The 143,887-nt window shown below is 36.4% G+C and overlaps 10 protein-coding genes, 1 non-coding gene and 1 pseudogene across 15 annotated transcripts; 8 read left to right on the plus strand and 4 right to left on the minus strand.

Moving 5' to 3' along the window:
- Positions 1-15,353: 15,353 nt before the first annotated feature.
- Positions 15,354-17,613, minus strand: LOC148586519 (uncharacterized; annotated as a pseudogene).
- Positions 17,614-19,497: 1,884 nt separating this feature from the next.
- Positions 19,498-22,027, plus strand: LOC148586520 (uncharacterized). The gene is made up of 3 exons (XM_088516058.1): positions 19,498-19,968; positions 21,219-21,260; positions 21,785-22,027. Exons 1-3 carry the CDS (start codon positions 19,501-19,503, stop codon positions 21,866-21,868), a joined length of 594 nt encoding a protein of 197 aa, XP_088372184.1. The 5' UTR covers positions 19,498-19,500; the 3' UTR covers positions 21,869-22,027.
- A 7,333-nt stretch (positions 22,028-29,360) lies between these two features.
- On the plus strand, positions 29,361-29,735 carry LOC132178314 (uncharacterized). The gene has a single exon (XM_088515680.1). It carries the CDS (start codon positions 29,361-29,363, stop codon positions 29,733-29,735), a length of 375 nt encoding a protein of 124 aa, XP_088371806.1.
- A 4,074-nt stretch (positions 29,736-33,809) lies between these two features.
- LOC132178315 (uncharacterized) lies at positions 33,810-36,973 on the plus strand. The gene is made up of 3 exons (XM_088515160.1): positions 33,810-34,287; positions 35,339-35,380; positions 36,683-36,973. Exons 1-2 carry the CDS (start codon positions 33,814-33,816, stop codon positions 35,375-35,377), a joined length of 513 nt encoding a protein of 170 aa, XP_088371286.1. The 5' UTR covers positions 33,810-33,813; the 3' UTR covers positions 35,378-35,380; positions 36,683-36,973.
- Positions 36,974-42,496: 5,523 nt separating this feature from the next.
- MSH1 (MUTL protein homolog 1) lies at positions 42,497-80,305 on the plus strand. 4 transcript variants are annotated; one of them, XM_059589342.2, is made up of 22 exons: positions 42,497-42,793; positions 43,984-44,128; positions 44,254-44,351; positions 45,149-45,224; positions 45,408-45,527; positions 47,083-47,130; positions 49,162-49,226; positions 52,317-52,402; positions 54,735-54,899; positions 61,168-61,277; positions 61,376-61,481; positions 61,576-61,651; positions 62,302-62,360; positions 63,741-63,808; positions 64,976-65,149; positions 66,123-66,329; positions 69,332-69,588; positions 69,703-69,846; positions 74,233-74,290; positions 75,108-75,407; positions 78,749-79,465; positions 79,771-80,305. In XM_059589342.2, exons 1-22 carry the CDS (start codon positions 42,588-42,590, stop codon positions 79,996-79,998), a joined length of 3,513 nt encoding a protein of 1,170 aa, XP_059445325.2. In that variant the 5' UTR covers positions 42,497-42,587; the 3' UTR covers positions 79,999-80,305. The 4 variants fall into 4 exon arrangements, with proteins under 4 accessions (XP_059445325.2, XP_088371283.1, XP_088371284.1 ...); XM_088515157.1 differs by having other exon boundaries at positions 43,993-44,128; XM_088515158.1 differs by lacking the exon at positions 47,083-47,130.
- Positions 80,306-89,863: 9,558 nt separating this feature from the next.
- Positions 89,864-94,038, plus strand: LOC132176893 (NADH dehydrogenase [ubiquinone] 1 beta subcomplex subunit 7). Its single transcript, XM_088515123.1, has 2 exons — positions 89,864-90,343; positions 93,803-94,038. Exon 1 carries the CDS (start codon positions 90,019-90,021, stop codon positions 90,322-90,324), a length of 306 nt encoding a protein of 101 aa, XP_088371249.1. The 5' UTR covers positions 89,864-90,018; the 3' UTR covers positions 90,325-90,343; positions 93,803-94,038.
- Positions 94,039-96,540: 2,502 nt separating this feature from the next.
- Positions 96,541-101,145, plus strand: ATSEC20 (Sec20 family protein). Of its 2 annotated transcripts, none has more exons than XM_059591661.2 (8): positions 96,541-96,642; positions 97,123-97,424; positions 97,515-97,584; positions 97,754-97,809; positions 97,923-97,998; positions 98,081-98,117; positions 100,597-100,711; positions 100,807-101,145. In XM_059591661.2, exons 2-8 carry the CDS (start codon positions 97,150-97,152, stop codon positions 101,045-101,047), a joined length of 870 nt encoding a protein of 289 aa, XP_059447644.2. In that variant the 5' UTR covers positions 96,541-96,642; positions 97,123-97,149; the 3' UTR covers positions 101,048-101,145. The 2 variants fall into 2 exon arrangements, with proteins under 2 accessions (XP_059447644.2, XP_088372124.1); XM_088515998.1 differs by lacking the exon at positions 96,541-96,642 and adding an exon at positions 96,951-97,055.
- Positions 101,033-102,322, minus strand: LOC132179044 (Adenine nucleotide alpha hydrolases-like superfamily protein). Its single transcript, XM_059591664.2, has 2 exons — positions 101,897-102,322; positions 101,033-101,594 (listed from the first exon to the last, which is right to left on the minus strand). Exons 1-2 carry the CDS (start codon positions 102,298-102,300, stop codon positions 101,429-101,431), a joined length of 570 nt encoding a protein of 189 aa, XP_059447647.1. The 5' UTR covers positions 102,301-102,322; the 3' UTR covers positions 101,033-101,428.
- A 1,648-nt stretch (positions 102,323-103,970) lies between these two features.
- GATB (GLU-ADT subunit B) lies at positions 103,971-111,723 on the minus strand. Its single transcript, XM_059591124.2, has 10 exons — positions 111,614-111,723; positions 110,474-111,155; positions 109,947-110,156; positions 108,280-108,420; positions 107,957-108,160; positions 107,160-107,357; positions 105,239-105,307; positions 104,728-104,844; positions 104,504-104,595; positions 103,971-104,390 (listed from the first exon to the last, which is right to left on the minus strand). The coding sequence occupies exons 2-9, from the start codon at positions 111,110-111,112 to the stop codon at positions 104,515-104,517; spliced, it is 1,659 nt and encodes a 552-aa protein (XP_059447107.2). The 5' UTR covers positions 111,113-111,155; positions 111,614-111,723; the 3' UTR covers positions 103,971-104,390; positions 104,504-104,514.
- A 232-nt stretch (positions 111,724-111,955) lies between these two features.
- Positions 111,956-112,037, plus strand: TRNAS-AGA (transfer RNA serine (anticodon AGA)). Its single transcript has one exon. It is a non-coding gene; the product is annotated as a tRNA-Ser (tRNA).
- Positions 112,038-113,139: 1,102 nt separating this feature from the next.
- On the plus strand, positions 113,140-117,491 carry LOC132179883 (uncharacterized). Its single transcript, XM_059592675.2, has 4 exons — positions 113,140-113,397; positions 115,658-115,728; positions 115,914-116,049; positions 117,157-117,491. Exons 1-4 carry the CDS (start codon positions 113,241-113,243, stop codon positions 117,240-117,242), a joined length of 450 nt encoding a protein of 149 aa, XP_059448658.1. The 5' UTR covers positions 113,140-113,240; the 3' UTR covers positions 117,243-117,491.
- A 1,629-nt stretch (positions 117,492-119,120) lies between these two features.
- On the minus strand, positions 119,121-128,266 carry LOC132179232 (histone-lysine N-methyltransferase family member SUVH9). Its single transcript, XM_059591902.2, has 2 exons — positions 125,998-128,266; positions 119,121-119,404 (listed from the first exon to the last, which is right to left on the minus strand). Exon 1 carries the CDS (start codon positions 128,100-128,102, stop codon positions 126,069-126,071), a length of 2,034 nt encoding a protein of 677 aa, XP_059447885.1. The 5' UTR covers positions 128,103-128,266; the 3' UTR covers positions 119,121-119,404; positions 125,998-126,068.
- Between the last annotated feature and the right edge of the window lie 15,621 nt (positions 128,267-143,887).

The raw sequence follows: 143,887 nt of genomic DNA on the forward strand, positions 1-143,887 counted from the left end.
TAGCAACCCTTTATATTAGATTAACTTAGTATCTTACTCGTAAGGGTCCTCTAGTATTACATATAACGGTGTGTTATATTCCATTATAACAGGATTTAGCAATGTTAGAGGATTTAAGCAAGCATATGAGGTAAGTAAACACTTACGAACACTTTCTTAAAAACATGGGATATGTCAGTTGGCTGACCACGACTATGATATGAGCATGTCTACACTTTTGTAACTACTTGGTAACTGCTTTATTAATTGAATGATAACATCCATTGTATGACATGGTACACCGGTACGTGCGGTATAATGGCCATGTGCATACTATATAGACTTCATTTTATAGTCAATTGTGTGAGTGTTATCAATTGTGTGAGTGTTATGTGGGCTTTAGATCCAATGGTTTCGTGACCAGGCTCAGTCATTCCCAAATGACTTGGTTACTACAGGACAGACATCATTAGCAGTGTGGGTCACCCGAGGTTGGACTTGATCGTGTCGCTAATGTTATGTACGGAAGGGTACAATGACTAGGGCACTGACATTGTATTATAGGCCCCTCTTGACAACGCCAACCTTGTTGAGAAGGAGTAATATCTCGGGTAGACCATACATGAGAGTTATGACCTATAAAACATTAATTTTTCCTGCATTAAAATACTTAGGCGATTGCTGCCGAGAGTACACCACCTTTTTATTAATCAAAATGCTACTTTATGGTGTATTCACGTAGACAACACCTCTTTTGAGTGATTACCAAAATACACGTTTATTTCTGCTTAAATGAACTCATATCATACTAAAACCGTGAGGTTTACTTACTAAGTCGTTAAACTTACGTTGCTATTACCCTGTTAGGAAGCTTGTCACTAGTACCCAAGAGTGGTATGACTACCACTACAGTCCCTGCTTAAGGATTTGTATAATGTTATCAGGTTTGCCCTTTTTCTATTGATTAGTTGCTCCATGTATTTAATTTGAGGATTTTACTTGTACCATGACAATGTAAATAGTTTCTCTCAAATTGTATTTCACCTTCCTATGCATTACTCTGAAATGCTTAGAGGGGCGATTCCTCATTTAACCACAAGTTGGTTTAACTGAGACAATTGCCAGTAACCCTACCATGTTAGCCAAGGCTAATTTTGGGAGCGTTACAGACATCCTTGGCTATTTGATGATATTTGGTTGTGTTAGAGGATTTTGATGGGATCACACCACCAACCATGCAACATTCAATTTGTCAAAGCTGATTTTTGTGTCCAGTTTCATAATACGCCCTTAATCATTATGAGTAGAGAAGTTCAAATCATAGGGGTTTTACGATGGGGGAATTGGTGGGAGTTGATGTAAATACAGAAGAGGTGGGTTAAGGCAAATACCTAAGCATGTATAAAGATTGTGACATAGATATGTTAAAACCCCTAGCAAGAGGGAGGATGGTAAAGGTCAAAGGAAAGCCACTGTGGATATCATTTAAATATAAAAAACTACCACAATATTGCTTTCAGTGTGAAGTTATCAAACATGGGGAAGGACCCCATTGGGGCCCCCAAAATGATTGCAAGTAGTTCTACAGGTCTTCGAAACAAATTGCTGGAAGTAGTAATGACAAATACCGCTTCCTTCAAAGTCTAGTTACAGTTTTTTCATTGACTATTTCTTTCAAAATTCTATTAGCAAGAGACAACAAAATTGCAGTGGGAGGTTTCTTCAAGTTTTGCAAATTTTTCCTTTGACAATCTTGATTATTTAGAACTTCTCAAGCCTTGTTATTACAACAAAGCATGCATAATATTGATACGTCACAAACTAAACTAGTCATCCTACAAACGAAAAGACCATACCTTTGATACTAATTTATTGTAACAAGTTAAGTTTTCGGATCACAAAAAAGCAAGAGGGAGAGTAAAAACAAGCCAATCACATATAATACCAGAATTTACGTGGTTTGCCTTAACATGTACCTACGTCCACATACAAAGAAGACCGTAAATAAATCTTACTATCTAAACATGGAGATAGAAAAACAAAAGCCCAAAAGTTGCACAACACCGAAGAAAAAGCTACCAACAAGAAAGTGACGATGAACAAGTTTGGCACTTGTAGTTTGAGATGCCATTTTCTTGTTTAACAATGCATGAAAAGCATGTTATGAACAAATATATATCCTCATGAGTTGTTAAAAAAAGAAAGTAACAAAGCAAAGAACAGGCAATTCTTGTCCTTCTTCAGTTCCCTTGAAATAGAACACCTTACATGGTGGCGAAAGTAGAGGCCACACCCGCAATTTGAATCCCCATCGTCAGTAATGCTAGTAATGTTTTAGCTCGTCTCTGAAAGTGAAATCAAACCCTTTTAATTAGAAATTTAAAGGCATACCTCTCAATGTTTTGAACTTTTCTACCATTGTTTATTGCATGTTATTTCTACAAAATTAACTTGATTTTAGTTGACGAATGTTACAATTTTTAATCTGGATCGAAAGTGCATGAAGATGTAAAATTATTAATAGAAGGAGGAAGATTAGAGGACAAAGAAACTTACCTTTAGAGTTTTATTTCCAGCATCATTTTGTTGAATTTGTACCTGTAGTAAATAATAAAATCGAGTTCAGGGTATATATATATATATATATATATATATATATATATATATCATGATTTACAATTCTTAATGTGCATATCAATAGTGCATGAAGATGTCAAATTATTAATAAAGGAGGAAAACTAAAGGACAAATAAACTTACCTTTAGACTCTCCTTAAGTTGTTGAACTTGTACCTGCATTAAATAATAAAATCAACTTTAGGGTCCATACATCATGATTTACAATTCATAACCTATGTATCAATAATGCATCAAGATGTCAAATTATTAATAAAGAAGGAAAACTGAAGGACAAAGAAACTTACCCTTGAACTTTCATTTTGAGCATCAAATTGTGGTATATGTGCCTACAAAATTCAATTATAGCTCTATTGACATGTCAAGATGTTAAATTATTAATAAAGAAGGAAAACTGAAGGACAAAGAAACTTACCCTTAAACTTTCATTTTGAGCATCAAATTGTGGTATATGCGCCTACAAAATTCAAGTATAGCTCTATTGATGTGGTGCCTTAAATCTTATGTGTGGGCTTTGTTGCTTTTCCTTTTATTTTGAGTTTTTTGGAGACAAGTTAAAGCTTGAGTTGGATTTGGGAGAGTTGCCGACTCACTAACAAGTATAAAAAGGGACTTGTTAGACCCTATGGAATTAGGTGCAGCAAGTGTGTAGCTGCTACTTATAAGTGTGTGAGATCAACCACTTTCTTCTTGGTTTCTAAGAGATGAGAAAAAGAAGTAGAGCGTTGAAGAGAGGAAGAAACTGAATGTTGTCTTCTATTTGTAGCACCTCACAAAGAGAAAGCCCAGTGAAGAGAAGTCGCTCAGCAAAGGAGAAAGAAGACTTTGAACTGCACATGCATAGTTTGTCGGTGTGAGTTGCAGTATCCTTTATGTTCTTAAATTCTCTTTTATCTATTATAGTTAGAGAATTGCATGAGGATAAGATTTGGGTATATTGGGACCTTGGGGTCTGAGTGATTTTCTCTACACTATATTTTTAACTCCATCTTTCATAGTGAATTTATTCGTGATCATCTCCGCCAATGGACGCACTTCACATTGAGGGAACAGCTTATATTTTGGTGTTATTTTGTGTGTAATTGTTCTCACCTTGTTTAACCGTAGTTGTTATCGTGTTTTTTGCACAAAAAGTGGTATCGGAGCTCAGGTTCAGGAATCAAATTGATGGCAAATATGATAAGTACCAAGTTTGAGGTGGAGAAGTTCAATGGGAAGAACAATTTCTCTCTTTGGCAGAGAAGGATAATGGATCTATTGATTCAGAAAGGAGTCCACAAGGCGTTATTGGGAAAGGCAAAGAAACCCAAGAAAATGGACAATGACGTTTGGGAAGAGATTAATACAAAGGCTGCCAATACGATCCATCTTAATTTGTCAAATGAAGTCATTGACAAAATGATTGATAAGGAAGAGATGATCAATTTTTCATTAATTGGAGAGTCTGTATATGGCGAAGAACTTGACGAATAAGCTGTATGTGAAGAAGCAGCTATATGGTTTAAGAATTGAGGAAGATACAGTTCTGCTGGAGCACCTCAACAATTCAATATGTTGAATACACTGTTGTTGAATTTTGGAGTGAAGATTGGAGAAGAAGACAAAGCGATACTTATGTTGGCATCGCTTCCCCTTTCTTTTGATCACCTTGTTACGACATTGTTATATGGGAAAGAGACTCTAGCATTTAAAAGGGTGACATGATCTTTCTTGTCACGTGAGACGTGGATGAAACATGTCAATGATCAGACTGATGGGCTTGTCGCACGATTTAAGCCAAAGCGCGAAAGAGATGAGTTTAAGGAGAAGAATGACAGAGGTAAGCAGTCTCAATTTATGTCACAATAAGCACAGGGTGGAGAATCTCGATCAGATGCAAATGATGTGGAGTGCTACATTGTCACAAGAAATTGCACTAGAGAAAATTTTGCAAGCCGATGAAACAAGACCCGGAAGATAAGAGAAATTAAAAAGGTTTCTCAGATTCAATCAATGTGACCAATGGCAAGTTTGATGACAACGAGGTTAGCGCAGATGTTCTTTCAATTCCCCCGGGTAAAAATTCTCTCATAAACTTTTAGATTTTGGATTTTGATTGTTCATATCATATGTGTCCAAATAGGTAGTGGTTCGATACATTTAAATTCTTGTAATGCAAGTATAGTGCTAATGGGCAACGATGCTAAGTGTAAATCAATTGGACTAGGTACCATAAAGGTCAGGATGTTTGATGGGATTGTCAGGATACTCACTAATATCAAATATGTTTTAGATCTTAAGAAAAATTTGATTTTATTAGGCACATTGGATTCTTTGGGCTATGGTTAGTCAGCCAAATATGGAGTTATAAAAATAAGTAAAGGTGCTATGGTCGTAATAAAGGGCAAGAAAATTGACAATTTGTATAAATTGCTCGGGGACATAGTTGCATGTGGAGCTGCAGCGTCCACCTCGGCAAAACCAAATAATGATAATACAATTTTGTGGTATATGCAGCTTGGCCATTTAGGCGAGCACAATATGTTTGAGCTTCACATGAGGAAGTTGACAGGTGTAAAGTCATGTAAATTGGGTTTCTACAAGTATTGTGTGTATGGGAAGCAACGGAGAGTCAACTTTAAGGTGGTGTCTCATACAAGCAAATGTGTTTTCCACTATGTTCACTCAGATGTTTGGGGACGAGTGACGGTGCCATCAAATGGAGGTACACATTATTTTGTTAGTTTTAATGATGATTTTTATAGAAATGTCTGGTTTTATTTTATGAGGCACAAGTAAAAGGTTTTCACCATCTTCAAGTAGTAGAAGGCAAATGTGGAAAATCAGACTGGAAGAAAAGTGATGTATATGAGATCCGACAATGAGTTAAAGTACAAAGATGCATTCTTGGAATTTTTCAAAATAAAAGGCATTACTCGTCACTTCACTGTTAGAGGGACTCCACAGCAGAACGGAGTTGCCGAAAGGACGAACAAAACACCTTTGGAAAAGGCGAGATGTATGAGGATGAGTACATGATTGACAAAGAGTTTCTGAGCTGAGGTGGTTAATTATGCATGCTTCGTCACCAACCGAAGAAGAGCCGTATTCTTTAGTAAGAGGTAAAGAGGAACATGATCGAAGAGCACCGGAGATGTTTGGATTTGAGGACATGGTTTCCTTTGCTTTGACAGCTGATAGTGGAGACTCATCGTCTGTTCAAAATGGCATGCCGACAGAAGTGGAGTTATTACAGAAAGGTAAAACATGGGAATCAAATAATTGCTCAAGGGAAAGAAGGCTAAATGGTGCAGATGGGTCTACAAAAACAAATGGTCAACAAAGAAAGCTGTGTGGCCAAGACTGGCAGAGAAGCGTGGTAGTCTGTCTAAATCCGGTCCTATACTCAAGTTCAAGAGGTTCTTGGACTTGAGTGTCACTTGTAAATTGTGATAGCCCTTAGGGGCTTCGGCAGAGGCATTCGGAGGAGATTCGTATTGTTGCGATTTAATGAGATTCAAGTCAAGGTGGAGATTGTTGACGTGGTGCCTTGAATCTTATGTGTGGGCTTTGTTGCTTCTCCTTTTACTTTTCGGTTTTGGAGACAAGCCAAAGCTTGACTTGGATTATGGAGAGTTGCCAACTTAATAACAAGTATAGAAGGGACTGTTAGACCCTACCTAATACTTCTTAGTGTGTGAGATCAACCGCTTTCTTATTGGTTTCTAAGAGATGAAACAAGAGAGAAAGAGAAAAAGAAGTAGAGCGCTAAAGAGAGGATGAAACTGAGTGTTGTCTTCTATTTGTACCGCCTCACTAAGAGAAAGCCCAGTGAAGAGAAGCCGCTCAACAAAGGAGAAAGTAGAAGACTTTGAACTGCACACACATAGTTTGTTGGTGTGAGTTGCAATCTCTTTTCTGTTCTCAAATTCTCTTTTATGTGTTACAGTTAGAGAACTACATGAGGGTGAGATTTGGGTGTATTGGGATTTTGGGGTCTGAGTGATTTTCTCTCTACTATATTTTGTACTCCATCTTTCATAGTAAATTTATTCGTGATCACCTCCGCCAGTAAATGTACCTCTCATTGAAGGAATCACTTAAATCTTTATGTTATTTTATGTGTGATTGTTCTCGCCTTATTTAACCGTACTTGTGATTATTTTTGCACAACAAGCTCCATACAAAATGATTGAATTGGTTTGACAATAAATCAGCTACGTATATTGACATAAGAGTAAGGTTATGATAATTCCATGTAAACTCACCCACAATTCTGAAATTGGTCCGGATATAAATTCAATTAAATATAAAAGATGGAGGGAATTGGATTAAATCAAAGTCACATTAACTCAGATTAGTTAAAACTAATTCTTACTCTAAGTGAAACCTTTCAATAATGATAAATAAATTAAATTAATTTTTTTAAAAAAAACCTTACTACCATAGAATGTCAAAAGATGGATGTATATAGTATTTAAAAAGGGTAACTTCACTTACCTCCCTAAAATGTCATGCATTTTGCAAATACTCCCTCAAAATTTAAAAACTCTTATTTTGGTGTATCGATCTTTTAATTTTTTCTAATTACCCCCTCCATTAGGATTTACTGTTAAATCCTAACGGAAGGGAATGAAATTCCCAAAATGCACTCATTTTCTATTAAAAAATAATTTTTTTTTTTTTAAAAAAAAAAAACCTCCTGACCTATGGGTTCACAACTTCACTGGTAAATCTAATACATCCGCCATGTGACCCACAGGTCATATTATTATTATATATTGTTATATATATATTTTTTAAAAGGGTAGACCCACAGGGTCACAAGTGACCTTTCGTTGGGTCGCCTTGTCGACCCGTCGTGGGTCAACGGAGGTGACTCACGATAGGTCACTTTTTTATTATATATATATATGATAATAATAATTTTTTTATTTGTAAATAAAAGTAAATTTGAAATTTTTGAAAATTTCAGGGGTATAAAGGTCTTTTTATCCTTTCTACCATCTGATTTAACCCAAATCTTTAACGGAATGGGATAATTTGAAAAAATCAAAAGATCGATACACCAAAGTCAAACTTTCAAAACTTTAAGTGGGTGTGATGTCTTAGGCCTTGTTTGGTAAAGGGGTTGGAGTTGGCTTAGACACTGTTCATCACCATTTCTAAAAAAAAATCAACATAAAAACATTTTAACTTTTTAAATTTTTTTATCATATTATTCACTTTTTATTATTATTCAAATAAAAAAATCACTACAAAACAAAATTTTTTCACTTTTTCATACTACTTTTTCACTTTTTTATACAAAATATTTACTTTTTTTTTACATCAATCTACATCAACTACAGTGTCTAGGCCAACTCATTTACCAAACACCACCTTAAGGGGTTAGTGAATTTACCCTATTTAAAATTTGGTCCTTCAATATGCCACTATTGCTTATTATTATCCAACAACGATAATAACATCCACCTTTAATTACCTGGTACTTGAGCGCTTCTATTTTCTATTTCTGAATAAAATTGTATTTAGGAAAAAACAAAAATAATGAAGAACAACGTACACCACTTCCTTAGTCCTTACTTGGGTCATGAGGATGTAGTACAAGGTGATGACTTCCTTGAATTGCAAGCCGCCGTTCCCGTTCCCGTTCCTGTCCTGCAGTGCAGCGAAAAAGTTGCGATCCATACGAGTGTTGCCGAGTTTGTTGAAGAAGTCGACGAACTCATCAATGCTGACTTGGCCATCCTGATCCGTATCCATGGAGTCGAAAAAGTCGTGTGCTCGCTTCTTCACTTCCGGGGAGGCCTTGTCATAGTAAGCTAAAGCAGCCTTGCGTGACTCTTCCATTGCCATCTATTATTCCACCATTGTTATTAATAAAGGAGGAGGAGGAAAAACTAAAGAACGCAGGAGGGAAGACAACATACAAACTTACCCTTCCTCCACTTTCAATTTGAACGTCATGCTGTGGAGCTTCTGCCTGCAGTTTTCAATTCTTAACTTTTGTATTAAATTACTAATTAAATTGTTATAATATTTTAAAAGTTTAAGGGTGTTAGTCAAGAAAGCCGTACAAAAGTCAAAGATGAAACTCACGTGAATCTCAACGACAACAACATCCCAGATAGTATCACGAGTGATGGTCAGGAAAGAATTGTCATGGGTAACCGAGTTCCGCCAAGGTGGCAATCCACCATTGGCTCTCAAGAAGCTGCCGTCCGGTGTCAAGAGCTTGATCCGCGTCCCTTCTTCTCTAATGGGCACCCACCCGAGCGAGGATTGGAACGTCTGGACCACCTTGCGGCCAGTGGCGCCGAGCAGGAAGCGCTCGTTGGAGGCGGTGAGGTACTTATTGTAGCAGCTCTTGAGGTAGATGACGTCAGACTGGGAGTTGGGCACCAACTCCACGGTCCACAGCGCATTCCTGGAGGATCCGTCTCGGCCTTAGATCACAGACTCCTCGTCCTCCTTGGCCACCAGGTACTTATTGTGGTGGCTACGCAGCCGCACCACCTTGGCGTTGCGGAAGAGGTCCATGCCGGAGCCGATCGATCTTGTTTGAAATTCGTCTGCGGAAAAAACCCAAGAACAACTATTTCCAACTTTATTAGTTGAATAAATAAACTTGTTGAAGCTTTCCTGGCCTTATATTTGATTTATAAGTTCAAAAAACTGTGTTCTTGAGTCAAGTTACAATTATCGTGTAGTAAGTCCTTCCATTTCTACACGTCGTCTAGAATGTCCAAGAAGACTGGGTCTGAGGTCTACGCATGCAGGTGCGAAAATAGGTTTTTTTTTTTTTTTTTTTCTTTGGTGTGGATTGGAATTTAAGCGAATAAATAAATATATAAAACTTTATATATATATATATATATATATATATATATGTGTGTGCGCGCGCGCGCATATTTATGTAAACCATAAGCATTTTAAAAAAAATAAATGAAAAAATAACTTATTTTAGAGACAAATATTAATTTGATTAGTAGAATTTATTTTTAAAAAAAATTAAATTTGAAAGAAATTTATTCATCTAAAATCAAGATATTACATTTTAATTAGTACTTAGGCTAAAAAAAGAAAGAAAGGTATGCCTCTTAACTTTCTCTCACATCACGAAGTAATTTCAATACTACTACCTTTATTTTGGCATAACATATGCTAAATAAAATACCTATAAAATAAAATAAAATAAAAAAATAAAAAATAAAAAAAGTCAGAATTGATGAATTGGGACACATTGGAAAAGAAAAGACATGAGATAGGAAATGAGATAGAACAAGGCATAGCCACATAAAAATATGTCCAGAGAAAAATATGTATTTTTTTTTCATTACTGTTCTCCGGAGTAGTACTACATCCAGCTATTGAGACTAAAAAACAAAGTAAAAAGCCAAGAAATGGATTTGTCATTTGCAAGAGCCATAATTCAAAAAAATGATATTTTCCATGAGGGTTTTCAAAGTTCTTGGGCTTGCCATGGACCCCAACACAAGGTCAAGGGGTACGTAGGTCCGCCACCGGGTCAGCGACTGGCCAAGTGGGAAATTTAAAGTAGAAACAATTAACGTGTATTATGTTTTGAGTCTTCTCGTCACTTTCCTGTAGGGTATATGCGCGCAGATGATTCAACAGATCGAGAGGGACATGGAATGGATCAACATTCATTTGGAGAACGTTGACCTGGTCTTCTGGGACAAGCTCATATATATGTTTCTATGGACTATATATATATTTCCTTGCCATAAATTAAAAAGTTGGGGGAAATTAAAACATTGATTTGAAAAAAGAAAATAACAGAAGTTGCGTAGATGGTTTAAATTAGTTTACTGTACGTCAGCATCTTCTCGCGGTTAGACGTCATATATAGATGAATAGTCTTTTTATGTGAGCCAACCATACAAGATGCTATGCATGCATGCATGACTGAGTGGGGAAGACCGGCCATGAGTCTTCATTCTACAATGGTTTCTCTTTTGATAATTTTCGTGTTTGGCATTATTCAATATTCTAGCTAGGAATTGAAAGTTAGGGTGCATGGGGTTTGGTTGATGGATTTGTTCATAAGTTTTTTTTTTTTTTTTTTTTTTGAGTGAGCTTTGTGATTTGTTCATGTGTTCTAGCTATTGGAAATTGGATTGCTTACAATATTCATGGTTTTACTTGTTATCTCCTTAATTGGAGAATTAATTAGCACTATGGCTTCTCAATAATTATAAATATTCTTTTCTTTACACAAAAAAGTTTTTCAGATTTATAGGCCAGGTTTAAATCTGGATCAGAAGTGCATGACGAAGATGTAAAATTATTATTAAAAGTAGGAAGATTAGAGGACAAACAAACTTACCTTTCTATGTCCATTTTTAGCATCAGGTTCTGGAACTCTTTCCTGCATTAAATAAAAAGATCAAGTTTAATTAGGTTCATAGTAGCGGGATATTTAACTATAAATACTTCAAGCTTAATTACTTGATCATATTCATGGGTCTAATTAAACGGAACATTAATTTGTTATTTGATTCACATGCATATATTACTTGTGAATATACATCTTTACATGTGTTTTAATTTGTTGTTTTCATGATTATATTGGTCTTGCTCTTCTTTTTGTGGTTCGTGGATGTTGTGATGAATATTTTTTGCGATGATTATATATGAGGATGATATTTTGCAAGTTGTACGTTGTCATACTTAACTATATCTTTTTTTCTTTTTAAATCTTTCATGAATGTTGTGAATATTTTGCGATGATTATTGGTATGATATTTACATGTTGTCAATATTATATATGTGTTTTTCTTTTTATGAGGATCATATTTACAAGTTGTTGATTTCATGCTTTGTTTTTTTTGAAATTTTCAAAGCTCATAGTAGATGGCTTAAACTTAATGATCCGTATCCATTGAGTCGAAAAAGTCCTGTGCGTGCAGCATACGTTCGATGGAGAGCACACATCCGTTCTGCGTACGTTTTGGAGTTGATGCCAACGTACCCTACGGATGAAGCCACAAAGGACCAAGTTTGAGACTGAGCCTCAACCCTGCTACCCAACAACCAAGTTGCGAGTTTGGCGTCATAATTAAAAAAACAACAAAATTCCCGATGCCCAACCAATTATTATATAAGCCGATCGACCATGGGAATGGGGACAATTGATTCCCATGCGCCTGCTCATTAGAAAGGCTTAAAAAGCTTAGAAGCTAACAAATTGTAAAGGAAGAAAGAAAGAAATTGAAGATAAAACTATTCTCATTAACTTGCCAAAATACAAAAGCAATACATGAGTTTATATACTCTATTTTACAACTCAAATAACAAAGTATAGACTAACAACATAACAGTTTCAACTTACATAACTAACCAGCTGATATAACAAACTAAACTAACTTATATACACGTATGTAAGATAAGAAAGAGTAATCTGTTGATGATGAGCTGCTGTTACTCCCCCTCAAGATGAAAAATATTGAGTATGTTCATCTTGTACAGCAAAGCACTAAATTGTGCAAAACCAAGAGGTTTGGTAAATATATCAGCTAAGTTGGGAGCAGAAGAAACATGCAAAGTATGTATAACACCTTGTTGAATCTTTTCCCTGACAAGGTGGTAGTCTATTTCTATGTGCTTGGTGCGTTCATGGTATACTGGATTGGCTGCAATATGAATTGCAGCCTTGCTGTCACAGAAAAGAGTTGCAGGTTGTGGATGAAGGATTTGTAAATCCTTGAGCAAGCTGAATAGCCAGGTAACCTCACAGCAAGTGAATGCCATAGCCCTATACTCAGACTCAGCAGATGATCTGGAGACCGTCTGTTGTTTCTTGGACTTCCATGAGACTAAGGCATCACCAATAAAAATACAATAACCAGTGATGGACCTTCGAGTGTCTAAGCAGCCAGCCCAATCAGAATCACAAAAAGTTTTTATCTGAAGATCTGATGAAGAAGGAAAGAATAACCCTTGACCAGGAGAAGCCTTTAGGTACCTTAACACCCTTTGAGCAGCATCTAAATGAGGCTGCCGTGGTTGATCCATAAACTGACTGAGAGTATGAACCACATAAGCTAAATCAGGACGTGTGATTGTGAGATAAATCAATCTGCCAATGAGACGTCTGTAGCTAGTTGGATCTGCCAGTAAGGAACCAGCATCCTTAGAAATTTTGAGGTTCTATTCCATAGGGAATTTAGATGGTTTAGAAGCCAATAAACCAGAATCTTCAAGGATCTCCAACGCATACTTCCTTTGAGATAAAAAGATTCCTTTGTCTGATCTAGCTACCTCTAAGCCAAGAAAAAACTTCAACTTCCCCAAGTCTTTAAGTTTAAATTTCTCATTGAGAGAAGAGGTAAACTGGTTGATGGCTGCAGAGTTGTTACTAGCCAAGACAATATCATCTACATATACCAAAAGGGCAATGAAAACTGAACCCTCAGTTCTTGTGAAAAGACTATAATCAGCTTTAGACTGAATGAAGCCTTGAGCAACCAGTGTATTGGAGAACTTAGAAAACCACTGGCGAGAGGCCTGCTTCAATCCATATAGAGACTTTGTCAATTTACACACCTGTGACTCCCCCTTGATGGAAAAACCAGGTGGAACAGTCATATACACCTCTTCATCAAGACCTCCATGGAGAAAGGCATTGTTGACATCCAATTGGTGAAGGAACCAATTGTTAGTTGTTGCAATAGCTAAAAGACATCTAACAGTAGTAAGTTTGGCAACAGGTGAAAATGTTTCATGATAATCTAAACCCTCACTCTGAGTATACCCTTTTGCCACTAACCTAGCCTTGTGTCTCTCTATACTGCCATCAGCCTTGAGCTTTGTTTTATATACCCACTTGCAACCAATAGCTTTCTTACCGGGGGGTAGAGAGGTTAACACCCATGTGTTGTTTGCTTGCAAAGCATCAAGTTTTGCTTGCATAGCTTCACGCCATTCAGGTAACTTGACAGCTTGATGAAAAAAATTTGGTTCTTTGTGGGAAATAAGAGATAAACCGAATGCTTTATGGGAAGGAGAAAGATGGTCATAGTTCAAAACAGAAGAAAGGGAATATGGGATACCTGCATTAACATTATCAATTATAATGTCATCAAAAAATCCAACCATAGAATCAGATGAAGTGGAATTGGAAGAAGCAAGTTGGCAATGATAATTCTGCAAGTAACTAGGAGCTTGCCTGGTGCGGTTTGATTTCTTAAGGGTTTTGGTTGCGATGATAGATGATTATGCTATAGAATCTGATTGATGATTAATGTTGGGAAAAGATAAATGATGATCATGAAAATCATGAGAAACTATGTCATGAGTGGAGTGATCATCATACAACTGATCTTCTGCAATATGAGATGAATGGTGACAAGTATCATCACTAATATAGGGAAGATTATTGAACCAAGGAGAATTATTGATTGCATCATTTGAATGAACATCTGAATGGAAAGAAAATTCTTTTGATGCAAAAGGAAAAACATATTCATGAAAGACCACATTTCTAGATACAAAAACAGAATTGGTATGAATGTTTGAAATTTTATATCCTTTCATACCATGAGGGTAACCTAAAAAACACATGCAGTAGCTCTAGGATGAAATTTGTGTTTATCTCATGATAAGGTGGAGGCAAAAGCTAGACAACCAAAGACTATTAGATGAGAATAAGAAGGAAGCTCAAAAAACAACAATTCAAATGGAGATTTATTAGACAACAAAGGAGATGGAATCCTATTGATCAGATGAGCTACTGTTAAGACACAGTCTGCCCAAAAAGAGAGAGGTAAATGAGATTGAAACCTTAAAGCCCTAGCAACATTGAGTAAATGTTGGTGTTTTCTTTCAACAATGGAATTTTGTTGAGGTGTCTCTACGCAACTGAGTTGATGTAGAGCTCCTTGAGAAGATAAAAAATTTTCCATGTGAAATTCTGCACCATTATCGGATCTCAAGATTTTTATCTTGAGATTAAACTGAGTTGCTACAAGTTTAAAGAAAGATTGAATAAAAGCCCAAGCTTGGGACTTTTGATGCATAAGATGAACCCAAGTATATCTACTAAAGTCATCCACAATAGTAAGAAAATAATGTGATCCATTTGTGGATTGCTGAGAAAAGGGACCCCAAATGTCAACATGAATGAGATCAAAAGGAGCCTTTGAAGTTTTATTACTAATAGGAAAAGGAAGCTTTTTCTGTTTTGCCAAAGGGCAAATATTACAGACTTTATTTGAATCAACAGAAATGAAAGGAACTAAATTGTGCAACATGTTTATTCTAGAATTAGACAAATGACCTAGCCTAAAATGCCATAGGTCTGTTGAAGGAGTTTTGAGAATAGCAGAATTAACACCATGGTTTGCAGAAAGGTTTGCTTGCAGGTTGTATCAAATGGAACAAACCTTCTTTTTCCTCACCCACTCCAATCGTTTTCCAAGTGATCAGATTATGTATGAAACAATAAGAGTTAATAAAAATGAGGCAGCAACCAAAATGTTTGATGAGCTTTGTTACAAAAATGAGATTGCATGAAAAAGATGGTACACATAAGACATTGGTTAAGATGAAATGATCTGGAATTCTAAACGTGCCTATGTGTGTGACAGAAACTAAGTCACTATTAGGTAGTTTGACAGATGTGGATATAGTAGATGTAATTGTTGTAAACAAAGAAACACAATTAACCATGTGATTAGTAGCTCCTGTATCAATGATCCAAGGAGTATCTGTCGGATTTGGTTTGAGTTTAGGTCAGTTGAGGTTTGAATTAAAAACAGAGTGCTTAATATTGAGAGCATGAGTGTTACCTGAAACCTGAGAGAAAAGGTGGTCTTGAGTAGCAGGTAAAGAACCTACTTGATTGGCGGAAGCTTGATGAGGATTTGTCTGCAAGAATTTCAGAAGCCTTTGACATTGTTCTACTGTAATTGGCAACTGAGGAACTTGTGGAGTTGCAGAAAAATTTTCTCCATGAGTCTGAGGAGCATAGTTTACACTTGAGCTTGGGAAAAATAAGGCCGCTTTGTGAATTTGAATCCAGGAGGGAAGCCATGTAGCTTGTAGCATTTATCAATGGTATGTCCAGAAATACCACAATGAGTACAGACTGGTTTATCCTTTCGAGTCATCTGCCTAGGAAACCTATTCTGCTGTGTGGAGACAGATTTGGTTATCAAGGCTGAAGGGTTTGAAGTCATGGATCCTATGAAGATTTGTCTTTGACTTTCTTCTTGAACAACTAGTGAAAACACTTTATTAATTGGAGGAAGTGGATCCATCAAGAGGATTTGACCTCTGATGTGAGCAAAAGACTCATTGAGCCCCATTAAAAATTAGAAAACGTACTGTTGATCAAAAAATGTTTGGACAGATTTCAAGCTACCACAAGAACACGCAGGAACACAAGTACATGGAGAAAAAGACTTATAGTTGCTAAATTCATCACAAAGGGATTTGAGACGAGTAAAGTAAGAGCTTACAGACATGCTATCCTGCGATAAGCTAGAGATAGCTTTCTGAAGCTGGAAGGCTTGTGGTCCGTTTTTCTGTGAGAATCTTTCCTTCAGACTCAACCACATATCCTGGCAATTGTTGATGTAGATTATACTGGTAGCAATGTCCTTCGATATAGTGTTAACAATCCATGAAGATATTGTATCATTACACCTCTTCCAGGCTCTAAACTCAGATTCATTCAGAGTGGATGAGTGAGGGAGAGTTCCATCAACAAACTACAACTTGTTCTTCGCAGAGAGAGCCATGGTCATGGATCGGCTCCAAGTGTTATAATTCTCACCATTTAATGGTTGAGGAACCAACAATAGCCCTGGATTATCACCATTATGCAGATAGTAATGACTGGAGGGATTATCATTGAGAGAGAAAGGTAATGAATGGGAAGAAGAAATGGGAATGGCTTCAGGAATCGAGGAAATTGGGATCGACATTGATGAACTGAATTTTCACAAAGTGAAAAGCTCTGATACCATAACAAATTGTAAAGGAAGAAAGAAAGAAATTGAAGATAAAACTATTCTCATTAACTTGCCAAAATACAAAAGCAATACATGAGTTTATATACTCTGTTTTACAACTCAAATAACAAAGTATAGACTAACAACATAACAGTTTCAACTTACATAACTCACTAGCTGATATAACAAACTAAACTAACTTATATACACGTATGTAAGATAAGAAAGAGTAATTTGTTGATGATGAGCTGCTGTTAGAAGCTTCAACAATCACAAGGCAATTAAACAAGGAGTTTAAGATAAATGAGGGATACTACCATCCCCAAAGAAGATAAGAATCGTTTTTCTCCCTAAACTGATCTCTTGATCCTATTTTCTTAATTTCTATGAATGCTTTACTGACTTAACAATTGGATACTCCCCCGCCAGCCCTCGAACGATGCCACTCCATTCGTTGTGTTCTTGTCTTGCAAGTGGCTCATAGTCCAGTTTGATCGTGTGAAAATATGTGTTTGCATATATTATATATTTGTGCATTCATCTTAATGGCTTGTTTGGTTTGCAGAATAAGTCTCTAAAAAAGAATGATTATTCCTTTGAAGTAGCTATTCTTTTATTTAATTGGCTACGCACTACTCCTAGAAATATTTCTTTATGTGGGAATAGCTATTCTCCTATGAATAAGAATTATTAATACTTATTCCTCTCCAATTCCTAAAAGAATAACTATCTTTTTTTGACTTTATTTTTCATTTCTTTTCAAACCCAAATAAAATAACTAGAACTTTTAAAATAAAATAAAATTTGAAACTGAACGAATTACTGATTGAGTGGCTAACGATGAAAGCTTTAGCACCAGAGCTGAGGGCATTGATGATCATCTTCCTCTCCTTGTCGCAGGATCAAACCCTGGCAGTACGTGCACCCTCAATGTTCCTCCTCCTCCTCTTAGCTTCCCTGCGGCACTCCAATGTATATATACTTGACATGATTTCAGAACTCCCTCTGCAAATCCACAACAACTGCAGAGCAACCATGGTGAGTATCTATGCAAACTCGTCATACGCCCCTGATATCCACTCTTTGAGACACATCATAGCCGCCGGTTACATCCTTCTTGAGTTATTCTTTTACTTTGCTATACACTATTCTTAGAAATAGCTATTTCTACGGGAATGGCTATTCTCCTACGAATAAGAATACTTATTCCTCTCCAATTCCTAAAGGAATAACCATGTTTTAAAAAAAAAAAAAAAAAACTCACATTATTTTTAATTTCTTTTCAAATCCCTCTGCAAATCCACAACAAACTGCAGAGCATCCTTGGGGAGGATCTATGCAAACTCGTCATATGCCCCCTGATGTCCACTCCTTGAGACACATCATAGCTGCCGGTTATAGCCTTCTTGAGTTATTCTTTTACTTTGCTATACACTATTCTTAGAAATTATTCTCCTATGAATAAGAATACTTATTCCTCTCCAATTCCTAAAGGAATAACCATGTTTTCAAAAAAAAAAAAAAAACTCGATCACATTATTTTTAATTTCTTTTCAAATCCCTCTGCAAATCCACAACAAACTGCAGAGCATCCTTGGGGAGGATCTATGCAAACTCGTCATATGCCCCCTGATGTCCACTCCTTGAGACACATCATAGCCGCCGGTTACAAACATTTGAGCCTGTATATTGCTACCTAACTAAAAAATATGAATAATTATTTTATTACACTTTCCATTTTTAATAATAATTACTCATTTTTTAATAAAAGAATGATGCTAAATGTTCTCATGCATGTCCCTATAGTGTCCATTCAAAACAATCTTTTAAAACCATCATTTGATCAAAGTTCAATAGTAACTTATTTTAAATCCGATAATAATTTTTAAGTTACATAAGTTTTTAATGTACATAAGAAAAACTTTTCCTCTTAATGAAATATTCATTCCGCAAAACAAACTATGGACCTAAACATACTTAGCATCACTTAATTTGAAAGAGGGATTCGCCCCAACAGTCATCTCGATCTTCAATTTCTTAACGGGAAACCCAGTAGCTGGCACATACAATTGAACAAAGACAGGACAGATTATTCAAATTTGGACGTGCATGCCCAAGCTGGCACATAAGATCGAAGATTCGGAGTATAGACCGAAAGTTGCAACTTCAAACTTTTCCGTCGAATCATTATACTTTCTACCCATGTTATTTTTAAAGTTCAATTTGTTTTTGGACGTTAGAGAAAGTGGGGAATAATAAAATACAAAGTGAAGTTGATTTTATGATTCGTAGTGAACGTACACTTTCGGAGTTTAGAATCTACGTACGTCCTACAGATGCTGCGATTTTTCAGCCTTCTTTTTTTGCTTGGGATAGGACGGTTTTTTTTTTTTTTTTTTTTTTAATTGAATAAGGAAAAAGGGATACGACGTTAGTGGCAAGAACAGTGACCAAATAACATTGGCCTCAAGCCAGGACTCCAAGTAAGCGGAAAGTGGGTTAAAAAGAGTCACAGAAGGGATTCTGGTGAGCTCGCTCCGACGCCCAAGTTAGAGATTTTTGGTGGAAAGGAGTTCAATGCACTGAGGTTGAGATCGATAGTGGAAGAATTATATGCGTACCTTTACATTATTCCGCTTCTTCGTCATTTTGTTTAATCGAACTACGAATATGAGTTGAATAAGTAGCATTCCTCATGTTCTATATCTTCAAGCTCTATAAAACAAAACAAAAAAAGGAATCAGAACAAAAGTCATTTTGCTTTTACGCAGTTAGTTTGATTACGATCGAGTGCCTTTACCAATACAACCCAAAACAGCATATATCCGATCTCTTTCTACTAATAGACGACTTATCTTGTGTAGAGTAGAGCTCGAGATCAGCTCGTGCAGGAAACTCACAAGTCCAAACAAAGACAGGCAGCAATGGAAGAATTACATGAGGCGGCTATAGCTTACTACAACAATGCCCCTAGAGAGCTTCAGCGACTAGCATGGAACTTCTACCTGGCATTGGACACCGACGGAGATGGCCGAGTCAGCTACGCGGAGTACGTGAAGTTCCTCCAGCAAAGCTACGGCTGGATCCGACCCAACTTCTTCATGGACCTGGACCGCAACCGCGACGGCAGCCTGGATTTCTGGGAGGTCCTCACCCTGTACTACGTGGTCAAAACCCGGGGCGGCGTTTGGTGCCAAGGCTGTCAAGCATGCCTTGTGGGACTCTATTTTACGTGCGTTGCTTGCTTTGACAGCAACTCCAGGAGCTACGATCTCTGCACTGCCTGCTATAAACGAAAGAGATTCACTCACCACCACACCTATTTCTTGGATAACCATGTCTTGCTTCGGGCCAAGAGGGGTCTTCCACCTGGCTTTACAAACGTCAATCTGGTAATTAATTAATAAACCCCATTAATTATTTGTCAAATCGAAACAAGTTTAATTTGAAATAAGGGTTAATACTATTCTAGTACTTGTGGTTTGCACAAAAATCAAATAGTTATTTGAGTTTTTAAAAATATCACAAATGATACATGTAGTAAGTCAATAAACCTACTTATACTTCTATTAAGATTCCCTTAGGTTTTTTAATGAATCGTCACGTCACCCTTACACGTGGCACCACGTGGTGTTGTATTTGAATTTTTGGGTGTGACGTTGGGTGGCCAAACCACCCTAGGCCAAATGGGGTAGCAGGCCACCCTCTATGGGGTGGTTCGGTCACCCTAGACCAGCCGTCTGGGGGTGGCTGAACCACCCCAGGCAACAGGCAAGGGGGTGGTTCGAACCCTCAAAAAATGTTGTTGATGGCTTTCATTTGGAGTTGCTCCCTTTGCATATTGTTTTTTGATGATCCGACCCATCATTTTTGCAGTCAATGGAAGGCCCGCACATCTTTTAAAGATTTCTCTCTTTTGAATTTCCGCATCAGAGGGAATGAAGTCTTGTTCAGCCGCCTCCTTGAATATAAACCAGCAGCTCTCTGGTTCTGAAAGGGGCTGAACGAGATGTAGGATTCCCTCCCTGCCAACCATCTTTTTTGCTATTTCCTCATTCCTACTGGTGACAATCACTGCTCCCCCACAGCCTTTTGGCAATCCATACGCAAGAGCATCCCATTTTCTATCACAAGTAGACGGACAACTCAGCTCTCCGCGCGCACCATTTTTCTATCACCCCGCCCCTGGCATCATCAAACACAATCAGATATCTCTTCCCCAGGCCGGCCATCTGGGGGTGGCAGGGGGTGGTTCGACCTTGGGCCAAACCCTCAAAAGGGTGGCCGAACCACCCCACCAGCGTCCTTTCTTCTTCTTTTTTTTCTTTTTTTTTCGGATATATATATGACGTGGCACCATAACGTGACATCCAAAAACCCAGGTACCACGCCACGTGATGTCCACGTGTAAGGGTAACGTAGCGTTCCATTAAAAAACCTAACGGAATCTTGACAGAGGTACCATGTAGGTTTATTAGCTTACCACATGTACCATTTGCGATATTTTTGAAAATTCAGGTGGCTATTTGATTTCGGTGCAAACCACAGGTACTGAAATAGTATTTAACCTTTGAAAGAACATGGGTGAACCATGCACATACAATATCTTTCTCTTTCAGCTTATAAATATCTTTTTATGCAGGCACTCGCTCCACGACCTGCCGTCTATACTAGAGCTGCTATGGTACGTAGCTAGTGTCTTCTCTCTCTTTTTATTCTAAGCAAAAAGGTAGAATAAGGCGATCAAAGTAGCTATTTTATGTTTCTTGTAAACCCATGATAGGAAAGGCCTAGATAGTAGGAATGGCAGATGCTCTCTTAGTCTGTCCCATTAGAACATTAGCGAAACCCAAAGTACTGATTTACGTACACTAATCAAACATAACTATTTCCATTACCGAAGTTGAACCCATGCCTTAATGTTTACTTAACCACATTGGTTTTGAGGCCACTAAACCACCACCCTAGCTAGATAGTATAGTTTGTTGATACACGATTCACGTTCCCTTCAAAATTGATCAAATGCCAAGTGCCAAAACAGTTGCTAAGAAACAATTTTGAGAAATTTATATTGAAATTCATAAAAAACAAAAATACTATGGTAGAATAATAGTAAAGTGGTTAATTGTTTAGTCTAATATATATATATTTTGATCATTTGAAATTGAAGTTTAGCATTCATTTCTTAATAATTGTTTTGTGTCTTAGGATGACGATGGACTGATGGAAGCATTTCAATCATTGGAGATGGGGCTTGCTGCGGATAAATCACGTAGTTGTACCATTATGTGATGCGAGTAGCTAGCTACACAATTACGGCCATGCGACTGCGGGTTGTGTTTCAATAAATGGGCATGGCCAATTAATATTATTACTGCAAAATATCTCCTTGTTTACTTTCTTTTTTTTCTTTTTTTTTTTTTCCTTGCTTGCTTCGGTTCCGGAATGGAACATCTGAATAAGCTGTGGTTTCCATGACATGCAGTGTAATGAAATTAAGGTTTATTAAAAGCATATATATGTTTTTGTTTATAGTAGGATTTCATTAATTTCAACCATCACGTCTACTTCATGACGCAATCACTTTTACTACCGAGGCAAATTAAGTATATATAGTTTAGTAAAATTTGTTTTGAAGCTTTGGATTATCCTTCTTCAAGGCCAAACAATAAATAAATAAATTTAAAATAATATTTTTTAGTAGCACACGATATATTATTGACACATAATTAGAATCAAATGATAATGAAAATTAATTATTAATTAAATTTTATAAGTAATAATTTAATGACTGATTTTTATTAATACATCTTTAAATTATGTTATTGTCATAAAACAATTTAATAAATAGTATTACTCATAAATAAAACCAACGAACAAATTATGGTCAATACAATAATATAACTTCGAAGTTGTTACCTAGTATACCTCCACTCATTCTAAACATAAATAAATTATTAGCTATAGCAAATAGAGTGGGAAGATGTGTAATTAAAGAGTCTCGACATAGTGGATTGAAATCTCAACATCAAAAAAAAAAAAATTATTTCTTTGGTGTAATGGACTAACTAATTGAATAGTCCAAACATAAAGAGTTATGAGAACGTAATGCTATTTAGTAGACTATTATATGATTTATGGCAGCTGTGAAAATCAGCCTTTAGATCAACACTAATTGTAAAAAATAAAATAAAAAATCAATGGCAAATTTTTATTGTCATATCATCCTAGTTGTATAGCAGTATACTAAATAGCATTATATTACTCGAAAATTAATAAGGTGTCTCTCGTACAAAATTTCTTAAATACTTTTATGGTACGTAAGGCGATGAGGACATCAATTGGCATGATCAATCTTTCTCCATCAGTTGCTTTAGATGGTGATATTCTTGAAAGGGTTTGTACAAGGAGGAATGTTTCTCTTAAGCACTTGAGAATGTTTGGTTGTAAGGTATTTGTCCATGTTCCTAAAATCATGTGAGTTTCAAACTTGATAGCAAAACTAAACAATGTATCTTCTTGTGTTATGCACATGAAGAATTCAGTTATAGATTGTGAGATCTAATTAATAAGAAAATATTAAAAAGCAAAGACCTTTTTTTTTTTTTTTTTTAAAGATCAAACCATTGAAGACTTCGATTATATTAAAAAGCCTAAGTCCTTAAGTGAAAAACGGGTTGATTTGCATGATTAGTAGAAATTGTGAGCCTATAGTTGAAGACAATTAGACTTGACAATATGGAACCAGAATATCACTGAGAGCAAGCTTCCATAAGGTATTATGCTTATGAGTAAGTGTTTTTTTAAGATGAAGGAGAGCCAAAAATTAAGTTACTAAGAGGTTATGCCACATGACCAAAAAAAATGAGTGGTTTAAATCCATGCATGAGAACCACACCTATGATTTGGTAGAATTGTCTAAGAGTAAGAGAGCACCGAAGAATAAATGGGTGTTTAAATGTAAGACTGAACCAAATACATCACAATCAAGGTGTAAGGCATGATTGGTTTTGAAAAAGGTTTAGTTAGTGAGAAGAAGGGAATTGATTCCCCGGGGTAAACATTTCTTTTGTTAAAGTTGTTTTAGGTTTGGATGTTAGTATAAATTTAAAGATTGAGGAGCTTGATGTGAAGATTGTTTTCCTTCTTGATATATAACTTAGATGAAGAAATACATATTGAGCAATCAGAGGGTTCATAGTGAAAGTCAATGAACATCTAGTGTGTCGGTTGAAAAATAGTTGGTATGAACTAAAGCAGACACCAAAACAATGATATAAGAAATTTGATTCATTTATGGTTGAGCACGAGTATGATAGAACTACTTCTAATCACTTGTGTTTGTTAAGAAATTCTCTTGTGGAAAATTTTTTATTCTCTTGTTATACGTGGATGACAAGTTGATAGTTGGTCGTGATACAAGAAAAATTAATAAATATTTGAAAAGGAAGTTGACTAGCTAAGAGCCCTTTGCTATGAAGGACTTGGAACCCGTAAAATAAATTCTTGTTTTTTAAATGACGTTAACAATGAAACTTGCTTTTTCTTTCCAAACGACAAGAATTAGTTGATGTCGTTCAATTGATTTCGTTGTTTTTTTATAAAAATTTAAAAAAAAAAAAAAAAAAAAAAAAAAAAAAAGAGGCAATAAATTTAGTATATATATAAAGAGTTTAACTTTGGTCAGGAACATCCTTAAAACAACACTTTTACAGCACTCAATCCCTAACTGACATCTGAGCAAAAACTAAAAAAATGCACCAAAATAAACTAACTCCTAATACACTGGATTGCTTTGAGGAAGAAAAAAAAATGGAAGAACAATGAAGGGGTCTCGACTAGGGGTGGGCACGGGTCGGTTCAGGGCGGATTTCTGCAGTTTTCCTACCCGAACCCGCACCCTGCGGGTTGGAAAATTTCAACCCGAGTGTCTGGCACAAGGAACAAAATCCGCGCGGGTCGGGGTAGATCGGGGCGGGTTGTGCGGGTTTCTTTCTTCTTCTCTTTCTTCTCCTCCATTTTCATTTCTTCTGCAGATTTATCATCTATTTTCCTTCTAAACAAACAACCCAACAATCAGAAGTTGCTAAACCCCGAGATCTCTTGGATCCCCATTCATGAAAGAGTTCTAGAGAAGAAAAAAACCTGGATCGGCGGAGGTTGAGCGGCGGCGCAGATGAGAAGAGTCGTACGAGGGAGAGGAAGAGAAACGAGAGAGAGGGAGAGAGGCGAGACAGCAGAGAGAGAGAGAGGCGAGACAGCAGAGAGAGAGAGAGGCGAGACTGAGAGGAAGAGAGGAGAAGGGGGAAAAAAAAAAAAGTGGAAAGGGGGAGGCGGCTGGAGAAAGGTAGGGTTTTTATTTTTTAAGTTTATTTGATTAATGCGGGGCGGGTCGGGTATCCGGGGGAAAATTTTGTTATAACCCGTAACCCGCCCCGCCCCGCCCGGGTTTGGGAAAAAACCACCCGTACCCGCGAAAAATGACTTAAAATCCGGCTTTTTCGGGGCGGATCGGGGCGAGGCGGATCGGTTTTGCGGGTTGGTCGGGTTTTTGCCCACCCCTAGTCTCGACTTCGTGAACCTAGCCAGACCCACGCCGTGGGTCTGGTAGAAACCCACCTACGCCGTGGGTCACCTCTCTTCGATGCCGGTTTCCGGCCTTTAGGGTGATAAAATTCCTAAAGGGTTAACCCTTCACCTTTAGGTTTTAGATTTGAATTCAAAAACGAGTTTTGAATATTAAAAATGGGTTTTGAGATATTAAAAATGGGTTTTGGGGCATTAAAATAGAGTATTGAAGCAGATTTCGGCGTGTCACTACTGGTTTTGAGGCGGGTCAAGGTAGGTCATGGCCGGCCAGACCCACAAAGTGGGTCTTGCGAGACCCATGCTTGCCGTGGGTGGCCAAACCCATGCTAGCAATGGGTGGCCAAACCCACGCCGGCCGTGGGTCTGGCTGTGGGTCTACTAGATATAAGGGTCTTTTTGGTATTTTTATCGCTTTGATTTGCTATGTTTGTTCTCATTTTAATTTTTTGCAATTTTCTTGAAATGATGATGTGGCACATGCTGATTGGGTGCTGTAAAGGTAGTAGTTTGCGGAGGATCCGGCTTCTATGCGGTAGTGAAAACTACCGCATAGAAGCTGTTATGCAAAACGGCACAGTTTTGCATAACTGTCCATGCAATACTATGCCGTTTTGCATGGAGTCCAAGTGCTGTTTTAAAACTCCTCACTCCGTTTGAAACCAAACATCAGACTTAAACTCAGCTGCTGCACAAGAGATAACATCGGACTTAAACACACAGCTGCTGCACAAGAGAGAGGAAAGTTCCAAAGGATGAAGATACCTCCCAAAAAAAAAAAAAAATGACCATGAAGATTCCTAAAAAAAAAAATATAACAGCAGTGGAAATTCAACAACTTTTCGCACATAGATGAAATTAAAAATCCCCAAAAAAAACCCAAATCAGGCAACCCTTTTGACTAATTAATCAGTCAAAAGCACCAAACATAAACTATCTTCCATTAAACAATAACCATAAAACATTGAATTTCAACTAGGGAAAAAAACATAAACACCCAGACGCCAAAATAGCTCAAACATAAACACCCTTTTGACTAATTAACTTGTCAAAAGCACCAAACATAAACACCCAGATGCCAAAATAGCTCAAATTGCTCGAAATAATAGACAAGGAATTTCAACTTAGAAAAAAAAAAAAAAAACCCATTAATCAACATATAAAACATTGGAGGACATCGAAAAAATCCCATTTTAACTACGCGGTTGCCTTGCTTGTCGGAGCCTTGGAGGCGAAAGAATTGGAAGACATCGAAATCAAATATACAAAGAGAGCTCGTGAGGTTCTTCAGAGGAACACCCTTCTCTATGTGAACCCAAATCTATGTTTCTCAGCCACTAATGTCAGCTTTCTCTCACTGGATCTGCAAGATTTGAAGTGACAAATCCATGTTTCTCAACCACCAAGGCTTCTTTCTTCTTCTTCTTTTTTTAAGAAGAAAGTTGGTTTTAAGTCTAACGTTTGATTTCTAACGGCGTGAGGAGTTTTAAAACAGCACTTGACTCCATGCAAAACGGCACAGTTTTGCATTAACTGTTATGCCGTTTTGCATATCAGCTTCCATGTGGTAGTTTTCACTACCGCAGAGAAGCCAGATCCATTTGCAGATGGACTAAACCATAGGGGCTCTCATATATAAATTGTTTGCAAAATCCTTTTCAGTAAGGAAGAAATATAACGTATATTAATTCACTTTTCCTTTCGGTAATTCTCCATTTTCTCAGCAACCAAATAGGAAATCCAAAACAAAAAATTGACGAAACCTATAAAAATAGACTTTAAACATTTAATCATGTAATCATTTAATCATTACTTTAAACGTATATAAAAATAGACTTTTTTTTTTTTTTTTTTTAGCAGAAAAAATGAGACGCCTAGGGAATGAAGCTCTGTAGGGAAATATGAATGTGAAAGAGAAATGTGTTATACATGGGGAAGCCTAAATGTCAGAGGAATTTAGGTAGGTATTAACGGTGAAGACACTCTTTTTAAGTTTAGGTGGGATTTCAAAAAAAAAAAAAATGGTTCTGTTGTTTAATAACCAAATGACGAGAATGTTATATTTATAAAATATTATTAGCATCATTTGCATTAAATGAGGGATGCATTAAATGAGGCTAAAATACTATATATATATATATATATATATATATATGTGTGTGTGTGTCCCTTCCATAAAAAGTGACAAGATTGGATGTTCTTACTGCTGTAAAGACATTAAGAGTATGTTTGGAATTGTGTTTAAAAGTTAAAGTTTTTATGCAAAAAAAAAAAAAAAATTGGCAAAAGTTTCATTTTTAAGTTTTTGTCAAAAGTTCATTTTTGTAGTTTTTAGAATAAGAAAAGTTGATAAAGTGCTTTTGAAATTTTTTTACCAAACAAGTAAACTTTTGTTTTGCATAGTTTTTTAAATGCTAAAAATACTTTTTAAGCTCTCGAATGCAATCCTAAATAGGTTTTAAATTTTTCTAAATTTACCACATTTTTAAAAGAAATAACAAAAATTATTTCTAGGTTAGCGTCTTTTACATAAAAACGACACCAATTTTACGATTTTTCTACCTTAAGTGACAAAAAATACTTAAAAATGGCGTAAAAACAACTCTAAATATAGATGTTAGCGTCATTTTTATAAAAATAATGCTAAAAAAACATACATTAATGACTTGTAGTAACGTCAAATATCCCCATCACGACTATTTCAACAACATGCGCGCATGGTGCACGGCATTCTTAGTTAGATGAAGACATGTATGGCTGCACATGCAATATCTCCATCATGCCTATTTCTACACCCCGGTGGACGGCAATCTTAAGCATGGAAACTAATGCCTAGCTCGATGAAGACATGGTTTTCAACATAACCTACGCAAATATATATATATATATATATATATAAGGTTTTGTTTGTTTCAACCTAAAATATTTTCTTGAAAATTAATGATTTCTTTGAAAACATTTTATGAGGTTTGATGCATACGAAAATTCACAAATATATGTATAAAATAATAGAAGACAAATGGGTCATTTTAATTTGTTGGGTACAAGTATGATTTTTAACAACGAGAAATATTTCAATTATTAAATTTTATCCCCAAAAGTTACTTCTTATGTGATATTGTGATATACCATCACTTGTGATCTTTTGTGAGTAGTTTCCATTTAAGTTCAATTAATTGTTTGGTGTAACTTAAGTTTTGAATAATAAGAAATTGTGTTTTGATGACAACTTTTGTTGCAATGAATAATTGTATGTAATGAATTTTCTATGCACCTTCTTTTTTCCACCCACGTGTCAAAAACTAACACGTCACTAACGACTTTTTTATTATCATTCGGAATTAGAAATGATGTTAAAAAAAAAAAAAATCGAACTTATCAACGACGACGAAGACCCAAAAGGGGTTCTTGGTAAACTCCTTTTTACGAGTTTTTTGTTTCAATAATAATAAGAAGTGATTGATGTAATCTAAATATAGAATAAGATGTTGATTTTTGTGAGAGAAAAATAGAGATGGAAAATAAAAATTGGTTGCAAAACATAACCGGTCTTTCTGATTGAGATTGACACCCAGACCGAGTGATAAGTACAATGCATGCCGGCTCATATAAAAAGAATATTTATCAAAGAAAAAAAGCATCCATGGCCATCCCAGCAGGTGTTGTCAATTATGAACCAATTTAAAGCATATATCTACGCAACTTTTTTTTTTTTCAATGCTGATAATTTTATGGGAAGGATATATCACTTAATTACAGTGATGATAATGATACACAGAAATTAATTGGTGGACTTCAAGCTAATTATTCTAATTCGACTGAAGAACACCACCCAGAGAAGAGAAATGATATAAAGCCATCAATTAATTTACTCTGCCCAATCTTTCAACTAGTAAAATAGAAAAATGCTACACTTATAAAATTTTTTTTTTTTAAAAAAAAATAGTTTCCAATTGATGTGTTACCATTCTATAACACGTGAGGAGATTTGAAACATAATATAGATTTGTCTACACAAGACCCAGTCAAGAGAATAGGAGATCTTCTAGACGAAGTACAACTGTGTTTTTTTTTTTGGCAATTTTATTTTTTATATTCAATATATAGGAGAGGGGAAATGGGGAGATAATACAAGTATAAATTTCTATTGAAACTGTAGTGAAAGAAAGGGCTGCTTCATCAGGTGATCAAAGAAGCCATGGACATTGAAGAGTTACACGTTGCTGCTTCAGCTTACTATAACAATGCCTCCTCGGAAGTAAAGCAGCTAGCGCGGGAGTTTTTCGAGTCAATGGATACGAATGAGGATGACACAGTGAGCATGGATGAGTTCGTGGAGTTCTTCAAAGGATACAGCAACAACAACATGTACAGCAAGTACAATTTCACTGCATTGGACCGGAACCGCGACGGCAGCTTGCAGTTCCGGGAAGTGCTGACGTTGTACTACATCATGAAAACCCGGGGCGTGTGGTGCAAACAATGCAGAACGTGCCTTACAGGACTCTATTTCACTTGCGTCACGTGCTTTGACAGCGCTGACAACCTACGATCTCTGCGCTACGTGCTATAGCAAACGCAACTTCCAGCACCCCCACCCCTGCTCCTCCTTCCTTGATAGCTACGTCTTGCTACGCTCCAAAGCCTCCAAGAATGGTACTGAAGCAAATCGCAATCGGGTAAATGTTAAATCATTCTGGATTAATTTACTAATTACCATATTTAATTATATCTTACTTGATTACGAGTAAATGTTAATAAATTATTTAATGCATGCATGCAGGCAATAGTTCCACGACCCAATAATTATGAACCTCAACGGGTAACTTTTGTTTTCTACTTTCTTCTTCAATTTGACATCTTCATGCATGCACTTTTGATACACTCAGATTAATTAAGTCTAGTTTTTCTTGTTTCATTTCGCTTTCAGAGTAAACTGCATACCGCATTTCGAACATTGGAGGCGGTGATTGGTGTCGCGAGTATTGTGACTAATTGTAGCATCATGTGATTGTGAGGTGATCAATTAAGAGGAAATCAAAGATGCACAAGAACTGCGTGCCGTTTTTGGGATACAGGAATGGGCATGCCCAAAATAATGGCATAATTTACGTTTCTTCTTCCTTTATTTCTAGATCTGTTTGCTTAATTAGCTTGTGTTATTCTTTATTAACAACGCATATGTTATTTCTTCATGCTTTGGAATTATCAAAGTATTGAAAACAAGAGTGTTCAATTATCGATTACTGTATGTAAAACCAGCTAAAATTGGGGGATAAAATTAGGAATGTATGGTTAGAACTCATTATATATATATAAACTCAATTGATTTGCACGTACGGCGAAAGGCTTGTGGTTTGATAAAACACCAACATCTAACTGTCTAAGAGCTTGTTTAGAATTGCGTTTGAGAAATAGAGTTTTTAAGTCAAAAAGAATTTTTTGGTAAAAGCTTTATTTTTAAGCTTTTGCCAAAATATGTTTTTGTCATTTTTAAGTTTTTTGAACCTTTAAAAGCGCATTTAATTTTTTTATCAAACGAGTACTTTTTTTTCAAACGAGCTTTTTGAGTGTTAATTAAAAACACTTTTAAGATCCTTAAACGCAATCTCAAACAGGCTCTAAGAGAGATGCAACGAAAACTCTAGCTATAACAAAACTCTCTTGGCACACGTCAAAAGTCGTCACTGGTTTTGTTATTGTTTATCTTATAGGTCTCAAAGATTTCCACGAATAACATATCAAAAGTTACATATATAGTAAGGTCCGGCGAGCTCTCGCAGCGGTACTGCAGCAGCTTCCTTAATTCGGTGGTACGGCGAAAGTCAACAATTTAAGTAAAAGAAGTTCAAACTCAAAAAATGATTTATGATTTTTAAAAATAAAAATTATTTTATAAAAATTAAAGAAAATTATCAAATAAACAAAAATACTAGCGAAAATAGCTATAATGCATAAGTTAAATCTTTGCTTACGGAGAGATATATAGCAATAACACTACAAGCATCTGGCTCATTAATTAGCTGCGGACTAGAAGTCCAAGATTACCCTTTTTATAGGGAAAAGGATCCTCTCCATTTCAAAATCCCTCCATTTCTTCCATTTAGTGCATTTTGAAGGGTAGTGTTGTCCAAAAGTTTTAATAATGGTAGTGCATTAAATGCAATACCCTTCAAAATGCACTAAATGGAGGAAATGGAGGAATTTTGAAATGGAGAGGATCCTTTTCTTCCATCATTTATGCCATCAAATCTCGAGAACTCTGGGTTTTTGGGCTTTGTCTGCCTCTCGGGTCCACATCAGTTTTACTTAGTACGTGGGCTGGACGGTCCGGTCCAGTCGGCCAAAATCCCAACAATTTCGAAGAACTTGAAATCAATATATAAATCAATAATGAAAGGTTGTTAGGAGATTGTCACAAATGAACTTGTAGGTTGATAAAGTCAGCTAGCTTGAAGTTATGCTTCGGATAGAGATTGTTTTATTTTAATCTTCGGATTAGTTAGGCCATGTGTTGCTGTTAGGAGTAGTCTTTAGTCTTTAATTAATCATTTGATTACTGGGACAATTGAGTGCAATATTGTTTTTAGGAATATAATAGTCTAAGTCTAGTTGCAAAAGTATATGTGTTCCAAAGAATAACTACCTATTTTCTAGGGGTGTCAACCCGATCCAGTTTCTCGGTTTTTGGCCAAAATTGGAATCGGAACCGGGGTACTCCGGTTCTTGGTTTGGGGAAACCAAACCGGGGTCCCGGTTCCCGGCCGGTTCCGGTTTTGGCCAAAAATTAGTGTTTGGAGCTTATTTCAAGTATTGGGCCTAAAATAAGCCCATTATTTTTTTCATAAGTTAGCTCATTTAAAAAAAAATGTATTAATCTTTTTGTCTAAATTAAAGGGGCTTTATTGTAATTGTTCCAAATAATTAAAAAATAAACCTAAAAAAGCCTAAAAATCCTAAAAAATCAATGTTTTTGCCTATATGAGCCTTAGAAATAAAAATTCAAATTTTTTAAAATACCTAAAAATCATTTTAAATTAGATACATAAAGAAAACATTAAAACAATAAAAAGTAAAAACAAGTATGTAAACAAACCAACATGCACAAGAAATAAATATCCCTTACTATATATATATATATATATATATATATATATATAAAATAAGACCCGGTTCCGGTTTTCCCTGTTTTTACCAGGTGCCAAAAACCGGGACCGGAACCGGGGTGCAGGTTTTTTTTTTTTTTGCAATCGGAACCAGAGCTGGGTTCCCGGTCCAGGTTCCAGTTTCTCAGTTATTTTTTACACCCCAGTATTTTCTGTAAGTTGGTTGGCTCGTCGAAACATATTGAACGATAGGTTATCACCCTACCAATTAGATCAGTGAGATTCGGGTTTTCTCTCCACCAATTAACATATTGTCTTTTATTAATCTTCTTCATATCCGTAAGAACTTCTCAATTACTTCACGTACTATACCCACATGTTGCCTATTAATTAACTTAAAGCAACTAATGCAAAAAAAACATTTATCTTTTACAAATCATTATTGTTTTTTCACGTCTTTTAATTTATCACAAAGATATATTAATTAATTAGAGAGATGAATGATGATGGATATATATATATATATATAGAAATTGATGGACTTAATTAATAGCTAGCTAAGTCTAATTTGGCTAAAGAAAAGCACCGACACAAACATATAATAAGGCCACCATGGCTGGTTCGATACATTTTGAGACCTATGACGAAAAGATTAAGAGATACATTTTTATTAACTTTAAATATTAATTAAATAATATTTTATTTAATATTAATATTATTTTAACAAATCTATTTAAAGCTCCTTCTTGAGATTCAATTAATTTTGAGTTATTCTCTCTTTTTTATTTTTCCTTTTTTTTTTTTCATATCCATATTCAATTTGCCTTTTCTTAATAGTCAAATTTTTTTAATATTTGTTTCATCCTAATAGTTTTATTTTTCTTTTTTCTAACGGTCATATTTTTAAAATTTTGAATTTTTCTTGACTACCATCCAACGCTGTAGAGAAAATTCTCTGCGAATGTGAAAAATAAATAAAAAAGAGAGTGAAAAAAAAAATTATTATTTTTTATTCTTTTTGTAAGTGACCAAACAAAAACAACCATTTTGATCAGGCTATTTAGAGAGGATTTTTTGTGGTCATGCCAAAAAAAAAAAAAAAACTATTTTAATGAGTCTACTTGGCCGGGTGCTCTAAATAAAGGAATTAAAAGTCAAAACTATATATATATATATATAGAGAGAGAGAGAGAGAGAGAGGTAAAAGTCATCGACTTTCCCACTTGACCACTTGCAGATCAAGGGTGCGCACTACTCACACATGAAGACTGAATTATTCTTCTTCTTTCTTTTTTGTTTCTCTACGTACACTTGTTGTACCCACTGAAAGAATTATCTACAGAATCTGAGTTGTCATTCCAACGTTAATTCAACATCTCCAAACGAAGACTTTACACCATTTGTCAGCTTCAACAGCTGGAGCTACCCTAGCCACGCATATATAAATATATAAAACTGATCAAGCAAATTCATTTGACTTCTATCAACATTAAGGGGGTTTGATTCTGATATATATTTTCCAAACCCCAGGAGAGCTCGATCGACATGAACATGGAAGAGTTACACATAGCTGCTGCAGCCTACTACAACAATTCATCCTGGCAACTTCAGCAGCTAGCAAACTACTTCTTCCGCTCAATGGACATGAATAGGGATGGCCTTGTTAGCCTCAATGAGTTCGTGGATTTCTTCAGGCAATGCGGCTACCACTGGATCGACCCCAACTTTTTCCGTAGCTTGGACCGCAACAGGGACGGTAGCTTGGATTTCAATGAAGTCCTGACGTTGTACTACATCATGAAAACCCGGGGCGTGTGGTGCAATCAATGCAGAGCATGCCTTATGGGACTCTATTTCACTTGCGTCACGTGCTTTGACAGCGCCGACAACACCTACGATCTCTGCGCTACTTGCTATAGTGCACGGAGTTTCCGCCACCACCACCCCACCTTCTTGGATACCTTCGTCTTGCTACGCTCCAAGAGAGGGCTTCCTCCCGGTGTAGCAAATCCCAATCTGGTAAGCCAATGCAAATTTGGAAATGAGAAATGCTATAGTTCTCTCTTAGAGCATTCCCAATTAAAGAGCCATATTTTGATGTAAAATGGCTCTTCAAAATTCACTTTTATCTAGTTTAGCTAAACCATTTTTAAGTATCTCCACATCCGATTAGCTATATTTCTTAAAAAAAATGTGAGAAAAGATTTGAGAAAAAGATAAAGTATGAGAGAAAAACACTAAAAAATAAAATTGCTCCCATAAAAAGTACTGCTACATTTAACTTTTTTTTTAGCTCTTCTAATCAAATATCTATTTTACATATATTTTTTGCTCATCCAATGTGGGAGATTTTTTGAACATTTGAAGAGTTATTCTAGATAAAAGTAACATTTGGCTCTTCCATTAAGAATGCTCTTAGTATATATTTTTGTTGATCTTACTTACTTTTTTTTTTTTTAGGACAGGTAGAGTGCATTTTTTTAAAAAAATAATATCCACGTAGGTTCACAATAACACCAAGAAGAAGTATTGTATGTAAACAAGGGAATAAGATTGTAGAAACTCCACCTTCGACCACTTATTTGTTTATTTTTTATATACTCAACTCTCATTTCGTTCTCATTTCATTGGGCTCACATACGTAACATGTACATCAATCTTTGAATCAATGTTTATCAAAGAATATGGAAAAATCTAAAGAATGATAGGCATTGTCACATCAATTCACTAATTAGATGGGAGTTGAGTATTTAAAATTACTCTTAAATTAAATAATTCTAGTTTTACTATATTAGTCATTAACATATTTACTTATTTAGAGTACGTAGGTAAATGTTAAAAGTGTTTTCTCGCGCCGCCTAATTTAATAACTTGGTTAGATTTAATAATATATAAGTTGCTCATGTGTCATCTAAAATTTTAAATGAAGTGGAACCATATACACCGTTAAATAAAACAACAACAAAAATCTTAATCGTAAAATAGATTCTACCTTGTTCATTTAAGTGCTCTTTTTTATTTTTACCCAATTAATCGTGTTGTATTGACCCTATTTAATTATTAAATGCAGGCATTAGTTCCACAGCCTTATGCTGCAAATGCACCTTGAAAGGTAAGTTTTTGTGTCTTCTATTCTTCTTCAATTTTTCCCTTTCAATATTCTTCAAAACAAAATTAAAATTTCCTTTTAGTAATAATTGTTGGAGTTATCCAACATCGATTGTGGAATAGGCTGATAGTCAGTTTATAAGTGTGAGGGAAAGTCGCATCTTTTGAGCTAACTTTTGGAGTTGAGAGAGGCTCAAGACCACCCAACACTGGTATCAGAGCTCTTATTTACCAACAAGTTTCAGCCCAACATTCCACGGAAGAAACAGGTTGTCGTTACTCCAACCCAGGGCCCGATGTGTGAGGGGAATATAGGTTGTTGGAGTTATCCCACGTCGGTTGTGAAAGGGGCGAGTAGTCAATTTATAAGTGTGAGGGAAAGCCTCACCTCTTAAGCTAACTTTTGGGATTGAGAGAGGCCCAGGACTACCCAACAATAATTTGACATTTTCATCCACATACACTAACTTTTGGGGTTCGATATACAAGTTGCTCATTAATTTTCTCCAATACTGAGGAATATGCGACCAGCCTACCCATCCAATACCGACGGTAGAGAAAAAAAAAATACAGAAAAATATATGACGGGTTGAATATTAATATATAAGACGCCGCCCACACGTCTTTCTCCACTTCTCTGCTCTTTATTCTCTGTTTTCATATTATTCAACCCGTCATATATTTCTATAGTTATATATACCTGCAAAATCATTTTCAAGGAAGATTAATGGCTACCAACAGCTAGTACAACTAACTCTCTATCTCCCCTCCAAAAAAAAAAAAAAACTCTCTATCCCTTTTACTTAGAGGAAAAAACCAAAAAAAAAAAAAAAAAAATTTGCGGGGTATATATGCAAATGATTTTCCAATTACAGTGTACTCATTTCTTGTTCCATTTGGCTTTTAGAATAGAGGAATGATAGGGACCCAATTTTTTTGCCCAACAAAAGTCCAACTTTTGCCTTATTTATTTTTAAAAAATAAAATAAAATAAAAAATGGAAAAAATGTTTGAAGCAACCCTATCTATTTTTTGTCTTTCTTTTATTTGGTATTTTAAAAAAAATGAAAATTGGTATTTTTTTCATAATAATGTCATTTTTTTTTCAAGAAAATGTCATTATTATGAAGAAAAATACTATTTTTCGTTTTTAAAAAAATAGTAAATAAAAGAAAGGCAAAAAATAGATAGGGTTGCTTCAGACATTTTTTCCATTTTTCATTTTGTTTTTTTTAGAAAAAAAATAAAGGGTAAAAGTTGGACTTTTGTTGGGCAAAAAAGTTGGGCCTTTAGCATTTCTCTTTAGAATATATGGTGGACCGCATTTCAAGCATTGGAGACGGCGCTTAGTGTCGGTAATATTTTTGCTAGTTGTAGCATCATGTGATCGAGGTGATCAATTAAGAGGAAATCAAAGATGGACAACAAGAACTGCATCCCATTTTTGGGATATTACAGGAATGGGCATGCCCAAAATAATGGCATAATTTACGTTTCGTCTTTCTTTATTTCTGTTTGCTATATATATACGTTCTTTATAATAACAACTCGATCTGTTATTTCTTCGTGCTTTGATTTTATGAGAGTGTTGAAAATCTATAAGGAAATGATGAATTTAATCATTTAATTAATACTTTAAAACTTTTTTTTAAGTATAACTAATTAAGTATAATAATTGTGAGATACAAGGTATATATCCTTGACATATGTTTATAATAAGATCTTATTATATAGCATGTTGGATATATAGATAAACACTCAAAGGATATTGTTGGATATATAGCATTTCTTCCACGTATGTTATATCATATAAACGGTTAATAATTTCCATTTTATTCATGCAATGCATTATGTACTCTAGATAAGATGACTCAAACCCTCAAGGCTTTTCAGAGGACTCTAACCTCATGTTTACGTCCCCAAGAGGTAGCTCAATCGGCTGGGACCACGCCTAATGAAGCGGAGGTCACTAGTTCGAATTCTCCCCCCTCCCCCCCACCCTCTTATGCGGACATGTCAAAAAAAAAAAAAAGAACCTCATGTTTACAACTATTAGGGGATTCTAACCCCACATTCTCACTTTACTAACAGCACCAGGGACTTTAACCCCAAACCCTAATTACATGATGTGGCCTTAACGAATAGGTTAGGAGTTTAAAAGAGGGAGTTTGTAATACCTCGGTTCTATATTGGGAAGATGTCATAACGACACAAGGAAAAAGCGCTAGCCACACATCTGCGCTATACTATTATCCCAAAATGACTAGTCAATTTAGAACTTATTCAGAACTTCTTTAGTATTTCTTATAAAGTTCAATTTCACCTAATAACTAAGCAATGTGAGACTTGACACTCATTATTACATTTATAAACTATATACACATTGTATGCAAGCTAGACCTCATCTTCTCAATATATAACTGGGGTGTTACACCTCATGCCACTCTCTTTATTTTACCATATTTGTATTTCTCTTTTATTATTTTATTTTCTTCTTAATTCCCAATTCAAGTTTTTGTCTCTCACTCCTTTTAATTTCATCCTTTCGGGACGCATATTGCCCCTCCCTCTACTCTATATCTTATTTTTAAATTTTTGAAACGATGCATGTTGATTTTTTTTCAAGTTCTGCCATTTCATTTGATGATGTTGGTAGTGGCTTGTTGTTGCAATAAAACACATATCTTGATGTGTCAAAATTTGAAACTATTATGGCCATTAAACATTTTTACTTTGAATATTTTTGTATTAATTAGTCGATCATCCCAAAAAAATTCCAAGCCATGTTACTATTTGTTGTGATAAATTAATTTTTTTAGATGGCAAAGAAGTAGAAAATAACACAAAAAACTAAACCAATCACACATAACACACTACGATTTAAATAGTTTGGATTTACGTAGTTTGGCTTCATAAGCACCAAAATAATCATGAGAATTGAGAAATGTACTATGAAAAATAATAAAGAGAAAATCATTTGAAACTCAAAAATCAAAAAATTACAAGAGTAATCTTGCGGCTCTTTATAATATCTAGGTAAGAGACAACAAGTCAAGTCCTAGGGGAAGATTTCATAGGCGTGTAAGGGTTTGTTTGGGAGTGTGTTTTTAAAAGAATAATCTGCAATTTTAAACCAAATCGCAATTTTCGGAGTGTTTGAGATTTCGATTTTAAAAATTGCGTTTTTAAAATCGTGAAAAAATTTGTGATTTCTATAAGCTGACTAAGGGGTGCTTATTTGAAAAAAGTGCGAATTTAAACCAAAATTACGATTTCGCTTAAAACAATATTTAGCGCAATATTTACCTATTTGGCCATGAAACCACAATTATATGTTAATGTTATCTAAACACTCAATTTATAAAAAAATACTTCTTAATATATTTTATCAAACTCTTATGCGATTTTAAAAAGTAGAAATTTCAAAAACACAATTTTTTAAAATGCAATTTTTAAAATCGTATTTTTTGAAATCGCACTTCCAAACGAGCCATAAGGTAATTAAGGAGAACAACTCAACTACCACTCCGGCCAAGACCAAATAATAGGAAAACAAAAAACAAACAAAACAAAACTATAGTGCTTCACTGCCTCCTGATTTGATGACAAGTTGGAAAGCAAGACATTCACGTCAACGTACAAGAGTTGATTAGGCTCCAATTTTTTTTCTTGGCCATTTGACAGCGATAAATGCTATATAAACTTCAAAATTGTACCATTTTTTGTTGTAACAATGAAGAATGTTATTGGATCTAAAAGTTAATGATAATTCATCTAAAATTTATTAATAATTTTTACTATCACGTCAAGAAATAAACATTTTGAAAGTGTAAATTTAAAAAGTTTGTGTAACATTTCTCATAAAGTAACCCCTTTCAAATGCTAAACATAGTTGAAATTAGAGACATCAATTAACATAGTTTCCAAATAAGAGCTATCGTCATACTTCATTGCATGGTAAACATGTGAAGAAAAGTAAAAAGGAAAAAACAAGTTCTGAAAATGATGATAATGTCAACCAATTTATCAATATTGAAATCTTGTTAAAATGAAGTACAAAATATTGGACTTGCAGACAGTGGTGGAGACAAACGTTTCAGAATGTAGGGGCCGTAAAAAAAAAAAATTTGCATCCTAAAATTTATTTTCACACTGAAAATTTGGTAATTCACACAATATATGCATCACAAAAAAATATCTATAAAATTTTATAAATATGTGCTCAAATTAATATATTAGAGGGATTAAGTCACTGAGGGCAGTGAGGGGGAGAGCCGGAGAGAGGGAGAAGAGGAAGATACGTGAAATTGAGATTAGAAAAAGGGAGAAAACAAAATTTTTTAATAAATAATATCAGACCATGAAGCCGCCAAAGGCCCAAAAAACATAAACTTTTTTTTTTTTTTTTTTTAATATGGGGGGGCCAGCTGCAGTGCATTGGGCTCTATTTAAAAAAAAAAAACAAATGAGCTTTCAGGAGAATGGAGGGGCCCAATTTAGAAAAAAAAAAAAAAAAAATCCTCAATCAAACAAAAAATTCTTGGGGGCCACGGCCACCTCTGGCCGACATGCGGCTCCGCCACTGCTTGCAAAGGAACTAGTTTTACTAATCTTATGGAGACGCCAAAGGGCGCTCCGCCCATAACATATTGTTGACTTTTAATATTACACGGCTTTAATTTTATTCTTTTCAAAGGAATTGAGCGAACTTATATTAGAAAAACATCTCAAGTATGACGCTCAGCAAATATAATATTACATGGCTTTTCGTAAAGTGTAACGGTGGCCATAATATTATAAAGACAAGTCAATTATGGGGAGGGAGATAATGTTTTCATCATTATATCAAAAATCTACCATTTAGATTTTAGACTATGTTAAATGCAATAAAAAAATCATTTTTTTTCAATGATTCGGATTTAATGTCACACATACTATTATCAAAAAATACTTACATATAGCAAATGCTTGAAGACTTGTTTCTAGAAAGAAAAGCACATCTCCTATAAATAACCTTAAATGCCATTTCAGTTTGGCATAATTAAGTGAAGAAAAAGAAAACATGACGACGATTCTCAAGTCTCCACACCTTTCAAATATTTTCATTATTTTCATTCTCTTCACAATAATGGATAAGTAATTCAATAATTTCGATATATATTAATTTACCACAGAATTTGTGAATACTTTTCTATGGAGTTGCATTTTGATCCTTTTTTTATTATTTTTTTATTATTTTTTTTCTTTTTATTTTTATGATTTGTTCATATTGCTGCAGCATCAACAGAAGGCTTTGAGGTACTTTGTGGGCGAGATAGTCGAATGTACAGTGGGCCATGCTTTTGGTCACCTGATTGTAATAATCACTGTAAGAATTTAGAGAAGGCCGTGCTTGGAAAATGTGAGAGCAAAATATGGGGTTTTGGCAAATGTGTATGCTATTTTTACTTATGTTGAATTCTTACAACTAGGAGGTGCATGATTTGGGCGTATTAATTACTATGTTTTGTACTAGTAACATGTATTTTTTTTAGGTTAATTAATGATCGGATAAAAAATTTGGTGTCAACAAAAGCAATTGCACACAATCGATCTCCCCTCGAAATAAACCAAAGGATGTTTATTAGTAATGGAAGGGTTCCATTAAGATGTGCTTATAAACCAATGGTGAAGGCAATGGCAGGGGAGGCGGGCATGGCTACCCCCAAATGGATAATGATGGTTTCGACCGCTTCATATTTAGCCAAATGAGGTTAGCCGAGCCACCCTCTTCAAGTTTTCTTTTTGTATTTTGTAATTTTTAATTTGTAGTTTTAGTTTTAAAATTTGATTTATTTATATATTTTTTATTATGGGAATTGGATGATATATGTCATTATTTGATTGGCGATGACATGACATTTGACGGTTTTTGTTAAAAATTTGGACAAAAGTTGGATGCATGAATTTATTTGTTATTTTTTTATACCACAGCCAGCTCCTAACAAATTTGTATAGCCTATGGAACTTATTGCAAATCGGTGTAACTACATCGACTAATTTTGTGTTTTTTTATTATTAGTTTTTTAAGTGGAGTATTACATGGACAATTGGCCATGTCAAGCAAAAAGCTAACTATGCTGATCATATTTGAACAGACAACATTACAATAGGAGGAAGAACAAGTTTGGATAGAAAAATATTCCAATTCTATTCAAGACATTATATATGCAAAATAATATGCCATTCACTAGTGAATGAAAGGCTTTGTAACAACTCATTTTGTACCGATTTACAATACGTTTCATGTGATATAAAAATATTATAAGAGCTCTGTATAATATGGAAGATAACAAATAGGTCTATCAAATGACACGCTAGCACCAATTAAATTATGACTCATGATACTCATTATTATAAATTTAATAATTTAAAAATATATAAAAAAGTTTTGAAAGGGGAACATGGACCATCTCCCTAGCCAATTGGTTTTGTATGTGCTGAGAATATAAACAGTTTGAGAATTTTTACTAATAGTATGTTAATATTCATATTTGAACACTACTCTATTCCAAAATTTAAGCTATTGAGCTTTGCTCTACTTATGTATTATGTATATTAAGTACTATTTTTTTTTATTTTTTTATTTTCTCAATGTGGGACTTAAGTCACTCAACACTCACAAAGTGCACTCATGATAATATTTTTCTCGCTTGTGAGTATCTTCCATATTGATCAAACTTCTTTTCGCTTGTAAGCCTTTTTACATTTTCAATAATCTTGCATCAAGAATTGTCCCGAGGACCATTGAGTACAACTCCCAAACTAGACGTGTCCACACACTTGTCATAGAAAGTTAACCATCACTCTAAGTACTTGAAATTAAATTTAGCATTTCTCAAATTTCTCTACTGCAAATAAGTAACCAGATGAACTGATTTTGCATTTTTTTTTTTTACTTTAAAAAATTAATGTGGTTATGGTAGAACAAGGTTATCTCAACCGTTGATGATAATAATCCCACGTGTGAGTACTGAAACGGTACGATGTGGTCGAGGTGAGGATGGCACTGTTACCGTCGTGCGGTCGTGCCATTTCACTTTCCCATAATATCCTCCAACACATGCCGACGATGCCGTATACTGCAAAATCTTTTTCTGTACCTTTGTGGCGGGAAGCCTCTTCTCTTAAAAACCCTAAAAAGCCCCCAAATTCTTAATCCTCCCATTCTGATGCAATGCCCAGCCAACAAGAGAAGTAATTTTGGTAGGATTCTCTTACAGAAGAATAAACATCCACTAAGCACTCCACTCTGCACTATGTACTGGCTTGCAACTAGAAACGTCGTCGTTTCGCTTCCCCGGTGGCGTTCCCTCGCTCTCTTGCTTCGTTCTGCTGCTCCCAGACACAGCTCATTCAGGCCTTCACCGACGCTTCGGTCTCTCTCTCTCTCTCTCTCTCTCTCTCTCTCTCTATATATATATATATATATATATATATATATATATATATATATGTTTTAATGCGTGCTATAGTCTGTTGCCGTGTTGCGTGTCTTCTTGTTGTGTAACTATTAATCTTGTGCATTTTTATGTCATGGTTCGTCTAACTTTCTGGGAAAATTCTTTCCTTTGTTTCTAATGAGGAATAATATGTGTTGAATATTGGGGGGAGGATATCTTTATTCTCATGTGGGTAAAAAGTGTTACTTCTCTGTATCCCTAGGAAATACTTTTCATGGAAATGGAGTAGAATCTGTGAAGTTTGATGATGTAGTAGATGAGTGTGAGAAATGGGTTTTTGGTCTTTGTGTATTTGATGTGTGCCAAGTGCGCTTTAAAATGGCATTTTGTTTCAAAATTTCTAGTCCCTTTTGAATTTTTCTTAAGCATGTTGTTTCCCCGTCAAATTACACGTTAAAGTATCTGTTATATGTAATACTAACATTATGTCTGGTATGCGGAATGATTATTTCATTAAAAGAAAGAAAAGGAATATCTTTTATTGGAAATGAAAGAATGTGGAATAGAATAGCCATTTTCATGGCCCATGAGGGAATGTCTATTCCAAGTGTTAGAGTATATGTATACTTTTACACCAAGGCTATTTACTGCACATTCTTCCATTCTTAATAAATGCTATTTTTTTTTCCTAATGGAATATTCATTTTGTGTACCAAACGTATCATAAGGATTTCTGTTTGACAAGTGAGATAACCCATGTATGCTTGACCCATAAGCAAAAAAGGCCCCCTCCAAGGGGTGGGGTAATAAAGCCACTCAAATGCCTTGCTGTGCTTGGCATTTTTATAACAATATGAGCTGTATATTTGTGAGGTTTCTGCTTTTGAAATTAGTAAGTCCGTTGGGAATCATCAATTATGTGTAATGAATTGATTATAATGCTTGATCCGGTGCTTTGGCGGTTGGAAAATGGACAATGAGATTGTCATTGCTCAGTATGTCACTGGAATACGCCATAGCCAACAATAATGTTGAAGAGTATTCTGGTAAAGAAAATCTTTAAGTGGTGTGGCTGTTGATCGTACTTAATGTTCAATTCTTCCTTCTTTTGTCTGTTTTGATTTACATCTAAATCATGAGACTTTTTTTTTTTTTGAAAAAAAAGCTACCGCAGCAGACAGTTGGATGGGATTTGTTGTTTTAAAGGCCAGAAAGTTTTGAAGGGAAGCTCAAAAACCACCAAGACATCTAAAGCATTAAATGGTGCCCTCAATGATAAGGATCTTTCTCACTTACTATGGTGGAAGGAGGTGTGCTACTTCATGCATTTTTGTTAAGTTGCTTGATAGTCTTGCTTCTTTAACATGTGTGGAATATTAAATTTCTTGAATACTTTTAAGCAAGATCTTGAATGGTCATGGTTTCTTTGTTGTAGAGGTTGGAGAGGTGCAGAAAGCCTTCAACTGTTCAGCTGGTTAAAAGGCTTACATATACCAATTTGCTAGGCTTGGATGTTAACTTGAGAAATGGGAGGTGAGCTCTTATGATGTTGCAATCAGCTTATTGATATTTTGCACGCATGCTTATGATTTAGTGAAACCAAAAAGAAAAAAGAGAGTGGCCTAAATAGGTCCTTTCTTTTTCCTGCTTTTGTTAATTGGTGTGATGATTTCTTGCCATCTAGAATTTTAGTAAATATTCGGTGAAATCATTCTTATTTTACATCTTTAGACGAGGGGCAAAATTGAATTAGCCTAATTGGGAACATTGCTCTCATACAATTTTGATTATTGGAATGGTCAGCAGCTGTATTAGAGCTGAATAGTGGGTTTGTGATAAGCTATCAAAATGCTTCTGGTTGTGAAATTGAATCTTGAAAAAGAGACAGGTTTAAGGTTTCTGATTAAAACTTGTGGTGTTTCGTGGGGTCTGACTTGAGATCAATCAGCGGTTTTGATTATTAATTCCCTGCTCTATTCCTAAGCCAAGTGAATTGATTGACTATCTTGCCTTAAATTTTCAGGAATTTGTGGTTATAGTAGTGTCCTGGGCATTATGTGCTTCTGGGAAACTGGTTTTGTTATGTTCTGTTTCTGACTTAGTAGAAGAATGTCTGTTACCTTTGGTAAGCTCCAATATAATAATTTCTTACTTTACTTTCCTTTAGTAGAAGAATGTCTGTTTCCAGAGCATTCTTTACATTTCTGAGCCTTATTAATCTGTCTTTAATGGTATTCGCATGATTGCAAATACTATGAGTTCTCTCAAAAGCATCTTAGAGAAGGGTTCCTTCTGCATAAAACTAACACATGGCATTGTGCTCAATGTAGTCTAAAAGAAGGAACACTCAACTGGGAGATGTTGCAGTTTAAGTCAAGGTTTCCACGTGAAATTTTGCTCTGCAGAGTATGCTATTTTCCTTTTTCTGCACTCCATCCCTTACTTTTCAAGTTTTTCCTATGGGATCTTAGCAGTTATTTTATTTATTTATTTATTTTTTCTATTTTGGGGTCTATAGTATACAGTTTTGTGTCAGTGAGTATTTGGTTTTCATTTCTGCATTTCATCTCTGGTTGATTGTGTTTTCAGGTTGGGGAATTTTATGAATCCATTGGAATAGATGCTTGTGTTCTTGTTGAATATGCAGGCTTGAATCCTTTTGGAGGTCTGCGTTCAGATAGCGTTCCAAGAGCTGGTTGCCCTGTAATGGTATCATATATTTTCTTTTCCATTGATGTTATACTTGGGTTTTTCTTGTTGCATTAAGGAATATGGAAATGTTAGTCTTCTTCTTATATGTAAATGGATGTTGAATTAACTATCTAGTACACCATTTGCATTGTGTTTTAATAATTTAATCAAGTGTTGAACAGAGTTCTTTGGTTTAGTTCAGGGAAGTCCACAATGTGGTATGGATAAGATTGCTGCCATAGAAAGAAGGTAGTTAACCTGTGCAGCATTTAGAATAGGGGTTTAACAGTAAACTGGCTGAGGTTGCATCTTAGTCAGCAGAGTTGGTGATTTATTTCTATTGTTTTATTTGTTATTTATTTTGCTTTGGTTGATTAGTTGGTTGGTGCTTTGTCATTGTTGGCAAATATGGAAATGCTCAAGGAGCTGCTCTTTGGGTTTTTTGTTTTGCCAAATTCAGGTTGTTGAGTTGGAAATAATTAATTATTTTTTGTTTGTTCAATAACACAATTACTTTCTCATGTATTGGTTGTAGTAGGTTCTGCTTTGGTTTAGCTGTGGCTGCACTAAAACAAAATGTAAAAACTAATGAAGGCCGGAATCAATTCAAACCTTTGGTACAACCTCCTAGAGACATTAGCAGTAGGTTGGGTAACACCTATTTATATTTTGTGGTAATAGCAGAGGTATATCTACACCATTCGTGAATTCTGGAGATCAATTAGCTGATATATTTACGAAATCCTTGTATCGAAAGAAACTAGAGTTTATTTGTTCCAAGCTTGGCTTATATGATATATATGCTCTAGCTTGAGGGGGAGTGTTGGAAGAGCTTATTAGGTTAATATGTTATGTGGGTATTTTGGTCTTTGTATTCAAGGTTATATATATATATATATATAATGAGGGAGGAAGGCTAGGGGAAAAAATATGAATGTGCCTCCTCTGTTTGTCTACTGCTTTTCATGAAACCTCACTACAGTAATCACATAGAAGCTAAGTAAAACACCACCTTGGCATAGCACGACCCATAAAAATCATTGGGACAATCCTAACTAAATCTTTTACAAAAATTATTTTCTATAATTTTATTTCCTTCAAGAGATGTCCTAAACTTGCAAGTAATAAGCCACTTGGTTTCCTTCACTATAAAGATGAGAGACGAGAATCTCCATATTTGAAAGAATAATAGTTAGGCTCTTTTTTTTTTTAGCATCAAGTTTCTCAAGAAAAAGTAGGTAAAGAAATTTAGATACTGTTAAATTAGAACTAATTTTGCCTAAAATTTTTGCCAGAAGTAGTTCAGATTATGCTTTTCTCTTATGAAACTCCTGAATCCATTTATTTTTTTTATTTTTTTATTTTTGATAAGTAATAAGCATATTATCAAATCCCAGGTTCAAGCAAAATCATACTCTGCAACTGCTAGATTAGTTCTTCCAAATGTCAGTTGTGCCATATCTCTTGTTTCTTTGCTTTCTGTTACTAATAACGTGTGAGTAATTATTTATTTGGACAATTATGTACGTTCTGTTTATAGTCAATGCTTTATTGATTAAATGCTCTTTTGCAGAATCTTCGGCAAACTTTAGATGATTTGACACGTAATGGGTATTCAGTGGTGAGTGGAGCAATTTTGATGATGTTATATTGCCTAATCATTTCTAAATTGGTCTATTTGGGTTTATTATTGTATGTTCAATATTAAATTTTAAAGAATGTTGTTCTTATTAGTCTCTTGGGCTCTGCTGTGTTTTGCTTTTGTGCCAACGTATTGGGTTGCTTGACATATGGATTATGATGTAATTTCAGTTATAGAACAAGTTTGCTTATTCTTGTAATTTGTGATACTTAACTTTAATGGATCCATCCTTTATGAGAAAAAAAAGGAAATTTCTTCTAAGAAAAAAATTGCGTTATGTTTTGTGATCAATAAAGATGCAGCCATAAAACAAAATCCCATTCCTTATAAATTTGGCATTTTAAATCTTTACTTCCCAATGTTTTCAACCCTGTATCTTTGGACAGTTGCTTTTGTTTCTTCTTTAGTGATTAATTATTATGGTTTTCTTGTTCTTTTTGCTCTTACTAGCTAGATGGCTTCTCTTGTATACTTCTTGCGTACTTGAAGGCGTCTTAAGCTTTTAATGATATCTCGATTACTTTTTTTTTGATAAGTAATGAATGATATCTTGATTACTTATCAAAAGGAAAACAAAAATCTTACTTCTTAATGGCTTTAGCTCACTATTTGTCATAATTGGATCTCTCTTTTGTATTATGTAATATATTAAGGTGAAAGATTGAGATTTGGTAATAATTAAATTGGATTCAATGGTCGGAAACTTGCTTTTGCTTGAATATCTGGATCAATGTGGAATTTTCTCCTTAATTTTGTGGTATTTATCCACACTATCCTTAAGGAGTTGAATATTCTTTCTTGTTTTTCCACCTGTTCGTAATGTAAGAAATGAGAGCCATAAATGACATTATAACAGTAGATTAATTTATGTCAGCATTTACTCTGAAAGGAGTTGAACCTTTTTGTTTGGTTGATTATATTTGAAAATAAAAACCTTGTCATTTATCACCTTTTCCTTTAGTGAGTACTAATTTTCCCTTTGATAAATTGATGCTTAGTATGATAACGGCAGTGAAAATTATTTTGCGCATGGCTGGTAGGAGGTGTGATACTGTGGCTGAAGAGTCTTTCCATACTGTAACCTTTTAATAATAATCTAAAGAAAGAAAATGAAGGTTAAAGTTCCATTATCTCCAATATGTCTTAGATTATGGATGAATATGTAATTAATTCCCGAGTACATGCATTACATCTTTGCAGGGATCTGGAATTTGTCAATAACTTATTCTTTATGCGTATTACTTGTGTGGTTTCTTTCTTCTCTGTCTGTCCTCTTTCTTTGTACTACTCGATCATCAAATAAAAAAAGAAGCAGGCTAAAAGCCTCAGTAAAGTCTGATGGCTAGAGTCTCTTACACAGGGCATCTAATTGTACAATCTTCCGTTGGAGGCCTTTAGATTATCAACCAACAACCGTGGTCTCTGTTCTTTCTACGTTTGTCTTGCGTTTAGTAGAATTGCCAATTTTGACCTTCTCTCCTTCCATATGTAAGACTCAAAAGAAGCCAATGACCATTGAGTGAAATGGTACTTTTTTTTTGATAAGTAAATGATAAATAGTACTTCTGCCTCCATAAGTATTGGGTGATGGGTGAGAACTCGGATTCAGATCCTGAGAAGTGTTTGACTTACTTAACAATCAAAAGAATATATTAGTCTTCAAAAGAAGCTTTCCTTTAGGGTCAAAAGCTTTGAGACTGGATGCTTCCCATGTTCATAAGAGAAAAAGGAAAAAATGTAAATATTCTATAATTTTTAATACACTTTTGACTATTAGTCTTGCAAGAATTTTTATTTTATTTGTTGATTTGACAAGTACTTCTAGCATGCTTTTTTGTATGTTCATGTTGAATATATCTTCCAACTTTTATGGCCTGAGCCAAATTTTCAGGTTTCTCTTCCATTGCCTAATTGGTCTTCTTTCTGTTTTTGTCCATGAAGTATAAGTCAAAGCAGCTCTTGTTAATTATTAGATTGATTTACTCAGTGGCCGTAGTTTGGTGTTTGTAGTGCATAGTGGAGGAAGTTCAGGGTCCAACACAAGCTCGTGCTCGTAAAGGTCGTTTTATATCTGGGTAAGTACTTGGCAACAACTCGTGCTTCAATGTTACCAGTTATTTTCGTATTGTATATCCTTTCTCCACTGATAAATTTGCACTGGAAAAACAGAATAGTAATTATCCTTTTCAAGCATATTCTGATTTAATCTGCAAATAGAATGTAAATGTATGGATTCTTTATTTTATTTACATTTTTTTTTCTTCCTGCCATTTAAATGTAATCCACCCCCCCCCCCCTCCCCCCCCCCACCAAAAAAGAAAAAAAAAAAAAAAAAAACTCTTTTTGGGTTTTTAGTTGATCGAGGGACCTTGTTATCTATTATCTTTATTCTTTCAAATGGAGGACATTAAAGTAAAATTATCAGGAAGGTACAAAATATAATACTAACATAGAAAGGAATGATTGATTAGAAAATAAAGAATAGGATTTAATTGATGAATGCAAATTAATCATTTACTATCTTCACCATCTAATTTGGAGCATGCATTTCTAGACAAAGCATAAAAAGATTCTAATTAGGAATTGCAGTGCTGATGCATTCTGGAAGAAAAAATGTTATCAATTGGTAAAACAACATTAAAGTCAAAAATAGGGTTTTCTAATTTATACTTGTTCTTCATAGTTTCCAAAAGCAACATGGCTTGGGGAGTCGACTTTCTATGTTTTTCTCATGGGGAAGGTTTTTTATTTATAAGTAAATGAGATATCATAAAAAGCCTAAGGCACCTCTGGGTACACAAGAAGTTTACATGAGAAAAGACCTAATTAGAAGGAGAAAAGAGAACGAGAAAGTCATGGTAACTAATCACTAAAGGAGAAACAAAAGCTGTTGTTCAGCAGGGGCGGAACTATAAAATATTGTTTGGGGTGGCCGGAACTAAAGACAATAATTTATTTCTTGTGAAGTTTCATACTATGTTAATATGGGATCTTGAAACAGAGTTTATGGTATGAAATAATAGGAACCTGTAACATTTGCTGACATTGCTGGCACCAAACACCTTGTGCACCTGTAGCAAACTTTTGGGGTTCATCTGCTGGAAAATTAGGGGCAAAAACACAACCCTTAGCACACCTCCTCCTCATAGGCTTGGATGCTGCGCATGTTGAAGGAGAACCTTGCTTCCTGCCACTCTCCTTCATTTTGCCACGTGCCCCTTTCTAGGGCAAACAAAATCTCAACAGACTACTTTCCCTTAGTCTCTAACCCTTAAGTTTCTTACTCTTTATCGTTTTTTTTAGGACACTTTTTGAAGCCAAAAGACAAAAGGCCTATATTCAAGTGAAGAAAAAAGACAAAGCCCTATCCAAGAGTAGGGGCCACAAGTCAAAAACTTTTGGGTGGGCCAAGACCAAACCTTGGGGTGGCCAAATACAAAAACTTGCCGTGCCTTTATATAAAACTTGACTAGTTTGAAGAAGTTCAAAAATTCTAGGGGTTGTCAGGGTCCCCCCACCTTGCAACATGGGTCCGCCCTTGGTCCAAAGATACAAAGTATAAAAAAATAATGACTTAAACTTCTCCAAAGTCCTCTAACGGTCCTCAAAACTTCTATCATTCTTTTCTCTCCATAGACACTACAAAAGGCATGAAGGAACCATATTCCACATAGCAGCACTTTGAGTGATCCGGGCAGTCCACCAACATGCATATAAGTTGACTACTCGTCTAGGCATAACTCATGATAATCCAAATCGAATGAAGAATTCATCTCATAATACCCTGGTCCAACCTTTCTAGGCATCAAGCCACCTCAGAAAGGATACTCTCCAACGTCTTTCTCCAAATTTGCCCTTCAGTCTCGCGCAGACCACCACTAGCGTCTAAGCTGGAATTTTCTCCACCTGCACACAGCAGCTGCCCAGTTGTTTTCAGTCCCTTTGGGGCACCCACACACTCCTTCCCAGGAGCGCGTTCAACAATGCAGAGGTTGCTGGAGCCTTCAGTATTATAATCCTCCGCCATTTCTTCCTTCCGGCACAAGGATATGACCCCTCTGCCTGACTCCTCTGTGCTCCTTCATGAGCAGGAAGCACCCATGCTCGTTAGAGCAATGTTGAGCGAGGACAGCAGAGGACCCAGCTCCCTTTTTTCGCAGCAGATCCTTAACGTTGGCTGCTAGCCAACGACTGTTGTTCTTACCCAATAACAGCTACTTTCACGAATCCAAACCCCAAAACTACCCTCCACCGCCATCTTGAAAGATTTTGACTCAATTGAGCAACACCTGACAACCCCATAACTTACAACCGACCTCAAACACAAAGCACCAAACGCCGAGTAACATACATGACATTCTAGCACGAACAGACTACGAATGCGCCTACATGTGCTTCCTCTCAAATTCTAGCACTCTCAGTTTCATTTGGCAGAACATAAACACTAGAGAATACAAATATTTCTCATGGGTAAGGTGTGCCATGTCATTGGATGTATGTGCCCATAAAAGGATAATTCTCAGATTCATGTACCTTTTTGCTTTTTAGCTTTCTTGGGGGATTAATTTATGCCTTACTGTGGTGTCTGGATGTTCCAAGAAATTGAAAATACTCTTTAACACACATCTTACATTTAGAGACATTACCTATCAACAAGGAATACCTATAATAATTCATCAAAAAAAAGAAAAAAGAAAAAGTAATGGAACAACTTTAATAGGAATGTTTCATTTCCTTTAGATGGCCGATTAATTTAGTACTATCTACATGCTATGAAATCATTTTGATCTTGTGTGGAATACTGAGCACTTAAATGAAACAACTAAACTTTTTGTTTAGTCTCTTATTCTTCCAAGACTTGCTTACATTATAGGCTCAAGTTGTTCCTTGGAACATTGCATTATTCTCATGTTGTGTTGGATTAAAAAAAAAAAAACAGTGGTCATTAGTTATTTTTCCTGTGAGACTAATTTGTATCACAAACACAAGTTCCTACTTGAATTCTTCATATATACATTGTCATGATTATTGTGCATTTATTTGCATCATGGCAAGGAGTCCCCGGATATTGGGGTATGGAAATTGAAGTTTGTGCTGGGGAACTTTATTTTTCACTAGTTCTGACATGTAGATCTTGCTCTAACTTGTAATTTGTAATTACCCAGGCATGCACATCCAGGTAGCCCATATGTATTTGGACTTGTAGGTGTCGATCATGATCTTGACTTTCCAGAACCAATGCCTGTAGTTGGTATGAACAGATTGCATCTTTATATCTTGATAATTGTTTCAGTAGATATTGTGCTTCAAGTTATCCTGTATGTTGTATTGCATATTTATAAAGTATGCTTCTATGCCCTTAATTACCTAATGCCGTATGCTGCCATCTTATGCAGCTTATTTTATGTTATTAGCAATATTTCTTTTTCTGCTGAAAGTTGTTACTGTGTATGAAACAGTTTTGTCATGCATACCAATCAATATGGCAGGGATTTTGAATTTTTAGCTTAAGATGACGAGAGAAATATGATATGGCATCTTCACTATGTGCAGTATTCTGGATATTGCTCTGAAAAATAGGCATTGCACTCTTGATACTTCCATACTTTATAGTCAAAGTTGGATGTCAATAATATATGTTCTTATTTCCGAGGGTGTGGTGCACGAGACTGGAGTTTACTCTATAGGGGTGGGTCCGAAGGGCCCTGCCCTGGAGAGGTTCCCTGACATTATATATATATGTTCTTATCACCAGTTACATTGTAAAAGGATACAAAATTTCAACTGAATTAAGATAGTTAGGTAAGATTCTTAGTTTGGGCTTGTAACTTATGAGTATGAGAGGATCAATTGATGCTCATCGTGCATTGGCCGTTTTTTGACTCACTTAAGCTGGTGTGGCTCTATGAAGCTTTTACTTTATTTACTCACAGCCTACTGTCTTTAAGGTTTACTGCATCTTGTCTTTCCAGGGTAATAGGGAATAAGTGGATTTTCAAAAAGGTCTCCCATGACCTCTAAGAGAAGCACCTGGCTGGGACATTGATATTTCTCTTAGGTTTTATTTGTTTTATTGTTGAGTAGATATGTTCTCCTTTGACCTCTAAGACACCTGATAAATTAAGTCAAGAATCTTGGGGGAATACCCATATAAGTAAATGGAGCCTAAAATGTTGATCTTTTTCTCAGAAAACTTTTAAGCAAATTTTTTTGCTGAAACAAACTCCATATCAGTTGCTGATGACCCATATACATGAGATTCTGGAAAGCTTTCTAATTATTGAATTTGTAATGAATAAATGATTGAATATTTTTTGTATAATATGTATCACATTTTATAATTATCCAGTGGTTTTTGCATCATGTGGCATAATGTTTCATTTATGTAATATTCACATAAACTTATCAATAAAGTGTGCAAGAAGTAGAAAAATATGAATGTATTTGTGAGAGGATATACACGGAACCTTTGGGGGACAAGATGAGGGAGACTCGACTAAGAAGGTCTTGTCATGTGCACCAATAAGATAGTCTGGTCCTGGTTACTTTAACCTTCGTAGGTGCCAATTTATAATGCCTCGTTTGAATCCTATTAATAGTTTCCTGTACTTCTTTCTGTGTGAAATGTGCCTGTGTTGCGTATTATAAGATACCGGCACTGTGTGGGTGAAATGATTTAAACATGATTAATAAATAGCCTGAAGTTCTGATACCTCATAATTATCTTTGTAAGTGATGGCATGTTTAGATAACTTCGAATGCTGGGCAGAGTGAAATACTAATTTATTCATCTGCTTTTGGAAGGTTCCATTAGCATATTTGTTTGAAATTTTATATAGGTTCTTTAAAATGCTTTTCAAGGGAAGACATCTTCAGCATTTGCCTTCATGCCTTTAGGATAAATTTCCAAAGATTGATTCTTTTTAACTCCATATGTTTTGCTTAGAATCCACCTTCCACTTCAATCAATTTCTCTGGCTATTATTTTACTCTTTGATCATAAATATTTTCCAGCTCACCACAATTGAGAACCAGACTACATGGTTAATTTTGCCAAATGTGCTAACCCATACCACTTAGTGATTATTGTCACTTAACTGTTAACTCAGGAACCTAGATCAGATTTTGAAGTCACATTTGGAAAATGATGCATTGGTATATCTCAACAACTTATATTACTTAACAATATTTATTTGAGTCCAATTACTTTTTTCCACAAATTGATGCATTTCTGTTGGAACGCTGTCTAAATCCCCCCACCCCTTTTGGCCTTTATAATCTTAGTATCCCACCCAATAGTGGAGTAATTTCTCTTTTATGATGTCCCTCTTAATTATCAGTATAGATCTAATAAACATCTTTTTGGTTCCTTGAAGTTGTCCATTCATGGATTTTTGAAAAGAATTATCCCCATCCATATACAGAAACACCCAAAATATTATATCTGATCATCGTGTTTTTGGATTTTGAATTTAATTGCTGCATTCTAATAACTCTACTTTTCTCCATTAATGCTACTCTCTAATTTGACTAGTTTGATTGGCTCATATTTTGTACTAATGCAGTATATGTGGTGCTTGTAGGAGTATCTCGTTCTGCCAGGGGGTATTGCATAAATTTAGTCCTGGAGACCATGAAGACATATTCCTCTGAGGATGGTTTGACTGAAGAGGCCTTAGTTACCAAGCTTCGTACTTGTCGATACCATCATTTATATCTGCATACATCTTTGAGAAACAATTCTTCAGGTTTGCATTATCTTTTTTGCTTCATTGTTTAGGTGATAATATTTTTGTTTGGATGAAAGGAACTTAGTTTATGACATTCTGCTGGTTGGTACACATTCATGACCATCCTGCCCTCGAAACAGGAAAAATGGGTGCTCTCTTTTTTCTTCATGAAGTAGAAACATCGACGGTATAGCCCAATAGATATTATATCTTATTAATCATTTTCTGGAGCCATAATTGGGTTGCCGAAGTTCCAGTCTGGTAGATTATAAATATTCTGCTTCTTCAAAGGTGCAAAGGTGAAAGCAGGCAATGCATGAGACCTGAAATAAGATGAGGCATGAGCTCTAAGGAATGAGGCATCAGTCTTTTGTAAATTTATTTATGGTTAAATATCTTTTAAGAAATAATTAGGAATACCATTAATGCGAAGGAGTCGTTGAACAGGTTGAGGGGAGAGATTGACGTGGGTCTAGAGAGGTTTGATTTTTTAATAAAAAATCTGGAGGAAAGGAGTGGGTACACAAGGTCTGGCAGGGCGTGCGTGTGCGGTATGGCAGGAGGGGGCTCTCTCAAGCAAGGGGAGGCCCAGCCCAAGAAGATTAACTTGGAGGTTAGGGAGTTGGAGGGGGTGGATGGGTCTAAGGGGAAAGAACAATGTCCCAAGAGAAAGTTTAAGGGAAAGAAGAAGGTGGTGGCTGTGTATAGGCGTAGGAAGATGGGCCTGGGTCTTGGTCAGTCCAGCCCAAGCACGTCTGGTCCAGAAGGGGCTAGACCCAAGGGAGCGCCGGAGGTGTTTAACACGATCGGCTTGCAGGAGGGATGCCGAAGGTCTCCGGCAGGTGACCCAGGTGCATCGTCGTCGGCGGCAGGAGGGATGCAGTCAGAGGTGAGTCCGCCGGCTACAGTGAACTTTTCTGGTGATGGTCCCGGTGAGCTTCCTGGTGGCAGAGAAGCGGCGAGTCTGGCCGGAATTAGTTGCTGCACGCCGGCAAGAGTGTTTCCGTGCCAGACAAAGCCGGAGATGCCGTTGGAGGTTGTCGCCGGCGAGTCAGAGATGGCCGGCGAGTGTCTCAGTGCTCCGGCGATCGTGATTTCGGACGAGGGGGAGTTTCGGTCGAGCCAGACAAGGCCGGAGGGGCCATTTTTGGTAGCTGCCGGTGAGGAAATTGAGTGGGCCGAGTCTGGGGAGACATCTGGAGCTGTTGGAGTACCGGGGATGGTGGTTTTGGGCGGTGGGGATACTGTTTTGCACCAGAAGTTGCCGGTGATGATTGGTACAGTAGGTGAGGGCAGTGAGGTGGTTCCTTGGTGTGGCGGTGAAGTGCTCCAGGTTGTCGGTCAGGCTAGTGGGGGAATGGGTCAAGAGCAGGAACTAAGGATTTCTGGTGGGCTGCATATTTGGGATGATGATCCTTCAATTATTGGATTCCGGTGTTCAGGCTTGGTTGAGTCTAGAGAGGCTGGGCAGGAGGTGGTAGCTAAGAGTTGTGGGGGTGCAGTCATTGATGATGATAGGAGTAAGGAAGACGGGAGGGCAGAGGAGTGTGGAACAGAGGGGCCTTCGCCGTTGAACAGCTATGGTCCTAATTCAGGGGATGCAGCAGGCTTTTCCGATTGGGTTATTCAGTGTGCCAATGAGATATATCCGATCGTGGGGATTTCGTTTGCCGGTCATAAGCTGCAGTTGTTAGCATTGTTAAATTCTCTAGAAGAGGAGCGCCGAAATAATGGGATGGTATCTACTTCTAGTAGCGGCACTAAGGGTAAAAGGGAGATAAGAAATTTGGAGTGTTAGGTGAATTATGATGCCAGAAGTGGGAGCTCGATTCGGGGAAGCAGGAAAGGGAGGGGGAATGTAGTTGTGTTATGAAGATAAACATTATCTCTTGGAATGTGAGAGGGTTGAATAAGAGGGATAAGCGCTTAAGGGTGAGTAATTTACTTGGGGATTGGAATGCAGATGTTGTGTGTCTTCAAGAAACCAAGATTCAGGGTATGTCTAGAAGCATTGTTCGCAGTTTATGGTGGCGAAATCATGTGGATTGGTGCTGTTTGGATTCTAATGGGGCCTCGGGAGGTATTTTAATCATGTGGGATACTAGGGTGGTGGAGAAGATTGACGTCTGTATAGGGGATTTTACCCTGGCTTTGTCTTTCAGGAACGTGGCAGATCTCTCTGTGTGGGCGTTTGCAGGGGTGTATGGTCCGAATATTGATAGGGATAGAAGGCTCCTTTGGGATGAGTTGGCTGGCGCGCTTAGTTGGTGGAACTTGCCATGGTGTATTGGGGGAGATTTCAATGTTACTCGATTCCCTAGTGAAAGATCGGGTGGAGCTCGTCTGGATTCTGCTATGATGGGTTTCTCAGATTTTATTTCTGAACAAGGGCTTATGGACCTTCCCCTTGTAGGGGGTGTTTGTACTTGGTCGGTCTCTCAAGACCCTCCGCTATGGTCTAGGATTGATCGGTTTCTTGTTTCTCCAGAGTTGGAAGCTTGGTTTCCAGGGGTGAGGCAGAAAAGGCTTCCACGTCTTTGCTCGGATCACTTCCCAATTATGCTTGAGTTGGGGGAGATTTCCCAGGGAAAAAGGCCTTTCAGGTTTGAGAATATGTGGCTTAAAGAGGAAGGGTTTGTTGCCTTAGTGAAACAATGGTGGGATTCTTATGAGTTCCAAGGTACGCCGAGCTTTGTTCTTGCTCGCAAACTCAAGGCCTTGAAGCTGAATTTGAAGACTTGGAATGAGGAGGTGTTTGGTAACATTGAGAGGAATAAGAGGACTCTTCTTGAAGATCTTCGGGTGTTTGATGAGCACGAAGAAAGTAGGGCTTTGAATGTGGAGGAATTAGCGAGGAAGGCCGAGGTTGTTCAAGAATTAGAGAAGTGTACTCTTATGGAGGAGATAAGTTGGAGACAGAAATCGAGGGTGTCTTTGTTAAAGGAAGGGGACAAGTGCACTAAATTCTTTCATTCCATAGCCAACTCTAATAGAAGGTATAATTCGATAGAGAATCTTATGATTGGGGATAATCTTTCTTCAAATCAGGATGAGATTAGTGAGCACATTGTGGATTTCTACCAAAAGCTCTTTGCTGAACAACGCAGTTGGAGGCCTTTGGTAGATGGTATCTCCTTGGATTCCATCTCGGAGGGAGAGGCCAGCTGGTTGGAGAGAGAGTTTGAAGAGGAAGAGGTTAGAAAGGTCGTGTTTAAGATGAATGGCAACAAGGCTTCGGGCCCCGATGGTTTTTCTATGGCATTCTTCCAAGCTTGTTGGGATGTGGTGAGGGAGGACATTATGAGGGTCTTCAGTGCTTTCCATGCGGGCGAGATGTTTGTTAAGAGCCTCAACGCTTCGTTCATTTCGCTTATTCCGAAGATTCCTGGTGCCATCAACCTTAAAGATTTTCGCCCGATTAGCCTTGTGGGAGGTATGTACAAAATTATTGCCAAGGTTTTAGCAAATAGATTGAAGGTTGTGTTGGACAAGATTATCTCCAAGTCGCAAAATGCTTTCATTAAAGGTAGACAGATTCTAGATCCTATCTTGATTGCTAATGAATGCCTTGGTAGTAGGTTGAGATCTGGGGAGCCAGGGGTCATTTGCAAAATGGATTTGGAAAAAGCCTACGATCATGTGAATTGGGGCTTCTTGATGTATTTGCTAAGAAGGTGTGGTTTTGGAGGGGTTCGGTGTTCTTGGATTCAACATTGCATTTCCTCGGTGCGGTTCTCGATTATGGTAAATGGGTCTCCTAAAGGTTTTTTTAGTAGCTCCAGGGGGTTGAGACAAGGGGATCCACTCTCTCCTTTGCTTTTTGTGTTTGTGATGGAGGTTCTGAGTAGGATGATTTCGGCGGCGGTTCATGGGGGGTTGTTAGAAGGTTTCAAAATCGGCAACACTACAGTCTCTCATCTTTTATTTGCCGACGACACCTTGATTTTCTGCAATGCTAGGCCTGCCCAGCTACGCTACTTGCGGAGTTTGTTCTTGTTGTTTGAAGCTGCTTCCGGGTTGAAGGTTAATTTGGCTAAATCGATGATTATTCCGGTGGGGAATGTGGAGCAAGTGGCTTCGTTAGCCGGTATTTTAGGGTGTGAGGCAGCTCCTTTGCCAGTGAAGTACCTTGGTCTCCCGTTGGGAGGCTCTTATAAGTCCAAGCATATTTGGGATGGAGTGATTGAGAAGATTCAACATCGGTTGGCCAGCTGGAAAAGGTTGTATTGGTCGAAAGGGGGTAGGGTCACCCTTATTAAGAGCACTCTTGCTAACCTGCCCACCTATTACTTGTCTCTTTTTCCTATTCCGGTGAGTGTTGCTAAGCGTATTGAGAAGCTTCAACGCAATTTTCTTTGGGGAGGGATAGGCGAAGAGTTCAAATACCACTTGGTGAAGTGGTCGCAGGTTTGCACTCCGATCAAGGAAGGAGGGTTGGGGATCAGGAACTTATTGGTCTTCAACCGCGCTCTTTTGGGGAAATGGTTGTGGCGCTATGGGGCGGAAAGAGAAGCTTGGTGGAGAGTTGTGATAGATGCGAAGTTTGGAAGCTTGTGGGGAGGGTGGTGTTCGGTTGAGCCTGGAGGAGCTTCTGGGGTAGGGTTATGGAAGAATATTAGGAAAGGGTGGGAAACTTTCAAAGGCTTTACGAGATTGCAGTGGGGGATGGGTCTAGGATTAGCTTTTGGCATGATTGGTGGTGTGGAGATTCAGCTCTCAAGATAGCTTTCCCGATCCTTTATAGTATTGCTTGTGCGAAGGAAGCCTCAGTTGCGGATAATGTGGAGATGCTAGGGGGGTCCAACCAGTGGAACGTGAGCTTCTCGAGGGAGGCTCATGATTGGGAGGTGGAGGCCTTTGCCTCCTTTTTCCAGGTTTTACATTCTACAGGAGTGAGAAGAGGGTCGGAAGATAGATTATGGTGGACCCCTTCCAAAAGAGGTACGTTCAAGGTCAAATCTCTCTTTCTCTCCTTGGCATGCTCGGAAGGGAGGAGGTTCCCCTGGAAGAGTGTGTGGCGGACTCAGGCTCCTCCAAGGGTAGCTTTTTTTGCGTGGTCGGCGGCTTGGGGGAAAATTCTGACCCTAGATAACCTCAGAAAGAGAAATGTGATTGTGGTAAACAGATGTTGGATGTGTAAGAAGAGTGAGGAGACAGTTAATCATCTTCTTATCCATTGTGAGGTGGCGTCTGCTTTGTGGAGTGCCTTTTTTGGCCACTTTGGGTTATCTTGGGTGATGCCTGGTTGGGTTTTTGAGTTGCTAGCCTGTTGGTGGTCTGCAGGTAGAGGGGGGAGTGCTGCAGTTTGGAAGATGGTGCCTATTTGCTTTTTTTGGTGTCTTGGGGAGAGAGGAATAATAGGTGCTTCGAGGATGTGGAGAGGTCTTTCGAGGACTTTTTATCCTATTGTTTCCATACTCTGTATCTTTGGACTATAGCATTTGTTTTCCCGATTTCGGTTAGCTATGATGATTTCCTTGTACGTTTTTCCCTTTCTAGTTAGGTGTTCCTCCTTGTATACTTCCAGTGTACTTAGGGGCGCCTTACGCTTTTAATAAAACCAGCTACTTACTTATCAAAAAAAAAAAAAATTAGGAATACCAACAGAAGCATTCTCTATGACCACTTCTACGATTAATGTGGGTTGTTTCTCAATTACTATGTTAATGATTTGTTTAATTGAAGTTAAAAACAGAAACAGAAAACATGCTGCTTATGACTGCAGGCTAAGCGTTAATGGTTTTGCAAAAAAAAAAAAAAAAATACAACCTTAGGCATACCGGAAGGCATAGAGGGTTGTAAGTCTCGGCTTTTGGGGTTTAAGCCTCATTCTTTCTCCTGTTAGGCGTCCTACGGTAAGCTATTTGTCATGCAACTTAATTAGCCCATGGCTTAGCTCTCTCATTTTATTACTTTATAACTTATTAGATTTCTAAGTGGTGCGTGGAGGGCAGTTGCTAATTTGCTGTTTCTTATGGTGCCTAGAGGCCCTAGACTAGTTTGGAATATAATTACTTCCTGTTTGTTTGTTAACAAAAATAAACTTTAGTTCTTTTTTTATTATTTATTAATTTATTATTATTATTTTTATGACATGTCTAGATTCAGTCACAAACAGTAAATTTTGCTTATGTTCATTTGCTTTTAGTCTTTATTGTATTTGTCTATTCAGTAAAGTTAACCCATGCCGGTTTTTTAAAGTCGTTTAATAAAAGTATCATTTGTATTAGAGAAAGAAGAATGCACATGGTACATTTTATCTTTTTCGCATTACTATTGATAACAGGCACTTGCCGCTGGGGTGAATTTGGTGAGGGAGGTCTGTTGTGGGGAGAATGTAGTGCCAGACAGTTTGAATGGTTTGGAGGGAATCCTGTCAATGAGCTTTTGCTTAAGGTTCATTTGCAATTGATTTTATTGGTGTTCGTCTTGTGAGCCATTCTTTTCGTTTACTAATTTATTGTTTGAATCATGGTTTATTAAATATTTTATAGGTAAAGGAGCTTTATGGTCTTGATGATGAAGTTACATTTAGGAATGTCACTGTGTCTTCAGAAAATAGGCCCCAGCCTTTAACCCTTGGAACAGCAACACAAATTGGTTAGTTTACTTGCAGACAATACTCAATTTTAATTTTATTATATACAAAACAAATTCATGTTAATAATATATGTTCTTGTGTTGCATCTCCCAGGTGCCATACCAACAGAGGGAATACCTTGTTTGTTGAAGGTGTTGCTTCCATCTAATTGCACTGGTCTACCTGTATTGTGAGTCAGAATTTGCTATGTTTTTAATGTGTTATAATCTTCAGATTTAATCAATAAATCAATTAAATTAAGTACTTTGGACGTAATAATTTGTATTTTTGATCCTTTACATTTTTGAACTTTAGTTTATCTTCATGTGATTACCGTTACCTGTTAAGTGCTAGTAGTATTATATTAGTGATAGTTGTAGACCTTATTCCCCTTTATAGCTAGTTAAAGTAAAAATGAAATAGGAGGTAACAGTGGGCAAACTCTTGGAGAATTATAAAAAGTCACACTTGTGGGCCCCATTACAATAATTCTCTTATTCGGTTTTGTTTATGAAGTTGGCATTTTCTTCCTACTTGGTTTTGGTGTTGGTTTCCTAACCGACTTGGAGTTCGGTATCCTTTGTGGTTAAATTGCCAACATCTATATGTTTATTTCAGATGCAGCCCATGAATTCTTTATTGTTTTCTTTGTATTAAGGGTTTATGGTAACAATTTCTCTTTCATAAAAAAACCTTACGCTCATGTCCAACTTTCCGTAATTGATATTCACAAGCTCATCCAGCAATAAAATTACACTCTTCTAGCTCTGTTTTCTGCATTCTGCAACATAGTAGGGTTAACTCTTTCTCCCTTAGTTCTAATAATATGTTTATTCGCAGGTATATTAGAGATCTTCTTCTTAACCCTCCTGCTTATGAGATTGCATCTGCAATTCAAGGTGAGTTGTGTTATACCTTTTATATGATGAGAAATCTGTAACTGAATATGAGCTAAAGTAGCTCTCTCTTAATTTTTTAGTTTCTCCATGAATTGCAGAAAATTACATGGTGATGATTTTATGTATTTACCATTTTTTTTTCCTTCCAAGAATGTTTTAGACTTAAAGGCTAAAATTCCAACTTGAGCATTTACCGATCAATGATCACAGGATCTTCTTCATGTTTGGTAAGATTTGAAGTTTAGAACCTATGACCCATCCAACTCCCACCCTAACCCTTTAACTCTTGAACCAAACCTAAGTGGTAGAGGGACTGTTATGAAGTTATAAATTACCAAGAAATGAGTATAAGTAAGGTAATTCATGTTTCTCATGCCAAAAGCGGTTTATTTTCTGACAACAGGAGGGAAGAATGGGAGGGAGGGAGAGAGATGGGTTGATCTAGTTTCAATTAAAAAGATAACAAAACACGCTATTGTATGACTCATGGAAATATACTTTTACTGGAATTTTAAATCTCCTAGGGCAACCTTGCAAGTTCTACTGAATTTTACTTTAATGCATACTTTGTGAGCATTTTCCTTATGTTAAAACAATAGGTGATGATAAGTTAAAACTGAAACAGTTACAAGTTTCTGCAAAAATCCCTTTTTTATAAGTAATCGAGATATCATTAAAAGCGTAAGCGCCCCTATGTACAAGAGAAGTCACCTAGCTAGTATGGGCAAAAAAAAAAAAAAAAAATCATGATAACTAATCACTATAGGAGAAACATGAGCAGCTATCCAAAGAGATACAAAGTGTTGAAAAAGTTTATGCAAAAATCTAGTTTCAGTTGAGCATTTAATATTCGAATGCATTAACTGGTTCAACCACATTCTCATATTAATGGCTTAACTTGTAACTTATAAGTTTTTGTAGTATTTATTTTATAGGGGCTTCTATGAAATGCAACTGATTGCTTGCAGAAAATGCTTGTTGGAAGTCAAATAATAAGAGGCTTGACTTAATTCTTTCCTTGGCATACTTGGCTTGGCAAATTTTCCAGAATCTAGTTCGCTATTGAACAGATTTGCTATGATATATTAACTGAACAGATAAGAATTGCAAGTCACGGAAATTATTTCAAAGTTAGAAGAGTCACAGAAGGAGAAACCACTAACCTGGTATAACCTTCGTATGAGACACAATTAAAGATTTTTGAGATATCAACTGTATGTTTTTTTTTTTTTTTTAAATTGTTTGAGTAAATTCTCATTGCAATTTACTATGTGATCACTGAGATTTTTTTCTTTTCTTTTCTTTTCCTTTTCCATGTGGTACTGCTCTGGTATTTTATCTCATATTTGAATATTCTCTAAGTTGTATTTGTTTGGGCAGCAACTTGCAAAGTTATGAGCAATGTAACGTGCTCGATTCCTGAGTTTACTTGCGTTTCATCTGCAAAGGTTGTATTCCAATTACTTTATTAACGGGTTTGATACAAAAATGCCTACACATGCTCTCTTCAGCTTCTTTTTGTTAGTTTCTATGAAAGATTGTTGCAACCAAATTTCTTTCCTCATTATGCTTGATGATTTTAATAGAAAGCAGAACCATATGTTTTGTCATCTAGTGGATGATGAGTAAATTCCTGTAACCTATGCTTGCATTTTACAGATTATGATTTTTGGTGGTAGCTGAAAAGAAACCTTGAGCACTTGATCTTTGAAATGATTATAGCTTTCATTTCCACCTTTTAAGTTGAATGCACTTGATCTATGATATTTTGTTTGCATATTAGAATACAGTTAATGGTTTATTCTAAAAGCTACTTTTTGTCAGTTCATTAGTGCTTTAGTCCTGCTCATCACTGTAAGCTCTATCTTGAAAAGGCCACCAAGTTGTGATTGAGTTTAATTGATGATTGGAACTTCTCAGGTTTCACATCTCAAACAAGAATTAAAGGAGTAGAGGTTGTAATGGAACTGATTTTTTGATACCAACAGTGTTGGTAACCATACTGAAAATGAATGTCAAAACTAGGATAAAACAGTTTGTAAAAATACCATTAACTCACACTGTTAAATTTGAATAGAAGTTCTATTCCGCTGTATAGAAATTTTCTATAATTTTTGAAAGCATAAACTTTTTACTTATTTAAAAAAAAAAAAAAAAAATCATTTGGTTAGAAACAAGAAGAAAAAAAATAATTAAGGATACATTGTGGCATGCCATCATCATTTCAAATTTCAGTTGCTCAGCAACACAAGGTGGATCTTCAGATTATCTAAAATTCTTCTCCATCAGCATAGACCTGATAATCTCTATTTTACTAGTCATTCCTTGCCTCAACTGTTCTAATTCATTGGTTGACATTAACCACTCTATTGATTGCTTGAAATCTTAATAGTTTTCCTGAAATCATTAGCATGAACTGCAATCTGATGCAATGTTATTGTCATTTACTCTTTAACAATTTGGTTTGAAAATGTAATTATTGAACTCTCTCTCTCTCTTTCCCTTAAGTTTTTTTTTTTTTTTTTTTGACAAATGTGTAAATGCTTGTCTATATGTGAAGATGCTGTGTGCCTACTACGTTTGATTTTTGGTTTGCCTTTTTGTATGTTGTGCAGCTTGTGAAGCTACTTGAACAGAGGGAGGCCAATCATATTGAGTTTTGTAGAATAAAAAATGTACTTGATGAAATATTGCACATGTATAAAAATTCTGAGCTCAAGGAAATCCTAAAATTGTTGATGGATCCAACATGGGTGGCAACTGGGTTAAAAGTTGACTTTGAGACATTGGTAAGTAGGAGAATTTGGCTTTGTACATTGTTTTTGCACTTCCATTGTATACGCATCTATTGGGGAAAAAAGAAACAGTAATTCATGTGATATGAAATGGGCATATTATAGATGTATGAATGGGGGGGGGGGGGGGGTTTCTAAAATTGACAAATTGCACTTATCACTTTTAATCAATGTACCAGGGAAATGTTGCTTTATTACCTTGTGAAATGTTGTAAGAACACTTTGTGCTACTGAGAAAGTCTTGGATTAAAACAAGTGTTACTGCCATCAGCATGGACTCCATTATTCAAGTTGCACCTTTTCAAGATCCAACTTGTGCTTTTCTGTTTAGGAGTATTGTTATTCTTCTTGCAAGTAACTGCGCATGTCATTGAACGCTTCAAACTAGGACATTACAATTGGTTCAACTCATGATCAGGCTGTTTTGTGCATTAATACCCCTTTATTCCTTTGGTAATGATATTCACCGGTTGGCCAAGTCTCAACCCAGAGCATGCCTGTGTTATGGGCTTAGCTCAGGCTGTACAATAACTCACCTCAGGCCTTGCTGAGCTTGGAAGAGAAAATTTCCTTTGGGATAAGTTTATACAAGCCTCAGCCCAGACCAACTGACATGCCTGCTTCAAAAATCTGAAACCTCCCTCTTTCCACCATTTTTATTCCATCTTTCATAATAATTCTGGAAGTACTCAAATGTTGTGTTTATTATTAGTCATTGTTGTTGACCAAATTGATCGTTTCAACATAAAACATGCCACTTTTCCAGTCTTCATCATTTGTGGGGTCCTATTTACTTGTGCTAATTTCATGATCAGTAAACTTTAATTTGATGATTGTTGGATTATTAGATTACCGTTGGAGGTCTGAATATTGGGCATAATTCAAAGTCGATGTTATAAATGTGTTTTCTTCTGCCTAGCTCATCCTTTTATAGCACATTATTTTAATCGTCCTTGTTTTCTTCCAGGTTACTGAATGTGAGTGGGCTTCGGGTCGAATTGGTGAAATGATCTCTCTAGATGGTGAAAGTGATCAAAAAATTAGTTCCTCTTCTGTCATTCCTAGTGACTTTTTTGAGGATATGGAGTCTTCTTGGAAAGGTCGTGTGAAGAAGATCCATATAGAGGAAGAATTTGCAGAAGTTCAAAGGGCAGCTGAGGCCTTATCTTTAGCAGTAGGTCCCCCAGACTCAAAACTTTGCTTGTCATGATTGGATATTGTTGAAATTTGAAATAGGAAGAAAAATGAAGCAAAGATGGAGAGAAAGAATACAAAGACTTAAGGTGGTTCAACCTTAGAGACCTACACCCACCATACATAAGCCCAAGTGACTACATTTTTTTTATCGTTGACTTAGATAATAAAACAATTCAATGAACCCTTTCATATAATGGGATTTATACAATTCAAAATATAAAATTGACTTTCAATTTACTATATTAGGATATCGGATCAATATAATTGATTGATATAATCTCATAATTTACTTCTAACCATCACTCCCTTGATTTACTCATTCTGATTTGATAAGTAAATTATACTTCAACACTCTCAACTTGTGCATGGAATCCATGGTGAGATGCACAACTTAAAAAATTTGAATTTGAAAGCTTGAAGTTGTCTTTTCAAAACAGTGTAGTTTAATAATACAGCCAATAAAGCAAAAACTTGATTTATGAAACCAAATTGGATTCTTTAGAGGCACATAAAAATAAATTCCATTAGAATGGGAACTCCCCCTCAATGATCAATCCGCAATAGATGCTTCTTGAAGATGTCATAGTAATGTTAATGTAATGAGATCTTTTATCATAACTTATGACGCTAGAAGTGAAAAATGCATAAGGAAGAGGCAATATTTCCTAGTCAAAAAATATTGAAGGTCAACCTCCGAAATCTGAGTTAGTCACAGTAAGGGAGGTACTGCATAAGAAAGAGCTGGCCGATATTCTCAATTGTAGTCTCTTCCCTTCCCTTGAAATAGTTGGGTCTCCCTCATGGCGCTTCTTTTAAATAAAAAACCATGGGTCCAAAGAGGAGGTTGGTGTATAGAGGAAGTTCAAGGGCCTTTTGGGGTGAGTCTTTGGAGGAATATTAGAAACTGGTGGGGGGGTTTCTCCAATCTTGTCTCCTTCAAGGTTGAGGGCGGATCCCGCTTTCGCTTTTGGCATAACATGTGGTGCGGAGAAGTGGCTCTTAAGTATTAATTTCCAGAAATTTATTTAATAGCCCATAATAAGGAGGCCTTAGTGTCAAACTACTTGGATCCCTCCAGCTCTTCTATCAATTGGAATCCGAGTTTCATTAGGGCAATCTAGGATTGGGAGCTAGAATCTTTTGCCTCCTTTCTCAAGCTATTATACTCCTCGAAAACCTATCTGGGGGAAGTGGTTAGTATTATTTAACGTTATAGACTAGAGAGCATTGTTCGTTCCCCTAGAGAAGTATTTGGAAGGTTAAGGCCCCTCCGCACATTGCTTTATTCTTATGGGCAGCAACAAAGGGTAGAATCCTCACAGTTGGTAATCTTAGAAAGCGTGGTTTCTCTCTTGTTAATTAGTGTTATCTATGCAAAAAGAATGAGGATACTGTAAATCACCTTCTCATTCATTGTGAGTATACTAGTGATCTTTGGCACCTGGTTCTCAACTTATTTGGGGCTTCATGTGCGATGCCTAGCAACATCTTAGAGCTGCTTCATTGTTGGAAGATTCGGGGGCAACGACATCCCAAAGAGGCATTCTGGAAAATTATTCATGCTTTTGTAATGTGGAGCATTTGGAGAGAAAGGAATCGGTGGCTCTTTGAGGACTATGAGTCCAATTTAAAATCCTTTTTTTTTTAGATCTCTTTTGGATTGGGCCATCGTATGTTACTAATTTTTCTTCATTGAACTAATTTTTCTACATTGAACCTGGTAGATCTGGTTAATTTTTTAGATTGTAGAAGCCTATAGGGTGATTGGGCCCTCTTGTATGCTTTCTGTGTATGAGGGCTCTGCTCTTTTCTTTCAATAAAATTATTTTTCATCAAAAAAAGAAAATTCCTAATGAAGATATGAAAAGAAAGAGGTAGTTAATGATAGTTGATTCAAAAAGTGATGATTGAAATCACAAGAAGAGGAAACTGAAGCTAGTAAAGAGATTCAAGCAAGGTCCAATTGGCAAACTCTGATAGCATATTGAAATTTGAAATAAGAAGCAAATGAAGAGAAGATTGAGAAAGAAAGAACGCATAACTAAGGTGGTTTGGCCTTAAGGTCTACATCGATCATACCTTCCGTGTAATCCAATAATTCTTAGAAGATCATTTATCTTGATGTCGTTTCTTAATTATACATGTATTCTCTTGTTCAGTTGTTTTCAGGGTGTAACCATTTCCTTTCCTAATTTTATTACAGAATATTTCTTTGCGGTTTCCCTTGTCCAAATATTTAGCCTTAAATTCTGTACTATCTGTCATTATTTTTGAAGCATGGGTATGGATACATGTTCTAAGTACTACCATAAACATTGTAGTTGTAAGCTATTCTAAATTAATTTTGCATGCATTTACCATCTGTGTCCAGAAATGAGATAACGTTAACGTTAAAAGGGTCAAATCCATTTCATAAACCCTTTTTACATTTATATTATTATTTTGGATATAATTCATGTATATTCCTCATCCAATACGTATCAAAGTTTTCTTAAAAAAAAAAAAAAAGAAAAAAAAGCAAAAAGAAAAAAAAAAGAGTTTCTGTATACTGCAGGAAATGGTGAATATATATTGGGGAGCATAGAGTATCTGACACATAGCAAACTATGGGTACAGCTTCTAGATTTGTCCTACTGCATAAATTGCTCATCTACTTGCAAATCTTGCCAATTTTGCATGTCTTGTTATCCAGATTGCTTATACTTACAAAACGATGTCAAGTTTGGTTAGCTGCATAACTTTTCCTTATCCAAATTATGCACTTGCTACACTATGCATGTTCTTGCATTTGGCACTCCTGTGTTTGAAAGTCAAATGAAATCGTTATATTCTCACCATAGATCAGTAAATTTGGAAATATGCAAGCTTTGTTGTTATACTCTTGTAAGTCCCTTTTTCATCTTTTTTTTATTAACATTTATACTTTTCTAATTGTATTGTTATATGTCTATGGTTTAATTTACGGGAAATTATTTGCAGGTTACTGAAGATTTCCTCCCTATAATTTATAGAATAAAAGCTTCCACAGCCCCATTTGGAGGTCCAAAGGGAGAAATTTTATATGCTCGAGAGCATGAAGCTGTTTGGTTCAAGGGTAAACGGTTTACACCATCTGTTTGGGCTGGGACTCCTGGGGAGGAACAAATCAAACAGCTTAAACCTGCTTCAGATTCGAGAGGTAGAAAGGTTGGAGAGGAATGGTTTACCACATGGAAGGTGGAGGATGCTTTAACAAGGTGTGCTTATCCATATAAAGCCGTGGAAGTTATTATAATGATTCTCCTGAGTAAAATACTTGTTTCATGTATTTAATTACATCTTTTATAATGGATACATTTTTTTTTTTTTAGGTACCATGTGGCAGGTGCCAAGGCAAAACTAAAGGTCTTGGAATTATTGAGGGGACTTTCTTCTGAATTACAATCTAAAATTAATATCCTTGTCTTTGCTTCCATGTTGCTTATTGTTGCAAAGGCATTATTTGCTCATGTGAGGTTGGGTTCACATATCTTTAATAAGTATTTGCAACATTACTTACATATCTGTGACAGTAATTCATTTCACCTATTACTCTCATGCCTGTAATTTTAAAGCTTCTGCTTTCTTTTTTTTTTTTGATAAGTAATATTTTATATCAAAAGCGCAGAGGGGCGCAACCCTAGTACACAGGAAGTATACAAGGGAAACGACTAACTAGAAGAAGAGAAAAGAACAAGAAAATCAAGAAAGCTAATAACTAAAGGAGCGAGCCAAGCCGCTGTCCATGAGTAGAGGGTATGGAAAAAGAAGGCCGTGAGTTCCTCCAAGGATCGCTCAGAATCCTGAAAGCATCTCTCATTCCTTTCTGACCATAGGCACCACACAATGCATTGAGGAACCATTTTCCAAACAACGCCACTCTTGGAGCGACCTCCTGACCACCAACAAGCAAATAATCCCTCCACCTTCTTAGGCATGACCCAAGACAATCCAAAACGACTGAAGATAGCGTACCATAAGGATCGAGCGATCTCACAGTGAAGGAACAAATGATCAATAGACTCCCCATCATTTTTGCACAAATGACATCTATTGATTACGATAAAATTCCTTTTTCTGAGATTATCAAGAGTAAGAATCTTCCCTAGCACCGCCGTCCAAGTAAGGAAAGCCACTCTCGAAGGTGCCTTGGTACCCCAAATACTCTTCCAAGGAAAAGGATCAGCCTCTTTACTTACCAAGACATCATAGAAAGATCTAACATCAAACTTCCCTTTTCTAGACGGGATCCACCAAATTCTGTCCTCCCCTCCCCTTCTCATTCTCTGGGAATATAACAGAGTATAGAACGAGGCTAACACTTCCAATTCCCAATCATGAACCGACCGAAAGAAACTAACATTCCATTGGCGGGTTCCACCCATAATCTCCAAATTGTCGGCAATGGATGCATCTTTAGCATTAGCTATATTGTGAAGGCTTGGGAAAGATTCCTTCAGCGTTATATCTCCACACCAAACATCATCCCAAAATCTTATATGAGACCCATCTCCTGGATCAAATTTAATATGTTTAGAGAACAAACGCCACCCCCTCCTAATGTGCCTCCAAAGACCCACCCCATGCGGGCCGGGAGTGTCGACCGAATGCCATCCACCCCACTCAGAACCAAACTTTGCATCCACTACAATTCTCCACCAAGCCTCTCTCTCATGCACATAACGCCATAGCCATTTCCCTAATAGAGCTTGATTAAAGACTCTCAATTTCCTGATCCCTAAACCACCTTTAGAGATAGGAGAGCATACCTTGTCCCACTTGACCAAATGGTACTTGAACTCTTCGTTGAGACCACCCCAAAGAAAGTCACGTTGAAGCTTCTCAATTCGCTTGGCCACTGAAGCAGGTATAGGAAAGAGAGATAATAAATAAGTAGGGAGGTTAGAGAGTGTGCTCTTGATTAAAGTGACCCTTCCTCCTTTAGAAAGGTATAACCTTTTCCAACTAGCCAACTTACGCTCAACCTTTTCCAATGTATCATCCCAATTGTTTTTGGCCTTAAACCGGGCGCCCAAAGGAAGCCCTAGATATTTCAAAGGCAGGGACGCTATACCACAGCCCAAAACTCCTGCCAATTCTTCCATAATAGCCACCTCACCTACCGGAACCAAGGCTGATTTAGCCATATTCACCTTCATACCTGAAACAGCTTCAAAACAAATGAGAAGAGCTTTAATAGAGCGAATTTGGTCCCTATTTGCCCCACAAAAGACCAACGTGTCATCTGCAAATAAAAGATGAGAGATGGTGACCCTCTCAGACAAATTGGCTCCCACAGAAAAGCCCGAGATACGGCCATTATCAATGGCGGCAGCAATCATCCTGCTAAACACCTCCATAATAATGACAAACAAGAAGGGAGACAATGGATCCCCCTGCCTTACCCCTCGAGAACTTCTGAAGAACCCTGAGGGAGTACCATTGATCAATACAGAAAAGCGTGCAGTCGAAATACATTGTTCAATCCATGAACACCATTTCTCCCCGAAACCACATCGCCTGAGAAGATACAATAGAAACTTCCAATTTATATGATCATAAGTCTTCTCCATATCCAATTTACAAAGCAGCCCTAATTCCCCTGAATTGATTCGGCTATCCAAACATTCACTTGCAATAAGGACTGAATCCGTAATTTGCTTGCCCTTCACAAAAGCATTTTGAGGCTTTGAAATCACCCTATCCACAACCCTCCTCATCCTATTAGCGAGAACTTTAGCAATAATCTTGTAAGTCCCGCTTATGAGACTTATAGGACGGAACTCCTTAAACTCGGAAGCCCCGGGCACCTTTGGAATGAGAGAAATGAAAGTAGCATTAAGGCTTTTTTCAAACTTACCACGAGTATGAAAGTCTGAAAATACCGCCATAATGTCTTCCTTAATCACCTCCCAGCACTCTTGAAAGAAAGCCATAGAGAAACCATCCGGACCTGGTGCCTTATCTCTGTCCATGCCTTTAACCACCTCCAAAACCTCCTTTTCATCAAAAGGAACTTCTAGCTGGTTGGCCTCATCCGCATTCAACATATCAAAAGCAAGATTGTCCACCCTAGGCCTCCAATCACAACGTTCCGAAAATAAGGACTCGTAAAATTGCACCGCCTGATCCTTGATGAGGTCTTGGTTAGAGGAAAGAGATCCATTAATGGCTATGGACTCAATGGAGTTGCATCTACGATTAGAATTGGCGATCCGATGAAAGAACTTAGTGCACTTGTCCCCCTCTTTGAGCCACCGAATCTTGGATTTTTGTCTCCAACTAATTTCTTCTTGTAAAAGAGAGATCTCCAATTCCCTAATAACCACCCTTTTTCTTTCCTTCTCTTCTTCATCTAATTCCCTCTCCTCCTCCAATCTGTCCATGTTCTTCAATTCTTCCGCTTTCTCTAAGCATCTTGCACTTACATTACCAAATTCCATCTCATTCCATCTTTTAATGTCCTCCTTCAACGCCTTAAGCTTTTTGGCCAATATAAAACTTGGAGAGCCAAAAAAACTATAAGACGACCACCAAACCCGTACCCTATCCACAAAACCATCATTTTTCAGCCACATGTTTTCGAATTTAAAAGGCCTCTTACCCCTAATCATGGCGTCACAATCAAGCAAAATGGGGAAATGATCCGAACATAGTCTAAGCAACCTCTTCTGTAACACACCAGGATATTTGATTTCCCATTCTGGAGAGACTAGGAAACGATCAATCCTAGACCGCGAGTAAGAATTAGACCAAGTGAATGTACCTCCAGCCAAGGGAAGATCCATGAGCCCCTGCTCAGAAATGAAATCCGAAAAATCCGACATTGCTCGTGTGAGGCGTGCTCCCCCCGCCCTTTCACTAGGAAAGTGAGTGACGTTGAAATCACCACCAATACACCACGGCACCTCCCACCAACTGATGAGACCAGCTAACTCTTCCCATAAACGATGTCTGATGGAATCGAAATTCGGACCGTAAACCCCCGCAAAAGCCCAAACAAAGTCATCCTCCACATTCTTGAACGAGCAGGCTGCAACAAATTCTCCCACACAAACCTCAAGCTTCGTGACCACCCTTCTATCCCACATCAATAAGATTCCACCCGAAGCTCCTCTAGCTGCCACAAAGCACCAGTCTGCATACGCACATCCCCACAAATTTCTCACAAAACTCCTGGAAATATACTCCATTTTCGTCTCCTGAAGGCACACAATGTCTGCCTTCCATTGTCTGAGCATGTTTTTCACCCTCAAACACTTATTGCCCTCATTAAGCCCCCTCATAAAGCTTCTGCTTTCTTTAACAGACTTTATGTTTACTTATGAGTTAGAAGAATTAGGGTGCTGACACATATATGGTGTCTTGTACCTTGGTGTACAACTTGGTTGGGGAAGACTTGACTTGAAATCAATTTAGTTTTTGCATATGTGAGAATCATCTTAAAAGATTCAATCAGCCTCTGAACTTTGCGGGAAATAGGAATTAAAAAAACAATAAAAAGTAGTATGTACCATCAGTGCATATTTATATTCTTAGGTCTTAATTGTGTTGTATAAATTGTCAATTTAATCATAAAAATTATTCAACTTAACGGAACACTTTTTATATGCATACTGTTTACACTTTAGCTGAAGGTTCCTATGGTTGGTTGGTTTACACAAAGCTGCAACTGAGGTCGAACTTGACCTTTGGTCAAAATTCATCATGCTTCAATTTGTTAACTTTTTAATCTTCTGCGTCCTGACAAGTTTGTGTTGTGAAATTTTTAGCTTTTGATGTAAAATCTTGTTTTAATCACCATTAGTCTTTTATTAAACTTGCTGTCTGTATTTTAATTTTGTTTGATTGATATTTTGCAGTGAAGGGAGAAGGAGGAAATGGGTTTTTCCCACTCTTGCAAAGTCCCATAGATCCGAGGTTGTATTCAACAAATCAACATATGGTTGAGTGAATGTTATATGATTCCTTCTAGTTATAGTTATCCTATTTACCATATGTTTTGTGATAAATATCACAATGTGTACTTCAAAATTTATTGGATTTACTATTGGTTATGTTCTTGTTTATCACAATGATGATTTTTAAACAGGACACAAATCATTATTGAATTTCTTTCTATTTTTAGTTTGTAATTATGACGGATCCACGCTAGATATATGGAACTGGTGTCTTCCCACTTGTTCTTGTTGATATTATTGGTGTGACTTATAGATCCCATGTGTTTGTGGTGTGTCCTTATTTCAGGAGATGGTGCCATGTCCCATTAACTAACATGGAAGCACAATAGTGTAGGCTTTTGATAATATGATAAATTGTTGGAATACTCTAGTAGAGGAACTATTTATATGTTGCACTGAATGATATCTTACTGTCTTCTGATACTTCACTATTTTCATATGTAGTGCAGTTAATATTTATTTACAAAGATAGGGCAGTTAATATTCACAGAGAGAGAACTGGAGGAGAGAGTGTCACTCTCTCTGAACAGCATATTTGCCCTATTTTCTTAGGATAGTCATGAGCTGTCTTAGGTTGAGAAGATGTGTGAGTAAGAGAGATGGAGAGTTCTTTATGTCTTTGTTACTTAAAATATGCTTGGACATAATGTGTAACTGTATGGGTTACTGCTGAGTCTTTTGTGCTAGAAGTACTACATCTGTCATTTAGTATATAGAAACCATCATCATCACATTCTTACATGGTGGTGTCTCACATATTGATGTGTTGAATGCAGGATGTGAAGCCATTAGATGGAGCATATGGGATGAAGATAACTGGCCTATCGCCATATTGGTTTGATGTAGCAGAAGGCAGTGCTGTACATAATACAGTTGATATGCAATCATTGTTTCTTTTGACAGGACCTAATGGGGGTGGTAAATCAAGTTTGCTTCGATCAATCTGCGCTGCTGCTTTACTTGGAATATGTGGATTTATGGTGCCTGCAGAGTCAGCCTTGATTCCTCAATTTGATTCAATCATGCTTCACATGAAATCTTATGATAGTCCTGCTGATGGAAAAAGTTCATTTCAGGTAAAGTATTAAATATTTTTATAATTTATTAGCTATTCATAAGTTCTAAATATCTTGGCATATGTGGTGTTTTGGCAATGGAGTCTTTCTTTGGTTTCTTGAATGCTAGAAAATTATATTTGTAGACTCCAACATCAATCTCCTTGCTTTCTTTTGATTTTTTTTAGCTTTGATGTTGGATCCACCTCTCTATGCTCTAATTAATTTGTCAATTGGATATCAATGTTGTGTCTTTTTGCTGCATCATATTTCCTCTTGTTAATCAGAGGAGATATACACTCATCTAGCTCTGTGATGATTGGTAGTGCAACATGGAGAACCATAATTCTTGTAGCCCGCCTTTGATTTCTTTTGTTTTGTTAAGTAATTCAATTCCATTAAAAGCGCAGAGGGGTACAACCTAAGTACATAGGAAGATACAAGAGAAATTAGATAATTAGAGAGAGAGAGAAGAAAAAAGGAAAAGGGGAACACAAGTCCAAGAATTTCGAACAAACTAGAGAAGCGATTATGTACATTGCTATCCAAGCATAAAGAGATTTGAACATGACAACTCTTAACTCTACATCTCACAGTTTTTGAAATTCTTAGCATTCCTGTCTCTCAAAATGCACCACATTAAGAAAAAAGAGTCAACCTCTAAGCTTCTAAAATGCACCTACTTCCCAAATGGCCTCTCCAGTTAGCCAACTCCACCACCCTTCTAAGCATGGCCCATTCTACACAAAAAAGATGAAGATCAAAACCCACAGCTCTCTAGCCACTTTGCAATGGAGAAGAGGGTGCCTCTTGCACATCCAACACCAATCCGCCACTATGACGTGTCACTTTCTCAAGTTATCCAAAGTTTAGATCTACCCTAACACCGTCGTTCACACAAATAACATAACTTTCGAAGGAGCCTTAACCCTCCAAATGCTCTTCCAAAGAAATGGAGAGCCAACGAGAATGCAAAGTGCATTATAGAAGGATCTAACCTCGAACTTCCACCTTCCTGATCCAATACATTCTATCCTCGCTGCCTCATCTTGATTTAAGAGAGTACACAAGATCAAAGAACGAAGTGACCAAATCTATGTCTCAATCATGCACAGGTTTGATAAAAGAAATATTCCATTGAAGGTTGTCGTTAAGGAACTGTTACCCAAACCTCTTTACCACAGGCAATATTAAACAATTTCAGAAAAGAGGCCTTCAGTGATTGATCTCCTCACCACAAATCATGTCAATAACTTGTGTAATCTTCAAGCTCATATTTTGTTGGCGATCATGTACAGATGATTCTTAGTCATGGGCCACCAATCGTGAACCCTGTCAATTCCTCTGTTGATAGGTCTGCATCATTGGGTTTGGCCAGAACATTAGTGTATGGAGCTGAACCATTCACCGATGGCAATCGTTTGGGTTTTGGTGATTTTGAGACAAAAAGAGTCTGCATTGTTGGATAGCTTAGTTAATGAAGAGGGTCATTTAATCGAGGAAAATGACAGCAAGCTAGAGGTCAGGGTGGGTGAAGCAACTCGTTCGGGTGGCAAAGATTCTTGTAGACCAGATGGGCTTGATATGTGTTGTGCAAAAAGGAATAGTCGGGCAGGTTCAGAATTGGTGCTTCATACGATGGAGGAACTCTTTGTTTGTGAGCCTTGAGCTGTTGTTCCCCTAGCGTGTTTGCCCAACCCGAGTGTTCAAAGCCTATGGCTTCTAGTTGGGTCTTGCTGAAGGTGAAGGACATTTGCCATTTTATTGGTCTAGAGCGAGGAGTTTGAAGGGCAATTTATGGTGTTGTTTACAACCATTAACGCGGGTTATAACTAGGAGGGATGGGTTTCTAACTCCAAAGCAGCCTTCAGAAGTAATAGTGTTGAAAAGACTATCCTGCTCGATCAATTATGATTCCATGTTCGAGCTGTAGCAAAGTGAAAGGGAGAGGGGTGCCTTGGTTTATCCATGAAGCCCAAATTGTTATCATGGAGTGTAAGAGGGTTAATCGAAGGGAAGAAGCGCCTGAGAGTTAGGAATTTGGTCAAAGAATGGAAGGCAGTTGTTATTCGTCTTCAGGAGACCAAAATGGAGCTTATGCCCTATAGTATTGTGCATAGCTTATGGAGGTGCATTCATGTAGATTGGTGTTGTTTGGACCCTAGGGAGCTTGGCTGGTTTGCTTAGTTGGTGGGACTAGCTCTGGGGCATCGGAGGGGACTTCAATGTCATTCGTTTTCCTAGCGAGAGATCGGGTGAAGTCTGTTATTGTCTAGCTATGTTGGAGTTTTTCAATTTCATTTCGAAGCAAGGGCTCATGGACATTCCTATAGTGGGCGGCTCTTTTATGTGGTCTAGCAATAGGGACATCCCCTCTAATGTCTCGAACTGATAGATTCATTGTTTCCCTAATTGGGAGGCCCAGTTCTCTAATTTGATGTAGAAGAAGTTACCTAGATTGTGCTCGAATCACTTTCCTGTTATACTCAATTGTGGAGGCCTTCCAGGAGCCAAAAGATATTTGAAGTTCGAGAACATGTGGCTGAAATCAGAGTTTGTAGATAAGGTGAAATTGCAGTGGTCCTATTACTACTTTCAAGATTCTCCAAGTTACTTTCTGGCTCATAACTCAAGTCAAGGAATTACAAAAGAAATTCTTCCAACAACTAATTTATGAGCTTGGAATTAGGAGGTGTTTGGCAATATAGGGAGCAATAAACAGGTTCTTTTGGAAGAACTACAGGTTCTGGAGGGCTTGGAGGAAGAGAGGTTTATATGAGGTGGAGATAATGAGGAAGGCCCTTAACGTGACAAGGCTCTGGAGGGCTTTGAGGAAAATGAGGTTTCTGAGGTGGTGAAAACCCTTAACGTGACAAGGCTCCAGGTCCTTAATGGTTTTATCATGGGTTTCTTCCAAAGATTGTTGGGAACAGCTCAAACTAGACGTCATGAGTGTCCTATTCTATTTTGAGCACTTCCCCAGGCTTTATGGGTTAGTGTTTCTAGCTTCATTTGCTGGTAATCAGAAATCTATGGGAAACTTACATAAATTGTTAATTTTTTTCAATTCCTAAACTAATACTTGCTGCCATTTGATCCAACCTGGCTAAATTGAAATGGCTTGAGCTCTAGTAGTAGTGCATTTCACTTACAAAAGGTTGTTAACAGTTCATCAGATATTCTGCTTTATTATTAAAATATTTAATGTATGATTATATTCTGTTGTAGAAGTCTTTATAGTGAGATTCATTTTAACATAAAGTATGAACTGTAATTCAATTTTTTTAAAACTTATGTCATTTTTCACTCATAACATCATAAGCACCGTCAATAATTTATTCACCGTGGTTGTAATATCTCAGGTAGAAATGTCGGAAATTCGGTCCATTATTGCCGGAACCACTAAAAGAAGTCTTGTGCTTATAGATGAAATTTGCCGAGGAACAGAAACCGCAAAAGGGACTTGTATTGCAGGGGGTATCATCGAAACTCTTGATAAAATTGGTTGTCTGGGTATTGTATCCACTCACTTGCATGGAATATTTACTTTGCCGCTCAATACCAAGAACACAGTTAACAAAGCAATGGGAACAGAATATGTTGATAGCAAAACAAAACCAACTTGGAAGTTGATAGATGGGATATGTAGAGAAAGTCTTGCATTTGAAACAGCCAAAAAGGAAGGAATGCCTGAAACAATAATCGAAAGAGCTGAAGGCCTGTATCTTTCAGTTTATGCAAAAGAAGTTCTTTCTGGAAGAAATGACACAGAAACAGACCTTTGTTCTAACACAAGTATTAATCATTCTGATGAATTGAGTCGGATTAGACAAGAAGCTGCCTTTAATAGGAAAAAGTCAACAAACCGAGTGGAAGTTTTACAAAAGGAAGTTGAGAATGCTGTCACAATAATATGTCAGAAGAAGTTGATTGAGCTCTACAAGAAGAAAAATATATCAGAACTTGCAGAGGTACACTGTGTCCTAATTGATGCTAGGGAACAGCCACCTCCATCAACAATAGGTGCTTCAAGTGTCTATGTGATGCTTAGACCGGATAAGAAATTATATGTTGGAGAGGTACTTTTCTTTTGACATTCATTTATATTATCATCAAATATGGGTTCATACTCAGAAAGTTGTCCGTGTGCTTTTCTCAAGATGATTAATTACACCAAACCACTACCTTTTCTGCTATTTCACCAAGATGACCTGAGCCACCGTTGTCCAATATCTGGTGCAATGTATTTGTCTTCACTCTTCATCAAAGCTATTTTAGTAACGCAAAATCCGACATCTGTTTTTTTCTTTTTTTGGCTGTAAAATATTAGTATATTATTACTGTCACCTATCTAAATTGACTTTTTCAAAAACTGTTGCTATAGACGGATGATCTTGAGGGCCGAGTCCGTGCGCATCGTTCAAAGGAAGGAATGCAGAATGCATCGTTCATGTATTTCTTAGTCCCAGGAAAGAGTCTGGCTTGCCAACTGGAAACTCTTCTCATCAACCAGCTTTCTAATCAAGGCTTTCAACTGACCAATGTGGCTGATGGTAAGCACAGAAATTTTGGCACATCCATCTCCATAGAAAGCGCGCCTGTGTGCTCATGACGCCACAGCCCTTGATCCCCATGCTGTGCAACGAATAACTAGTCAGTCAGAAGAAAGAGGTAGTTGGCCTTGCTATGTTACTGTATGTAATTCTTTGACAAAAGCAAGAGGATGTGAAATTGATCTGGCAGTGGCTGCAGCAATTTTGTCTGTTTGATCTGTTGCTCCACTTGCTGTTTAAGGTCCTCACCTCCAGTAAATGGGGTGAGATTTTGTTGTTATTTGACATCTAATCTTACTGTCAGTAATGCTACATGTATATAAATTTCTTTTTATTTCATGAGTTCTACCTCTCCCATTCTTTCCGCGTTCACTTCTTTTTGGACTTTGTTTTTCACTACTTTCAACAGGTTTTGAACTTTTGCTACGCCTAACATGGCTTGCAAGGAGTGGATAGTGATGTAAAAAATAACAGGTATCCTCTTGGAGGTGCCCATTTACCTGCAAGATGCACTAGTTATTTTATGTTTATATATTAAATATTCTCCCAAATTCTTATATCATAGCCTACTTCTGTGCCATGTTGTTGAGTACGAATTTGTTGATTATTTCTTGAGTAATTAAACGTTTTGACCAATTTCTGTCGTTAACTGAAAAACCCATTTGATACTTTTGTCAAAGGTTCCGTCAAATTGGGGATCCACGTCACCCTACTTAAATTCATGACCTGTGTCCATTTTGCCACATATGAATGACAACTCACCAAAGCCTATGATGTGGCCATGTATCACAGGTGGTACGTGGAATAAAAAAATAATAAATAATTTCCAAATCTTAAAAAAAAAAAAGTTTCAATTTAGCACAACCTAATTGTCAAATTTATCCCCAAATTAGCTGAACAGCCAAAAAATTACTAAATCCTAACGGCAAAGCACGTAAAGAAAAAACCCTCATGTAATGTCTGATCCTTAAAAACCAATGTCTGATCCTCTAATAAAAAGCACCCAATGCAAAAGTACAGCAAACCTAGAAAATGGATGTCAACATACGATTCTAGAAATCAGTTTCTACCCTTACGTAATGTCTGATCCTTTTCCTACCCAGTGTCTGATCTTCCATTCCATTTCGAAAATGTGTAACAGGAAAGTTACTGCCAAACCAGAATTAGAAAGGAAAATGAGAGAGAAAGAATGTGAGTAAGAGACTTTGAGAGAGAAATGGATGACTTCTTCTTATTGAACAACTTGGCCAATTCGAGATGGCTAATCTCCATACAATGTTTGTACACTTCTCCAAAAGATACCCCTTCTTGCACTCAACTAGCCTTATATAAGCTTAGCAGTCAAGGCAATTAGGCTTACAATTGTTTACAACTAACTGTAACAACTTTTGCAACTAACTACCAACAACTACTATAACAGCTTCTATTATACACATGCTGCAATACCTCCTAACAGAATTAACTGTCATGCTCCTGCTGCCTTTCCCTTTAGCTTCCCAACTCTTATGCAACAGCTTCTCATTTCTTCACGTGACATAGCCTTCCTCTCTAAAGCACCTTGCCCACAAGGTGCGGATAAGCATGCTGTAAAGCAAACAAGTCCTCCCAAGAAGCATCATCAACAGTTTGGCCAACCCACTGAACTAGAATTTCAGTAATTGCACGACGACCTTGCTGCTTACTCCTCCTAGCCAAAATTTTCAAGGGTTCTGGCTGAGGGACCCCATGCACATCCACTGGAGGTAGTTTAGGAATAAGAAAATTCTTGTTACCCAACTTCAACTTCAACTGAGATACATGAAAAACTGGATGAATCCGAGCTGCCACTGGAAGATCTAACTCATAGGCTACCTTCCCCACCCTGCGAATGATCTGAAATGGACCATAAAACCTAGGGGATAACTTCAAAGATCTTCTAGTAACCACAGATTGTTGTCTATAGGGCTGCAGCCTTAGATAAACCATCTGCCCTACCTCAAATTCTCTCTCTGATCTCCTCAAATCAGCATACCTTTTCATCCTCTGTTGAGCTTGCTGCAGATTACTCCTTAACAAAGACAGAATCTGCTCTCTGGATCGAAGAACTTCATCTACAGCATCCAACTTTGTAGTCCCCGGAATGTAGGTGAGTAACCGTGGAGGGGGAATGCCATAAACAGCTTCAAAAGGTGTCATCTTAGTAGAAGCATGCCAAGTAGTATTATACCAATACTCTGCCCATGGCAACCAAGACAACCATTGCTTAGGCCGCTCTTGCACAAAACACCTCAAATAAGTCTCCACACACTTATTAACAATCTCAGTTTGGCCATCAGTTTGAGGATGATAACTAGTACTAAACTTTAAAGTAGTACCCTGCAGCTTGAATAACTCCCTCCAAAAGACACTAGTAAAAATAGGGTCTCGATCTGAAACAATGGAAGTAGGCATTCCATGTAATCTGATGACCTCTTGAACAAACACTTGAGCTACTTTAATAGCTGTATAGGGATGAGAAAGAGCAATAAAATGGCCATACTTAGACAATCTGTCTACTACCACCAAGATCATTGATTTCCCTTGAGAAATTGGTAGTCCTTCCACAAAATCCATAGACACATCAGTCCACACTTTGCTAGGAATGGGAAGAGGCTGCAACAAGCCAGCTGGAGACATATTCTCATACTTAGATTGTTGACAAACTGCACACTCTCTAATAAACTTCTTGAGATCAGTAGTCATCCCCTTCCAATAAAAATCCCTCTTGGCTCTTTGCAATGTTTTTTCAAACCCTGAATGGCCTGCAATTGGATCACTATGCACAAAATGCAAAACTTGTGCTCTTATGGCCTGAGAACTCCCAATGTATAACCTCTTCTTATAAAACAGCAACTTATCCCTAAGGAGAAACTTGTTTGGATCTAACTCTCCTGTCCTCCATTGTTCCATTAAAGCCTTTAGCTGCTCATCAGTTTCATACTCAGCCCTTAAATCATTTATCCAACTAATAGTAGGTATGGATAGAAGAGATAATGTTATCTCAGGTTCCCAATCATCCCTTCTTGATAGGGCATCTGCCACCCTATTCTCCACTCCTTTCTTGTACTCCACTGTAAAGTCATAACCAATCAACTTAGTGATCCATTTCTGCTGAAAAGGGGTGCCCACCTTCTGTTCTAAGAGAAACTTCAGACTTTGATGGTCGGTTTTAACAATGAATGGTCTCCCAAGCAAATAAGGCCTCCACTTTTGAATAGCTGTCACTAAAGCAAACAATTCCTTCTCATAAGTGGACATATGGACAGCTTTCCCTTTCAAGGCTTTACTCAAGAACGCAATTGGCCTGTTGGATTGCATTAAAACTGCCCCAATGCCCATGCCACTAGCATCACATTCAATCACAAAGGGTTGGGAAAAATTAGGAAGTGCTAAAACTGGAGCTGCTGTCATGGCAGCCTTGAGTTTGTTAAAGGCTTCAACAGCTGATTCCTCCCAAGAAAAAGCATTTTTCTTCAACATAGCTGTCAAAGGGCCTGCAATAGATCCATACCCTTTAATAAATTTTCTATAGTAACCAGTGAGTCCCAAAAATCCTCTCAAAGATTTGAGAGTTTTAGGAAAGGGCCACTCCACCATAGCTTTAATCTTCTCATGGTCAGCCTGAACTCCTGAAGAAGAAATCACATGACCAAGATACTCCACTTCCTCACAACCAAACTTACACTTGGACATTCTAGCATACAGCTGATTCTGCCTTAACAAATCCAAAGTGATTCTTAAGTGTTGCTTATGAGTTTCCAAATCCTTACTAAAAACCAGAATATCATCAAAAAAAACTAAGATGAATTTTCTGAGATAAGGTTTAAAAACATGATTCATAAGGCTTTGAAAAGTAGAGGGAGCATTAGTAAGGCCAAAGGGCATCACCAAAAACTCATAGTGACCCTCATGAGTGCGGAATGCAGTCTTATGGATGTCCTTCTCAACCACCCTAATCTGATGATAACCAGATTTCAAATCCAATTTAGAAAACCATTTAGCTCCCCACAATTCATCTAACAACTCATCTACAACTGGTATAGGAAATTTATCCTTGATAGTTACCTGATTTAAGGCTCTATAATCCATACACATCCTCCAGCTGCCATCTGCCTTCCTCACAAGTAACACTGGAGAAGAGAAAGAGCTTTGACTGCATCTAATCACTCCAGATTGCAGCAACTCCTTCACAATCTTCTCTATCTCCTCCTTTTGATAAAAAGGGTATCGGTAAGGCCTCACTGAAACAGGCTGTGCACCCTCCTTCAAAGGAATTGCATGATCATGAGATCTTTTAGGAGGCAGCTCCTTAGGATCTGCAAAGATGTCTGCAAATTCTTCCAATAACTGAGCCATAGGACCAACTTTCGTGTTCTGATTCTTCCCAAAGTCATTCCCCTGCTTCTGTTTAATCTCATCACCCAAAAGCTGCAACAAGACACCCTTGTTCTCACCTCTACTTAGTTTAAAAGATTCATCATCTTCTACACTAAAATTCAGATTAGCAGCCAACCCTTCCAACAAACAGGTTCTTTCCTCATAGACAAATTGCATAGTAAGATTAAGAAAATCCCACAATATAGGCCCTAAAGTCCTCAACCACTGAATACCAAGTACCATATCACAACCAGCCAGAGGTAAAATATAAAGATCAATAACAAAAGTATAACCTTGCAGCTTAACCTTTGTGTTCTTACATTTACCAGGACTCACAATCTCATCTCCATTAGCTACCTTCACTTTGATAGATTCATTAACCACAGGCTGTATTCCTATTCCTTTAACCTTTTCTTGATCAAAAAAGTTATGTGTGCTTCCAGAATCAATCAAAATTATTACTTTTTGATTCTTTATCATACCTAAAATCCTCATGGTCTTAGGAGTAGGATTTCCAATAATGGCATGCAAAGAAATTTCAGGAAATTCTTCTAAAAAAAAATCACCTGGGTCTGGTTCCTCTTCTCCCTCTTGCAGCTTGTCCACCTTCTCTTCAACCTCCTCAATCAAAAATAATCTCGGTGAAGCACACACATGGCCACGGCTCCACTTAGCATCACAGGTGTAACATAAGCCTTTTTTCCTTCTATCCATCATTTCAGCATTAGAAATTTTCTGCACTGGTAACACTGCCTTACTGTAAACAGGAGGATTAGTCTTAATCTGAATATTACCATTAGCAACATTCTCCACATTCTTTTGCTGAGCAAAGAGATTGACTTTTCCCCCCAACAAACCAGTAGTCTTATTCTCCCCCCCAAAATTCCTGGCAGCATTATTATAAGGAAGTACATTCCATTGGGGTTTAGTGCTCCTTCTGAAATTGAACATATAATCCTCTTGGATTTTGGCTAAAGAATAAGCATCCACCAAAGTCTTAGGTTTGAACATCTTTACTGCCAATCTAATTTCATCTTTTAACCCCCCCATAAAGCAACTCAGTTTATGTGCTTCAGGCAAATCAACCACTCTATTGGCTAGCACTTCAAACTGTTTTTTATATTCTTCCAAAAATCCCCCTTGCTTCAATTTAGACAAGGTTTCCATTGGATCATCATAAGACCCCATACCAAATCTAGTTTGTAATGCTTGAGTAAATTCAGTCCAAGTAGAAAAAGAATGTGACTTATGTAATTCTTGAAACCAAATTAAAGCTGTACCTTCCATATGAAAAGAAGAAATCTTCAGCTTTTGAGTGTCCGGTGTAGAATAATGATCAAAGAACTGTTCAGCCTTGTAACACCAATTTAATGGATCCTCCCCATTAAATTTTGGAAACTCCAACCGAATAGACTTAGTGTAGAATCCATCTCCTGCATGAAATTCTGCACCATCTTCTGTATGAAATCCTCCACCATCTCCTGCATACCTTCCTCCTTTTGAAGTTGAACCAAAATTGGCCTCCATAGAATTAAGAGATACACTTTTATCTTTCTGTCCTGTTCCCTTCTGCAAATCTTTAATGGAACTCAACAACTGATCCAACCTCTCATCCAACTTCACCTCCAAACGATCCTGCCTTGCACTTATAAAAGCAAACTGATCATCCTGCTTCCTTTCCAGTCTTGCATTCCTCTCTTCAATATCATCCTTCAACTGCTTAAACTCCTTCCTGAACTGCACCAAATCCGCATTCTGCCCCATTGACCTAGTTTCCATGAAAAGAAAACAAATGGCTCTTGATACCACTTGTAACAGGAAAGTTACTGCCAAACCAGAATTAGAAAGGAAAATGAGAGAGAAAGAATGTGAGTAAGAGACTTTGAGAGAGAAATGGATGACTTCTTCTTATTGAACAACTTGGCCAATTCGAGATGGCTAATCTCCATACAATGTTTGTACACTTCTCCAAAAGATACCCCTTCTTGCACTCAACTAGCCTTATATAAGCTTAGCAGTCAAGGCAATTAGGCTTACAATTGTTTACAACTAACTGTAACAACTTTTGCAACTAACTACCAACAACTACTATAACAGCTTCTATTATACACATGCTGCAATACCTCCTAACAGAATTAACTGTCATGCTCCTGCTGCCTTTCCCTTTAGCTTCCCAACTCTTATGCAACAGCTTCTCATTTCTTCACGTGACAAAATGGCCCCCCAAACCAGAAATCAATTTCCGAAAGTGGTCATTGAGAGAGACACATACTCTAAACCGAGCTCGTCAGAAGAAGAAGAAGACTAGGAAGAGGAAAACGAAGGAGAGGAGGAAGTTGCGTAGAGCGAAAATAGAGAGAGAAAGGAGGAAGCTTTGGATGATAAGTAAGATAAACTCCACCTCCCTTTACATCTGCGCTCAAATCCTCAAGCCCAAGAAATTCTGGCTCGGGTAATAGATCTGACTCATGCACATCAGATATGGAAAGGGGCTGGCAAGAGCGTTGCCGGAGAGATCCAGGTTTTGGAGGCTCTGGCAATACTTGAGGGACTCCGGAAGCTCACCGGCTAGCTGCATTGACCGAAACTCAGGCTGATGAGGCGGTTCTCGATCTTGAATTCCCCTTGAATTCAAGATTCTGAAATTAGTTAGAAGATCCTGTTAAGTGTCTCACTAATTATAAAATAATAAAATAGTATTTAAATTTTAAAAAGAAAATATAAAACAAATAAATAAAACAAAGGGGTGGCTGCTCCAATTGAGCCTGAAGCCACCCCAGACCGGCCCTTAGAGGTGGTTCGGCCACCCCCCAGCGCCAAACCCAAAAATTAAAATTTTTGGGTTGGAGTTGATCGAACTACCCTCAAGGGGCATGAGGGTGGTTTCAACCGGCCCTTAGGGATGCTCGAGCCACCCCCAAGGGCCAAACAAAAAAAAATTAAAAATTTAGGTTTGGCCCGGCCACCCCCAAGGACCCCATGGCCCTTAGGGGTGGTCGCTCAAAAAAATTTAAAATTTAGGTTTGGCCTGGCTCAGAACCAATGTGACAAAATTAGTCGATTTGACAGAATCAAAAGATTTTATGATTCTGAACCAAAATCATGCTTTAAAATCGGGTTTCAAAGAAAATTTGATGACCATCAAGCCATTGTTTTGTTTTGGTTTAAAATTCGTTTATCCTATATATAGAGTAATAGACTTATGAAAATAACTATTTAATGCTTATTTATTTATATCTCATATGATCATTTACTTTATTGAGCATAAATATTAATTAAACTTTATGCTATGGTATATTTTGTGGTCAACATAAAGTTTGAAGTTTTATGGTGCCATTATAAAGTAGTGAAAATCAAAGCGATTTGGGAATAGCCACAGCGTCCCAACTCCCAAGTCATGATGATAATAACCAAGTAAATATTTTTGTAAAACTTCATAAATGAACTTTTGGCATCTCTATGAGAATTAGATGCTATTGAAATTGTGATTATTATAATATTTTTAGGAATAGCCAAATCATCCTAATTTTATAATGATAATCACATAAAGATTATTTAGATGAACTTTATGGAATATTAAACATGTATGTTGTGATTAATTCATAAATTTAGTGACTTTGTCCACACCAATAGTGACTCGCCCCCGGCTACGTGTCCTTTGGACCCTTCGCCCGCCCGCCACCGGCGGAAGCAAGCTAGCCCCTATTTTATGATTTAATTATAATAAGATGGTAAATTTGGCATTAAAAATAAAAAATTTCTTAGGCCCACATGTACATGAAATTTTTATTTAGAGGAAAATCCACTTTACCCTTCCGAAGTTTCAGAGGTTTTTCAATTTGAACCCCAAAGTTTAAAAATTGGCAATATACCCCCCAATGTTTCAAAAATTTTCAATTTAAACATTCCGTTACTAATTTTCGTTAAATTGGACGAAATTTTTTTTAAAAAGCCTGAGGGTAATTATGTAATTTTAGAGATTTCCGTCCAATTTGACAGAAATTAGTAACATAAGGTTGAAATTGAAAATTTTTGAAACATTAGGTACATTGCCAATTTTTAAACTTTGGGGTTCAAATTGAAAAATTCCTGAAACTTCAGGGGGGTGAAGTGGATTTTTCTAGATAAATTAAAAGGAATCTGAGCAAATTCAAAGACAAAATGAAATAGAGACGCCACAAAATGGTGATCAAGAACGGTAAACCTTTAAAATTAAACCAATTTGATTCAGTAATAAGAATATATATAATATTAGATGTAGTCCATTTTATCAACTACAAAATATTAATATAGTTATAGCTAGGGTCACCCATAAAGAATAAAAAAAGGAATGAAAATGTCATGATTTGTCACAAAGTGAACATATATAGTTATAATCAAATATCAATACATGCAGTAAAGAAAATTCAGCATCCACCAAATTTGTAAGAGTACATGCTTAATAGCATGAATATTATAATATTGTCATAATAGTAGGCCAAAAGAGAATGTTATTGTATGTGGAGTGTTCAGATAAACTCTTATGAAAATAAAATATTGGAGGAAATTAAACAAAAATAAAGCAACGATCTTGCACGTGGAACGCACAAGCCAACCATCTAAACAAAAATAACGATCTCTACTCTTTTTCTCTCACGTCTTTCTCTATCTTCTCTAATCTCTATATGATGTTTTTTTTTTTTTTTTTTTTTTTTTTTTTTTTATCACTAATGCATTTAGAACTTTCTTGGAGGATTTTTCATAGTTGACTTAAGGGTTTTAGTACCAATATTTATAAAGAAGAAAAAAAAAATCCTTACAATAAAAGTATGAAATGTTCAATTATATGGTTGAAATGTTCAATTATCTAGTTTTGTCATGGCACCTTACTTTTCAACACTCCCTCTTTAGTAATATTATTAGTTTGTCGAGTTATCACAAGGTCATACACTACCAAAAAAAAAAAAAAAAAGAAGCATTTTGTGTGTGTTTTTTTTAATTGTCATTTCCTTTAAACAACACAAATAATCGTTTACTGTTTAATCAACAATAATTCACAATTTATGTCGTTTGTCTAGTAAATAACATCACTTGTGATGTTATTTACTAGACAAACGACATAAATTATGAAAATGATGTCATTTGAACAATAAACGACAATAAAAAATGATATTATTTACTGTTCAAATGATAATAATTCACAATTGATGTTGTTTGTACAATAAACGACAATAACAAATGATGTTGTTTACTGTTCAAACGGCATCATTTTCACGATCAGTAAACAACAATTAAGCATTAAACATGACGTGAAATGATTTATTTGATTGCATTAAATATTGAGTTAAAGATTTTTTTTTTTTATTTTGTATTCATAAAAAAGAAAAAAAAAATGTTATTTTGCATAGGAACAAATATTTTAACACATTTAAATTTTTATCGATTAAAATAAAATTAAGTGTCTTATGATAGTTTTTTTTTTTTCTTTAAATCCACCCAACCCACAAACTCATCCCAATCCACCCGAATTTAGACCGAGACGAGATCAAGTTTTTTTCGGCCGAGCGGCTGATTTATCAGCCCTACCTGCACGGTAGCCAGTTAACAATTAGCCAAGCGAATCCAACATCCCATCAGTCATTGCCAGCTAAACAGACACGCTGAGAGAAAGCTCCCTACGCAAACCGAAGCCATTTTTCAAAGCCATGGAAGTGGAGGGATCGTCGAAGAAGATGATAGCAACGCAGGTTGAGATGGTGGAGGCCAGGGTCCCGCTTCCTTACAGAGACCAGTGCGCCCACCTGCTGATACCTCTCAACAAGTGCAGACAGGCTGAGCTGTACCTCCCCTGGAAGTGCGAGAACGAGCGCCACTCCTACGAAAAATGCGAGTACGAGCTCGTCATGGAGCGGATGCTCAAGATGCAGAAGATCCGTGAAGAAGAGGCCAAGTTGAAGCAGCAGAAGAAACAGCCTCTTCCTCTCATTCCCAACACTGCCCCTGCTTCTTAGACGCCCAAATCCCAAATGGGTTAGTCAGTCTGAATCCTGCCTTTTTATTTTATGGGTTTGATTAGAAGGTTTTTTTGTTTTGTTTTCGTTTTATTTAGCGGGTTTTGCATGATCTAGGGTTTACTTGTGGACATCAGGGGTCTTTGTTTGTCGAGCCTATTCATTTATGGGGTTTTGGTTGATCTCTGGAGTTTGTGTTGGTGATTTATTATTGGATTATGTTGTTTTTTCTTTTCTTTTTTTTTTTTGGGGGGGGGGGGGAATAATTGAGGAGGTTTTGATTTATGAATATTTTGAGGGTTATATTGGTGAGTTCTTAATGATGAGTTTGTGTTTGGTCTAGGCTTTGTTTGTGAAAGCTAAGCATGAGCAGGGTTTAATTATGAAAATTTAGGGGTATTTGGTATGTGGATACTTATGCTTTTCGTTTGTACCATTTGGAAAAGTATCTAAATTTAGGGCTTTGAATTTGTTCCCATCGATAGTTGCTGCTTTCATTGGGAATCCAATGGAGGCCTCTGGATTGGATAGCTGGCAATCATATGGTGGGAGTAGTCTTACAAATACAAAGCATAAGAAAATCGCCAATAGTGAACTTCTGAAGCCATTTGCAAGTCTCTGCTACTACTGCATTATTGTCACGAGCTGATTTTCAGAGATTTTATTCAGGTTAGTTAGATTTAGAGACCAATAACTGGTACCACAGGCCTCGAAAGAAGCAAGCAAAATAGAAAAAGAAATAAGAAATGGAGTGGGCTTGACTTTTGGGAGTTGAGTGTTTAGTGAGGGAATAGATGGATATAATCAGAGTAAGAGGTTCCTTGTCATGGATTAGATGATTTAACCATGTTCAATGATGATTAAGAGTGCACTACTTGGGAGCAACATTATAAAGATTGAAGGTGCTGTGCTGGAAGATAACCAAGAAATGAGCTATAATAGTGTGAAAACACATGTTGGAGATTAGGTACTGAGCTGTGTGCTGTGATCAAGGGGAAATCCTTGGAATAGAATATGAAATTGTCCATAATCTCTTAAATTGTTGCAAAAAGACATTGCATGAAAAGGACTTATAATAGAGGCTATATAATCCTTGGAACAACGTGTTTGCATGAAAAGGACTTTGTAATCATAATCATGTGCAGGCTTAGGCTGTTCTTGAGATGTATCCCTATGCAAGGTTCTAAGATGGCAATGGTGTAGGTACACCACATATTTGGGCTATAAAATCATGAAAACAGGGGCGTTGTACATTAAGGATTTTCTTCCTATTAGCATATTGGGTGGTGTCTACAAGATTATCTCCAATGTCCTAGCTAACAGGCTGAAGCAGTGTTGTGAAGGTTATTTCGGAGACTCAAAATGCCTCAGGGGGAGACAGACAGTAGTCTCAGTCCATATTGCCAACAAATGCTTTGATAGTAGAATCCAATTAGAGGAACTAGGTGTACTCTGTAAATTGGATCTGGAAAAGGCTTATGATCACATTACTTGGGGTTTTATGCTGTATATGTTGTGGAAATGTGGTTTTAGGGAGAAATGGTGTGATTGGATAGCACATTGTATCTCTACAGTTTGTTTCTCTGTTTTGGTTAATGCTACTCCCATTCGCTTCTTTAATAGTTCTCGTGGCTTGAGCTAGGAGATCCTTTGTCTCCTCTACTTTTTTGTCGTGGTTATGGAAGCTTTGAGTAGAATGTTGTCCGCTATGGTGAATAAGGGGCTTTCACCGGGTTGTTTTTGTGGGGTCTAGGAATAATGATGATCTCTCCTTGTAGTACACACTTTTAACAACATTGCACTCTCTCTGATAGTCAATGTACAAAAGAACATAAGAAGGAACCCATCTTTCTGCATATCACTCATTGCAGGCGATGGCTCAAGGCCATGTACTTGCTGATGCTAATCAAGCTGTGGGTCCCCATGATGTTCAGCACACACCAAGGTAATTGGCGTAATATCTTCTCTTGGTGCCCTGTTGGAAGGCATCGATGGAAATCCCTGTGCACACTTATGGGAATCATCATTATCCAAGTAACCAATGAATTGCCCTTATCAATAGTCTCTCTCCTCCATTGCTATGCTTGCCTTCTCCATGGTTTCACGAAGACCAAAATCTGAACTGTAGAGTGTTACGAGTGTTTTAGAGGGGGAGATGGTGGGAATGAGGTAGATGATTTTCTTTGGTTGGAAATATTTTTCTTGATTTATGGCGAGTTTACCTTGGAGGTGAATTAAGAGATGTCGAATACCAAGCCTGCAGCTGGAGGTTTGGAACATAGGATTGAAACTTCCCTTATCTGCAAAACTCTTTGAATCTTTAAAATACCTTCTCAAAATAGACTGTTATGGTCATAGGGAGGCTATTGCTTAATGATACAAGTTTATAAATGTTATATCTTTTATGACCTGGGATTGGTGAAAAATAATGGAATGACTTTTGAATATGTTATGTTGACTACTGTATGTTCACAGTGACAATATTGGGATGTTATGTAACTAGATTATTAAACTCTTCGATGAGAAGCATCGATGCTCTGTTCTCATCTAAGTGACCTACCGTGAGAAACAGGTGTCATTGGCTTTTTCCTTTATCTATCACACATGGTGGCATAACATTGGATGCAGAGACACTTGTCTTCCCTGTTATTAAGAAAGTGATAGTTGTTTAATAGTTGCTGTTAGTTTACATGTTGAGTGCAGTGGAAGGCTTCCCCCGAAGTATTGTTTATTGCCGTTTGGAAGAAAAATTGGCAAGATACTAGATGTTATAAAAGTTATCCGGGCTTATGTTTCTAACCTTTTTAATTAGACAAAGATCTCATTGGAAAATGGCAAGTTGAATATATCAAGGACACTTTTTTTTGGTTTTTTGTTTTCTGCTTTTCATGCCATCCATTGGGCTAGTAATAAGATATTAGTCTGTTAGATCTCTGAGCTTTTTGGCAAGAACTGCATTTTTCTCTTAATTATTAAACAGTAGGAAAGAGTTGAAAAGTGAGTTTTAATTACCTGAAGCTCGATTGATGCCTAATGTTTTGTGTCATAATAGGGTAGTTATTTCATATTTTCGTAGTGCATGAAGGCACTCAAACATGGGTTATGATGTCTTACTTTGAAATCAATGATCCAAGGTCCATTACAGATCAAAAATGATTTGTTTTGATTTGGATACTTTTTGGAAGGCTAGAAGAAAAGACTTGTGCATCTCTCTCTCTCTCAACCACATCTTCATGCGCTCTAATTTTCTGGAGCTAATTGCCAAGTTAGGTGTGCATTCATTCACTTTATATATTTGTTTTCGAAAGGAAAAAGAAGAGAGAGACAGGGAGGTGTTGTCTCACTAATTCAATTCTTGTATCTTAATGATATAATTGTTCTTCTTGTTCAATATTTTTAGTTTTTTAGCTTTTCTTTTTCAATTATTATTATTATTATTATTATGTGTGTATATAACAGTGGTTCTAATTTCTGACAGGCATGTTGAAAAACTGCTCAGATGTGGATGCTCTGATGATGTTTTTCATTGCTATTGATGGGAAGTTATTTTGAAACAAATACGAGAGACTTCTTGCATTTAATTGCTCTTGTTTCCTCAGTTTGCAACATATGGAATAAAAATTTCCTCAGTTACAATCACTTGACATGTATGATGATAAGCTTGCTTGCTTGCTATTGCATTGTAGATTTGGAATGAAAGGCATTGTTGCTTAATCTTGTAATTTTACCAATTTGACGAAAATGCTTCTCATATATATATATATATATATATATATAAATTGAAGCTCTGTGGAAATCATCATGAAAGCTAATCCGATTTAGAGAGAGGTTCCACTCCTCCATTTGCACTCCATTGAGATTAGACATCCAACCCACTCTTCAGCTCTCCATCCATCAAACTCATTTCTCACACCCAACCCTGCCCAACCCTACACATTCGTTCTAACCCCAATAAAAGTGACCCATTTTTGTGAGCAAACACAACACCAATACACCATTGAGAAGAAACTTGAACAGTATATGATATTATCCAGGCTAAAGCAATTTAGATATTTCAAGTCTTCACCAAACCAAAGAATTAGCAATGCCAGGTGTGCCCCCTTACGTGCATTTACCAAGCAGGAAAAAAAAAATCCTGTTTATTCCTTAATAATAATATAATAATAATTCTCAATCTGTACCTAATTCCAATCTTCAAGGATGAAAAATAAGTAAAACAAGTGTGGCCCTACTTCTTCAATCATCATCGTGTATATATTCCCTGGAATTGGATTTCACCTTTTTGGACATGAACCATCAATCGTTTAGCTTTAATTCCAACTCCACTTTCCATTTTAAAATAATAGAAATATATTGCTCAACCCAGAATTAATTAAGCTGCTATTTTTTTTTTACTCAAACCATCTATACCATGGTGGTGGGTGCCCACCTGCTTATGTTTTCTTCTTCTTCATATATATATATATATATAATCAAGTGTTCAAATTGAAGAGCGGAAAACTTATGGTAAAGTCCAACAATCACAGAAATTTTAAAAGCGCTTCAATGGCCACCACCTTTCCTTTTTATCAGTCAACTAAGACATGCTTAATTGGCTTAATTGGTAAAATAACGATCTGTTAGCGATCATTGATCTTGAACATATCAAGTGGTTGGAGTTGATGATACCTAATTTGAAACAACATCGGCTACTCTTGAATTTGAACTTTGGCAATTGTGGCCGACATCAGTAACTGTGGCTGGAACTTGAACATCGGCAACTTTTTGGCCGGCATCAGTTACTTTGATCAGAATTTTGACATCGGCAATTTTTGACTGAAATTTTAACATCGACTACTATAATCGGAATTAGCCAACTATGGGCTTGAAATGAGCCTCATGGAATTCGAACTTTTTGTCCTTTATTTTATTTTTTTCACTTCTAACCAACAATCTACAATATGTTGTCTCATATTGCTTTTCCGTATGATATACTGGGATAATTATAGACAAAACCATGAAAAGAAAAAAAAAAAAAAAAGCACAACTGCACAAGCCTTTCTTGAGGAAGCATAATTAAGCTTAAAGCGTATAGGTTGTTTAATTGCACTTCTGAAGATCTTTTTTGGTTGTTTCACCAGATATATCACATTAATCAAAATAAATCATCACAATTAAAAAGTAGAAAAAGTCATAAAAATGTCACTTCCTCGTTCTTCTAATTAATTACGTGAATAGAAATATACAAGTACAATTAGAAACTACAACTGGTGACACTGTCTTTAACATTAACTTAAACCAAACACCAAATCGATCACTTTAACAACAATCTAAACCAAACAATAACAAAAATATATATAAGCATTGTGTTGTGTCCCCTCCAACGAAATCTGCACAACACTTGTCGTCAATTCTCTTCTTCAACGTGCCTCGTACCATGAATAACTAATTAAATTAAACAAAGATAAATCCTAAAGCACTAAAACATTTAATGTGACTATCTCTTAATTATTACTATATATATATATATATCATTCCCTGATTTCACCTAAAATAATCGCTACACATGTTACTTATTTCGTTGATAATAATTAACTAAGGTGTTCTATTATTAAGCTTGATAATTAAACTTAAAGGCGAGTATATGAACAAAACTATTTTAATAAATTCCCAATTTCATCCTTAAAGTGAAAATATAGCAGAGTTTGGGAAAGAGACAAAAGTCTGTTGACTTTTATAATGATTTACCTCCGATTAGCTACTTTTTTTAGTTTCTGCATAATCTTTTTTTTTAGGATGATTCATCTCATATCCAGTTATTACAAAATCTTTCTCCTTAAAGGTTCGGATCACACAATTTGTTTATATGTCGTGGCCCATGTGGCAATTAAATGGCCATGTAGTTAAGGGTGGTCAAATGCTCTCCTTAGTCTAGACTCTCAATTTTTTCTTTTACTCTCGGTAGAAGTTTTCCTCCATCCCTACTTGCCAATCCTCACCCACTCATTAGTGGACACAAAATTACTATTATGTCATCTACTCATCATCTGTTCACTTGCATTTTGATTTTTTCCAAAAAAAAAAAAAAAAAAAGTAAAGAGACGAGATGGTGGAAAAATGGTGGGTAGAAATTATTTAGTGATTTTTTTTTTTACAGAAACAGGTTGGATGCGGGGCGGGCAGGTTTCGGGTTGAAATTTTGGGCCACCCCGCAAATAACCTAATCTCGGAAAAAAAAAAAACTGCACAACGCACTTTCACTTTCATCTTCTTAACGCAGCCGGCAGCCACCCACACAGTCCCTCCGGCCGCAACGTCCAGCCTGCCGTCCCGGACCAGGTATCTCTCTCTTTCATCCTAACCCCTTTTTCTTGTCTTCTCCACCTCCTTTGCCACCCTCTCTGTGTAAAACTTTCTCTCACTTCCCCTCGGATCCTCGCTCAATTTTCTCCCCCTCCAAACATGGTGAGGGACGATTTGTATATCACCGTGCCAAGCTTCTTCAAGTGCCCGATTTCACTTGACGTGATGAAGTCCCCATTGAGAAATACAACGATTTTGTCCATTTTGATACCTTTAGAATCAGAATGGATAAATTTGTCAAATGTTTATGTTATTTAGTACGTGAGAAATATATATATATATATATATATATATATAAGCGTTTTTCACTTGACGCTCTCACGAAACGGACATTCTTCAAGTGACGGGGAAAAGTGCGTTTCACCGAGTACCACTACAAAAGCACCACGGTGCGTTTCGTTCAATTTTGTTGCTCTTCTTTTGAAATCTCGTTTTATTTTTTCACATTTTTTTCAGGTAATTGCGAAAGGTGGTGAGATCTGGATGGACAAGGTAGTGGAGGCAGTGGAGAAGGTGAAGAAGGACTGGGACGAAGCGTATAGTCGGACCCAAGAGCATATAAAGGCGATCGAAGAGTATGGGAAATCCAGGGAGGAGAGGAATTCACTGCCGAGATTGAACGGGCTCGCGCAGGACGGCTTGGCTTTGCTCTCTGCGCTCCAGTTCAATCTCGATCTTCTTGCGCCACAGTTGCCCTCCGATCATGAAGTCCAATCAGCAACGGCTTTGCTCCACACTTGGAAGAACCAATCCCATAAGTACAATTTCCCTCGTTTATTAATTTTCTTATAATGGATTTTTCATATATGAATAGTTTCGTGATTTTCGATCATGGGCTTTGTTTGCAGTTTGCGATTGAGTCTGAGGAATGCCAATTTGCAGGCAAAGGCTAACATGAGGAAAGCTGCTCAAGAAGAGGTAATCATTTCCATATTAAATTACGCTGATAAGATTTTAGTCATTAAAAACGATCGTTTCTCTGGTACCCATCTTTAACATTTCTCATTTTGTGTAAATTTTGCAATTATTGACATATGGCAATGCTTATGAGAGAGGCTGTGATTTCATGTGGTTTTGTTAATTGCAGAGAGAACTACTTTTGGGTGGAGGTGAAGAGTCCACAATTCGCAGGCGCAACTTGCAGTAAGTATTGGTGATTTATATCCGTGCGGTCATTGTAATTTATGGCAAGTTTTATGAACATGAACAAAATAGTCACTATTCTTAACTTGGGTTTGTTAATACACGTCGCTCAGGACAAAAGCTGGAATGACATCTGCTGCTGAAAGCATCACTGACAGCCTTCGCCGTACTCGCCAATTGATGGTTCAGGTTAGTGGCAATTATTGCTTCTTGTTTTGTTTTGAATGGGATGCACAATTAATTTATTTTTTGAATCTCTATGTCCTTATAGGAGGTGGAAAGAAGTGCTGGCACACTTGTGGCTGTCGGTAGGTCGTCTTATTCCAACATCTTATATAAAGTTATTGTTGTTTAATTATAACAGAACTGCATTGGATATGATCCCTCTTCTTCTTCTTCTTTTTTATTGGATTTGATATTTCTTCCATCATAATTTCTTGTATTTTACAAACTCAGTTTGGATACTGTTTTTAATACTAAAGGAATCAAAGTATTATGGAATTATTTTTATATGACTGCACGACTTAGTAAAAAATGTCAAAATTACTTTAACCCATTGATCAGTGAGGAAAACAAATCTTCCAATGGATGCGATCCATTTGTATCTGCAGTGAAATGTTTATTCCTTGTCACAAGGAGATGGTGCTGGCTCTCTTTGGTATCTGGTCAACTCTTCCTTTTCATTGTTAAATCATATTTCAAAATGAATCACCTAGATTTCGTTCTTTGGAGTTCATGTAGTGGCTCAGAAGAAGGAGATGGCGGATGGTCTTTGTGAGCTGGATATGATTGCAGAGGAAAGACCTTTAAATGAAAGATGAAATGTTGAGGAAGAAAGATATCTCTAGAGAGTTGGAGAGGAGTGTCATTCTTGAAGAAATTGCATGACTATAGTGTGAATTTCTATTCTCATTAATAGATCTCCATCTGGTTTCTTTAGTAGTTCTCGTGAATTAAGACAAGGAGATCCATTGTCTCCTTTATTGTTTATGGTTGTTACGGAATCATTAAGTAGGATACTTTCTTTTACTGTGGACAGTGCGTTTTGATGGGATAAAGGAATCATGAGGAGATGATAGTGTCGCATTTATTGTTAGCAAATGATACATTGATTAAGATAGGTTGGCGTGGTGGAAGGGGCTTTATCTAAGGAATGTTGGTTGACATTGATTAAAAAAAAATACTCAATGAGTTTAAGTTTCATTTAGTGAAGTGGTCGAAAATATGTACTCCGATAACTTCAGGGGGTCTGGGGGTGAAAAATCTGATTTAGTTTAACTGAGCCCTTCTAGGTAAGTACTTGTGGCGGTATGCTATGGAGATGGAGGTTATGTGGAGATCGGTGGTGGCCACTAAGTATGATAGCTTGAGGGGAGGTTGGTGTTCAAAGGAGGTTGTAAGGCCCTATGGTGTGTGAGTGTGGAAATGTATAAGGAGGGGGTGTGAAGGTTTTTCTAAATCTGTTAGATATGAGGTGGGAGATGGATCTATGGTGCGTTATTTGCATGATTTATGGTGTGTGGAGCAGCCTCTAAATCTTTCCTATCTAGAATTACTCAATGTTGCACGTTGTAAGGATGCTTGGGTAGTGGATCATATGCAGTTTCAGAATGGAAATATTCATTGAAATATTTTCTTTACAAGACCTGTGTATCATTGGGATGTGGAAGTAATCTTTGCTTTCTTTCAGTTATTGTATTATCAAAGAGTAAGGCAAGGAGTTGAGGATAAAATCTGCTAGATTCCTTCTAAAAGGAAATTGTTTGAAGTGAATACTTCATGTGTTATCTACTCCGGTAAGTTACCCTTTTTCTTGGAAGAGTATTTAGAAAGTTGACTCTCTCAAAAGTGGCACTTTGTGTTGATGGCGGCTTTAGAGAGAGTTGGTGAGTTGGAGAGGACAAATGGTACACCGTACTGCTTTAGAAATGTGGAGGTTGACTCTTTTGTGTTTAATATAGTGTATTTGCACAAAGTGGAACACCAATGATCTTTGAAGATAGCGAGACTGTGATATTAGAGTTGAAAAGATGTTCCAATCCCTTTACACATATATGAAAGTATTTCTTAAATCATGTTTCCCATCAAATGAGAAAGGACATAAGGAGGACATGGTATTTGGCTTTGATGGAATAGATAACAAGTGCGGTGAACCTATTCAAAAAACAAAAAGGAAGAAAAAAGTGTGAGGAGCCCCCTAAATTTGTGTATCTAGATGATAATGACTTTGATTTTGGTTTGTAGTTCAGATCTAGTGATGGGTTCACAGTTTGATAAGAATGTTATCCTTTCTCTAGCTTTCTATGATCAACTACTACTTGTCTGTGATTTAAAGTTTGACGCTGTGTGATTATGTCTACAGTTGAAACACCATCTTCTCACCTTCATTTTCACAGCCTCATCTAGTGATCAAGCATGAGTAACTGGGAGATTATGTGCCAAGATAATAGAATAAGGCTTCTTTATTATAGCCACTGGGCAGAGACATCATTATATAGGCTTCACCTATAGGGGTGGCACCTAGTTTCTTTTATATCCATGTGACCAAGTTTTCTGCAATTTTGTCTGCTCGGGGCTTCCCCAATGATTTATCATGCGATGCTGCTTCTTTTGGTTCGCTGCTATACAAGATGCATATTTATAGGAATTTTTTAGTCAGATTTCTATGAAATAATATTACTTGCAACTTCAACAAAGTACTGACTTAGTCCATAACATGATTATACACCAACTTTGGACATTAATTCTTGTTGTATTTTGTTTGGCAAATATGGCTTGGATCTATAGAGGAATCAACAGGAGTGTTAAAGAAGTCTGAAAGTGAATATAAAGGGCACCGCTCATTGTTGATGCGAACCCGAAACCTACTCTCCACAATGAAACGTCAAGATGTCTTGGACAAGTAAAGAAGATTTTTGTTTTTTTTTTTTTCATTCTTTCCTGATGACTAGTTATCTTTATTTGCACATATTTATGCCATCTCTTTTATTTGAACAGGTTGATACTTGCAGTTGGAGTATTCTTGTTCTCATGTGCTGTTCTTTATGTTGTCTCAAAGCGCATTGGAATACTGAAGTTGCAGAGAACGGTTACTGCCGCCATAAAGGCTGGTTTGGTGGGACAAGCAGAGATCGGACGCAGGCCTGTTGCAGATGGTGTAAATCTTGGCCAGGTCCATGAAGATGCAGTTCATAAGGTGGATGTTCCTTTTGAAAGACCTATGCGTGATGAACTCTAAAGTTCTTTTCTTGTCCCCGTGTCTGTCATGGCTCTTAAGCTATATATGTCAATGTCATGCAATATCATATAATCCATTTTTTTCTTCATTCCTTGATAGTTGTCTGTTTTCTATTTGGTTTTCTTCTTTTAATCGTAAAATAAAATGCTTCATTGTACAAATGCGACCAAAACTACTTATGTACAATCTTTGTTCATCAAGTGTAAAGAAAATCATACATAGCTGAGAAAAGACAACAGAAGATGTCTTAATTTGAAAGTGCACTAAATCTAGTACATAGCTGATTTGGCAAACACAAAGCAGTCTAATTGGTCTGTTTCTGGTGTCCCAACAAAAACGAGTGAATCAATCGAGCCGAGTCGGATAGATGATGAGGTGGTTTTATGCCAGGAGCCAGAAATTTTTGTGGGTTTTTGTATTGAGAAGAAAGCCTGCATTTTGGCCCTTTTTCTGTACACCAACACAGGTGCACTTGCTGTTCTCAATCAAATACTCTGCTGTGTCTATCCCTTTAGTCCCTCTCAGAGACCCTCCCTGCCGCCTACATCTGTTGGTGCAGAAAGACATACCATATACCATTACGAAAATCCAAAAGCACTCTAATAAAATATAATTAACAAAAAAAAAACACTTTCAGTGGTATTCTTTTTGCCAATTTTATATGCAAGTAAAGAAACACAAATTATTTCTGAGGAATTCCCTACTTGCAGGGAACAAGTTTTTTGGTGCTAAAAGAGAGAAACATGGGTTGACATTTACCAATACCATTACTCTTTTCTCTCGAACAGCATTGTACAAGCAAGCAACGTGCAAAAACTTAAAAGATTGTAGCTAAAAAAAAAAACTCACCCTAAAATGGCTGTTGAGAGACTTCGCCGCTGCCCTATAACTATGAGATCGATCCCGAGTATGATGCTTCGGAAAAGAATAACGCTAGCCTTGTCCTTGCCTTCCATTTCCATCCTCTCTACACTAACGGGCAATTTGGGCTGAGCAGCCTTGCATGCATGCTTCATTTCTTCAAGAAAATCCACATCCCCTCCTCCTCCACCTCCATCCGAGGAGCCTACACTCGGCCTTCTAAGGAACGTAGAGAATGTGTTTCGCCACGAGTTTGGGTTTTCAACGTGGAGGAGAATCAATTCATCTTGCTCAAGCACCGCATGGGAAAGAGCGTATTGTAGTGCAACAGCCGACTCACGGGTTGGCTCTGCCACCACCATTACCTTCCGCGGAGAGGTCCCGCCTTGCATGGTCCGTCACCTCCAACCAACCAACCAACCAATTGCCTGCCTGCCTGCCACCACAAGCACAAGTAAGGCTTTCAATGGAGGGTAGAAGAAGAAAAGTAAAATATAAGACGGTACTGGTCATTTTGTTATGTGTACGTTTATCCAGAAGGACAACTATTAACAAACAAATTGTCAGCTTTCATTATGTGATTAACACAATTAATTTAGGGCTGCTTTGGTTGTTCCATGCTAAAATTGGGGGTTGGATGTTTGTTTTTGGAAGCATTCCATCCTCGAGACTCGGTCACCTGCCAGCAAAGCTCAAAAACGGGCCGGGAAGGGTTTTGTCTCATCCCAAAAACACTTTCTTCTTCTTTACTTTCAAAACCCAACCCACCAGCATGTAAAACCTTTTCACCAAGTTGTGCCATTGTCTCCTGAGTTTTGGGTTTGGTGACAAATGAGGTCCAACTTTCTAATTTTAACAATTAAAATATTTCAGTTTTTAGCATTTGACAAATGAGAAATCCTATTTTGCATTTTCTCAGTTAGTTGATGTAATATGGTCAATTTACTCTTACATCATCAATCTTAATTAAATAGAAAAATAAAATGCTCACATCAGTTAAGTATGTTGGGAGAATGTTGGAAGAATAGACAATAGCTTTCTTTTAATAGGCTATTATTAAGTTTTGCTTTTTGTCCAACTTTTAATGGGAGAAAATGTCAAATGTCCTCTTTTCAGGTAAACCCAATGAAAAAAACTTACCACGTGGACTCCACCTCGTTGTCCACCATGTCATATATATGCATTGAGTGCAACTTCTATGAGGTTGTGGCACAAAATGATATGTTTGTGCCACCAATAAGAAGTTGTCACATAAGCTTATCATATCAAACTTAAGCTTAGGAAATAAAAACCACAACCACACTTGATCATACCAAAACTGATTTTTTTTTTAAAAAAAAAAAAAAAAAAAAATTAGAAGGACAACCACCCAAGTGGGGGAGGGAAAGCCACCCTAGAGGGAGGTGGGGGCAGCTCACCACCACCCCCGCCCATCACGCCACCCCCATGGCCCCGAGGTGGCTGGGGTGGCTCGCGGGCCACCCCCGCCCATCTTGGGTGGCACCTCTCCAACTTAGGTGGCTGCAAACCCCTCTTAATTTTTTTTTTTTTTTTAATAATTAAAAAAGAGCAGGCCGAGAAGACAAATTGTGGTTATTCTACTTGGGTGTGACCATAGTAACACCTACCCGCTAGGAGCCACACAAGAGCGGCTTAAACGGTGGAAACCGCAAGCACTTCCTCAAATCCGACTGAGCCATAACTTGACTCAGCCCCACCAAAGCATCAATAAGAACCAAGATGGCTAATACTAATCAGACATATGTGAAAATTCTCCATTGCAGAGATTCGAAACCCACATCTTAGTATATGCCTAACCACTTTGAAAACCACCGTTGGGCCATTGAACAATGATCCTTATTGAAGTTATTTTCATATGCATTATGCGCGCGGGGGGTGGGGTGAAAAGTAGATGTCTATTACTTCGCCCATCTCCACGAGAATTGCCAAGCAAATTGGGAATCTCTCCTCTCTCTTAGAATTGCAAACATTTCTCATGTCATTATTAATAGTCATTTTCATAGAAATTGCTATTTTCAAGAATAGTGTGCAACCAAACAAATAAAGGAATAACCATTCCATTTCAGTAGTCAAGTATGCATGCCAAACGTACCTTAACCAAACCTTTCTTTCAAATTATGAAGATCAGGTGAAAGGAATGAAAGTTCAAAGTCAAGAATGGCTTGAATTCTTACAATATATACATAAATATCATAAGTGCTTACAGTCACTATTAATCTATCCCACTATGGAAAGTCAGTCAGGTGAGCGTAGAATATATATGTGACAAGGGAAGTAATTGGCCCCATTTCCGTTCCGTGTTCGCACTGGACAAGTAAAACTGTAAGCTGCCATGAAGTATTGTGAGTTCAGAATTAATTCATCAGTAGGCAAAGATATATTAACTCATTGGGCTGCCGTTGGATCACTGGGATGCGTCGCCTAGCAAGACCCAAGGAAATACCAGCTTTTATGATGGAACCTGGCAAGAGTTATGGAAGGATTAATGATTCGTTTCTTCTTCTTCTTCTTCTTCTTTTTTTTTTTTTTTTTTTTTTTTTTTTTGTTTCTGTAGAAAACAATGTAGATACCCACCTACAAAATCATCAGTTTTTGGAATTTAATTTCTCTAAAAGGATCTTGTTTAGAAGACCGGGATTCGCTTTACCTTTTGATACTTTCATTACCTGCATATGCCAAAATATCCAGGATCATCTTGCTAAAGTACAGAGGAAAAATATTAACAACATAACCAAGGGAGAAAATAGAAAACAAGTTTCTTATTAAGCCCCACAATTTTATTTTATTTTATTTTTTACCTGGCCAGCAAAATAGCCTTGTAGTTTTGTCTTGCCACCACGATATTGCTCCAGCTGTTTTGGGTTCTCTGCAAGGACTTCATCTACCATTTTCTCAATCTCCAGAGGATCTACTATCTGTTATTTTCAAAACCATGAGACCCCTTGACACAATTTTCGACTAAACCAAACTATAATCATCACGATCATACAAATAATGTTTCAATCATTTTAGTGGTGGCATAAACCGTCTCTCTCATAGGACATTAGTTAATGCAACTAGTCCCACATTTAAAGATATTTGATGCCCCCAGCTGCTTGGGAAGCTTGGGCTTGGCTTAGAGAATAACTCATTCAGGCATTTTCAACTGAGACCTGTTCAAATTTAGGCATCTTATAAAAGCATTTCATGGCAAACGTATGGGAGATAAATTTGTTAAAGCCATAACAAACAATAGAGAGCATCATTTTTCATATATCTTACCATTTGAAAAGACTTATATCTATATAAGCTCCTAACTAAATTACTTACCTGAACCAAATCCTTTTCTTTTATTAGTCCCTTGACGGTTCCACCTTTGGCTAGTAGCTCAAACAATATCTGCAAATTATAATTTATATGATGAGAATCTAAGAAATAAAAAGAACAGTAAAGTACACCCAAAGAAGAATAGACCTACTGCAAGACTAGCATAAGGTCATTCTTCCTTTTCCATTCATCTAGAGAAGACCTAGATCATGTTTACTGGGAGTTCTTACTATACTTATTGAGGAGGTGTGGTTTTGGGGAAAAATGGCATAATTGGATAACACATTATATTTCTTCAGATTGTTTTTCTGTTTTGGTTAATGGCACTCCTTCTAGGTTCTTCAGTAATTCTCGTGGTTTGAGACAGGATAATCCTTTGTCTCCTTTGCTTTTTGTCACTCTGAGTAAAATGTTATCCACTAGTATAGATGGGGTATTCTTCCAGGCTTTTCTGTGGGATCTAGGAACACTGAAAGCTACTTTTTTGCTTGGACAGCCACCTTGGGGAAGATCTTTACCATGGATAACCTTAGAAAACTACATGTTATTGTGGTTGACTAGTGTTGTATGTGTAAGAGGAGTGAGGGGTCTATGGAGCATCTTCTTCTCCATTATAAGATTGCCCATGCCTTGTGAAGTGCTAATTTCAGTAGTGTTGGGTTAGCTGTCATGCTCAGAAGAGCAGTAGACTTTTTTGCTTGTTGGAGAGGGTTGGGAGGCAGTCCTCAGAGTGCAGTAGTGTGGAAAATGGTTTCGTCCTACCATTTGTGGTGTCTTTAGAGGGAAATAAATTATCAAAGTTGTGAACATTGTGAGAGGACATGGTCAAACTTAAGTCTTTCTTTTTCAAAACTCTTTACTACTGGTCAACTGCTTTAGATCTTAATTGGCTTAGTTTTCATGATTTTCTTAACTAGTCCTCTCTTTCTAGCTACATGTTTCACCTGTATACTCGATCTATATAGACTATACTTAAGTTGCCCTTTTTTACTTATAAAAAATATAAATAAATAAATAAAAAGTTAATATAACATCATTCCCCAGAAAGGACAATTGAAAAATCTAGACCTGCAGAAACCCCACAACCCTGGACAACAGTTGAATTATCTCATTGGTAAAGTATCATAAGGTCCCAATGTGCTATTGAAAAGTTTTAAAACTTATGCCGCATTGCGTGCAGCAACAAGATCTTAAGACCTTGCCACCTTGGGTAGCCTTGCAATTTGTTAGTTAAAGCTCCCTGCTGCATGCTATTAAAAGCCTGCTATAAGCTAGTATTAGATGATAATTTACCTACTTATATTGGTATACAGGCTCTTCTTACCAATAATATTAGCAGAGGGCACGGAGGGGAGGGGAGGAAAAACAAAAGAGAAGAAAATATATTATACTGATGAGAATGTTGAAAAGGCAAGCATATAAAAACTTCAGTCAATTATTATTATTATTTTTTGATAAGTAATCAGCAGACTTTATTAAAAGCGTAGGCGTCCCAAAGTACACTGGAAGTATACAAAGAAGATCACCTAACTAGAAGGGGAAAAACGTACAAGGAAATCATCAAAGCTAATCGACACCGAAAAGACAAACGCTACAGTCCAAAGATACAAAGTATGGAAACAATAGGATAAAATGTCCTCAAAGGACCTCTCCTAGTCCTCGAAACACCTATTATTTCTCTCTCTCCATAAACACCAAAAAAAAAAGTAGGCACCATCTTCCAGACCGCAGCACTCCCCCCCCCCCCCCCTACTACTTCAGTCAATTGACAAGACCAAAAGAAAAAAAAGGAACAAATACAAAGTATATTTTACAAACAAGTGAACCAAGTATATCTAGACACTAGAGATACAGTGGTCAAATAGGAAATCAAGGTTGTGTGAATACAAAATAGGAAGTGTTACTGCCAGAAGCAAACTCTTACCTCTTTCCCAATCTTCCCGCTAATGGTCCCACCTTTTATGGAAGCTATCAACTCGGCCAGCTCCTGGGGAACTAACTTAATCTCATTTATGGTCAACTTTTCATTTTTCATATAGGCAGCAATATCACCCATTATCCAATTGGCAGCTAGCTTCACGTCAGCTTCCTTTGCAATAGTTGCATCGAAAAATTGTGCAACCTAAGACATTCATTCAGCAAAAGAGCCATATCTCAGAACATTCTAGCATGATATATGTCCCAAACAATACAGGAAAGCAACAGAAACATGGTTATATAAGGCATACAAGAATTCTGCTTTCAGGCTTGCCTTTGAAGCAAGGCTAACCAAAATGCCTTGAGGCACAGCATTAGAGGCTTAAATGACCCTGGCCACACCTCAAACAGTGAGACACCAAGATGCAGAAGTCAGATCCTTGAAGCTTGTGATATACAACTGAAGTGCATCAAATATTGTGGGGTTCTTACTTATATATATTGTGGGGTTCGATCTCTTTGTTTCAATTGTTGTTTTAAATACATAGCGAATTGTGAGGACCTTGGGCACGCTTTTACATTGACGATTATGTAAGATATCTGTAGGTTAACCCAAATTTGGCCTTTCTAAGTAGGCAATATGAATTTGGTGTTAAGTTTTCTACCCTTCTCTTTTCTTCTTTTTCTCTCTTTTTTGGTTGGCCTTTACCTTCAAAATTTCAGAATTTGTAAAGTAAAAACTTTCAAATACCAATTGAGCAATACCTAGCCAGTAAAAAATTCTATGGGATGAAGAGTACTCACATTAATGTCATTTGCAAGGAGAAGAACATCCTGCATGCTTAGGCCCATCTTCTCATATCTCCGACGCTTCACTTCAGGAGCTTCTGGCAATGAATCACGAATACTATCGACATATTCTTTAGTGAGGATAACTCCTGGAAGGTCTGGTTCTGGGAAATATCGATAATCAGCAAGGCCTTCCTTTTTCCTCATTGTGACTGTTTTCTAAACAGTGTAACAAAGGTTAATGGAGCACATAAATAGACACAAAATGACCAAGTGAACCATATATCTAGTACTTGTTCAATTAGATTACTAGAATAAAAGCAAGATGTAACAATTACCTGAGCGCCTTCTTCCCAGAGACGAGTTTCCAGTGTAATTTGATCACCCTGGCCTTGGCTATGAAGAAGCACCTGCCTCGAAATTTCAAAATCAATGGACCTGCTAACTGATGAGAAAGAATTCAAATTTTTTATCTCAACCTGCCAAGACAAATGTGATTAGATTAGGTGCTGCTAATAAACACAAACACCAAACAGATAAAAAAAAAAAAAAAAAAAAAAAAAAAAAAGAAGCCATTGCATTTTGCTGTAATGCATCCATTAGCACATCCATCTTTTAAAGCACTGTAATCACTCCAAAATTAAAGTGCTAAATTCATCACAGTCGGACAAGAACAATTAGGCAGTAGAAAGTTCTTGAGGTTACCAGTAACTAATTACCCATTTAAGAGGAGCTTGAATAGGAGGTCAAAGCAATTTAGGTACCCGTGAGTTAGATTTTATTTTATTTTATTTATTATTATTATTTTTTTATAACGAGGAATCCCTCTAAGGTAGGGCCACTTCAAGTATTCACCCCTGTTAGGTAAACCTCGGACTTGTGTAAAGCACCCCCGCCATACGGATCGGGTAATACTCCGACTTCGCCGATGGGCTGGCCCCAAGGAATTGTTTGCACCCAAGGAGATTCTAACCTTAGACCTCATGGATTATTACAAAGAACAAAGCTCTTATCACTTGAGCCAACCCCTTGGGGTTAAAAAAGGGAATACCATGCCCACAGTGGGGCTCGAACCCACGACCACAAGGTTAAGAGCCTTGCATTGGTACCCATGAGTTGGATAATTCTTCACATTTTCTTTTCTTTTGAGAAAGGGTGTCAATATTCCATGCAATGGATTTGATTTTTTAAGCACATATTGGACATAATTCCTGATTCAAAAATTATGAACAGAAATTCCCTCCTTTTTTCACTAGTAGAAATAACTCCTACTTCATGGGTACTGTAAAGGTTTCAACCCATGAACAAAACCTCCACCCGTTAATTATGAGGAAGGATATTCAATAGGGCCCAACGACCATTGGCAATTTAACTCCCTCTCCCCACAAGAAATAATAAACCTCCAAAATTTGATGTGAGATTTAAGGTTTTGAATTTAGTTTACAATAAATATCATTGAGGTTTGATAACAATACTTTCTTCTCTTTATTCAACTACTAATTTGTCCACGTACCACTCAATCAACATCATCTAAATTTGGTCAAGTGTCAGAACTGTTTTTTCATGTGAAAACTAGCACCATTTACGCATAGACCTTCTCTGGATACCCTTTATCAAAGAAATTTAACAAGAAGGGAACTTTGTTTCTATATTAAGATAAACAAAAACATGTGAGGAAATAATACTACTCCCACTTCAGATTTCCCTATTGCTGTATGCTTGGTTTCAAAACTCTCTCAATCTTTCATTAAACACAATCTACCAATCTTTTTCATGAGCGCTGTAGCCTCCTTTTATTGCTATAGCTGAAATATTAACAGATTATAATGATAACATGATATTGCGATAATCATAAGCACTAACAATCTCCAAATATTTTTGTAGTGCAAGTTGACAAAAAAAGCTTCTTTCACACATCAGAACATTTTAACGATTAATTTCTTCAGTTTTTCTAGTTGCTAGGAAAAAAAAAAGAAAAAAAAAAGAATGAGATGAAAGAACTCACCTTGGTCCCAAACTGTGACTGCCCAATTGGGCGAACTGAGACATTCACATCACAACGAAGTGAACCTTCTTGCATATTGCCATTACTCACTCCCAAATACCGAACTAACCTTTGCAGTTCTGCTGCATATTCTGCAGCTTCAATACCAGTTCTCATATCAGGTTCAGAAACAATCTCAAGTAAGGGCACCCCTGCTCTATTTAAATCAACCTGCAACAAAATCATAGTATCAACAAACATCATATTTGCCAACTACAGCTCTCTTCTAATGAAAAGGAGACATATCACAAACAAATTTTCCTTTTGAAATGCATGCTAACTGATAAGTACTACTAGATAATAATATGACAATAAATTGTAGAATTACTGTGCTTATAGAATCAACTGAACCCACAAATCTGATCGAACCATGAAAATAAAAATGCCATAAATAGATGAAATCAAGAAACATATATTCTTGAAAAGAAAGGGAGAATATAGTTTAATCCACAGTAAAAAGTGGTACAGTATTTAGGCAACAGGGCAGCAGTAATTTCCTCTGAATAACTTCCATTTTCTGAATGAAGTAGCTTCCCTGCATCTTCTTCCATGTGAACCCTAGTAACGCCAAATCTCCTATGCCCACCGCCAAACTCCACCGGAAGATCCACATCAACGTAGCCGCCAGTTGCAATGGGAACATCAAACTGAGATATTTGGTAGCCCTTTGGAAGGTCGGGGTAAAAGTATTGTTTCCTATCAAACTTTGAGTTGAAAGACAACTTGCAATTGAGAGCAAGACCCACTTTCACAGCAAACTCAATGACCTTCGAGTTCAAAACCGGTAAAGCACCAGGTAGACCCATGCAAATGGGGCAAACACTGGTGTTTGGTAGAGACCCATAATTGGAGGGGCAACTACAGAAGGCTTTGGTGTGAGTGTTGAGCTGGACATGGGTTTCTATACCAATGATTGCTTCATAATCTTTTGAGATTTTGTCAATTGTTTTGGTCTGAGTACGAGGTGGAACTTTGATGTGGGGCTTTTGCTTTTCTTGCGTGGCTGTTTGGGCTTCTGTGCCTTTCATCGTGCAATATAAAACACCATTCTTTCTTCTAAACAATGCAGTTGGGCATAGCAACAAAGGGTGGTTTTGAATGCTTCTAAAAAATGTGGAAGCCATCATGGTACTAGGTCAATCAACCTATCAAACAAGACAAAGGCTGTGTCTGCGAAGCATTAAACAAGGCACTGATAAGCGAAAAAGATACTTTTAAAAAAAAAAAAAAAAAAAAAAAACAGACAGCAAGAAAGAAAGAAAGAAAGAAGCTTAAATGAAACTTCAAATTAGAACCAAAATCAATCAGAAGAACTAAAACAGTTGAGCACCCAGATGATAACTTCATGCTCAAAACTTGAAAATCAGTCAAAATCATAAAAATAAAAAATAAAAAATGAAAGATTCTGAGGCCCGGACAGAAATATTGCACAAGTAGCAGTAAAGTCTCCAGCAAGAAACCTAAAAAGAATTGATTTTGAAGGGTGCCCAGAAAAGATTTCAATGTCAAACTAGTGAAGAATAGGCAAAAAAATAAACGTAGTACATTGGGATTACAATACATAGTGCAGAGTTCAACGAATTCAAAAAAGAATCGGAAAGAACAGAGTGAGAGGGACCATATCTGACCTTCCCGAGCAGGAGAGAGAGACCCAAAGAGCTTAAGAGCCTACCAACAGACATCCATATGAATGTTATCAGGTGCACGACACGACCTTGTATATGAAACCCGATCCAGCGTCTAACCGGAGCTACGAAACCAACCCGATATCTGAATTCTGAAGGTTTAAAAAAAATAAAGCGTTATAACTTTAGGCCCTGTTTGGTACACTGTAAAAAGGACTACTATTGATTGGAATTAAAATGAGTTAAGCACTTTTCTATTTGAATTGCTAAATTGAATAGACGGGTACACCGCACAAAGCGTGACAAGAAAACAACTACCTTAATAACATCAAACGTCAACATTGAGTGAGCATGCCGGAGTGGTTATCGGGCATGACTAGAAATCATGTGGGCTCTGCCCGCGCAGGTTCGAATCCTGCTGCTCACGCCTATCTTCTATTTATGTTTTAACATAAATTTTCTTGCCAATGTAGCCTGTTATTTGCAAAACCTTATTATTTCCCAATTGTTATTTTGGCAGCCAGTGTATGTGTATGTATATCAGTATATGTATCAAATTATTTTTCACTATTTGCAATATGAGAAATGATAGAGATACTGCTATAGCCATTATGATATGGCTGCAATAAACTTGGAACACAAAAGAGTGGGAACAAAAAAAAAATGTCGTTCTAGTGTTCTTCAACCTCGACGACCTTTATGGTAATTTCCTTGTTCTAACCAGTAGATAATGGAGTAGCATTTTTATTTGCCTCACTCTGATATTTTTGTTGAATGAGAAAAAAAAAACACCAACTTCCAAACACAGCTACTATGGGAATTTTTAGCAGGTTGAAGACAAATATGTTGTCTTTCATTTTGTGCAATTTTTTTGAGACCATTAAATACTTTCGCAAATTTCTGTATCCTTTCAATAAGTCCTATGCATTGTCTGCAACTTTGTGCATATGTGTGAGTATGGGACTGTTTTGGTGCTATTGTAACATAAGATGGGACAAATATATATATATATATATATATATATATATATATATATATATAATTTCTGATGATAATTAATGGAAAAGCTTCACTTATTAGCTTAAAATTTTTAATTTTTACAATGTCAGTATTTCAATATTTTTTTCTCTTTTGATTTTACCCTTTTTTCTTTTTCTTTTTTTTTTTGTTAAAATGCCTCCCTTTTTTTGAAGTGAAAAGCCGTGGGTCATCATAATTTTTATTATTATTATTTAAAAAAAAAAAAAAAAAGGGTGAAAGAAATGTAAAGAAGAAATTGTTAAAATACCGACATTCTAAACAGTTTAGAATTTTGATCCAAAAACGCTGATATTTCGGGGTAAGGGAAGTTTCCGAAACATTTGTTGAGCCAACAATGTCAGTGTTGGAATTTGTAGGTTGACCCTTCCGCAAATCGCTGCCACTGAGACGGCACGATCGTGGCGCACTAGTACTATTCTACCCACTATAGATATATATACTCCAATCCAAACTTCAAGTCCAAGTGGGACCCCCAAAAAAGTGATGTTTAAGCGGCTGGTTTTGGATGCCCAACGTTACTATTTTAGGACGCGAAGAACGAGGAGGATGAAAAGGAGGAGGGAAGAAGAAGAAGAAGATAAAGATAAAGATGGAATTACCGCAGGCGTGGAGGATGAGGCTCTCCTTCAGGAACGCAACCGTAGCGGTGTGCTTCTTGAACGTTGTCGCCGCTCTTCTCTTGATTCAGGGCTTCATCTCTTCCGCCTCTTCCCGCAGCAAAATATCTGCTTCTCAGTTCAATTCTGGTCTCTCTCTCTCTCTCTCCCTATTACTGAATTTTGTTATACTGCTGTGAATTTTCTTTGTCAATGAACTGAAAAGGGTCGTGGGTGTCCAATATGTTTGCAAATTTTGTTATTTTATGTGCTAAATTTGTGATTTTTCTCTTCCCTATACCCTTTTCATTACTTATCAAAAAAAAAAAAAAAATTGTGACTTTTCTTGCCTTTTTGGGTTATCCGATTAAGGCAAAATAATGGATTCTTGTTGAATTGAAGAGAAATGGATTGTCGAAATTTTGATCTTGTTGGTCAATAATTGGGTAACCCATTTTTGTTTAGGTTGGGTTTTTTAGAATCAAAATCTGAAATTTGATGGGTTTTTTTTTTAAAGAATTGTGTTGAGTTTGATTCGATGGTACGTGTATCCTAGCCTCCTATATATCCTTGTGGTTGATTGAAATTATAACGCCTTGAAGCTGTATGGGAAGGATGGCTGATGTTCGTAGGTTTAAGAATAGGGTTCTTTGTTTGAGAGAAATGGCTTGCAGTGCTCACTGCATTTTGGGGTTCTTTGAACTAAAGGGTGTACTCTATTAAATATTTAGCCGCTATTAGCACTTTAGTTTCAGTTAGAATATCAAGTCTGCAATGGTGCATTGTTATCGGGGTGGTAAAATCTTCCATAGTCTTTTTTTTCTTTAATTCTTATTCTCTTGTTAATCATCTTCTTGTAGATGCCCAAAAAAAAAAAAAGACGTCTCACTTGGAAAAGGTTCGTTTTAAGAGAATTACCATTGCAAAAGGTGTCATGAAAAGGCACCCGTTAAAGTTATGTAAGCCTTGGCCATTACACGGCCAAGGCACTCTATTGCCTGATGGGGAAGAATTCTCTTCTTTCTGCGAATCTCTTTCTTTTCAAGTGTGACTTTGTCCTTGGGGGGGGGGGGGGGGGGGGGGGGGGTAGTTATGCACATAGTGCTCTGATCTCAATCCTTTTAAAGGAAAGAAGTGGAAGTGGTGGTAGATCAGACAAAGATTTATCTTTGTAGTTTCTGTACTGTGCTGACATTTTATTTGGATGTCATCACCAGTCCAACAACAGAGTACACATGTCAATATTAATATTTAACTGGGATGAACAAGGACTTCTCAACTTTTTGGATTGGTTTGCTATCCCTTTCATGTGTTTTTCTAAGATTAACATTTGAGGAGACATAGATTACATGTCTCTGAAATTCATTTATGATGGCCCACATTCAATTTAGCTCTGCGGACCTTATTAAACATCATGGTTTATATAGTCTACTAAAATCAGTGTTGTGACCAGGACAAACTCCTGCAAGATGATTCCTTGTTAACCAAATCAGTTGTTAGAGTGCACTTCTTTGCAGCATCGATCTTGAGGATAGGTTTTAGGTTTGTTAGCTAATTGTACTGATGCAGGCTCTTATTTAATGTTTTTTACCCATTTAAGATAAGCTTCATCATTTCCGAGTTCTTACACTCGAATCACATTTCTTGTATAAAGCCTAAGCTGGGATGGAGTTTGTGACTTCTCAGAAGTCGAAATTGAATTTGCTCAAAATTTTGACTGAATGCTTTTCTTTTGGACTGGCCTTGGTTTCACTAGACGGTTGAATACAAATCAAACCTTGAAGGACCACACCATTCTCATGGTTTTAGATCACCTTTAAAGATACATGAGCTTTTAAGGTGGCTCCAACTATTAAGCTACCTGAGGTTGAACTATAGTATCAAGCCGGGATTGGCAGCAATTGCAAACATTTTCTGGGAGTGCTTAATATATTTAAACACATCGTATGACTGACATGGCAGTCATGAGTATCTCTCTACAATTGTTAGTCGTAACGATGGCATTAGATGATAGCACTCCTTGAAGTGGTAAAATATGGTTATGGAGCATTAAACTGCAGAAAAAAGTTATATTTTTTGATGACCTAAAGATATTAAGTAGATTCAAGTGACTTCTCAAAAAAAAAAAAGATTCAAGTTCTGGTTCTTGGCCTGACATGAAAGTATCAAATTATATGGGACAACTTTTTTTTTTTTTTGAAATGTTATATGGGACAACTTGGCAAAACATGAAGGCTTCACATGACATGGATCTAGAAATTTGTTGCTCTTCACATGGATTACTTCCTAAGCTTGATCATGAATTCTTATTGATTTTATTTAGGGTTCTTTTCTCTGTTCAGTTTGTTATTAGATTACTTGATGATGCTGATTGACTAAGGCATATTGCCCAAAATTTCCAAAAATGCAGCTCAATTCAGGTATATCAAGGAATCTGAAGAGATCCGTCTTGCTATGCAACCCTTGGAACTGATTAAAAGAGTAAGCATGGCTTCTAATTTGAATGAGTTCATTATTATCGCTAGTCCTGCTATAAGTTAAACAGAAGCATACTGTTGGCACAGAAAGATGTGAATCAAACTATTCCCCTTTGTCTTTCCATTATCTAATGAATAATTGGTTCTGGAGTATATTTTGCATTAGGTTGAATCTTTTCCCATTTATAGGTGAGGGAAATTGAGCAAGAAGTATATGCAGAACCAGAAACTGTCCAACAAAAAGATACAAAGCAAACTGCTGCAGTTGATCTTTCTAAAAGGTTAAATGATTTACGATCCCTTAATGATGCTAGCAGCTTGAAAGGTAACTTTTTGTGTTCTTGCCCTAGAATCTGCCCCTTGCCTCCTTTGAATTGTTAATTAAAATGATCGTGGACTTCCTGGTATCATTCAAGTATAAGATTATCTTGTATGTTGAGTTATGTATAACAGTAGTTATGTTTATTCTATTTGTCTATCCTTAAACAAAGAGGAAATTCTGTCAAGTTGCTTGATCCAGCTGTTTTTCATGTTCGAAGACATCTTATTCTTTCTGCAGTGAGATGTTGTTAAATTGTGGCTTTTCTAGTGTTTGCGGTTGTAGTTTAAATTCGACATACAGTTGTGCTCCAGTATTATCATTGAATTACTTGCATCTGGACCTTTGAGTTTAGAATTTTGGATTTACGATTCCAGGTCTGAGTTTAGCACAGGAAATTTATGTAGATAAATTTCTTGTACGCCACTACAAAGAAAGAATTTTTTGATATTCTGACGGTAGTTATTTTGTTAGCATGTTTGATCAAATTTAAATTTTTGGCCTTGGATGTGTCACTAAAAGAAAGCCTTTCTCTTCTTTCAGTATTTGTCATGCAGTATGCCATTTCCTACAAAGTTTACCTTGGTTATTTCTGATTGTCACATAATCTATAGATTCATAACTCTCTTACAACAATGCCTTCTTTTGGTCATCGGTGCCCTCTTGAAAATCAGACACTTGATAAACTCTCAAAATAAATGTTGTCTAGTATCCAGAACAATCTTGTCCAACATGCTTCATTGCAAAACCAGTGACTCCCAATTAATGGTATTGAAAGAGAGTTTGTTGTGTGTGTGGAGTGCAGGGTTTTATGTGTTACCCACTTCTTGGTTAATAGCACTATTCCACATATTGAGTTGTGCATATATCATAAGTTTTGCACATCAAATTTGATATTAATATTTAGAGTACATTTATTTTGGTATTCACAAGCTTTGTCGTAGTATGTCGTCATCTAGGAATCCAAATCAAGCATGAGTCAGTCAAAGCTTTTCTGACCATAATGTGTTTACTTATTACCTCTGGTTTTCCAATTATTTTTCTTGTCTTGGGGCATTACGACTTTGTTAATCTGATGGAGATGATTTTACTAGTATTTTTTATGTTCCTCAGCGCTCGAGGAATGGCGGAAAAGGAAGATGGAACGAGCCAGACAGCGAGAGCTTGGGAAAAATGGAACATTCACCTCTCAAGCCTGATTAATAACTTTTTTAAAAAAATGTTTATTTTGATCTTCGATGTATCAACCCTCATGAACAGCTTAATATCAAGTGGTGTGAACTTTACTCCTATTCTTGTATATATATCACTACTTGATTTGATAGCATAGAAGAGTTTCTGTGTAAATCTCTTTATATCCGGCTCTGTATGCTGCTTTGATAACAAAGCTACTCTGGAACTTAAGTTCTACCTTACTTAACTTTTAGTTGTCAACCTGCTTTACTTTAGTTTCTGTGTAATTCATTATATCCAGCTCTGTATGCATACATTTAGTTTACCTTAAAGAGATCTACAATATTTTGCATTCTTCTGATGATTGTAGAGGTGTGGAAAAACCTGTCTCAATCTTTGCAAGTGAGCCAACCTTCCCGAGATTTATTCTTCCAGAGTAATTCTTCTCTCTTCAGAAATTCTTCCAATTCGAATTTGAGGTTAAGTTTCAGGGATAGGTTTTGAACAGAGGAGGGTTTATGTTGGATGAGACCAATCTGATTAGTGACAGAATTGAGTTTGCCGTGGATATTCCCAAAATGGAATTTGTTCCAATTTTTTTGTGGCAGATTTAATGTGCTTTAGTTTCTTTGACAAATGAAAAGCTTGGGTACTAGAGAGGAACATTTGCATTATTTAGGAGAATGAATGGGATGATGATTGGATGAAGAGGCTAGGATATGGAGTAAAGAGTAAGAAGGGAAGAGATGGAGCCAGTGAGTAGAGGCAATGCCTCTGTCTAGGTGTTCCCTGATATTGCTATCACCTACGGTGAAGCCCAAATCGACCATGTCATACTGATTGATAAATTGTCTAAACACAACGTTAGATGAGCTAGAGAAAGGTTCACCTGCAAGCTTGTCTTTCTGATCCAGAAGAGCATTAAATTCTCCCAGGCAAGGCCATGGCCCTTAGTTGGTGATTCCCAAAAATTGAACTTATTCTTCGTATAGGGAGGACCATACACATGAAAGAAGCGAAGGGTGGCTTGAGGGGTCAGAGTAAAATTAAGCACTAATAGTATTAGCAGTAAGAACAAATCACTTCGATTTCACACCATGTCTTCAAGCTAACAAAATCCCTCTACATAGAGCACAAAGGTGGGGAAAGAAGACAAAAGGGCCTTAAAGGGGGTAGATGAGAGGCCACCATAGAAGCTCTTGGAGAGCGAGTTTTTTGCAAGAGGTGCATACAAAAATTGTATTGAAATATTTCTTAAAAAAGAACAAGAAAAGCCCATCATATAATATATTTTGTTAGTTGAACTAAAGTTATCTCAGGTAGAAAAGAAGACTAAGTTCTTGTGCTTGAGCTAAAGCTAGAGTGTTCAAATTGATCTTAACTGATCATCTTCAAGCAGGCAGCTTCTTTAGTTAACTTGCTCTCTCTGCAACTCTGACATAATACTTCAAGCAAAACAACATATTTTACTTCAGAAAATTGTGTAGCGTATGCGCAGAAATAACAAAAAAAAAATAAGGCTGCAGATTGGCTGGATGGCGTGCTATGGCTATTGGTCCTTTCATTACACCAGTCACATTGCCGGGTCTGACTAATTTGAAATAAACAAAAACATCCTTCAACATGGCAGAGCCATATCTGAAGTTCAATAATTGAACAAAATGAATGTTTCAGGGCCCCGTAAATTGGCCATCATATGCTCAGGACTAGTCACAGTAATGGCGACCTAACTAGTAATCAATCATACAGCACGAATTCCTAAGGAGGACAGCAGTTTTCTCAAGCCAAAAAGAATTGGCTTCCACTCTATTGCCTCTAGACTACCACAAAACCTACCTGATTCATCCGCTAAGAGATGTAAATAGGCATCAGGAGAAGCCACCCACCCCCATCTGCACATGCACTGATACAATTTCTATACAAGCTTTATCCGATTTTGCACTTTATATATACAAGTTAAAAAGTACAAAAGATTCATACAGTCAAGCATACAAGGTTACAAAACACCGTGGCAACCAGTCCTGGAGGAATAGCTTGCAGAAAGACGTTGTCCTCATAGCAGTGAGATATCAAGTGAAAGCCTGATCAACAGTTCATTTGCAGCATCTACATCTGAGCAAAAAGATGAGGAGCAGAAAATTTAGGAAGGGAGGCGACATAACTTTGTAAATGTACAGTCGTTCCCCGTCTGCATAAGATAAGCAAAATACGTAAGCACATTTTCAATATTTACTGTAATAACAATGCTGCAAGTTTGCAATAATTTGGACATGTAAATCAGGTCACGTTGATTCAAACAAATTTTAGGCATTGTTGGCAGACTCCCACATGAATTGACATGAAGACAGAATTAAAAGCAAATAACATTCAGAACCAAACAGGACTAGGTGCAAAATTCTAAGATAAGCAAGCATCCAACTAAATCTCTGGACTGTACAGAGGTAAAACACAATAAAGCAAATAAGAAGAAACCAATATGAACCTAATTGGGATTACCAATGTAACTGGCCACCAGATGAAACCACACAAAGTTAATAATTAATAACTAAACTGAAAATAAATCCACTCATTTGAAAAAATTTCAATCACTATCCAGAATAGATAAAAAATAAAAAGAAAAAGAAAAATAAAAAAAGAAGAGATTTGAAAAAAACTAAAGATCATGTAAAAGAAGCTGCTCAACTGGGTTAAGCTATCCAAGTCCTTGCTTCTATTTCCAAGCCAAAAAAGATGTACCCCTTTGATTACAGAAATTTCACACTGCTCTCATTTTAAAGCAATGAACCAACTTAGTCACTTCAGCGTATTTGGGAATTCATAAAAAATAGAATGGAAAGTACTGAATTAAAAAGAATGGGATAGAATGGAATCTACAAATATTCTCCATTCCACCCTTTTATTTCCTTTGGAATAACTCCCAAACAAGGATAGTGGGTTCCTTCCATTTCTTTTCATTCCATTGCTCCCCAAATACTCCCCTCCAACAGGCTCTTAATAATGTTACAACGAAATGTAATGCAATTGAAAATAGTTGTGTTAGTATGTGTGTGAGATATAGACTAGCCAAGCATAAATTCATCAGTCCACTGAGAGGTAACTAGCACAGCTAACATCTTTTCAACGAAATTAAAGTCAAAATTGCAGGAAGGAGGAAACCAGAAACCACCATAATAACTTTCCAACATTAGCAACGGCAATTAAGTTAAAACATTGGCTGTTGTGATCCCTTCAAATTTTTGAAAGAACTCCATGTGCTCCAGGTAATATATTCAAGGATTCCCTCACAGTTTGGAACCTTTAACTTGCACAAAGGTTCCTTCAGGCTGGCACAGCCATATACGGTTATAACTTCTACATGCACCATTAAATCTACTCAGACAGCTAAAAGGCTATTTAAGAATTAAAAATTGATTCGCCCAATACCCAAAACAAACAGGGAGGGAAAGATATTGATGTGAGCACCAGCCTGAACAGTGAACACCATCTATACTACAGTGATAGTTACAGCTCAAGCATCCAATTGAATATCACAAATAGTGCCACCACACATGCATTGACATAATTCACATAAATGTTGGATAAGTACACAAAGGAAAAAGAATGTTGGATACGTACACATGTGCTCCATACAGAAACACTTGCATACTCCACATACAAGGATATCAAACAAACTGAGGAATTGATCCTACAGCAATCCTAAAATTAACTAGCAAATTGAGGTACACCCATTGCTCTGCCCCAGCCAAAAAAGCTCAGCAATATGCTTTACTAATGGGAGCAAAGTTGCGATCATCTATCAAACAAGTAGTTTAACTATATAATGCAATCAAATCCATAAATGAATGAATGCAATCAAGTCCTGCTCCCCCTTTTCCTCTCCAATTTGGTTGTGCCATTTCGGAGAGAACAAAAGACTAGACTCAACCTAACATCCTCACCCATTAACCATAGTACCTAGCTTCCCTTCACTCACGTCCGAACCTGTTGGATCGATATCCAGTTCCACCAGCGGCAGAGACAGCTGGATAGGTACCCCCAGCAGTAGCTTCAGCTGCTTACCTTGAACCTACTTTTAAAATAGAAATAAATACTCACTTAAACACCCTGCGATAAGGAACATGCACACGCCAGTAAGTACCCAGCAAAGGGTATGTGTTTATTCACAACAATCCGTAAAAACTAATGGAACAAGAGAAGGGGACGAGGTTTGTGCAAAGAAATAACAAGCTGGCAGCTTGGGTGGAGAAGTGCTTCTGGGGATAATCTACTCCCTCCTTCCCATACTGAGTGTCTTTTTTTATTTTTTTTGTAAGTCCTTCCCTTACTGTGTCTTATGTAAGACGAAAACACTAACTTAAAGAAAGCATTAATGCATTGACAGCTCAAGTTCTCTACATGTTCTCCAAAAATTGCCCTGGTATAATTTGAACGGTTTATAAGTGACATACAGTTCAAAGTGAGAGACAAAAAGGAAAAGTAAAAAATTGATTTTTAAATTGGACAAACTTTGGGACAAGCAAAATTAGCATGTGTTGTACTCGTTGGAGGATAAAGTATAAAATTTATTACTCAGAAAGCACATTAAAGGGGGTTAAACCGATGACCCAACTGGATAATTGAAATGTTTGCACAGTTGGTCATGCACAAATAAGGCAGAGGTTTAGCAAAAGAGAATTAATTTATATGCATTCCACAAAAGAAACAACATTTTTACATTTTTGAGCCATAAGGCCTACTTGATAAGGCCTACTTGAAATCATCCCCTGAATCACAAAACACTAACCTGGCATTAAAGCAGGGAGGCAAGTGGTCCTAGGATTTCAAAAGGTGTGTTAGTGAATGTAAGTGAACTACCTCCGTAAAATGCATTTAGAATCTTTAATTAAAAATGTAGAAGAATCTTTCTCATTAAATTCATGTCACCACAAAACTCAACACACTTTTTGGAAAATTTCTCAATCCTTCTTATAGGAATATTTTGACAAACATGTCCTTATTTTTTTAAGGTGAGGAGATTAACTTATAACTCTAAAAATAAATAAAAATAAAAATAAAACAGAGAGGCAGCTGCACGGCCACCCCAACAAAATAGAGGTAGTTGCACAGCCACCCCTCTCCTCCGTTGAGGGTGGCTGCATGACCACCATTTTTTTTTTCCCAAATAAGTCAGATCTACAACTAAAAAAAAAAAAACCACGTGGTTTCTCAAAATAAACATGTTTAGTGCTTTTTTAAAAAAAAAAACACAAAACACTTTTCAAAAAATTTAGCAAACAATTTTTCTAAGTGGACCCTTAATTGTCTAAAAAGTCTTGCTGAAAAAATTTCATGTTAATTAATCATTTGATTTGAACTGTTTTGGAAAGGAAGCTTAGTTGAGCACAAAGGCTTACAATTTCTGCCGAGCTTTCTCTTTTTTTTTTCCTGATCAACAACCGGGTAAGGGGAGAGAGGACAATTCCACTAAAATAAGACACAGATAAAGGACGGGACAACTCAACAATGTGTTATTTTTTTTATTTTTTTGAGTCAGTTAAGCCATTGAAAGACTACTGTAATAGAAACAATGTGTAATTTTAAAATTTCTCCATCATTGAATCATAATTCTCCGGCATGACAATATTTCAAAGGTTCGTATCATGCTATATTGACCAAGAAAAATTTGTAACATGGAGGATGTATCACAGTTATATATTTTGATTTCTCAGACAGGCCCCTGGGGTTTGATGTCAACAATCTGTTCAAATTTCTACATTTTTTTAAACTTAAAATACAGCCTATTAACCCCAAACTATCATATTGTTCCAAAATGAGAACAAGTAGGATATCACAAAGATACTACCCCTGAGGGGTTGGGAGAAGTTTTGTAGTCATGCTAAATTTGAGGAGGGAGATGGATCCAAAATTAGATTATGGCATGACATGATCTTTGATGTGGGGATACGACCCTTAGCCTTTCCAGTTTTATTTGGTATTATTGCGACCCTCATGGAATTTTCTGGAGGTATCATTCAGTGAAATGTGAGCTTTACGAGAACAGCTCATGATTGGAAAGTGGAAGCCTTTGCCTCATTCTTTATGATGTTGCATTTTGCGAGAGTGAGACGGAAAGAGGACAAGTATGGTGGATCCCTTCCAAAAAGGGTTTGATTGGTGTAATCCTTCTACAGTATCATGGATTGTCATGATTGTGTATGTTTTCCTTGGAACAGTATTTGGCAAACTAAGGTTCAGTTGGGGGTGGCCTTTTTTAGTTGGTCAACAGCCCTAGAAAAGATACTTACCATGGACAATCTCTGAAAGCAGCACATCATTGTGGTTGAGTGGTGTTGTTTATATAAAAGGAACGAGTCTATGGATCATCTTCTTCTTCATTGTGAGGTTGCTTGTGCCATTTGAAATGTCTTCTTCAGTCAATTTGGGTTTCTTGGGTCATGCCTAGATGAGTAGTTGATTTGTAAGCTTATTGGTGGACTGCTAGCAACACTCAGAGTGCTACTATGTGAAAAAAGGTGCGCTCATACCTTTTGTGGTGTCTATGGAGAGAAATGATTTATAGAAGTTTTGAGCACCTTGATAGGAATTTGGAGGAAATTAAGTCTATTTTCTAACACTGTGTATCTTTGGATTCTTGCTTTTGGTGATTAGTTATCATGATTATCTTGTTCTTTTTGCCCCTCCTAATTAGGTGGCTTCTCTTGTATACCTCTTGTATACCTTGGGGTGCCTTACACTTTTAATGATATTTCTATTACTTATAAAAATAAAATTTTTTAAAAAAAAAAAAACAAAACAAAACAAAAAAACAAAGATACTACCCCAAACATATAGCCTATTAAGAATCTAGAAAGAAAGACCCTGGCAACCAAGAATTTGTTCACATTTGGGAAAGTTGGTTTTAAGTTCGGCCACTTTGGGCCACCCCTACTCTGACCCAACCAAACCCAAACAAACCCAGTTGCTTTTGCTAGTTTTTGCACCTAGGTAATCATTATCCTTAAAAGTAAATGATTAACAAAGCAACTTACAAATGAGTACACCATATCCAACAAACTAAATGGATTCAAATAATAGAGTAATATTAATAAAAAGGGATTAACGGACAGGGAAAATATGTCAACAATTGTAATCTCATACCAAGGAAATGAAGATCATTATCAACATTATCACGCCTCAAAAATTTCGTTATTAACACTGTTGGATACAACGAAAGATGACAATGTTTACAACTCACCTGAAATTGCCATAAAGTATCTAGGCATCACATTATAAGTTGTTAAAAATAAGCCAAAGATGTGACTCTAGGCTCACTAAGCTTAGGAAGGCACGTCTAAAGCCTGACTCACACCATATATTCAACACATACTGGAATCCAGACAATGAAAACTCATTGCCTCGTGTCTTCAAGAATGCTAACCACACTCATTAAACGTATCAAATCAAAATTGACAGCCAAAATACATTCCCAATCCTAATAATAGCAGAAATGCACAACAAACCTGTCCAAACATTGAGGACCTGACTTTAGACAGTATTCACCATGTAATCACAAACCCACAATCTTAGTCCTCCAAAAGAGCATTTTTTTGGCAAAATGTTCATACCTAATATTCTTCATATTCCTAGGTTCCCTCAAATCATGACGTACACAAGACAAGAGTATGAATCATTTCTTTTAGACTAGAACAGTGTGAATTATAAACAGCATTTCCCCTCATTCCCCTAGAGTTCTACAGTCATCATTGGGAGTTGATTTTTTAGCATCATAACTTTTTTGAGTCTTGAATATGGATATCTTTCCTATAGCTAGTGACAAAATTACTACACCAACTACAAATCCACAACTCCAAATAGTTTAGACGACCACAAAGTATTGGATAAAAACAAGATTCAAGTAATAATCCAGATGATAAATCCAGTATATGCAAACCCTAAAGCATTTAAATTTGCAATAACAGGTTCCTATACATATCCATCGTCAGGGTGTGGGGCTGAGTAGGTAGGTGTGTGCAAATGCGTGAGTGTTTTTTATGTAAGTCACACATAAACAAAGGTACCCAGTGAATCTTAAACTCAAGATCTCATCCTCTAAATGTTTTCACAAAAGGAGAAAGTGTTATTTGAGCTAAAGCTCATTGACAACTTGCGTGTACATAAATAAACAAGTCTGACAATGATTATGTGTCACCATAAAAGTACCTGACTCGGGAGCAATTTTTTGTATATAATGAATTGATCAAAAACTCCAAAGCACAAATGAACAAGGGAAGAAGAGCTAATATGAATACAACAAAATACAGAAAAGAAACCTTTCAAAATAGAAGGACAATACTGCTCGACGGGTCCATATATAATTACATTTCGATTATATATGAGGGAAAACTAGTATGAAACATATCTAACAGGTTCTAACAATTAGCCCAATAGAAATTACATAAAAGAAGTATACAACAGAGAATCAATGGGAGAATATAAATTTGAATATGAGCAGTTGTATGCTAATAAGAAACATAAACTCCATCTCATAGAAATGCAAAGTTCCCAACCTAAAAAATGTGCTCGTACAATGACTATGGTATATAGTTGCACAAGAAACAACACCCCTAGCACCTATAAATACACAACACAGTTGACATGGAACTAGAGCTAGAAGAAAGCAGAGAAAGGATATCAAGCACATGTAATTCTTAATAATCAGAAGAAAAACAGTGCATACTACTATGAACTTGTATTGGATTAAAAAAAATGCAACTTTTACTGAGATAGAAAGTTGATGTATACCTCAGTGCATCATGTCCCCCAGACTCTGTGCTACACCACATTCAAAAAATGCATCAACTCTTCAAAAATCTTCAGTTACAGATAGACAGCTTCCCTGTCCATTCATCAGCCACGCCGTAATCAAGGCTGAGCTCCCTCATAGGAGGGATATTCTCCATTGCAAACAGCATAAGGTGAGGGAACATCAAGTTATTGTGATCATATAGCACAAACTGCACCAACACATTCGGAGTTGTACTATGGCTTATATAACAAGCAACGTTCCTCATTCTTGACACATCCATTGCAAAATCCAACGGAGGAACTAAGGGATAGGAGGGACGCACATAATCAGTGAATATCTGAGATAAATCCCCCCATTCTGCCCATCTACTCGAAAACCGATTGGGATAGATCAACGTATCACCATTCATGGACAAAATTTGGGCTTGATCCCTCGTCAAAACAACCCCCGCATATTCACATATAAAAGCACCAGCTTGTATCAAATCCAAGGACCGAACACCCCAACCCGTCTCCCTCGACCTAAACACTTCCAACCTATTTCTCAACCCTCTCTGGGTTACACGATTCCGGCAAGTAGGAGGGCACCTACAAAAGGGTCCACATTCAAAAACCAGAGGCTTCCCTCTCACAAGAATCCCATTGTGATCATATGCAAACTCTCCTCCATTCTTCATAGAACAAAAGCAATCATCCACACAACCCGAAACGCAATCACACCCCGTACCGTTCCCCGTCTGGTGAAACGCAAATGGCGGAAACACCGTCTTCACAAGATAGTCATAATACATGGGTTCCTGATCAGCATCAATGTCATTGAAGAGCAACACCGGCACATTCTCCTTCTTCATCGAGATATCGAGGCTAAGATAACCCACGGGCCTCGCCGCCAAGGGACTAGTCCTAAGACTCTGAGCAAACCTCATAACGGCGCTACCCATCTCCGCCTGCCCATCTATTCTCATTATCTTGTACTTGTAAACCCCAAAACCAGACTTGCCCACATCGAACCAACAATCGAAAATTCTATACAAGCCATCGTAAACATAGACCTTACTCGTCACGCCGCCCTCGTATTTGATCCCTCTGATAACCCTCACTTCAATCCCGTAATGCATGCTTCTCTCCAACGCCAAATTCCCACCTTCCAGCTTCTGGTGCACGCATTGCTTCGAGAACTTGTCCTGCCCGCCGTGGCCAGTGTAGATGATCACGTCCCCGGCATCCTCGTCGTCCTCGTACCCTCCGGAGACGATGATACTGGTGGCAATAGGCTCGCCGTTGGAGCTCTGGCTGGCGGGGACGTAGTCGATTCCCGCTTGTGCCTGGCCGTGCAAGCCGACAACGCAGAGCTCCATCCGGAAGAAGAAGAGATCGCCGATGTAGACCCCCGGGATGGAACCGACGATGCGCTTGTCGCGGTTGAGCCAAAGGCCGCGGTCGCGCATGACGGAGGCGGCCCGGAGATCGCCGCGGAGCCGCCGGTTGAGGCCCGGATCTCCGAGCCGGCGCTTCTCGTCCTCCATCATGGAGAACACGCGCAGCGAGTCGTAGATCATGCGCGTCCGCCGAACGACGTCGCGGAAGTACCGCTGGTCCTCCATGCCGAGATCGGTCACGCGCACCAGCTCCCCCGAGCGCTGGTGCTGGGACCTCCTCCGCGAAACGACGACGGTTGAGACCTGGTCGCTGCTGTTGTGGTTGATGCTGTCGAGGGCGTTACTATCTTGTGGGACCGGGACGATTGCGCGTGAATCGGGGTCTATAACATCGCCGTAGCTCTGTAAGCGCTTCGCGAAGGCGGAGCGGAAGAGCTCAGAAACGCGGAAGAATTCGGAGTACACGTTGTCCTCGGAAGAGGAAATGCCCGACGGTTGAGGGGTATGTTCGGAATTCGCGTAATTTTCAGGGGTAGAGCTGGAAAAGAAGGAGCCCTGAGGAGTTTGTTGTAGTTGCTGCTGTTGCGGCGTTGGTTGGAGATTCTCAAGCGGCTCGTCCAACGGTTCCAGCTTCGGCTCGATTTTGGGGGTTAGCATCGCAGCCGTGGTGGTGGGTGGGTCTGGGAGCACATTGAGGTCTTGGAAGGGGATAAGAGAGCCCATTTCGTTAAAGGGACAACGAGTTCGAGTTTAGGGCATGGAAGGCTTCGTGGGCTTTTAGGATTCGTTAGGGTTTCGGACAGCGCTCAGGAGGAGGAGGAGGCGTTGTCATGGCGGATTTTCAAGACACAGAGAACTGTGTGTATTGTGGGGGAAGTGAGGAAAATTTTGAAACTGAAAAATATGTTGGGATTTTGGACAGTTATATGACGTAAATGCCCTCACTGCGACTGTACGAAATTTGGTAGTCCGAGCAGTGACAGAGTTACGGTGGCTCTACAGCAAAGGTTATGAATGACCATTTTCATGGTGACACGCTATGTGGATGACATGATCTGCGCTACCATTGGGTCCCAACTGTGAGAAAAATTGTATGCTGACATGTTTCGTGAGAAAAGTTCTTAATTAACTTAAACACTATTCTTATTAAATTAATTCTTATTTAAAAAATAATGAAAGTGGTTCTCTTAATTTCTTAAAAAACCAAAAAAAAAAAAAAAAAAGTTACATGTAATCTCTTTTTCACATTATTAACGTGGCATTAAAAATTATCAGTGCATCTAAAATTAATAATAACGGATCTAAAAAGTATGCTCTTGAGAGCGTGAGAGAAAAAAATATATGTATAGCATTTATCAATAGTTTATTGTCAACAAAAGAAAACCTATACATTCAAATGTCAACTACTTCAGAACAACAATTAGTTGAAGTTTGAATAGGGGCATAAATAAATCAAACGAATCTTGAGATTTTTCAAATACATTTTTACTTGTTGCCCAAGCATTTTGGAAAAATATATATTTATATATATATATAGCAAATCTTTCTTCAGTATTTTTGTTCATAGAAGTTGAAGTTTCATTAAATTTTAATGTTTTAACGGTTTATATTTCCTTAGATTTTCTTCTAAACAATGTTTTACTTTTAACACAAATTGGTAGTTCTAGGATCAAAACAAAGTTTAAGAATAAAAAATCTTGTAAGTGTAGAATTTGATCGCTTTGTTCTTTGAAACTCTTCCCTGCACTATGATGTCATGAGCTGTTTGAAATTTAGGATGAATGTGTTTGATTTTGTTTTATAGGTATGGAATAGAGTCATCTTCACTTCTAGGGAGTCGACATTAGGTGATATAGGCGGTCGACTAAGGGTTCATTTGAATTTGTGATTTTAAAAAGTGTAATTTAAAAATAAAGATTTTAAAATGTGCGATTTGAAAACGTTATTTTTTATAATGCAACTAAGCGTTTAGCAAAATCGAGATTTGGCCTTTAAAATCGCAATTTTTTAAAACGCAATCCAAAACAATCCATAAAAACCTCCAATTAATAATTATACAATAAATATTAAAAAAAAAAACCAATTGTTTAATGCTCTAATATGGGGAGAATGATCCTCTCGGTTTTAAACTAAATATATTGTATTCATTTTATCATTTTATGACCATGATTTAAAGTTAGTGCATACAATGATATTCTCGATTCCACGTTAATTAAATTTTTTTAAAGACGTGCAAACATTAACTTCATATACACGTGAAATGAAGAGACCATGAAATTAATACAATCCAAATTCATTTGGAATAATTCTTTATAATTTTATTTTAAATCGACAACCCCTCCCCACCCACCCATCCCCCTCCCCTTCTTTTCTCTTCCCATCTCTTATTTCCTCTTTTGCTTAGATCTACCATTCAGATTCTCTATTGGCTTGTCATGTTCTGTGCACCGCCATCTGACGAGGATCTGATAGTCTCTAGATCTATTTTTTCCAGAATCAAATCTGGTTTTTTCCATCAGTTCCGTCCATCATGCTACCGATCACCGTGCTCGCCGGCCAACCCTTCTTCTAGCCGCCAACCTTCATGCATCATTTTGCCGGCCACGCGCCGATGTGTCAGCGACATCATCACTGGGAGTGGGATTGATTTCATCTCAATGAAGATGACTCTCGTTTGTTAAAAAAAAAAAAAAAAAATCATTTGAAAATTGAGAGGATCCTATTCCATCTATAATATTGTAAAAATAATAATAAAGTCAATAAATGGTATCTAATTAAGGCTACCAATTATAGTAAAAAAAAATCATTGCTAATTGAAAGTTTCATTAATACAAGAAAAGTATCAATGTCCATAAATTCATGAAAAGTCCCACTTGTTAACTGTCTTTTTAAAGAATAATTTTTGCATTCGTGAAAGTCTCCATTCTCGAATGTGCATTATTTTTTCTCAAACGTCAATTTGAATTAAATGCTAAGAAGAAGATAAAAAGTCTTTAAAGTTTAAAAGAATAATGGAGGGGACAAATGGTACTTTTATCTAAAATGGTTACAGTAGCAGCGTTTTTTAAGGGAGTCATTTTATTTTTTATTGTTTCTTTCACCTGTTTTATCTTTTTCCCAAAATTTTTCCCACTTTTCAAGCCATGTTTCCTCATTAAATGATAAAACATGACTTATTTTAGACGCTTAGATGAAATGAATGAATAAGATTTATAAATTTGAGAATTTCAAATTTAAAAAGGGATCTCAATCCCTTTTCAAGGGATCATTATGAGAATATTCTTTCACAATTTTTAACAAAAAGATATTTCATAAATATGATTGAGATTACTATGAGAATATGGTTTTCATACTTAACGTTGGCAAATACGACATTTGAAAAATATAATTATTATAAAATACAACCGTTTCAAAAATATTATAGTTATAAAAATGATTATTTGAAAAATAATAATCGTTGAAAAATTATTGTACTAATTAAACGAATTACCATTAAAAAAATAAAGAGTGAAATACGAATTTTAGAAAAGAAATAAAGATAAAATCAGTAAAGAGTAAAAAAATAATATTTAAATAATATAGATAAAAATATAGCTAATTCGATCGGTATAAGAGGCTTTTAAAAACTCATTAGTTAATTCTATATCTTATAAGTGATAAAAATAAAATAAAAATAAAAAACAAACAAAAATGTTAGTCAATACTCCCTAATTACAAAGAAAAAACTCATTTATGGTCAACAACTTGCATTAATTTTTTTTATTTGATTATTATGAATTATTGGATTTCCATATATGATCACTGATGGGCGATAGCTAATTATTATAGAAATTTGTCTTTCTTTGTATAGATTGAGAGCGTTAGATAACCGGCCCTATCATAAAATGAAGTTGGAAGTAGTTCATTTGATAAATTATATTTTATTGGTCCACGTTTTAAACTTTATTTTTATTGTAGTCATAATATAATTTGATATCATAAATAGTGTTTCTTTTATTTGTAAATATTTTCAATTCCAGATGTCCACTAGAAAATATGCATTTAAATATAAAAAAATAAAATTATTAAATTAATATTTAAATATAAGATAAACGTCTCACTTAAACTTATCTTCTTACGCTTCAAAATCTAAGAAGTCGTCCTTAATTTCAAGTGAAATAGAGATGATTCATTTTATGGTCAATATTCTATGTTGTTGCATATAGCAAGTGTACATTAATGTGTCACGTCATTTAAATTTTAAAATAGCATTGTAATATATACATTATTAAATATATATGTAAAATCTAATATAGACCATAAAATGACGATCTACTATTAGTTATGTGATAAATATTTCCCCAATACTATTTCCCTATTGTATATGTAATCATGATGTTATTTTCCTAATATGTTACTTTATTGTCTAAATTAATGGGTATACATTTCCAAGTCATTTAAATTTTTAAATGCCGTGGCCCATATTTAAATGATGTGGCAGTACTATTAATACTTCGCGGTGGTAGTCGTTTGGCAGCAATCACTGTGGTTTTTGCGCTAGATGGCCCTAGTGGCCACCCTAAGGCCATCAGAACTCAGAAGTTCATGGTAGCCAAACGAAGCTGCTGGACGTACAATTATTTTTTAAATAAGTGTTTGGTTTTTTCAGATGTACTTTGAGAGAAGGTTTTTTTTTTTTTTTTTTTTTTTGAAAAAATACAAAATTAGTTCACATGGTTACACTAATTTATAATAAATTCTCTGTGGTATAACAAAATATAAAAAATGCTAGTTGCTCTCCTAGTAGTCTTTAGGTCTTAGGTAGATATTATTTTTTAATTTCACTTAACATCGGTCGGGAATTAGGTAGATATATATTCTTCAGGTCTTAGGTAGTTATTATTTTTTTAATTCCACTTAACAAAATTAGTTCACATGATTACACTAATTTGTAATAAACTCTATGTGGTATAACAAAATATAAGAAATGATAGGTGCTCTCCTAGTGGTCTTTAGGTCTTAGGTAAATATTATTTTTTAATTCCACCTAACATCGGTCGGGAATTAGGTAGATATATATTCTTCAGGTCTTAGGTAGTTATTATTTTTTTAATTCCACCTAACAAAATTAGTTCACATGATTACACTAATTTGTAATAAACTCTCTATGGTATAACAAAATATAAGAAATGCTAGGTACTCTCATAATGATCTTCAGGTTCACCTAACATTCCCCTAATTAAAAATATTATGAGAACTATATATATGTATTATACAAAAATAACAAATAAGTCCAAACTATTAAATTCTGTCCAAAATCTTGACAAATTATGTTACCATGCAACGTCGGATCCAATTATATAATGACATGCGTTATCCGTAATAATAAAGAATAAAAAATAAAAGAAAAAGAAAAAGAAAAGAGGTAGCTGGGTTTCAGTTTTCCGAGGGAGACTTGCCACCCTGAGAACCAAGACCAAACTTCTGTAGTGCGTTCTCAATTAGCTTGATCACTTACTCAGCGCTGTTCACCGATACAAATCAAAAGAATAGCGATTTATAGCAAGGAGCATGCAGGCTATGGAAGATCATCTTCTTCATTTCTAAAAAAATATAAAATGTTAGCTTTTAGTTTTAAATTTATAATTTTTATATATTTTATATATTTATATAATTGTTTTTATTATGAGTGACATGTGCCTTTATATAATTAGATTTGACTTAACACGCTAACACAATCTGTCAAGATTTTGGACAGAATTTAATAGTAGAGATTTTTTTTATTATTATTTTTACATATCATATCAACTTCTCATAACATTTTTATACCACGTAGAGCTTATTGCAAATAAGCGTAATCATAAAAATCACTTTTACATGATCATTTCAAAGAGTTTTGTAATTTGTTTTGAAAAGCACGTTAATAGTACGTAACACCCATATTTAAAAACCCGTTTGGATGACTAATATTTAAACACAATTTTTGAGCATTTTAGAAACGAAAACAGTTTTTAGATGCTTTGCTTTGAGCTTTTCATGAGTTTTGTGTGTTAAAAATTGTTAGTTAATCTTTAAACCCCTTTGTAGCCTTTTTTTCTCTTGATTAATTTTTTTTTAAAATATATATATTCTTTTTGCTTTTCGTTAAGAGTTATAAAATTAAATGCAAAATCTTGTCGCTTAGAGAATGCCTCCATGGCTCCATGCTTCCTGGAGTAGCATGGCTTACTCAATCTGCATGCAAACTTGGCAGTTTAGGGCTTAGGGATTGGGATGTAGGGAACTAGGAATCCCATACATTATACCTAGTACTATTTTTGCTTGCAGAACAAATTTGGAATAAAAATCATGATTTTGTAAGAAATTAGATTGTTGTTGTACTCTTTCTTAGATTATAGTTTAACTCATATAGAATAATATTTTCTAACATCGAGAGTGGGTGCCTCCTAAAAGGCTAAACGTGTATGAGAATGAGAGTATGTATGTGTTACTTATTGAGAAACAACTTTAGTACTCTACCGGTGGGGATCGGCAAGGAGTTCATTAATTAAGTGAAGATTGGCCAACATATAATTGGAGCAAAGACTCATGAGAAGCGGGTCATCCTACGGATGGTCTTGATAAATTTGGTAGGGACTAAGTTATTGAGAGGAATCCTGGATTTGGCTTTCTCGAAGAGATTTTTCGATAGTGTCAAGATTTTCCTCTTCGTCAACAAAAACCGTTTGTAATCTATGGTTTGAATAACACTTGCAGGATCTGTTATGCCTTGCAAATTAAACCAAGAACAACTCGTTGGGAGATAAGGTGAAGTGTATGTCTTGTGAAGGAATCTTATGACTTAGAAGATTATTTCGATGAAAAATATTGAATTCATGCATATTAAAGATGTCCGGAAATTCTACAAGAATTCAAAGAATCTTGAGGTTGAGATTAAGACCAAGAAGGATTCGAACTATTATGACATTTGATGTTGTTAATGCTTAGGGTTTGGTCATATTGAAGAATGGAGAAAGTGTCCTAACCTTTTGAACGAAAAGGGCAAGGCTCTTATTACATGTTTGAGTGATGAGTCTGAGTTTGGCGACTCAAAGGACTCTCAAGAGGAAAGGTACATGAGGCTTATGGGTATCCCTACTTCTGTGGAGAAAGGTACTTGCAACTGTAAGGAAGAGCCTTTCGTTCTGTAAGACCCTGAAAATATTTATTTATTTAACATGGAAATGATAATTTACGAACCAAACCCCTTAGTTTTATTCACAAATTAAGAATGGACTTTCAATAATTTAGTTATAATAATCTAAATTAAATCCTCATAGTATTTTAACAAAATGTGTTTTGAAAGTTTTCGAACATTCAAAGTTTCTTTATGAGCGATCGAGATTTTCACCTTGAACATTTGACCTTTCCTCTCGAATGAACAAAGTCTCCACTCGAATGTTTGACTTTCCTATCGAACGATCGATAATGTTTAAATGAACAATTTAAAAAAGCGTTTTAACTTCTTGCATGTCCTTGTGTCCTATTTAAGGGCCTATGATGAAACCCCCCCCAAGTTTCATTTCGCCTCATTTCTCAAACCTAACACCTAGAGAGTGAGAGAGGGTTCATTGGTGGATTTATTTTCAAGCTTGGAAAGGCTCATTCCCTTGTGGTAAGAAAGCCTAAGGGTCTGTTTGGGATTGCGGTTTCAATAAATGCAATTTTAAAAATTGCGTTTTTAAAAATTGCATTTTTAAAAATTGCGTTTTTAAAATCGCTACTTTTTAAAATCGTGAAGGCGTTTAGTAAAATATGTTAAAAAATATTTTTTTATTAAATATTTGTTATGCGAAATCCTAATTTTGGTTTAAATTTGCACATTTTTTAAATAAGCACCCCCTAGCCTGCTTATCGAAATCGCATATTTTTTTCCTATTTTAAATTAAGTGCTTTTTAAATCGCAATGCCAAACGCTTTACGTTTTACGATATATTTTAAAAACGCAGATTATTCTTGTGAAATCACAATCTCAAATGCACTCTAACTTATTCTTAAAATTTTGGTTTTTATGATTATTTTTGACTTAACATGAGTGGTTGTTTCCATGCAATAAAGTTGGCATTTTTATAAAGGATAGGTTTAATTCTTGCATGTTTAATGTGAAGCTTAGAGATGGGTTTCCTTTTTTAGTCAAAACACGAGGTCATGCTTGACTTCTATGTTGTGCTTGTTGTATGATGTTCATTAGGGCTTCTAAGACCACTACAAGTCTTATTTCAACTTGTGAGGAAGGAATAGTAGGAGGTCTTTATTTTTTTGTTTTTTTTTTTACATGTCCGCACAAGAGGAGGATGAGGATGAGGATTCGAATTAGTAACATCCGCTTCATTAGGCGTGGTCCCAGCCGATTGAGCTACTTCTTGGAGACAGTAGAATATCCTTGTTAGACTATAGTTTATGATAGTCATCGACCATTCTAGCCTTAGGATCGAACAATCGATCCTTCGAACGATGTAAGTAAACATTTTCCAAAAGTTGGTAAAAAAATTATTTCCTGAAATTACAAATGAAACCGAAATTTTCTTAAGCATGAAGTAATGTTATTTTCCCATACATGATGTGAGCCCAAATTGCATTTTATTGAAGGGACGTAAGTAAACACATTTTATTTTCCCTTATATGAAACACATTTTATGTTAATTTTATAATTGCATATGAATTTATTATTGTTGTTTAAAGAAAATCAAAAGAAATAGCGGTTTCAAGAAAGATTATTTGCATGTTTTTAAGGAGGGCCATATCATATGTTTTTTTTACGGAGGACATTGATGTCGAGGACAAGAATAGAAGAAGAAATAGGTAGATGTGACACCTAGTATCATAGGAGTTGTATAGTTTTTGGCCTGACCCAAGATGTGCATCTATGACTTATATTATGTGTAATTTGATCTCAGTTTGTTGAAATATAACTAAGGTTATGAATTGTGAACATTTGATGTATACATTTTAGGATGAATGCGGCATTGTTTAAGATGTAGAGCTCTAGTAATTATTATTTTATAATGTTTATAATTTACAGAAAAGAAGAAGCACATTCCACCATATGGATATTATTAAGGTATAGTAGTAGCGCTCTTAGCTAATTATATAATGCATAAAATTACGAGGCGTTCAAGCGACAACCCCCCAAAGCCATTGGGGTGGTGGGCCATCAATTTGGGATGGCCGACTACCTCTTCAAAGGGAAAGACAATGGTTGGCCACCCTCTTAAGAATGGTCAATCGCTTCAAAGAGTGGTTCGACAACCCATTTGCTTTTTTATTTTTTATTTGTTGTTTTCTTTAAGGGTTTATGTGGGAACATCCACACCGTTCATTTACAAGTAAAAGTAAGTAAATAGGTGATCATATCATCCCTTGAGGTGGTCGACTATGCCCTTGACAAGTGGTTGGCCATCATTTACCTTTTAAAGGTCCTCGGGGTGGTTGCACTGCCCCTTGAGCCTTCAAGGGGCTAGTGTGGCCACTTCATGAGGGTTTTAGAGTGATTCCCAAGGGCTCGGGGCTACCTCCTAAGCCATTAGAGGTGGTTATGACCATCTTTGAGCCCTCGGGGGTAGTGCTACCACCCATTTAGAGTTTTCGGATGGTTCTCAATTGCTTGGGGTAGTCACACCACACTTTTGGGGAAGTTGACCATCACCCTCAAAGGTGAGGGATGGTCGGCCCATCCAAACCAAACTTTTGGGGTGACCAATCATTTAGTGGGCTATTTGTCTGCTCCAAGAATACTAGTGATCGAATACCACCTTAAAGGTGAATGAGTGGTTTGACCACTTATTAATAATTTTTTATTATTATTTTATTTCAAAGGTTGTAGGGTAGCTCCATCCATTCCTCCAAAGTAGACAAAGATCATTTTCATTTCATTTGAAATGAATAATATTTTTTTTCATGATTATGATTTAAAGTTGATATATCTAATAGTGTACATAATGAGTAATGCTTGGAAGACTAGAGTCCCCATTATATCCTACTAAATGTAATGTGGCTTTTAAAATTACAAATAAATTAAAATTCAATAATATGATTATCTCAAATTTAATGGTGATTTTAAAATTCACATAACATTTTAGATGACACGATGAGGACTATAATCCTCATTTTAGCATTACTCGTACATAATAATATATGATTTAAATTTTTTTTAAAAGCATGCTAAGATTAACCTCATGTATAGTCTTAGTAACCAAATTTAAATATTCACAATAAAGGATCATATTTCCTATACGAATAATGTTACCCTTACTCTCATTTTTTATATAATTTTTTTACATCTATAGGCGGCTTTTAAAACTACAATTAAATATGAGATGAATCTTTAATAGATTTGAATCTAACAGCAATTTAAAAGCCACCTATAAGTATGAATAATGTGTGTAAAGAAATGAAGCAGGTGTATCATTACTCTTCCTATACACGTAAGACAATACTGGCTTTGTTTGGCAATGGACTTGTGTAGTGAATTTTTTGTTTTGAAGTATATATATATATATATATATATATATATATGAGAAAAGATTTGGAAGTAATTGATATGATATTTAGTAGATAAAAATTTTGAATTTTTTTTAATAAAAAGGTGAAGAAAAAAAATTTGTTTTGTAGTTAATTTTTAATTTAAATAATAATAAAAACTAATTAATATGATATAAAAAAATAAAAATATTGAACATTAATTTTTTTTTTTAAAAAAAAAAAACTTGGGACAAACAATGTCTTTATATTTATAATGCATGAAGTTTAGGGACTCAGATCTCCTCTATTTTAAAGAAAATAAAGAAGAGTCGGTCTTTTATTTTACAAGGATAGAATGATCATTTCATTTTTTTTAAATCATTCTTTTTGCTCTTCATTTTTTTTTTAAATGGAGCAATGTCTTTATATTTATAATGCATGAAGTTTATGGACCCAAATCTCCTCTATTTAAAAAATAAATAAAAAAGAGTCGATCCCTTATTTTATAAAGATAAAATGATCATTTTATTTTTATTTTTATTTTTAAATCATTCTACACTTCGTTTCTTTTTAAATGGAGAGAATCCGCTCTGAAATTTAGTGGGACCAACTATGTACCACTTGTTGCCACTTTTACTGCATGTCATGTGAGATGTCAGCTGCATTGGAGAGGTGCGAAACTCTTTTTTATTTTATTAATTAAATCATAGTCTTGGTTTGCGAGCTCAAGGATTTTTTTTTTTTTTTTTTTTTTTTCTTCTTCTAATCTTTTTTTTTTTTTTTTTTTTTTTTTTTTTTTTTCTAACAACGTTAATACCATCAGAACGGGTTAAAATCTTCTAAAATTTATAGATTTTTTTTTTTTAATAAAAAAAGTTAATTATTATTTTAAACTAAATAAATAAGATTCTTTTGTGTTAACATTTATAATTTTTAAAATACGATAAAATATGTTAATATTGTTGAATTGATACGTATGATAAATGTTGATATAATAATATTAAAATATTTATATTTTTAGTTTGAAAAGCTACAAGAGATTGTCACGATTAGTTTGCATAGTGCCGCTTGATGCTGGAAATCTTTTTTTTTTTTTTCTTTCTTTGAAAAAATTGTGACTTTCATAATATGATCTATAACAAGTTTTATTACCCTTTTAGCTAAACTATGAGCAGCAGCATTCGCACACCGATTTACATAATCACACCGCCATCATGGGAACGTTTTTAAAATCAGTCTAGTATCCTCCACAAAGTGTCTGAATCGTCTCCCACAGTTTGTATCAGAGTTTATTGCCTCTACTACTTGCTTCGCATCGCCCTCCAATATAATGGCTTGGCTGCCCAATTCTTTACACAATCTTGCTGCATGGAGAGATGCAAGAGCTTCCCCCGCCATTGGATCAATTATCCCAGTTCTTGTAAGGCTCCTAGCCACCACTACAACACCTGTATGATTCCTCACAATCAGCCCCATTCATGGTCGGCTCCGAGCTTTGTCCACAGCAAAATCCTAGTTGACCTTCTACAGTACTTGAAATCAAATAGAAATGATTGGTATCAATAATTTTTTATATATATTTCTCTCATATTCTTTTATAAATTCAATAGATTAATCATTGACTTATGTGGAGTTATCAAAAATAAATTAATTAATTAAAATGAAAGGTTGATGGTACTAATTTTTTTATTTTACTTTAAATTGAGAATAATTATTTTATGGTCAAGATTTAATATTATTGCATTTAAGGGTGTAAATAATGTCCCATTACTTCTTCTTCTTCTTTTTTCTTGAATAGTGTGCTAACATCTTTATCAAGTGATGTATTCTATATTGTTAAATACATCAAAATTAAATCATGGCCATGAAATGACTAATGTCGCGGTCGCGGGGGAAGGAGGTCAAAAGTTCCACTCCCCCCCGGTAGAAGTGTCCCTCCGCCCCTTGTTACCCACCCTCAATCACTTCTCAGCCTAATGATGAGGATCCTATTCCATGCCACATCGCAAAATGAAATGAGAGAGGATGATGGTGTAACATGTAGCATTACTATAAATATTTAATATTATTGCATTTAAGGGTGAAAATAATGTCCCATTACTTCTTCTTCTTTTTTTTTTCTTGAATAGTGTGCTAACATCTTTATCAAGTGATGTATTCTATATTGTTAAATACATCAAAATTAAATCATGGCCATGAAATGACTAATGTCGCGGTCGCGGGGGAAGGAGGTCAAAAGTTCCACCCCCCCCCCGGTAGAAGTGTCCCTCCGCCCCTTGTTACCCACCCTCAATCACTTCTCAGCCTAATGATGAGGATCCTATTCCATGCCACATCGCAAAATGAAATGAGAGAGGATGATGGTGTAACATGTAGCATTACTATAAATATTTATAATAAAAGATCAATTATCTTTTTACATCTTTGGTACAACTCTTCACATCTCTTTTTTAAAATCAACTGTTAAATTTGTAGAATCTATAAGTCTCATAATAAAACATTCAAACACTTTAAAAATAGAGTTAATAACTTTTTTAGTATCTCAGTTTTAAAGTTTTTATTTTTCTCCTAGGTTTTAAAACCAGACAAATCTAGTACCTCACCCAATTAACGAAATTTCACGTCATCTCCATTAATATCGCGGCACATGTCCTAAAAATTAAAAATAATAAATAATACATAATAATAATAATAATAATAATGATAAAAACTAAATCTTAAAAAAAAAAAAAATAAAAATAAAAAAAGAAGAAAAAAATGAAAATTTTTGGGGTGGCCGAAGAGGCTATGGGGTGGCTTCAGTTACCCCATGCCGGCCACATTAGGTTCCCTCTCTTGCGGTTTTTTTTTTACTCCTCCATGTTAGGTTTCCTTCGCCTTCGATGAGTACTCTTGGGGAGGAGGTATGAATCATCTTCCATCCCTCCTCCCTTCCCCTCTTTCGCCTCTCTCAATTTTTTTCTTCCTTCTTCTTATGTTGTTTCATTCAATCCAACAACACTACTAGAACTCCGCCTTAGTCTCGTCGTCTACAGCCTCGTTGTCCTCTATCTTGCAGTCCCTGATTTGCAGTTCAAGAAGTATTGAGGACTTGTCTGGGAAAACAATTATTCTCAATTTTTTTTTTTTAGTTGATTTGACACCACTAACACATATTTCAATTAAAAAAATTTCAACTTTATTCAAAATTTTATATTCTTAAAACAACCTAAACATAATTTTAACTCTTTTTTCTCCTCTTTATTCGCAATTTTAAATTCAGTTTAGTAGAGTAGAATAAAAGATAAAAATAAAATCCGCAAACCCAAACGAACCCTGAGGGACCTTTCAAGGTTCTTGCCTCTTACCGTGCCATTTCTTATACGTCATCTCAAATCACGTTAATTGGCGCCATTATTTAGGCCTATGTCATTATTTGGTACATTCTCTTTTATTTTATGTTTATCCGCACTTATCTTATTGTTGAGTTGTCCCGTCCTTTTTCTGTATCTTATTTTAGTGTAATTGTCCTGTCTCCCCTTACCCGTTATTGAAAAAAAAAAAAAAAAAAAAAAAAAAGGGGAAAAAAGTTCGGCAGGAATTGTAAGCCTTTGTGCTCAACTCAGCTTCCTTTCCAAAACAGTTCAAATCAAATGATTAATTAACATGAGGACCACCTTTATTCAATTAAAGGCTCTTCGTCTCTTTCTTGAATAGTTACATATTAATAAAATAAAAAATAGTTATATATTAATGGCACAATTAGAGATGTTATCCTTCTCATCTTCCTCTGTATTTTTTCCCTCCCTTCAATTAGAGCTTCTATCTCGAATTTAGAGTAAATCTGTCAATGAATCTAACAATTAAATGAGATCATATAATGCAAAAAGAAAAGTTATCCTTTGTACGGTCCATCTCCATTCCAATGCCCAGAATGCTTATTTTAAGGTATAGATGCATCTCGATTGCCATCTTTTATATGCTCAGAAAATAAAATAAAAGCATTCAATTCTCATCGAGAAACAAACTTCATTTATTTACGTGCTGATCCATACTAACTGTGTAATTTGTTAATAATTTAAATTTTATAAACTAATATATATAAACCAAATATATTCCAATGAAAAAATAAAATAAAATAAAATATTAGATACGCCAACATTAAATCTTAATTTTAAAATAAGTGAATAGCGTGAAGGTGTATTGCCAAGTGGGCCAGGTTGTGTGCCCCTTCGTCTGTATATCAGTGGATTTTTTTGGACAACCTAGAAGTTTTCCTAGTAAAGAAGATTGTGAATATTAAATAAATATATGTTAAGGATTTGCCAATCCATGAGTTATATGTTAAGGATGATTTCTATGGCGTTAACAATTGTTTGGGAATCTCCTTTTAAGATGACAAGAAAAAGAGTACATTGATCCAACACATTCCTCCATAAGAAATAGAAAAACTTCAAACTAAAAGATAGTTTGAAGGAGAAGAAATAAGATTCGCTTAAGAACATATGGAATAATTAAAAGAAAATAAAGAAAGAAGAAGTTTCTAAGTTGTCAGGTTGATATATTTTCAGCAAGAGTTTTTAGACAATATTCAATTAACTTCTTGTTGAATGACAGTTATGGATTGCGATCCTCTATAATTTTTTTTAAATTTGAGATTCTCAAATTCATAAATCTCAATCTTTTATTTCATCTAAGTGTCTAAAATAAACCATGTTTTAAAATGTAATAAGAAAGCTACCTTATTAAATTTCTGTCGCTTCTTTATTAAATTCCGAAATATAGCTTATTTAATAAGGTATCTTCTTCATTAAATTCTGAAATATAACTTATTTAATAAAGTAGTTTTCTCATTAAATTCTGAAACATTGCTTATTTAATAAGGTAGCTTCCTCATTAAATTATGAAACATGGCTTATTTTAGATGTTTAAATGAAATAAAATTTCTGAATTTAAAAATCTCAAATTTAAAAAAAGTTTTAAGGAATCTCAATCCGTCTATCTTATGTGCCGTAGAATAATAGTGGGATTTTGTTGTCACTAGAACTATTTATTTGAACATTTTTCATTGCAATAACTTTTTTTTTATTAGAACTACTACTTTTTGTTTCATCTTGTATACTATTTATAGGGATGCTAAAACTTGTTCTGGCAAATCTTTTCCCATTTAATTTCTTTTATTCATTTGTAAATTCTAGGGGAAAACTTCATAAAATATCCATTAACTTCTATACATTTTAAAAGTACTCTTAAAGTTTAAAAACTCTTAATTAATGGTATCGAACTTTCAATTTCTTTCAAGTACCCTATTCGGTTAGGATTTTCCATTAATTTTTATCAAAATGCCCAAAATACCATTTTTTTAATAAAAAAAATGCAAAAATGTTTTTGTATAAAAATAAAAATAAACACCTTAATTGAGATATTTAGAGTGTTAAGTTTATTTAAGTTAACATTAACAATGGAGTTCTTATAGTTTATACTCCCCTTATGGACCTGAACATGGGTGATCTATTCATGACTAAGTGGAGGTCCGAACTGACTGATGTTGAAGAATCAAACTGTTAATTTTTGTCAAAATGCCTAAAATACCCTTAATTTTTTTTTTAAAAAAATGCAATTTTTTTTTTTGAAATAAATAAATAAATAAACACCTTAATTGAGAATCCAAATGAAGTGATTGAAAAAAATTAAAAATTTAATACCCTTAATTAAGAATTTTTAAATTTTGAGCGAGTAGTATAGACACGAGTGGATCTATTATCTACAAATAAATAAAGTTTGGTGAGCTGCTCTATGGCCGCATCAAAATTAAAAGTTTGGTGGTGGATTGCACTTTTTATTCTGTGTAGGTGGTTGGTCAACTGTAGGAGCAGGTTGCTGAAGGCTCTTTGTAGGATTTGTGGGCTTGAATTGTAAGTTGGATTGCATCGACTTTAAGGTCCTCGTGAACCTTTTTATTCCTCATCCATTTATATTGTTAAAATTTAATCATAATATTCCGAGGAATATTCCTTATTTCTTTTCATACTTGACTCCTCGTAATTATT

The sequence above is a fragment of the Corylus avellana genome, chromosome 4 (assembly GCF_965113065.1).
Source record: "Corylus avellana chromosome 4, dhCorAvel1.hap1.2, whole genome shotgun sequence".
NCBI classification, from domain to species: domain Eukaryota; kingdom Viridiplantae; phylum Streptophyta; class Magnoliopsida; order Fagales; family Betulaceae; genus Corylus; species Corylus avellana.

Excerpts from the sequence above, each read along its gene's own strand:
- LOC148586520 (XM_088516058.1), top strand. The coding sequence starts at position 19,501 with ATGGAAGAATTACATGAGGCGGCTATAGCTTACTACAACAATGCCCCT. Across the intron at positions 19,969-21,218 it reads GCTTTACAAACGTCAATCTG|GCACTCGCTCCACGACCTGC; the intron begins GTAATTAATTAA and ends CTTTTTATGCAG. Across the intron at positions 21,261-21,784 it reads TCTATACTAGAGCTGCTATG|GATGACGATGGACTGATGGA; the intron begins GTACGTAGCTAG and ends TTTGTGTCTTAG.
- LOC132178314 (XM_088515680.1), top strand. The coding sequence starts at position 29,361 with ATGGACATTGAAGAGTTACACGTTGCTGCTTCAGCTTACTATAACAAT.
- LOC132178315 (XM_088515160.1), top strand. The coding sequence starts at position 33,814 with ATGAACATGGAAGAGTTACACATAGCTGCTGCAGCCTACTACAACAAT. Across the intron at positions 34,288-35,338 it reads GTGTAGCAAATCCCAATCTG|GCATTAGTTCCACAGCCTTA; the intron begins GTAAGCCAATGC and ends TATTAAATGCAG.
- MSH1 (XM_059589342.2), top strand. The coding sequence starts at position 42,588 with ATGCAATGCCCAGCCAACAAGAGAAGTAATTTTGGTAGGATTCTCTTA. Across the intron at positions 66,330-69,331 it reads CTGAGGCCTTATCTTTAGCA|GTTACTGAAGATTTCCTCCC; the intron begins GTAGGTCCCCCA and ends AATTATTTGCAG. Across the intron at positions 79,466-79,770 it reads AGAAATTATATGTTGGAGAG|ACGGATGATCTTGAGGGCCG; the intron begins GTACTTTTCTTT and ends CTGTTGCTATAG.
- LOC132176893 (XM_088515123.1), top strand. The coding sequence starts at position 90,019 with ATGGAAGTGGAGGGATCGTCGAAGAAGATGATAGCAACGCAGGTTGAG.
- ATSEC20 (XM_059591661.2), top strand. The coding sequence starts at position 97,150 with ATGGACAAGGTAGTGGAGGCAGTGGAGAAGGTGAAGAAGGACTGGGAC. Across the intron at positions 97,585-97,753 it reads GGAAAGCTGCTCAAGAAGAG|AGAGAACTACTTTTGGGTGG; the intron begins GTAATCATTTCC and ends TGTTAATTGCAG. Across the intron at positions 98,118-100,596 it reads TGGCACACTTGTGGCTGTCG|AGGAATCAACAGGAGTGTTA; the intron begins GTAGGTCGTCTT and ends TTGGATCTATAG.
- LOC132179044 (XM_059591664.2), bottom strand. The coding sequence starts at position 102,300 with ATGCAAGGCGGGACCTCTCCGCGGAAGGTAATGGTGGTGGCAGAGCCA. Across the intron at positions 101,595-101,896 it reads CTCTCAACAGCCATTTTAGG|ATGTAGGCGGCAGGGAGGGT; the intron begins GTGAGTTTTTTT and ends CTGCACCAACAG.
- GATB (XM_059591124.2), bottom strand. The coding sequence starts at position 111,112 with ATGATGGCTTCCACATTTTTTAGAAGCATTCAAAACCACCCTTTGTTG. Across the intron at positions 108,421-109,946 it reads AGTCACAGTTTGGGACCAAG|GTTGAGATAAAAAATTTGAA; the intron begins GTGAGTTCTTTC and ends TTGTCTTGGCAG. Across the intron at positions 108,161-108,279 it reads TCTGGGAAGAAGGCGCTCAG|AAAACAGTCACAATGAGGAA; the intron begins GTAATTGTTACA and ends TACACTGTTTAG.
- LOC132179883 (XM_059592675.2), top strand. The coding sequence starts at position 113,241 with ATGGAATTACCGCAGGCGTGGAGGATGAGGCTCTCCTTCAGGAACGCA. Across the intron at positions 113,398-115,657 it reads TGCTTCTCAGTTCAATTCTG|CTCAATTCAGGTATATCAAG; the intron begins GTCTCTCTCTCT and ends CCAAAAATGCAG. Across the intron at positions 116,050-117,156 it reads TGATGCTAGCAGCTTGAAAG|CGCTCGAGGAATGGCGGAAA; the intron begins GTAACTTTTTGT and ends TATGTTCCTCAG.
- LOC132179232 (XM_059591902.2), bottom strand. The coding sequence starts at position 128,102 with ATGGGCTCTCTTATCCCCTTCCAAGACCTCAATGTGCTCCCAGACCCA.